General features: G+C 42.3%; 1 protein-coding gene across 7 annotated transcripts; it reads right to left on the reverse strand.

The window, feature by feature from the left end:
* Window positions 1-827: 827 nt before the first annotated feature.
* On the reverse strand, window positions 828-117555 carry BTRC (beta-transducin repeat containing E3 ubiquitin protein ligase). 7 transcript variants are annotated; one of them, XM_013130420.3, is made up of 15 exons: window positions 117405-117555; window positions 88085-88192; window positions 67000-67077; window positions 54959-55048; window positions 23861-24092; window positions 19082-19268; window positions 14766-14862; window positions 13838-13975; window positions 13289-13407; window positions 10689-10938; window positions 9879-9997; window positions 6410-6520; window positions 5759-5837; window positions 2231-2424; window positions 828-1225 (listed from the first exon to the last, which is right to left on the reverse strand). In XM_013130420.3, exons 1-14 carry the CDS (start codon window positions 117450-117452, stop codon window positions 2263-2265), a joined length of 1818 nt encoding a protein of 605 aa, XP_012985874.1. In that variant the 5' UTR covers window positions 117453-117555; the 3' UTR covers window positions 828-1225; window positions 2231-2262. The 7 variants fall into 7 exon arrangements, with proteins under 7 accessions (XP_012985874.1, XP_030909648.1, XP_030909643.1 ...); XM_031053788.2 differs by lacking the exon at window positions 828-1225 and adding an exon at window positions 99133-99201 and having other exon boundaries at window positions 1263-2424; XM_031053783.2 differs by lacking the exon at window positions 828-1225 and having other exon boundaries at window positions 1263-2424.
* Window positions 117556-144179: the final 26624 nt, after the last annotated feature.

A 144179-nucleotide genomic window follows, 5' to 3' on the forward strand; every position in this document is an offset into this window, starting at 1 on the left:
TCCAAAGGCTTTCTATCAAGGGCTACCCCACAAATGCTGCAGAAGTGGCCTGAAGTCACTGCTAACTGTACTGACTGTACTGAATGTGCATTTGCTGATTCATGTGAGCAAAGTCTTACTGTCATGACCAGTGGGTTTGGGCAGTGTCTCCATTCTAGGGTGGCTACATCTTGAGAGCTCAAAATGCGTTTAGCAGCTCCTTCTTCCAGCACCCAGCTAAAGCCTCTCTAAGGGGAGAAGGAATGGAAAGGTGCAATGTCCAGCTTTCCTCCTCACCCCAGCCTCAAACTTCCTCCAGTTTACAGAATGATTCCTAAGCCACCAGCAACACACTGTCTTCAAGGAGAAGCACAAGAGGAAGATGGTGCAGACAAACCCTTTGCTAGTGAAATACTGCCTTGGGCCAACACTTCATCTGGGGTGGGAGTGGACAGGATCTCAGACCCAGTCCATCATGCTTGGGACTTCAGCAGAAGAGAGTTTAACTTTTCATTGACTAGCATTCCCCAGCCAAGCAGATGTTAAGGGAGGCTACAATACACATCCAGCTTCCAAAGGGTTAGCATAGCAGGCAGAAGAGGAAAGAGATGGATTTGGCTCATAATAGTCAAATTTCAAGGGTCCTCTCTCCACATAAAATAGGTCTACAGTCAGAACAGCCAAAAGCCGCAGGGAAGTGAAGAGGGAGGGGGGTGGTCTGGCTCCTTATAAGTGTTTTTGTTGCTCTTCAAAGCTGAATGCTTTTTCAAAGGCATAGCAATGGACATTGATTTCAGTCTGAAAGTGGCAGCCTTCTCCCCACCCACTCTCCCACCCACCCTGAAGTGACTTTCTCAGCAGGATGCACTGTGGCTGTAAGTCTTCTGCTTAACAGCAAAGCAACACATTCTGGCAACATCTTAAATATATTCATAGGACATCTGTGACTGGATTTGGAGGGGAACCAAACAGGGTAAAGGGAAGAGGAGTGAACAGGAAGCGCAGGATGGGGCTGGGGGGAAGGGATGGGAAGATTTAAAAATGTTAAGTGTTCATGAAAGATAAAAGACATCTTCTGATATAGCAGCACTTTAGCAGTCAGCCACGCTGAGTAGACCCTGTCTGAGATCAACCGCACGCCAACTTTGTTCCAAAAACAAGTCTGAGAGCCTCTTTCTTCAGCAAGTATTGGTTACGTGGATAGTTCTTTTGTCCTGGCATTTAAATACTGCAGCTTAAATGAGTCCTGGGAATGAAAAACAGAACAAACCAAACAAAGCCCATTCGCACTAAACCTTTTAATGATTTAAAAGAACATCTGATTGACCAGAGTGTTTGAGAAAATCAAGATAGCTGATCTGACAGCTCTGGAGCATCACTGTACATTTATCAATCAAACATGATACAGGATGTGCCCCATGACAGAGTATTTTCAAGGGAAAACATCACTGTGGACACCCCTTTGCAGAAGCCTGTCAACTTTTCTGCCATTTTTCTTAAGCTATTAATAGCAATTGTGCATGTACCCACCATAGTGGGCAATCATGCTACCCCACTCCACACACATACATCAAATCCACTCTAAAATTGACCCAAACATATGAAACATTATGTCCTCCCCACATTGTGCAGGCCAAGACGAAAGGGTAAGGCGATGAGCAAACCAGCAGCTCTGATATGAACAATTTAACAGCCGTGCTATGCTAGAGAGATCTAGGGGTAGGCCCTGTGAGTAAATGATTTTGCACACTGATGCATCTCGATTAAATTTGCCTGGGCTTGTGCCTCAGCGTCTCCTCCCCTCGCCAAACTGTTCTCTTGAATCAGCTTGCTGCAGAGTGAGAAGAATGGTCACCACTTCAGAGGGAGTGAATAAAGCTGATGCTTCTTAGCAAACCCCCCCTGCCTGGCAACAACTGCCCAGGGTCATGCCATCTGCCTCCCCTTGTTAGGCAGCAGCTGCTCTACTTGCTCTGCAGAAACCCTTCTTCCTTCTGGATAGCAGCAATAGCTGATTTAATTATTGATGATGATGGGCAGAGGAGGAGGGGTTCTTCAGGCGAACTCACAGGTGCCACATGCCACAAATCCTAAAATAAAGTCCCTAATCTAAGGTTTCAAAATCATTCCTGTTCTTTTACAGGACACTGTAATTACTGTCCAACCAAGATGAGAAATATTGATAGACTCAGCTAGTTATTCAAGCAGCATGCTTGCACTACGTCCAGTGCCACCTTTGAGCCTCTGTTACCTGTGCGAGTGTGAGGTACAGTGTAGTGTTATTTATCTTGAGATGTAGGTGTATGTTCTGGACGGGGAACGAGTGGATTCTGCTTGGGCAGCTGGGTCATTCAGAAAATCCCAGATGAGGATGGTGTCATCATGTGAGCTGCTCACGATCTGGAACTCATCAAACTGAAGTCGAAAGACTCTTCCAGAATGCTCCTAAATGCAAGTGGGAGACACAGCATGTTATAAATTTGTTGGCACATGGGATGGATCAGGGAAGATGAACTTGGCCTTGGATTCTAGCATTACATGCATTTCTCAGTAAACCCCACATGACACACTGTGCGTCAGCATCACGTTGTGTAAATTAAGTCCTCCTTCAGTGAAAAGGATTTGCTGTATCCGAGTACTTGGCTCACAGGAAGTTTACAGTTACAATTACCCATTACTCCTGAAATCTTAAATCTTAAACATTGGACATGTACTGTGCAGAACAAACCGAGCTCCCTTCACCACACAATTCAGTCTGGCGAGGTTGACAGGAACACTGTCTTCCTTGTTCCAAGGTGAAACTCTTTCCCAAAATCACGGATTTCCATAGCAGTAGGTTACAGGGCGAGAGATGAGAATTTTGCATTCGGCACCACTGCCACTGCTATAAAGGAAAGGGTTTAATACTGTAGGACACTAAGAAGCCTGTTGTAAAGCACGGTGACAAAGTAATAATTCCTCTTAAGCAGTTCTAAAACTATGAACTAGAAAGGGCATACTTTATAGGCAGTTTGCATTCTGCTCTGAGGCTGAGTGGAAATGGCATTATGATTTGGCAAGAGTTCAGACTGTAATTAACAGGAGGTAATGGCAAGATCCTGGATATCACAGAGCAAATCCACCATACTTTCCCTTTTGTGTTGCCTATTTTTCTTGGTGCTTACACTGCTGTAAGAGCAGTGGCCTCTTCCTTGGTCAGAAGGGAACAGAAACCATGCAACTAGGGTGAGCCCTATCTCTTCCATCAATACCAAATTCTCTTCAGTGCTCACACATTGTAAGGGGCTTAGAGCCAGTAAAAAAAACCATGTCTGAAAAGACTTCAATACTGAAAATACAGTTTTCTCAAATATTTAAGCAAAAGATTATTCTTAGTTACTAAATGCCTCTGTCCTCTGGTACAGGACTACAAAAATACAGCTTGGTTTGCAAAGCACAACAACTGCTTTAAAGTGAATCTCTTAATCTCTAAAATTGACTGAAAATACACACATGCAATATTCAGATTCTATTTTTAAGATAAATTTAAAAATGGTTTAATCCTTGGAACTTTTCTGATCTCTCAACTATATTTTGAATTTGTCTTAGAAACATATTAGAAACATCTGGGCTTGTCTTCCCACCTATTCAAAAAAGGAATGTTTTCCCAGAGTCTGTGTTGCAGAAGTGAAAGAAAGAAGTTTTTTTGCTAAACAATATCATCACAACAGTCAGATCCACTGAGGAACTGCTCACAGAGAGAGGTACTTCCAGAAACTGTTTCCAGAGCTCCCTTTTTTCTCCCAGTCACTGTGGGCTATGTAATGTTGCCCTAGAAGTTCCACACACCTGCCCTTTGTTTTTACAGAAGCAGTAAGCACAATGCACACCCTAAGTTGAGGCCAGAAGGATCTGGACTCTTTAGCTTGTAAGGAAAGCTGAACTGTGTGCTTATTCTGTGCCTCAAAAGCTTCTGACAAATTCATGTGGCCACTGTTCCAGCTAACAGAAGACAAAACTGGAAGGGACCTGGCATGCAGCGAGCATTTGTTATCTGTGCACTTTCCTCCTACTGTTTGAAAATTGAACACAAGCAGCGGGAGACTCATGATGTTCATTGTGCAGCCAGGTTTAATTTTGGAGGCCGAGGGAAGAGAAAAAACACAAAACCAAACCATGGGTAAGTGGATATAAGGACACCCTGTTGTCATAAAACTCCTAAAAGTGCCACAACAGCTTCCTCTGTCCCCCCCATCTCTTTTGGCCCCCTCCATTGCCATCAAATGGGGATTTATGAGTATCTGTGTGTTGAGATTCCTACAGTGTTTCCATCCCACCGCATCTGATTTATAATATAATTAACTGGGGCACTTTGGCTGTCCACTGCTGGAAAATGCAGAGGAAATCACATCAGTTAAACTAAGTCTATAGGTTACTAGGCACACATTTGTCTCAGGCTAGAGCAGGAACACTACTAATACCGAGCTGAAGTCTTAGACTCTCAGGATATGTGCTTATGGTTATAGAGTAGTTCCACAGTTTGGGACTGGGTGGCTGATGACAAAGGTTTTTTCAGGATTTCAGCCATGAAACAATTTGCAGTTCTACTTAGCTAACAAGCAGGGTTTTCAGAATAGTACCTGCAGGCATCTGAGGCTATCACAGACTCTTACTCTGCAGCTTACAGTTCAAATACACGATTGGAAAAGAGTTAGCATCGTTTAATGCTCTACTGCCTGTCAGCTGAGTCACAGTAACTCTCACACTCTGCACCAAATGTGAAAGCTACAACAGTAGCAATTCAGCTGGTGGATGAGAGTGCAGAAGGTCAGTTGGCACAGCTCAGCTGGTGAGAGGTAACCACACATTTAGAGAATCGGATGGCCTCGGTATGATCTTGGTCTAGGGCACAGACTGCAGTTGCCTGCCACAGCAGGAAAAGGTCTAATATATACTGACCCAAACATTTCTTTGCTAAAAAATAAATATATTTAGTACCTCTTTTTCAAAGATAACTTGGTAGCAGACTGAAATCTTCCTTTATCCTCAGCAATAGTGCAAGTTTTTTGGGGTGACTCTGATGGAGGAATACTTACAGGAACCATCCCATAGCCTTGGCTTTACTGGCATTTTCCTCACAACTTTCTCACGTTATAATAAGACCAGTGCAGAGCCACTATTAAGCATGACTGTGAAAGTTGTTAACACTCACACAATGACATTTTAACCACATCATCATCAGACCTGCCCTAAATACTGATGGACAGTATGAAAGTGGTAGTTCCTGTTTAAGGATGAGGTAATTAAGGATGAGGTAATTTCACTGTCTGTTCCAGTCCTTACCTGCTTTTTCCTTAAACATACAAATGTCAGTTAAAAGCAATTCCCAAGGTGTTTTTGTTCTTGTTGCTCAAATTTGGAATGTAAATCTTTAAGAAATTTCATGTCAACATATCAGACAGCTTACTATTACAGCACCAGGTACACACAAGTTAAAGTAAACCCACTGGCACACAGATTTCAAGGACAGCTCTCAAAAACTGATTTAGCTAATAACTTCAAATCACAGAGCAAAACTGTTAAAAAGTTGGTGACAATTCCACAGGTTCCAACTTTTAATGCTTTATAGCTTGCAACATTAAAAAAAAACCCAAAACATGGACACACAAAAAAGCCAGATCCATTGAAATTTCTATTATCCTGCAGACTGAGCTAAGCTGACTTGAGTTTTCATGGCTCAAGATAGCCCTGATCAAGCACACTTTTCTGTTCCTCCAACATCCCTGTCAAAAGCTCTTACCACAAGGGTTCGCAAGCAGAGGGTCCCTGCTGGAGCACGGGGGTCCAAAGCAGCCACAAGATCCCATACTTTAATTTTCCTAGTAGTGAAAAAATAGACAAAACCACAGCTCTGTTAGACAGAAAAGAGCAAGTGCTCAGGGAAAAAAAAAATAAAAATTAACTGTTAGTCCATCTTAGCTAATATACCAGTTCAAGGAAAATTACAGCAATCCTTCTGCTCTTGAGAACTGGTTCTCGCATTTCCCCTTTGTAAAGCTTATAGAGCTTAATGGGAGGAAAAAAAATACACTGTCAACAAAGTAAAACCCATAAAAAGCAGGTGGCAATAACTAACAGAAACATGTGGGAGTGCAGACACCTAGTCTGTAATGGCAAATGGTCCAGAAGATATAACTACAGATAGGAAAAATTGTTCTTACCAGTGGTTCAGCTCAGGCTGTGTTGGTGAAACATTCTTACAAAATAAAGAACTGGACACACACATCAAAACACACTTATTGCAAAAGAAGGAAAAAAGGTATGCTTTGTAACATGGTCCTGATTTACAGACAAGGTGATTAGTATTTATAAGGAAGATATGGCAAAGTGGGATGTGAGACACTGAGACAGACAGGAAGATGCAAGGTATTAACTGCACTGATGGCCTCACCCATCATATGCTCCACTGACTATCCTCTTGTTGTCAAAGCGTATGCATCTCACCAACTCTTCATGGCCTTCCAACACTCGTAAACATGCCCCACACTCGATATCCCACAGCCTGGAGGAAAGAAAACAAAAGAAGTGCTTAAAACAGTTAGGAAGTTAGCCTTCTTGCTTTCCATGCTTTTGTCAACTTTTTGACATGACTTCCAGTTACAATGGATAAAGAAAGGTTATTTTTCTACAAGAACTTAAATTCTTTGACATGCATTGTCTAGAGGTAGTCCATCTGTGGCTGAAATGTGCTCTGCTCATACAGGAATATTAATAGATGTATCTGCTGCATCTCCCTGACACACAGCTGAAAAGAAAGCAGGCACAAATGTTCTTAAATGCTCATTCAATTAGCATTCAGACTGACTTGAACTTCACAGTAGTGAGAAATACAGGTAGAATCTCTAGGTGACACATCTCAAAGCAGCACAACTGCTGAGGGTTCAGGTCACTTTTCCTGAGAGGCAGACAGAAAGAAACAGAAACACTGTCCCCACATATTTTACACTTGAGGTCCCCAAAGAATAATCCAGATCCAGTGGATTTGTGCCCAAGGTTGGTACATAATGACTGCAGGTGTCCTGCCATGACAAGCTGCTCTCACTTTGGAAAACAAAGGAATGGACAGAACTCTTTCACCACTATAGAACTGAGAAACAATTTGTCTATGCACACAACTGAGGCCGATGAGGAGCACCAGGTGATTCTTCAGCCTGTGAAGTCGATTTTTCAGGTATATGAAGATGAAGATCCTAATAATTTTCACATAAGAACCAGCACACCATTCAAGGTCAGAGCAAGCAAATCCATGGCAAAGGTCAGCCAAAGGCACTCTGGCTGGTCAGAGAGCATTAAGCCTCCCAAGGACTGTAAACAGGATGGACAATGCCAGAAATGAACTGGTGCAGAAAGGTTTGAAAAGCAATCTTGTGCCAGGAACTTTAGTGCCATGTGTTTCCATTCCTTGCCATTAATCCTGAGATTGCCAGCAGCTCTGGGAGGCTTTATCACACTTAATTCAGGCCTGTATTTTCAGGTCCCAGTTTGAGGTTTTACCTGAATCTGAATGTGCTGAGATGATGATGTCCCTGGGCATGTGGGGAACGAGCCTTCATGTACAAAAGACGTAACTACTATGTAAGAGCAGAATCTCCTAACAGAATTGGTGTCAAGGGCATCTTCCAGATTTGATAACCTCAAATTTCTACTTCTTTAAATAGCCAAAGGATGAAACAGTAAGGGAAGCACTCTTAAGGCTTAAGAACTAACTAAAACAATTTATTACAAAGTGTACACAGTCAAAACCACTACCACTCTTCCTTCTTAAAGCTTTGGGAGAATTTCTGGAAGTAGAAGGAAGTCTGCAAGCCTTTAATTCACCTGAAGACCTGGCAGAGCTGGAAGATGTACAGAACGCAGGTGAGCCTGAATCCTCATCTCCTAGAGAGAATGCTGTTGTTTAAATAGTCTAGTATCAGAGCCCCATGTGTGCACACACTGGAGGCTGAACACACACATGCAAATCCACCACTCAGTTAAAAATTAACTCAAGATTATGTACCCTGAGTCTATTTTCGTGTTCTAAATTATCTTTTTTGTCTTATTTTTTTCTATACCATGTCTGTAGCAATTACGAACTTTGACCCTGAAGACTAAGATACCAAAGTGGTTGGATTAAACTTGATGAACCAATTTCTAATAGATGGAAATCATCACAATGACAGCAATGCCTATGTAGCTGTGTCCTCTTCAACTGGTGAAATATCTGGCCTACAACAAAACCCAAACGATTCTTATACACGGCAACTCTCTACAGAAGATATTGATTTCTCTGCCATTTCACATGCCTTGTGTTTTCAGTTGCAAAACCAGAAATCACAGTTACCATTCAGAAAAAGTTTCCCTGAAACTGAGGAACATCAAATATCAAATTCTGTATCAGGAGTTACCCTCTATTAAAGACCAACACACAACATCTGGCATTTTATACTGGATTAAAATGAAACATACAAAGCCCAAAGCCACCCACAAAGATGATTTGGTAATCTGCCCTTTCTTCATCACCCTTACACTGACTTGTGCCCCCTGCTAATGGCTGGGAGAAAACAATGTGACCAGGTAAGTCTTGTGCCTTACCCATACAGCAGCCAAACACGACTTCCATTAACATTCACTGCCAACATTCCTGAAATTCTAGCACAATGTATCTGTCAACTAGGGATTTTGTCCAATGTAAGCATAAAAGTAACTGTATTCCTCTTTAGCGTTATCACTATCTTGACATCTATTTTTATTAGCATTGCAAGTCGTAATTCAGATCCTTCCCTAACTGCTGCAACATTTAACTATTTCCTACTCTGAGACCAAGTTTCATAGTACAATTGCAGAGGGGTTTTGTTTCTATTTGAAGTGCAGGAGTTCTCACCATGCCTAAGTGTGCTACTCTTACATGATACCTGTAATACTTCTTCCCTTGATTTACAGACAGAAGTTCCATCTCTCTTGGTCATGCTTTCAGACAGCCCTACACTACAATCTGGTGTAATGATCTGGTGATGTCAACCAAAGGACAACCGTTTTTCTACAGAATGCAAAGCTGGGAGAGGTAAGCAAAGTCCACAAACAGCAGCATGAATCATTCTCACTGAGGAGAACTTATTATTGACATGCAAAGCGAGGGGTTTCTGCTTACACTGTCCAGTTATCAGGTTTTATCAGAAGGCAGACAATTATTTAAAGCAATGACAAAGACAAAAGGGGGTTGCTCTTACTCCTGTTTGCCCAACAGAGCCATTTCCTTACATCACTTCAACTACTAGTCAAGCTTGCTCCGTATGCCCAGAGATTAGTGAGACGTCCCTCTGCCAGCAGCTGAGGATGTACAGAGAAACCCTGATTCATGATACCAGAAGGAGTTAAATCTCAGACTGCAACCAAGACAGCTGGAGAAGTGCAAAAGGCAGTAAACTGAACTTCAGCCTCTAAACCAGCTGTTCCAAACTCAACCAGGTGCCAAGTACCAAAAGAAGGGTTTGGCGTCAGCCCAGAAGGATTTCTGTAGAGGATTAAATGCCTCTTACTGCAAATCTGACCCCTTTAACTAGACACATAGCCCAATTAAAATATCACAAGAGGACATCGTAGAAAGTGGTACTTGCCAGCTCTTTCATACACCAGAATTGTCAGAGCAATGCAACTTGTTGATTAGTATGGGACTCTTGAGATACAGAGGATGAAAGACAACACAGTAAACAGGCTTCTAATATCTCCTTTCAGTAGTTCCCAATGTTCTATAGCAAAGAAAGCATTTTTCAAAGACGACAAGGGTACAGAGCACTTCAGTTGCCTAACCTCTGCACATCCCAGGGAATCAGAGACAACGTGCTGGCACAGAACTCTGCAATGGGGAGTGTGTCTCTCACCTGATAGTATTATCTGAAGAGCCGCTCACTACTAGCCTGTCTCTGTACTGCAGACATGCAATGCCTCGTTTGTGGCCATTTAAGGTGCGCACAAATTCGCAGGTACTAGTGTTCCATACCTGTGACAGGAAGGGGGGAGGGAACCACACAGAGACAAAATTATTAAGAAGAGACTAACAAAACCTGGTATCTGTATGATATACAGATGCATCCAGAATGCTCTTAATTGGAGATGCTATCATTAAGAGTGGGAAGATTACCGCTCCAGTGACTTGTGATTATATTCTGAAACTGTTAGCATCTTGGGTCACTGTACACAGAAGATTTTTGCCACACCATGTAAGAATTAGCTTCCAAAATCAGGCTTTAGCATTCTTGGGCTATGATTTAGTCTACACAGGATCTTGATTTTCCTCAGTTTTAAGGCTGCAGATTTGGATCACAGCAGTAACATTTAAGAGACTCCTATCCACTCACCTTCACTTTTGCCCCCATGCTGCCCTCTGACAACTGTTCGAGTGACATGCTGAAACAGATCATGGAAGTGGTCAAGTTGAAAAAGAACACAGAAGAAAAAAAGTCCTTTTTCAACTGCATCTGCAGCTAGATCTGATTTGCCATCCAGCGCTGTAAACAAGTTGTGCAGTCTCAACACAGGAGGGACAAGTGGAAATAAGCAGCAGGAAGAACACTGCTCCTAAAGGAAGATCTGTGCACTAACTGCCAAGAACTATCTTCCCTCTCTGGACATCTGTTCTTGGTTATTAAATACCCCAATGCTGTAAATAAAAAGCCTCTGAAACACCTCACCTTTATAGTTCTGTCACCTGATGCTGATACAATGTACTTGTCATCAAAGTCCACCACGTTGACAGCTGCTCGGTGCCCTACTAGCACCCTCCTCAGGGTGATGTCTGTTGGTGAAGCCATGTCCCACACAGCAATGGAACGGTCTTTGGAACATGTCACCATCATGCCGTTATTGAAGCGGAGGTGTAGTACTGCTTCGCAGTGGTGAATCAGTGTGTTCAGCATCTCACCTGCATTCACGTCCCACACCCTGCGGGTCCAAATTTCAAACCAGAGAGAAGACAGTTAAACAGCTGTACAGTGGATTTTCTGCAGAGCAAGAGAGGAACAAAGAGAGGTAACTGCCTCTCCAGTAGTATTAGAGAAGCTAATGTAACACCACAAGTTATATCTATATCTATTCAATAGTTCATTAAAAGATGTATTATATAAACCTGTTGACTATGCATACACCGAGACAGTCCAGCAACCAAAAACCCTGCAATGCAATTAACACCATAAAAATAAACCAGCCAGGAAAGAAGCGTTCTTTAATTAAGGGAATTTAGTGCTGAGGAAAGGTATGAGATTGATGGCCTTAAAGACTGACGTTTCCTGGTTGTATAAGCCTACAACACACTCCATTTCCAGTCAATGAGTACTTAATCATAACCTGTGGAGAAGCAAGTTCAGTGACAGGTTTAATTTTTGACCTCTTTCACAGGACTATCAACTCAAGGCAAAATTTATAGAGAAGCAGGAGACAAGATAATGCTTTTCAAACAAATATAAGTAATTGCCACAAGTTGCACCATGAACTGCATTTACCCTGCAGTGCATCTGCTATACAGCTACATTCCAGGAATGCGCTGAATACTCAAATTAAGACAGAGCAGTTATGTCAACTTAATGTTATTAGAACCAACTGTTCCAGCGGAAAGATAATTTAAGATGAAAATTAGGAAAAGGCTTCATACAGAACTTCTAGGAATTGAAATGAAGATATTAACTCTTAAAAATGTTTCTTTTGGGCTATTCTGTTGGCAAACTTCTTTTACCTTCCATAAAGATTTCTTTTGGCACTATCACACCTGTATCCTACATACACTATGTGAGAGCAGAAAATGGCTGTATCATCAGGCACATCAGACATTGCAGAAGTTTCCTCTGCCAATAAGGCAAGCAGTAAGAAAATCTAAGATGTGAGAAAGCCTTCTAATGTCTTATTTTATAACTTACGGAGGCTGAAGTGCATCAACTTATGGTCTATAAATGAGAATGAGTAGTACGTTCCAATTACAAAATGCAAAGAAGAAAACCTGACAAAATAAAGACCTGAGCTGTTAACATATGAGCAGTCTGCAGACAGGGTTGCCAAACCGAACAGGAGCTGGAGACCTACTGACTTCTTTGGACAAGTGCATCCCTGAGATCTCAGAAGCATTAGGAGCCCATCTGTACTGTCTATTGAATGAAGCCCCTCTTCCTGAGGAGACCCGAGGATAAAAGTGATGCATCCTATGTGCCTCTGGGTTCTGCACATTTACAGATACAGTAGGAAACAAAAGTATTTCTGGGCAAGTAGCCAGGCTGCAATTTGCCCTGCCTGTCCTGACATGGAAGATGATAGTGCTTGTTACAGAAATCAGCCACTCTGTTGTGATCTACTCGGTACAGTGCAGTTCCCACACCAGCTCCAAGCAGGCAAAATTGCTGAAATTCTTGATTCCTGCCAATGATAGGACCCCAAAATCCAGCAGCACCACAAGACCACATGCATCACATGTCAGGAACTAAACGTAATCTTTATTAGCTTAACAGTGGTAGTTTACACACATGCACAGCGATAACCATAAAGAGCTTTTGCTAATAGCTTCAGAAAAGGCCACTGACACAGCTTTTTGTTGTCTGTAACTTCATTTCATGGGCAATGTTTGTACTCTGACAAGAGAATATATAACATAACAACATGAAGAAGACAGACCTGCTCCTCCACATCCAAGTTCATATTGCAATTCATTAACTCATATGTCCCTGCATTTATACTACAGGTCTTAGACTTTGGGATTCTGTAATGTGTCTAATGGACTTCACATCTCCACAACATGCACCACAAGTGCTGACTTGAGGTGTCCAGCCTTTGGTTGGAGAGTGGAAGGAAAGCAAGGTTAGAACGATAGAACAAAACCAAACATCATGCTAAATTTAATTAAGAGTAACAGGAGGTCTGGTCATACATCTTTTGTTAAAATTAAGTGACTATGAATGACTAAACCTTCAAATCTGCTTAGAAAACTTCAACTGACTTTTAAAAAGTTATTCTCTGTGAGAAGTTAAAACATTCTCAGGGAGCATCAGAACATGCAAAACCTTGGTGAAAAGCCAGATGGCCTTCCTAACTCATCTTGACCTTGACTGACCTTTGCTTAGGTTCTCATTTCTCCTTGACAGCCATTTGCATGGACATCGGACAAATAAGGCACAGTACACTCCTGAACACATATGCTGAACTACTTTACAGAACTGACTGAAAAGCACACATTTAAGAAAACATTATTTCAGCAGCTTGCAAGGCTAAAATCTTAGAGGCAAACAGGAAACTCCAAATCATGTGCACACACCTGACTGTTGAGTCTGAAGATCCAGTAATGATCACCCGTTCATCGTACTGGAGACACAGGACAGAACCCGTATGTCCAGTGAGAATTCGCTTGCATTCCAATGTATTCTTATCCCAGATCTAAGATAGCAAACATTCAAAACCAGACAGTTCAGTAAGATTTTCACCTTTCAGCATTTACTGGTTTGACTAGTCTAGTTTTTACTACAACACATCATCCATAGTGCAGTATAGAACATCTTTAGTGGCATCTGTAGAATCTTCTACAAGGCTCTTCGGTGCAATACATTAACATTTCTGATATTGCTGTCTTTACTATGAATATTGGTTTTACCCTTCTCCATCAAGGTACAAGGCACAGTAACTACTGATGGGCAAAAACTCTACTAGGGAAGTCTGTCTGTAAGAAAACAGGGTCTCTCTTGCCAGATAAAAGAGGTATAACATGCTCTGCAGGTATGAGGTGAGGGAAGAAGAAGGATAGGTTACTAATGTGAGATTGGGCAGGTGTCACTGATATTAGGACACCTACATTCTGGAGCATTCTCACCTTGATAGTATTGTCTCGTAGGCCACTTACTATCTTCTGATCATCATACTGTAAACAATAAACCCCTTTGCTTGTCTCGCTTCGGCAGTGGATCCTCTGTAAACTGTGCCTTCCACAACGCCAGTTTGACTCTATTGTCTTGAGAGATAGGAAGCAGAGTAAAAATAAAGCATGGAACTATCACCCCTTTCTCTGAGAAGAAAGTAGACACTTTATGTTTTTTTTCTGCAGTCAGGCCCATATGATGACATAACTACTTTCTAAACTGCTTTCTAACACATATAAGAAAACCAATTAAATGGACAAAATTCTCCAAAACATTGTGGCTAAACTCATCTGTGTTATCTGGAATGGTGAGAGAGAAGTGACCTAAAAGCTTTTTTCTGTCTCCAATCTTTAATCCCCAGTGACTCAACAGCTGAAGTACTGAAAAGAAAGTCTCACTTGAGCTCTAGCTAAGCACTTGTACAAATTCGTCACAACAGCACCTGAGCATGCTCTTGCCCTTAGGAAAGTACCAGAACATGGCATTTTGCTCACACTAGATATAAGGCAATCATGCTCAATTTCTCCCTGTAACATCTTAGTAGGTCTCATCTGCACCAGCTGGAGCAAAGTACTGTGGAACAAAGAAAATCAAGATGGCATGGTGCTGCTGTGGCATCTGACTTGCAAGGGGTAGAAACTCCCTCTTCAAACAGCTCACTCAGCAATCCAACTCATCCCCTGTATAAAGGAGTAGCGAAGCCTGCGACTTTATATAACTATCCCAGATCTACAAACTCCAGACAAAGACACAACAGATTTAATGAGGTATTTCATTAGAATGGCATGTTCTCAGAATTTCTGCATCATGAATAAATCAACAAGATTTAAAAACAAATTAAAAATCCAACCAAACACACCACATCTGGAAGTCGTTTCTTACCTCTATGTCCTGTATAATTTTGGGGTAAAGTGCTCTGTAGAATGAGTTGGGTGGTGCAGTCCCATCAGGAGGTTTATTTTTAAATAGATATTGTCCCCTGGAAGACAAAGAACATCCCTCAGTGAACACAGATCATGCTTCAGTATTTTGGAGAAAGGTCCTCTAGGCATTTTACAAATGGGTAGCCACTGTTTAAGAGCACAGACTGATATTCAAACTTAACTTACTCAGTAAGACAGGGTGGTTCATTGCTTGTTTGCCTTGCAACATGTCAGTGTTGTATTTTGACATTGAAATACTCATGACAAACCTGAGCCTAGTCACTCATGGAAGGGAGATATATTATTTACTATGGACATGAGCCCATTCAGCTCAACAGCAGGTGAGAACAGCTGATGCCTGCAATACACATACCTGTATCAGAGGTCACCTTTAAAATAAAGTGTACAAAGAACATAAAAGAAGCCAAGAAATCCTCAAACTCACCATGCATTTATAGCTTTTATCTGCATTAGCAGGAATAGTATCAGTTTTGGTACACAGACATTTTACTGCTACTCTACTACATTTTGGTAAGCAACACTTCATCTGCAGTGCTTCCCTCATTTCAACACTGATTTCAAATACTCATATCCCAAGCTAGATTTTTGCTACCAAAAAAAATTCCATAAACGGCAATCACTACCTGCTGTGTAAAAAACTTTAATTCCTCATCCTGAAGTTAAGAAGCCACCAAACACGGTGTGGAAGCTAGTAAACCCCACCATGGGCGTACTAACTGCTGTTCTGCCTGGCAACATGCCTCACAAAATGGAGAGAGGCACAAATGCCTCCGAGTGTAATCCTGGCATCAGAGGCACAGAGTTTACACTGGGCCAGCTCTCTACTTCTCCCTCCCTTGCTCCATTATGGCATAATTAATTGTTCAATACTTCCTTGTGCATTTCTTTCTTGTCCTTTCCATACAGTAGACCTCAAAACTCATTTGAGACACTGTACATTGGCTGCCCTGATATACTTGAACTGGGGAAATCACAACAATGAACCAAATATTTTCTATTATAATGCAGTTGCAAACTACAGGACTGAATAAATTAAAAAACAAATGCTCAAGAAAAGAACTTCTGATAATTCTTTACATAAAGTATCTTAAGTATGACTTGAGAGAATGGCGCTTTCCACTTTGGACAGAGCAGTCATAGGAGTCTTCAAATACAGTGACCAGCTGCCACACATATGAGGCCTGCCACTAATTAGATGGTTGCCTATTTACTGTGATCCAGTCTGGAACTTATTAGTCCAGGGAGACAAAAAATGCTTTGGAGATATACAAAACACCTAGGATACATCCTGGAAGACTTGACTTGGTCTACAACAATATGTATACAAGCTTATGTGCCTGAAAACCTGTTTATTGTTTCCAACTTTACTAGCTAATCTAATACACGGTCTTGTTGCCATCTATAAGCCCTGCCTTACAACCTGTAGAGTCATTTGTTTATAGTATAGCTAAAGCATTCCTTGGAATTTCCATGGCATCCCAGTGGCCACTGTACTATGGCTCTGGGATAAAAAGAACTATAGTTTGAAGGTTTTGATGACTGGCCAATTCAACAAGGTATTCAGATGGACAGAATCATGCCCAGATTTTGGACTTCTGTTTTATATTCCTCTAAATCTGTGTAACCCTTACTGCTCCCTGACAAGCTGTCAGTGAAGGCCACCATACTGCAGAACTAGGGGTTTCTGTTGTAAACCACAAGCTGCAAATACTGAAATCACGCAGCCCATGTGCAAAGTGAGAAGCTGTAAGCAAATAAGACCAGTCATCTATCATTCTGAACTGTCGAGTTAGTCAGCTCCTAGTGCTATGCACAGTGTTAGCATTGATTACAAGCTATAGAGCTCTATGTGACAGAGATGCAACTATACTGGATATTTCTTGTCTGTTTCTCTTGAACACCACACCATGCTTGGAGTTATGTCTTCCAGAGCTCATCACAGGACAATCTGAAAGACAGAGCACAACTTGCTCCTGTTCTGTGAAAGCAACCTCCAGGACACAGTGTAAACTTGAAGAAGAGGAGCAGTAATAGGGTGTGACTGTCCTCTGAGACGAGAAGCAGAATTGTGCAACTGTCTTTTAGAAACATCGTATGTCTGTACTAGTAACGGGTGCTAATGTTATTTTTAAAATCTTGAGGGACCATTCAACTCAACTCTGACATCTTAGCAGTTCTAGAACACACTGTCAATCAGATGACAAGGTTACAAGCAATATGTAACACTGATCAATTCAGAATACACTATGTCAGATTGTGACCTGACCTAATTTATTCTCACAGGCTATTCTCATGACTTAGCAAGAGAAGCATGATCTCTGGAGAAGCTCAAAGGTGGACACACAAACGGCTGGAAAGCACAGTTTACTGAATGTGCACTGTTAACAGGATGGCAACTGGGACCTTGCATGGAGTCTGTTCTAGATGTGTCGTTACTGAACATTTTCATTAAAGACAAAGTATAGAAGAGGGAGTGCATTTATTACCTGGCCAATGATATTAAAGCTGGGAGAAGCTACAAGCACTTTGGAGGACAAGATTGATTTCATAATGCTCCTGACAAAATGGAGATATACCAAACAATAAATAGAATCTAATTCAATAAGGACAAGTGCCAAGTTCACCACTGAGGAACAACATATGCAAGATGAGGAATAATGGCTAAGTAGAACTGCCATAGAAAGGGTAACTGATTTTATAACAGTGTTATTTCACTGTTACAAAATAAAAAGCACAAGTTCCACTGGAAAGCATAAAATGGAGTGTCCTCTGTAAGACATGCAAAGCAATGCTTCCCACACCATCAAACGCTGGTGATATTTTGGCAGAAGACACCATCCACCAAGGAGTAGAGTAACTGGGGAGGGTCTGAACTGAGAAAACCAAGAATGGCAAGAGGACAAGGCAACACATGGTTACGGTTGGTCAGTGCATCCACAATCTAGGAAACATGATCATCTTCCAACATGGAAAAGATTACTGCCAAAAGAAGAATGAGAAACTGCCCTGTCTGCATAGACTAAATACAATATGCCAAACTGTAGCTAGGAGTACAGCCTAGATTTACGGAAAACCTTTCTAACAGTAAATTTAGTGTAACAGTGGAATTCCTTGCCCCAGCAAGGCTTGGGGAATCTCCATCACTGAAGGTTCTTAAGAACAAGTTAGACAAATATCTGGGATGAAACCTGGCTCTGCCTTGGGAAACAGGAGAAACTAAAGAACCTCTCAAGGTCCCCTTCAGACTTGGTGTGACCTCAACAACACAGAGGAAAAACAGAAGTCCTGGAGAGAACAAGGTACTAAAAAGAATGCAGAAGTTACCACTGCCATGCTTGTGTTCATTTTACACTCTTTATAAACATTACACTATTGGAAGCAGATCAAAATAGTATTTATTTTTAAAGGATGTTTCATAATCCTGATTTACTTGCCTTTATTGCCCGAGACAAACAGTATAACAAAATTAACCATAAAAAAGGAGCCTTTTGTTTGCAACTCTGTATCTTTTTCTTTTTAATAGCAACCAAAATGCCTGAGCTGTCACTTTTATCTTGTTTATGAAATATTCATACCCAGCTTCCTTTCTGCCAACATCCTAGGGACACCCTTGGAAAAGAAAATTATGTATTAAAGGACGTACCCCTGAGAGGGAAAGTTCTAATGAAATGTTAACAGAGCAGCTTCAAACTTGAGTGAGACCCACATTGTAGTAAGGCTATTCCAGATGATTATTAACTAATCTATCTGCATTTCTAAAGTCCCCTATTCTCTATGGTACCTACCCTCAGCTTCCAGTTTGAAAATTAAACAGATATCTAATAGTGAAAATCTGCTGAGGAAAACAAACAGACCTATCAGGAAACAACTAATTCATAGCACATGCTGCACCACTGCCACCCCTAAAAAAGCTCTTCTGCTCTGAACTGCTGACCAGTTTAGTGTTCCCCTGGGCTGCACGCAGCTTCTTAATTTGAACCAAATGACAACTGGGTGTAAAAACCTCAGTCTGTATATCACACTTGTCACAGTGGGAGAAGAGCATGATCAGATGAGGAAAGTGAGGAAAAAGCCCCCACACTGCCTGCATAGCCAAATGATGCCCTAACCCCCAAATTTTTATTTAAGTAACTGTCAGGTTTGGAACCAACATGATGTTTCAGGGTGCTAAATAACCCTCTTCAAATATGGTTTGAAACACAGCACCTACTGTCCTGAATCGGGGCAAAGGAGATGAAGATGCAGTTTTCTCACCATCCTCTCCTCTCTGACAAGCCCCTCCACAGGGAGTCTGTCCGGACCATTCTCTCAATGAGCTTCTTCCACAGCATCCCATCTGACGTCACCCGGTACCACTCTTTGCACACCAGCTCAGCAGCACACAACGATTTGGCATCCAGGTATGACAGAATGTTCTCAGCAATGTGATCCAATCCCCGAGCTGGGGAGGAAAAAAAATAAAGAAGAATATTATTTGCTGGGGAGACATGGAGATTAAAACCACCCCCCTTGCTAGGACAAAGATACCCTCTCTTTCCATCTCCTCTTCTGCACGTGAAGCTGGACTAAATGCACACAAGAGCATTTGCAGCTAAGTTCAGGAGTGAACAGCGTTCTCTAACTTCCTTTGGATATAACACAACAAGTCATTAAAAATAATAAAGAATCCAAGAAGTCATTCCAATCTATTTCGATGGGTTTTAGCACTAGGGGGATATTCTATGGATGGCATTTCCAACTCAGCGACGCAGCCCCCAAAATCTCTCTATATTAGGACCATTTCTCATCTCACTGCTACAGCTGTTCTCATGTTGCAACGACTCAAAAGCTGTTTTTGCTAAAGCAGTAGCTTTTAAACGTAATGAAGAAAAAAATATATATTCCCAATGTGTGCCCTGAAGGGTAGTGGTACCTTTAGACATGGGGGAGGGAGAGATATGCAGATGCACAGGGAAGTCGAGAGAGAAGGAGAGGCTGTGTAAGGAGAAAGTGAAGCAGGTTTGTCAGTTTCATTTGTTTTAGTGGGCAGAGGGAAAATATGCACAAAAATGGTATAATTTTCAAGTATTTTCTGGTGTGAATTCCAGGACTGGCTTTGTTTCAACATGGCTGCAGTGAAATGTAAAGCAATTGCCTGGTTAGCATCAACCAGCCCAATGTAATGCCTGTGAAGCTGTGGGACAGGGAAGGTTATCCTGTGTTTCTTAACTGGATGGATGGATCCAGTAAAAATGTGCTCTTATCCACTCAGATTTAATCACTAGCAAGACTTCAGGAAAATAGGATGGTTTTTAAATGAAATGTTGCATAAACACAGCTTCTCTTGGAGGCTGTTTAAGTCACGAGTGATATACATCATCAAGACATGACCTCACTTCACAGGTCAAGTTTCAAAGGCTGTGTAAAAGTTGTAGCTTATACCTCATCATCCCTCAGGCATAATGTCCAGACCAATCAAAAAGGAAGCATGGCAGATTGGCATTACATGCATCTTCCCTCTGATTCACATTTGGGACAGAGTTAAAGAATTCTTTTCTTGTTTTTAGAACAACAGCCTCAAAGACCAGGCTCTGCTTGTGACATGGAAAGAAAAAGCAGCAAGTGCATTTTTACAGTCATATGGTTGGATTTCTGCAAACCCAAATTGGGTGCAATCAGCTGATTCTGATTAGTTTCTGAAACACAAAACACACAACCTTTGTTGATGGTAACTGAAAGATCTCAAAATCATCTTCCAGTGCATGAAAATGAGAAAATTCAGAATGCTTCCTCTTGCTCCTTTCAAACATCCTAAATTTATAATACACTTTGGGTGAGACATTCTGCCCAGCATTTTATGCTTCCATTCATAAGGAGCAAAAGCACGTGAATGATACCAAGCACAACCACAGAGTGCAGAAAGAGGTCTGACATTTCTTATCTTTATAGATGCAAAATTAGATGTCAACCTGCAAAATAAAAGCATCAGCAGCCTTTATTATGCATTTAATCTGAAAAGATATATACAGCCACTATATAAAACTCTTTAAAAAAAGGAAAAGTCTTTGTAAATTTAGATTGGCTCTACAGTACTTCGTAGAAAGAGAGATACAAAGTTTTAGTGAATGTGAACTGGAATTTGCAGGAATTCCACAATTTGGTAGGGTAGCCATGGACATTGTGTCCCCCCAGCTTCCCCATTCTGACACCTGCAGCCCTGAGCTCTCTCCACTGGGTTCAAATGGCATATTTGTTCCCCCCGTCTGTGTTGCTTCCAGTGGGCCCACAGACATTTATAGATGCAACAGGGCACTTACAAATGCCTGTGTGTATAGTATGCATACTGGTGGCTTTATGTCAGCAACATCACAGAAAGGAATTTTTTATACAGGGATCAATCGGTGGCTTTAGGAAGCAGGGCTACACTGCTGGAACTGTACACAGTAATCTTCACATGTAAGTCTGTCTCTGACCCACCTGCCTTTCCTGGATCACCAGTAGTTGCACTTTAGATCTTACTGCAGTGAGGTGTGGTAACTACTTTCATGACCATAAATAATCCCTTGCCACTGACGCAAGACCCTTTGCAGAGAACAAAAACTAATGTTTTGCCCCCTCCTCCTCATATTCATAAATGGATGGGCAGAGCTACTTTGGCCTGGCTGCAAACTTCATTTTACCATTTTGTTTCTGAGGAAGAGCACAACTCACTGAGACATACTTCTAACAAAGCACTGCTTCCTTAAAAAAGGGCAATCTCTGCTCACAGAAGTTTTTGCTAAATCGATGTGAAACACGATTAGCCCTTCAGTCCTCCATACCAACAAGGATGTTTCAGTTATTTCACACATGAAACCCTTATAAAAATGACTTTCCTCATAAAAAATGTTAAACAGCTTGGAAATGCTAAGCAAAGACCTTATTTGTTATAAACAGAACAAAGTTTGTTAAGTCTGCAGTTAAGTTGTATTTTTCAAACCACCTTAATTCTGTTCAAAGTACTGGGAAGATAATCTGAGTCAATTTTATTTTGTATTAGTAAAATGTGCTCATGATCTAAAACTACCTTTAATTCTGGTCATTCTTTGGGACAGTGCTAGGAGGACAGAGATAAGATGCCTCATGATTTTGAAGTAGCTATATTGTTTTATTCACTCAAGGGGGAGAGCAGGAAAGAGAATGAAGGAATAAAAATGAAACCAGAATACTGAACGCTTGAGAATTTCAGAAAGCTAAAAAAAAAATACTTAAAGAATCTTTTTTTATTATGTCACTTCATTTAAAATTTTAGGTTCACCACTCTTTCTTAGGCCATTTCTTGCCTTTCCCTTTCCCATTTCCCTCTTTAGAAACCTGCCTGTACTCAGGACATCCTGCACAGACTGCAGAGTCTGCACCAGTGTAATTCCTTCCCATTAATTTTCTCCCTTAGAGCTATATTCACTAGGACATTAGCACTTTCAAATATGCAAATTGATGCACATACATTATTTAAGCACACAGTTCCCACAGCTATACAAATACTCACATATTAGCTGCTTGATTCCTGTCTGTTCTGCATTCTGAGATAGTAAAATTAGCTGCTTCCTGGGTAAGTGTGAACACACTACTAACAAATACAGTATGGCTACAAATACAGAAATTTTGAATGCCTCGGAAAATATTTATAACATTTGCCTGAATTTTTCAGAACAAGGCCTGTAGGATGAAATTAAGCAAGCGCAAATGAAATGTGTTGGCTTGCTTTGATGGAGTTTCATGAAGAAAGACCTGGAAAAACTGTGTATGTAACTATATGAATATATGCACTTTAAAAGTGGGGAAACCACTGCACTTTCAAAATACTCTCTATTTTTCTGAAACAGAACAACTCCACAAGTTATAATGTTGCTCTAAGTACATGAGATTATTGCCATTGGACTACTAAAAACTAACATAAAGCAGGTACTTAGCATAACTAAGATTTTTTTTTAATGCCAGAACAGCCATTTGATTACTGGGCACAATGAGCTTAAAAACCCACTGAGTCTATGTATTTAACCTCACAGCAAAACTCCTGTGGTGCCTTTATGCTTTGTACCAATTCACAGCTAAACATGCTTTTTTTCCGTCCTTTAACACTAGAACTCACTGTTGAAAAATCCCTTCTGAAGAATGATCAAATAACTGGACTGAACAAATTGCTGAAATTAAGCAGTTTTCCAAATATATTCATAGAACAAGCTTTTGGCAAGAAACTCCTCCTTAACTAGCTACACTAAGGGAACCTACAGCACTTTTTGCTCAGGTCCATTTCAAACTAATGCTAACCTATTAAGTACCTATCTACAGAGGTACAATCTAATGTTCTGGAAAAAAAAAAAGACCAAAGAACCAGGAACTTCTGTCTGGTTCTGAAACTTTATTGCTCTATGCATTTTATCTCCCACTGTCCCAGTTTTCCCAGCTATCAGACAGGGCCAATACAAAACTGCACATACACTACTTTATGTTTGCATACACCCAATGCCACATCTGAGAACAGCTGGGATACTGTTGTTAAAGGAAAGTACTACAAAAGTACAAAAAATCCTTTAATCTTATGCCCTCCATTCTCTATTAGCAATAAACACATAATCAAAGTGATGGCTTCATGAAGGTATTTTTCTAGTAAAGAGAGACCAAAAAAAACAAACCTAAGTGACAAAAGGGAAAACCTTGGCTAAGAAAGAGTGGTAAATTTAATTTTAAAAAAATATTGTTATTCATGCATTGTTGTGAGCATGAGTACAACTACCTGTCCTGTGGCTTCAGTGACTATCCTTAAAATAAATGTATGAGCTATCATTTACTCCCAGCCAAACCATGGTGGTGTTAGATCATGCCTTTTAAGATGCTAGGAATACAAAATAAAATATTTTTACATTTCATACTGGTATAGAGCTTTTCATTCAAAAGCTATCTCCTATTTTGCAAACTGACCCTAAACAGACCTCTTCAGCAGGGTAGGCCAGAATGGAACAGTTCTGTGAAAGAGAGGATGGAGGAGCAAGCTCCGTCTGCCTGCAGAAATACCTGGCAGTGCAGTGATGAAGTCCCGCTGTAGCATGGGTTTGAGGTATGAGTTTATATGTCCATGCTGGTAGTGACACATCTGGGAGATGAGGTGCTCCACAAACTCCACTTGGTCAGACTCAGACCACTGTTCGAAATACTTGACGCAGAGTTCCTTCTCCTTCTCATAGCTTGCAGACAGTTTTCTTTGCTTGGGCACGATCATACTGGAAGTGCCATTGGCAAGTTTTGTCTGTAAACAGGAAGGAGAGAAACAACCCAAATCACACATATGAAAAGCAGCTCAAGCAGTTCTCTAATTTCTTTATGGGGAAGAAAATAGAAGAAAAAAAGCACTCTGATACATGAAGTTGACTGAGACCACATATCCCATTTGGTGCTGTCAGTCGGAGTGCAGCCACTATGAGCTGTAACCCTGCAGGACAATGCACAAGCTACACCAAGGGACTCTGGTTAGATGGGAAACCTTGAGTGGCAATTTAACATAAACACAGTTTTATTTACATTGTGCAGACAGTAAAATGCATTTGGATTTCTAATCTACAATTACCAGTTACTTCAATGCACCAACAGAAGACTGCATTTGTATTCTTTTTTTTCTAAAGAACAGACTGCTGCTAAAATTCATAGGGAATGCATGAAATGGGTGAGAAAAAAAAGAGAAAAAAAGTACTTCTTTTGAGTATAAAATTATACCTTGAGAGCAAAGCCAGCTAAACCCCACCCTGGTATTTGGTACATAACTTCTTTCACAGAATAGAAGATTTTCAACTTTCTGAGCAGTGTTAATATCTTGTCAGAAGGACTGGGCTCAAAGAAGATTTTCAGGGACAAAACAAAACACTGACATTTCAATTTACTACTCAATAGCAAGATATAATTTCTGCTTTCTAAACAATTTAACTGGAAGAAAAGTGCACATTTTGCATTGCAAGGGTATCCTTTGTCCAAGTAAGATTAACTGTTTGCTGGGAAATCACTTTTCCCTGTACTCGTCAAATAGTTTGTATTAAATGCTGAAAACGTCTGATTTTGTCTCTTTCATTGCAATGGTTTAACAGCAGACAGCACTATAGTAACAGTATTATTACATGGGTTTTATTTACAAAATACATTTAGAGACTCTCTATTAATTATCAAATGATTAAAATCAAATTATAGATATTAGAATATACAAAACATATCTGTTCTACGATAGTAATTCCAGTCATAAACCTCACCAGGAGACTTCCAGTAACTTTTAGGGAAAAAACGAGTACCTAAATCTCTCTGCATGTCTATCTAATGACGTAAAAAGAATGCATGGATTAACTGATTTTACAGAAAATAACAAAAAAAAAAGCCAGTTTTTCAGCAAGTGCCAAAACAGCAGGTTATTTAGAGACCACAAAATCTGGTTACCAAAACTGTGGTTGGAATGCAGGAATTTCTCATTTCTCAGGGATAAAAATTCCCATATTTGAATACCCCACAACCCCAACAGCAATCCTTGGTTTGGAATGCCAAAAACGTCATAATTTGAAAATCTACTCAACTAATCACAATGCACATTTCATTTTCTAGGGAAAATCCATCTAAATACTCTTCAGCATTTTCAGAGGCTGGAAATTTTCCTCTGGTAAAAAAGACAACAATTAGCTGGGATTTTTAATAAGCAGTTTCTTCTATTTCTGAATTATGGTTTTACTTAAGTTTCTTTGAGAACACAGAACACAGAGATCACACCATCACTGCTCAATTCAGTAGCTCAATGATTTAAACTTTACTTTTATCCCCACTCCTCCCTGTGAATTTCTGTGTGTGTTCAGTAAGATCATGCAAGTCAAGGGCTATGACTGAGCTACATTTGACTCATCACATGGACAGCACCAACTGCAAGTCACAGACACTACTGGGTAGCAGGAAAGAAAGACTCTCTTGGGCCAACTTTTTATAGAGAGAAATCTCTAGAGGGACTTCAGCATGAAGTCCTATGGGTGAAAGGCCGAACGTTTCCTAGCAAAGTCCACAGTAGGCAACAGCCTGGCAAAAAAATGATTACCAATGGACTACACTGAACATTGGTCTTAAAGGATTCCGGTCATTTTGCTGCAGTTAAGCTGCCTGCAAAACTGACAACCCTGTAAAAATGCTGGATTAAGACAGTGGGGAAATGTATTCTACAAGCTTGATCTCACTTCATTTCTCATTTTGCTTGCTGTGCATCTCACAACAGGCTGTCACTACAAAGCATTTTCTGAAAACCTATACCTCTGCCTTTTAATTTGAAAGACTGTAAAGTCTGACTGATATGCTGAGCTGGAGTGGAGTAGATAGCTGACATGCAAAGACCACAAAAGGGACAACACTGGCACCACGTTTTGGCCTTTCCTTGCCTCCTGAGCACCCTTCTCCCAGCAGCCTTCAGCTCCCCAGTTTCCTCTAAAACATCACTTTGGGGTATCAAACAGAAGTTGCAACATCTGCAAAAACAAGTAATGGCTTATGTGTGTACAGAAAGCTTAGATGGGACAAAATCCATTCTGCCTTGATTGCAACTGAATACAGGTCTCTTGGGCAGGAATAATGAATAAACTGAAGAGTCCATTGACCAACACTTGGCATAGCTTTTGAAGTCAAACTCCAGGTTTATTTAGTGGTTCTGCTAAGAAAAGCATGTGTTACAGCATTTATGTCCAAATTAGTGGACAGGGGAACTTTTAGGTTCAGCCACATTCTGACATGTCAACTTGAGACCCGGCTTGCACCCTTGCCTGCTCTGGTTTCCCATTAAAAGGAGCAAGGACAAGCGCAGAGGTAGCCATGGTCTGCTCCAAAGGTCCTGTGGTCTATGCAAGCAGGGAACCAGGACAGGGCAAGCCACGAACACACCAGTTCTGCGGAGCACAGACAGATGAACTCACAGGGCTCCCAAATCACTCCATTGCCATACGTGCTCACATGCCCCTAAAGACCACCTGCTGCTACAGTTTAGAACAGAATTCCAGAATTTCAATTTGACAATTCCTGAAAATCCACTGGGGGTTCAGTGAAAAAGGCCCGTTATTAAAAAAAGCAACAAAACAACAACATCAGGCACCTGTATTATTAAAGCGCTGAGGGGAGGGTGGTTACTATCAGTAAGAGAATCAGTTTGGCTTCCTGATGACTCAACCATTCTGATCAACTGCCTCAAGTTCACAACAAATGCCCTCAGAACGGTAACAGCAACTATTTCCTGGAACACGTCATTATCTATGGCCTCTTCCCTCTCCTAGTACAATAACCAGACCTCATTTCAAAAAGAAAGAACTGTCCCACATGCTTTTTATAAACTTCACTTCCAAAATCCACAAAGAATAAGCACTGGCTGTCTATCACCTGGGAGAAAATTTGGGTATAACAGAGCAAATGAGCAACTCAGAACAGGTAAAGCTTTTCTGACTCCCTTTTCACAAACCTCTGTGAGGCTTTGTGGTGTCCCAGCTGGCTCCAGGCAAAACTGCAAGAACAGCAGAGGTGTCCTCCTACCACAGTGTGCCAGAGCTAGTACACTGTGCCAGGAAACCCAGGGGATTGAGTGCCTCAGGTTGGTACTAGCTCAGGGATCTACGTTCTATGCTCCATTGCAGTCCATAATTACAAGACCATTTCTCCAAACGGCTACATTTAACACAAAGCACATTTGTATGCCCAGTGAAGTAGAAGAGGACTAATATACGCGAGGACTTTAATCTAAATAATGGCTTGGAACTATAGGATGGTGCAATATTTCAATGCAGATAAATAAAGCCTGGATAAATCTACTGCTCTACATATAAAACAAAACAGCCACAGTATATCACAGCTGTAACCCATATATGACAACCAAGGTTACTTTTCTTGCTGTTCAATACAGGGGACCAAGTAGCCCCCTAAAGCACAGGAGAAAAAAAACCCAAACAAACATAAGCACAGTTTTCTGATTCTAGTACAGGTATAGTATTTCCCCACCCGTATGAGCAGTCACAACTATTATATATTCTTAAAAATCAATACCAGGTCCTCTGATTATCACAGAGGACTTTGTTTAGGCACTTTCCACAGGGTGGATGAATTCAGATCATATGTTTCTTATGTCTAAGAAGATATCTCTCAAAGTCAAAGAAAAGCTGTGTTCTAGAATAGGGGGTGACTTAAATGATCTCAGCAAGGTTTGGGACCTTCTGCACCTTCAAGACACCTTCATGCTGGAGCTCTGAAAAGACTGAGAGCTTAGACTACCACTGCAAATGTCTCAGTTTCTCTCTATACAAGAAAGGACTTCTCTTTGATGTTCCAGTACCCACAGGTCATACTGGGCTTCTCCCCTCCTTCCTGGACTCACTGGGACTATAAACTCTGACACAGAGAAATGTCTTCTATTGCTTATCTGCAGCGACAGCATTTCACCTCCAGCTTGTATCACCAGTCGTGGTTAAGACTGATCTAGACAGAGCCACCTTAACAGCAATTTTGGATGGGTCTTAGTGAAGGGGAGGAAAAAAGAGGACATAATGTTTAATTATAAGAAATGATTGAAATAGGCACAGACATACCCCGGGTGCCTCTGCACTGCAGCAAGCTCTAAACTTGTTATCGTTAATGGTTTAAATTTCACTGTGCTAATCATTTCAGGACACAAGCCTTTCTTGATAATCTAATGAATTATTCCAACATCCTTCAGCAAAAAAAATCCTCCATGACAGCACTAATTACAAGACGTTTTCCCAGTGCTTATGTAAAATATGACAGAGCAGCAGCTTAGGGAATTGCAGAAAACTGCTTCTAATTTCCACTGAGAAACTGACAAACACCTCTCTTTCATCTCTCCCAGCTCTCAAGTAAGATTTAACTTTCTCATTTAGTTAATTACCGAGTGAGGATCATCATTTTCCCGGATCGGAGCGGCACAGAGCCTTTATCGTGTTAACTTGTGAACTTGATCGATGGCTGCTGCTAAAACTTAATAACTTCACCCCCTGGCAAATTGTAAGATAAATATAATAGGAGAAACTCTGACAGTAAAAACCTGCCAGAAATGAGCGCTGTGTTTATGTTTCTTTGCAGGCAGCAAAAAAACAACCGACAGCTTATTACTGGGTGCGTGTTACTTATATTTAAAAGACTCCAGGCAGTTAACTTTCTGCGTACTGTTCAAACTTTACTCACAAGATAAAAGACACTGGGGAAAAAAACCCAAGCAACGGGATGACAAAGAAAAGAACTATGGAGGTGTATGTCCAGAGCGTGTGTGTGTGAGACCGGAACTTCACAATGAAAGCAAAGGCACACTTGTCTCTATACCCTGCATATTCTTCAAGATTAACCACATTAAAAATGCCCACAACAATGAATGCAGAAATGAAACAAGTTTCAGCAGTGGCACAAACTCAAGAATTTTGGAGCATGTTAGCAGCTGTGTGGGAAAAGCAGAAGGATTAAAAAGTACCAGCATGGTAGCAAGATGATTCAGTTCATTTGGTTTGATGTCTGTAAAGCTCCTCTTAGCCAGAGAACCTCAGCACAGTTGGCTTTTCCAAAGCTACTTGTGTGGCCATGAAACTGCTTACTACACTCCATGAAGAAGTACCACTCAATACCACCCTAATGCAGCAATGGAACAAAGATGGTGAAACGCAGCTGAAAACATGTGCCAGACCTCCATGCTAAAGGGCAGAACTAGTTATTTCAGAATTCTGTTAAAAGGGTGTTGTTTGCATGGCCTAAAGGCAGTAACAGCATAATGAAGAGGATCCAGGTTCAGTTTCTATGGCTGGCTTCTTCCTTTTTAGGCTTGTAATTACCGAATGCTGCAAAACTGATTCCCAGATTGCCCAGGCTAAGTAAAGAGGAAAGTCCTTTGCAGCTCCTTATTGGCATCTTCCTATTAAAGAGCTCCTTTGCTTTGAGTTTGAGAGGGTGGGGAAGGGTGTCTAACCATAAAGAGCAGGGTCTTGTGAGTCATCATAGCAACTGAAAGACAGGAGTAGGGTAACCAGCTCCTCATTTTTCTCCTTTGCAGGATGAACCTGTTTTTCTAGCGTTTGACTTGACAGCAAGGCTACAATGCTAGGTCATTAAACAACTCACTCCATTTACTTTTATTTTAAAAGCTCAGTTTAGAATCTACCCATTTCTTTCTGCCTCCATCTCACATAACAGTCTCTGTGAGGTTAACCATGGGTTTAGCACATATATGGACTTACTTGCTCAGGACTGAATTAGTTTCCACGCTGCAAAGCTCACTGAAACATTCTGAAAAACTAACATAACCCAGAAGTAGATGATCATCAATCACATCTGAGAGTCAAACAGAAAGCACCATGAAAGAAACCACAGCATCTTTACTATTTATTTTCAAGAGAAAACCCAAAATACACTTGCACACTGAAATTAACAGGCCCCTGGATACCCAAGGAACTAGCAGTTTTGCCTGTCTGGGGCTTTTAACTCTTTGCTCACATCTGGTTTCTAATCACACTGCAGAATTTTTTTTATAAGAAAGGATACATCTAAATGAAGGACCACTGGAATTATGCTGGACACTTCCTGAAATTCTGGGGGACCAATAGTTTTCAGAGGTACCATCTAAGAACTTATTGATATGGTGTCAGCCGGGAGGGCATCTGGCTAAGGATATTACCTCAAACACAAAAGGGAGAAGGCTTTTTTGGTTGAGGGCCAGAGGAAGCTTCTTACACCAGAGAAGTAACATGCTGAGTGTCTCCGGGGACTGGGGAGGCAAGACTGAGCCATGGGCACTTGCACACTGGCTATACAAAGCACAGCAATAATACCTTGCTGGAGAAGTTGCTCCCCTCCCACACTGCTACACAGTAAACAGCAACAGGGAGAGGAGATTAAAAAACTATTCTTTTAAGCTAATACTTAATGTTTCAGGCAGACTAATAAAGTTTAATTGTCTGGAATCTCGCAGCTCTTACTGTAAACTTTCCTTTGATGTAGGTCTCCCACCTAGATTTTAAGTGTTGGCAAAATCCTCCAAAATAAAATTTCTCTGATGCCAGCAATGGATGTGAACTGGGAGTCCCTCTCCTCCTCCTCCCTTATCTCCAAGTTGTCTTTGCAAATAACAAGCACTGATGGGAAATCTGCTTTCATCAGCACAGCACTGGCATATGTTACTTTCCCAAACTACGATCCCTGACCAAATGCCTATCTAGACATATGGGAGGGGAGGGCAAACACCATCACTCTTAAAGAGCTAGATTTCACAGCACACCTTTTATTAGCTGTAAAGTGACTGTACACAAATTTCAAAGCAGATCCTTCAGTAACAACAAATCACTTTCACTGGAAGTCACCGAAGGACATGCTTTCTTCCTCAGCATGGCTACCAGAACCAGGGTTGAACTGCTGGGACCATTACATGTTATTACTGCTAATGTAGGGAAGGAATATGCACATTATCACTTGGAGAACCAGTCTACTAAAGTCATCGGATAATGGCCAGTAGCAGCAGAGGGCTCATTTATGGCAGGGAAAGGCACAAGCTACGCTCTAAGCAGCAGTTTCATAGTTTTGTGGAACAGTTGCTTCTGTTTTTAAAACACCCAAGCATGATCTACTGCCTGGTGAAGTTACTTTTCATGGGTGTTATTATTTTCATTTTGCTCTAAGTACTCCCTTAACTCAGAGAGAAAAGCAGCCAGGAACAGGTAGATGGGCTCAAGTGATTCAGTGAAGTGAACAGTGAAGACTATACCATCAGGAACAACAAACAAATAGAGGTGGAGAATGACACAAAAGACCTGTTATCTGCCCTCAGTAACACTACTGAGAATTTGAGAACACTGTGGTTCTGTCTACACAAAGTTTTATCATCAAGAAACACGAACCCTCCAAGATAGTTTACCCAATATTATTTTCCATGAGTTTCCTCCTTGAAGACAGTTACCTTGAAGGCAACTACAACCAACAACAAAGAGGGCACAAGAGCACCAAACTACCTGGCCAAGGTGAAGTGAGCAATTCAGGACTGGAAGTCACAGATGTATATGCTGGATATCATTTTCCAGCTACAGGAGTAGCAGTCTTACATATTTCCAATTGTATGCAAAAAACCAAAAAGCAGCAGCGTTCTGAAGAGCTGCAAGATTCACATATGTGGCTTGTTCCCACTGCAAACACACTCATCTGCCAGCAGAGTCAGCTACATGAGCACTCCCTAACCTACTTCAGTCAAAATAAGCTTGTTAGCAAAGACCTGCTATTTAAACTGTCTACGCTAAAACACCTCATCTTAACTGAAAGCAGGTTTGCAGTTTTGCTGACAGATCCTGGAGGGCAGCAACCTGCAGCAGCCAGACAAAGGCTGAGTGGTATTCTTTTCCATAGTATAGCTAGATCTAGAAGAGGACATCTCATCAGTTCACACTGGCTGTTAGTAGCCACCACAGAGGCAGCTCTAAAAGGAAGAGTCCATGAAATACTCTAGCACAGTGCCAGGGCAAAGCTGCTAAGAAGGCTGCAGGCAAAATCTGCATTTGACAGATTTTGCCTTGTAGCTTCCTATAACCCCTATGAGATTATTCCATAACTCTCATTCATTAAGAAACATTGTCTTCTCAAGATGAATTGTCCTGGAAACTTGCAGTTGAACATTATGTTGCTGCCAAACTGGAGTGATTTCCATGGATGACCATTAAGATTTCTAGGGAAGCTGGATGTGTTTGGCCTGGAGAAGACTGGGGCTATCTACCAGCCCTCCACTACCTAAAGGGAGGTTACAGAGAAGAGTGAGACAGAGTCATCTCAGAAGCATGTAATGACAGGAAGATGGGAAACAGGCAGAAGCTATGGCAAGCAAAATCCTAGACATTAAGATGGAGATTTCCAAAATATAAGTGGATGAGATACCAAGCAAATTGAGCTAGTTGTGAAGGTAATCCTCCTCTGAACAGGCAAATTGGATTGAAGAGCTCCAGATGTCCACCCTAACTTCAAGTTTTCTATGTCTTTATATTTAAGATTGTATTGGTCCATTCTTTCATTTGTACCTGGCAAGAAATTCAGGACCTGAGGAGCAGACTACAAAATACAATCTAAGGACATTCTCTAATGAATTCTGTATTTTCAGAAATTTAATTAAGTTGGGTTAGGCCAAACACTGTTGATAGGTGAAGTACATAACAGAAGAAAGGCAAGAAATAGCACCCTCTGCAACAAGTGACCAGCTCTGACCATAAGAGAGCTTCAGGAAGGCTTATTCACAGCTGAGCAGACTTTGTCCCTATCAGTTGATATTCCAATTGCACAATTCAGAAGCCCAAGTCACAGACCATCGCACCAGCAATTCCTCCTTGGCTCAGTGCTTAGCTGCCAATAATCTTTCCTTTTCTTTGAGGAAAAATCACCTCAAACTAAAGGAGGGAACCTTCTAGTACCCCACTCACTATTGCAGACTCAAAGTGGAACTGTTTCAATCTAACACATAAGCAATATAAAACCCCCAGTAAATCGTGGCACAACAGGACTGCCAGCTTCACTTGGTTCTTCAACATATTGTATTTTCCGCTTAATGGTCTGTCACTCAAAGGTAGGATTCCACTCTTCCATTTAACAGGATTAATAAACAATGAAAACAGTATCAATATACCTGCATTTCTCTTTCTACAAATACAGGCTAACTTCTTTTCATCCCACTTCTGAGAGTTACTTTCCTGTCATTATCAAGAATGCAACTGGTATGAAGCATAGCATGTGAGAAATTTTCCATCCTCATGCACTGATGCATCCTATTGTAAATTTATCTAACAACCACTAACCCTTTATTTAACTTCTACTGTAAAAGCTGGCTAAATATCTAAGAACCAATTACATGCTGAGTAAAGCAGATTTTCCTTCCAACAGTTTCAGATATATATATTCTCTTTTAAATATCATTAGGTCTTCTATTGTGAGAATTGTTCTCCTCTGTGAAAGGAAGGGAATATTAGACTTTACCATTGCATGCTATTTGTGAAACACCTCTGTGACACCTCTGACTCATTTCCTGTATTTTCAGTCAGCTCACAATAGCCTGTATTAAGTCTAGTATTAGTATACCCATCTTCTCATCTAGGAAGAGCAATTGGGGATCATGCCTGGAAAAAACATATGCAACTTTCTGATACAAAATAAAATTAAACATCAAGAGAATTCAACGTTTCCTACCACACACCAAACTATCATATGTGCCATGCATAGCCCGCAGCTTTGATTGAGGGGTTAGAGCTCCCTCTAGCACTCTTGAAACAGAAGAGCTATAGATGCTAGGCTGTGACTATCTGGCCTTACCCAAAGCAGTCTTGGGTAAGGCTGTCCATCATTTTGATTTGATTTACCTGCAATATGAACAATTAAGAATACATCCACTTGTTTATCTGAAATTCAGGAGAAACAAGTGTCAGGAGAAATTCCCTCTAAAACTGATTAAAAATACTTCAGATTGCTATCATTAACTGACCTCTACTTTAACATGTAATTTAGAACCAGCTGAAGGATTATCAGCTCAGTCACGTGCACAGTGTGAAATGTAGCAAGAAATTAAAGGAAAAGGGTTTTGAAAAACTTCAATTTTTACAGCATAAGAAAAGAAAAGTGTTGCTATCTCACCCTCCCCTGCAGCTGACAAACATCCCAGGGAGCTGCCAGGTCGCCTACAGTTGTGAATTACGTGTTTCTATTTCAGCATTAAATATTGAGTAACGCTGCTTAAGTAAAACTCAAAAGGTGTAACTCTGCTGAGTTCTGCACAACACTGAAGACAAAGAAACATCTCATGACAGAGGGAGTGTCAGCCTTTTTCAATCATATGTTATTACTTATTAATTCTTGATAAACTGAAAGTACAGGGAACTCACTCCATTTCACAAGGCTATCAGTTAAATAGATGTATCCTAACACTCTTCACATAGAAACAAAGCACAGCTTAATGAACGTCTTCACGGGCCACTGAAGGAAAGGTGCTTGGTGAGGGCAGTGACACTACAAGTGCGAACTTCCCCTCAAACACCAGCACAAAATGAATTTGTCACTTGTAAACTAAACAAAACAGACCTGTTAGAAAAGGCGCGGCCTCGACTTCATCAATTACGAAAAAACACAGCTGTACTAATCCTTTTGGCAGCCTTCAAAAGCAAGATCAAAAGTCGAGTGTGCTAAGACAAAGCTCACCTCGAGTATTCCCAAACTAAGGCATCACATCAGGTACCACTCTGAAAATCAATATAAATGTGGAAACAACTCCTACACCCCTGAAGGCAAGTGCCCCAGGGAGGGTGCGCTTCAGTTAAGTTCCTTCACTCATCACAGCAATTTCAATATGCAACCACCAGGGGACTTCTGAACATTGCTTGGGTTTAGAAGTTTGCAATTTTAATATTAGTATGTGTCAGAGAGAAGGAAATACAATAGGATGTGTTAGGCTATCCACAGCTACGTTTTCACGTCTCTGACAAGTCCAGGAAGAAAGACTAGAAGTAACTAGACCCGAGTAGATGGCAGAAGCACCTGACCAAACTGTCCTGTCATCGTCTGCTGGTGCCCCTCAGTCAACAGCTGTCCTTGCCATTCTGGACAGAACTCTGCACCCAAATCCCGACACACAGATCTTCCCTCTCATGGTACACATGACATCCAAGGCTGTTCCTATTATCCCTTAAGAGGGCTTGGAGAAAAGTGCTGGCAATGACTTCTCTCTCCCCACACCTCTCACATGTGGCAGGAGAGGATTACAGTCCAGTATCTGACCTGGCCAGTGGGAATGAAAGGACATGTGATGTGAAAGCAAGACCTCTGCAGCTGCAGATCTGTTAGCAATGCTGGCAGACCTCTAGGCTGACCCTGCCGTTCACCTATTCATCCCTGCACCTCCACATAGTTGTGGCTTGGATCCAAGTCAGAGACAGGTAAGAAGAGAGAGGTTGAGCTGACCAAACTGCAGTAAACCACTGCATCAGCAGCACTTCCCCACACACGCATGACCAAGTACTGAAACTTTTGAGATCTCTGATCACGTCTGTATATTAAAAGCAATATATCTCCCATCTTCATTTAGGAAACAGTTTGCAGCCGTCGTTTTTGTGCCTTTGTTACTTCCAGACTATGTAACTTGGTGCTATCTTAGGAGAAAAAGGGAGGCAGCAGTCAGTGCCAAATGTAGCCCTTTTCATGCAAACATATTACATACTCTAAGTGTTGGCTTCATTTGTGGGTGCAGTGGGAGACACTGAATTGTAAAGTAGACATTCTGTGTATGTAAAACTTGGAAGAAGCAGGTACTGAGCAGTGGTACTAACCAGGACTAATAAATTCAATATTGACCCTGCACTGAGTCAAAGGTTGGACCTTCTGAGGTATCTTTTAATCTAAACTGACTCTGTGTTTCTAACCTCATTGTTAAAGCTCATCTACACTTCCCAGGTGTTTGGAGAGAAAAGCAATTTAGATTTTGACTGAAGCCAAGTTATAGTTGTTTGTTGCTGATGTATTTCATTTACCATAAGCAAAACCTGGTTTTATTTTTTTTTTTAAATAATGAAAAGATAATTTTTTTTAAGGCTTTTCAACTTCAGGCTTCACAAGCTTTTGCTATCACATCATACATCCTTTGCAGCAACCAAACAGCAGATTTTTCAAGAGTACTACAGATGCACCTGCTATCTGACTTCTGAATACTGCATTATTCAAGAGACCTTTTTGGACATCAAACTTGACGTTCAATTCCATCCCTCCAACTATTTATATTTTTTCCAAGGCCTGTTTATTTTGTTAGGATGCCTGTGTTCTCTAAGAACTACAGCTGATTCTCTCCACAAATTATTAAATTCCAAACTTATTGCCACTTATGACCTGAACCAGGTTCAAAACTCCCATCTCAAAGAGCACATTAATTGACTGTGATGCCTGATCATCTGCAGTCTTCTAAATCAAATCTCAAAATACTCCCATTACCCACCTCAGAACTGCCCAGGATTACAAATTACGATGCAGAACAGGGCTGGCAGATCTAAATTAACACGGCAGGTGAACAACCTGATTCAACTCTGTAGGTCACACAATTCTGTAAAATCCAGTGACTTGAAAGAAAACAACACATGAATGTAATTGGCATTAATTAAGCAACATTTTTATTACCTACAATCAAAGACTTATAAGGAAGGTCTATTTGGCAGAAAGAGGACTTTCTTTGTTGAGAAATTAGAAGTGTGTCTTAATTAACAAAGTAATTTTTTTGTAGTATAGCTGTTAAGTATTTTTCACTTTTATTTTCTTCTAAATGACAGTCTAAGCACAAAAGCTATTGCTTAAACTGACAGAAGTGTGGTCAGAAAAAACAGCACTGGAATGTTTTACTCATCATGTATTTTAACTGAATACTCAGTTTGTGGTCACTGTTACAAAGGGTTTCATTTTGTGTTGAGAAGCAACAAGAGGATCTCAGACTTTATGGCTATGAGAGGACAGTTAAATCTGAACTTGCACACACAATTAGGACAGAATTATCATATCTCACAAATTCAGGGCATCATGAAGGCAAGTTTACCTGTTGGACACAGGACCCAAACAACCTGGCTACATACAGTGCCCTTTTCATTTCCTAAATTACTCTATGAGCTGAGCAGGTAAGAACTACTTAGCCTGCCAAGATTCACTGCTATGGTAAAATAAGTAATTGCAGCTACCTTGAAAACTGGTCTGTGAGAGCAACCACCTAGTTGCTCATTTTTAATTTTCCTCAACAATAAGTGCCAGCAATGTATACAGTGACTATTGCTGTCTGTCTCCAAGCTGCAGCCTCAACTAAGCTGCCAGTCACATGCAACCAAGGGACTGCCTGCCTTGCTGAAGTTATCTTAGATGTCAGCTTCCACAGACAGACTAATTCAAATCTATTTTTGCAAATTACAGATTGTGTTAAATATACATGAAGGAGAGAATGGAACAGTTTTCTTTACTGCACAACATGAGTTACTTCCCATTCCAGGTTCTCTCCAAGAAAACTCTTCAATTTTAAAATCTGCCAATTAGTGGCAGTGACTACTGGTAAAACCTAATCCAGTCAAGCAGTAGTATCTGCTGAGTATTGCAAAGAGCAGGACAATGTTCCAAGAGAACAAAGGGACCAGGATACCTGAAAAAAAAGGAGCATGCAGTCATTTGCCCAAAATTCCTTTTCCTTTCACAAGAAATGCAGATTGTGTCATTGCCTTAATATGGCAGTTAAACCATAAGCTTCACATCAGCCAAAAGAATCAGATTGTTACGTGTACTGTTAATAGCTGCAGCACAGTTTAGGACTATCATTTGACAATTTCTGTGTAGGAAAGAGCAACCAGAAAAGGAAACATAAATAAATTCCTCCTAGAAAACAAATTCCTTGACTACAAATGCTCAAACATCTTCACTGTTTATCTTCCCTCATTTCTTAAATTAAGCCACTTTGCAAGGACCATTCACTTTATCCTAATAAAATACAGACTGCCTCTAAAAATATATAGGGATAAACACCAAAAAGGGACATAGAACTATTTAAGCAAAAGGAAGAAACAAGCTGGAGAACCAATGGCACAATCTCCCAGTGAATAAACTGGCTTGGAAATTCAGAGAGGATTTCCAGTTATTAGAACAATTGGGTTCTGGACTCATTTTCTGATGGAAACAGACTGGAAAAAAGACCTCAGACCAACCTTTAACTGGTTGTAAGATGAAACTCAGTAAGTTCACTAACAGGACTAAGTAGTATCTGCAAGACAAGAGGTTGAAACCAGTAACCTGCGAGGCACAGATGCAAACTTGTTGACTGGTATCCGAGCAAACTGACTTTCAAAATCTGGAGAACACTGCTGGGACTATGGGCTCCACTGTGTTTATTATACAAAGGTATGGCTTCATTCCACTATCATGAATGATGGGCATCTGCCCCCACAAAAAGAGCTGCCAATTTTCAGTCTGGCATGTGGCCAGTGAGCTCAATCACACCTGAGATTTATGAAATGTACAACCTACACCTTTCCACTAGGTGCTGAACTGCTGACTTCCATACGACACACAGGACACTATTCTGGTATGTTTTTATTCATCAGCTCCAGGAGGCTCACAGGTAACATCAGACTGCCCTGAGGCTATGTTCACTGTGTCTGTAGTTGGTTCAACGGGATACCCCGATTGTCCCTAATGCATTTATAACAAATGTATTACACGGGAACAGAGAGTATCTCTTTTCATACAGTCACTGCCTCCAGGTAAGCTCTCACAGGATCTGGGGCAAACCCTTAAGCTGTTTATTCATGTGATGTTTGGATGTTGGATGAAGATTAATCTGAATGCTACTAAAGCAAGTGACTTTAGAGTTCCTGATATAGAGACACTTTTGCAGGAGTAGTTACCTTCAAGTCAGGTATCATGGAGTGGGAAGATTAGGCTGTGACCTGCTGGGCAGTCAGCTGTTGTAACAATGAACTCTGTTACCTCCAGGGTCAATGGTCTATTGCCTCCATAATTAGAAGAGATACATAGCTGATTTCAACATTCTTGCTGTCCTGTGCTAGCTTCTATCTTTAACTGACTAGTTATCTGGGTATAGGTTGCAACAGGTATCTGACATTCTCAGGACCACAAAGAGCAGAAACTCAAAACAGGTACCAGCTGGAGTCTGGTATGACTCCAAATCAATTCTTATGACCAGCAGAATCAAAACTTGTCCTGCCAGTTGATAGTGATCTAATTTGAGAGACAGTATGATGGAGGCAAATGTCTGACCTCTAGACAATTTCCGTTGAGTCACTTGAGATCCCACATAAGAGTTTTTTAGTTCAGTATCAGGACACTGATGGCAATGAGTCTCCACCTGAGGACAGGATTTGAAGCCCGCTGATCTAGTCTTTCATGTTAGAATGGATTCTATGTGTCAGCACTTGATCCAAAGAAATTACTATGGTGACAAATGGTCAGAAATTAAGATAAAGGCAATTACATATTTGGAAGTAAACGGAGTAATCAAGTTCTCCAATGAAAACTCTTTTGTTCTATTAAACATTATTGCAGGATATGAGAGTGCAGATGCAACAGCGCTGCTCCCATTTCCCAACTGATAACAGTTGAAAATATCATAGATATGATAACATATCTATGCAACATATACATTCACATTTCCCTGACCCCACCTCCATGGGAACTACAAAATGTATTTAAGGACTAGTACTTCAATATATGATTTCATTAGTAGAACTAAGGTTTTCTAATGTAAAGACAAATAACATTCTGTAATAGTTTATAAATAACTGTTTAGCCATTAATACTTTAATAGGTAAACTTAAAAATTATGTCTTTAAGTAAATGTTGTTCTTGTGGTTTTATATTATTCACAGAAAAAATTAATGTACTTACATTTTATAGACCAGATACTACGTTTCATTACTTGAGGAACAAAGTTCCCATTTATCACATGTTGACTCATACTGTGTATGAAAAGGGGGTAGTTAAAATCAAGTGAAAACTTTGAATCTTCCAAAGTTTAAAATGTTTCACCTATAAAAAGATACTACTGCAATTCTTAAGGTAGAAAGATTTCTGGGGAATAGTAATACTGACTATACAGCTGGAAAAAACACAGAAAGCCTTTACATATATGAGACTTGCTTTACTTTTCAAATACACACAAAATCTTCCAAGTTAAATTGAGACTGCAAATTATGACCCAGTTTAACCCAGTTTTGTTATCTGGGGTTTTGGTTTGTGGCTGGTTTAAGGAAATGTTGCTGGTGTTCTGTCAACAGCTAGTAGATAGTTTGGTACCTCTCATAGAGCAAATAAAGGAATAGATAATGGAGTAAGTAAAACACAGAGAGTTTATCTAGAGGTTGGAAAATTCCAACAGGCAATACAAACAGGCTTGGTTTTGGCTTCACCAACAGTATTCAGGAAGGCTTTTGGTGTACTGGGCAAAACATACATATTCTAGGAAGTGCACCAGTATAAGATCCATGGAGTCTAGAATTCTCCTTGGGGCCATTAGAGGGGAAAGAAACACTCTGGAACTTTGATTAAAGATGGTCTGGTATGGGCTTGGTTGCCTGAGTGTCTGTTTCTAGAAACATGTTTATTGAGGTTGTGGGAGCTCTTTGAAAGCTACGGGCCAGGGTGAGGGAGAGGTAAGGGTTCTGAGGAAATTTTTTCCTGTATAGGCTCTAATTACTCAATGATTTTATTAGATCCAAAATAGGCTGGCTTGTCCACATGACTTGCCTTGCAGCGGTATGCCCTGCAGCAATTTGTACAGGAATTGTGGGTAGCTTACTCAAAGATGAAAGTCACATCTCTACAGAGGAGTCCTGGCTGGTGAGGATCTTTTTAGATCACAGAAAGTGATATGGCTATAACCTCCTCAGAGCACATTGTTTGAGAACCTGGCTGTACATCATAGCCTTTATGGTGGCCTTAAGTCACCTTTAGGCTTTACAGAAACAGGTATACTGCTCAATGGGGTTGCCTTTGAAGTCAGTCCTGATGTTCACAAAGTTACGTTCACAGCAGGTGTATTTTAGAGAGTTTGATGAAGAGGTGACAGTTACAGAACTTGTGATTAAAACTGGTGGGAGTCCACCAGTCACCAGGAAGTGCGTACGTACCTCTGTGAAAGGCATGATAAACCTGCAGTTAATGCAGAAGCTTAGTCTGTCAGTAGAGCTAGAGGATGACTTTTACTCCTGGCTTTCCACAGATTTCCTTTTAAGCCTGGCTAAAATGACCATTTTCTCCTGAGATACTATGCAGATACTTTGCAGGGTGTTGCAGAGCTACATTTATGTTCCCTAAGCTGGCTGAGCCTCAGACAGAAGATACTATGCAGTCAACCTCTACACACAGCTCTGATCCTGCAAGGTGGTAAAGAAAAATTCAGAGATCAGGCAAAGATGTGAATAAATCTCCCTCTCCCCCTTCTGAGAATGTCTCTTCTCCCAGGTTGCTGGGGAGCAAATACCCCTAGTCTCAAAGAAGCTGTCAAACTGAAAGGGGCCAGAACAGGGAGAGCCATGTGTGGACTGAGGAAGAGAGAGCCAGGAAAACTGCATGGAGAAAATGCAAAATACGAACAACTGAATGTGAAAAATATGTAAAACATTTTAAATTAACAGAAAATAAGATCCAAAAAAAACCCAACCAAGAACTTCTAGCACTGATAAAATCATTCAGTTGCAAAATACAACCAGAAGCTGAACCAAAATGGTTTTATTAGATTAAAAAAGAATTAAGATTAGCTGTACGTTCTTTTTAACATGTATGTAAACATTAACAATCCCTAGGCTGCCTATTAATTCACATGTGCCATATTTACACTATTTATGATATTATACCCCATGCTGGCACATCCCATTACAGAGTCACGGTAGTGGCTCCATACTTAAGGTGAATTCTGCAACACATCCCCCCCTTTCGTGTTATTCTCTTGCAGTAAGATTACTTTGGGGCAAGAATTTACCGTTTGGTTTCAGCCCACAAGGGTATCTCTTTGGGAACTGACAAACTGATTTAAGGAGCTGTGGATTAATTTACTGGGGTTTGTGTTTTATTAAAAGAGAACAAAAGGCTTCGAGAGCTTTCAGTGTTTTATGCAACAACAAGAAGAACGTTTGGCTTAGAAACTGTCCACTTTTTCTTAGACTTTCCCCTTGCCTCCAATAAGGATCATATTTGATGGCAAATTTGACTGCAACCATTGGCAAGTGTATCTTTCCCAAGATGCGTGTCTAACACAGCCTTTTAAAAATGCAGATGGACCTGGGGAGAGAGAAGGTGCCAGAGCAACAGAGCCCAAATCAACATTAGGTGAATATAAACAAAAATAACACTTAGGTATGAAACATGCTTCAACTAGGTTTCCAGATCCCCAAATGTCTAATAAGGAAACGTTAAGCAGCATTATCCCATTCTACAGATGGAAGAACTGAGATGGAAAAGCAGAACATGACAAAGACAAAAGATGTCTCAAAATCTGGAGCCATAATTCCTAATTTAATATTCCTCCTGTGAGGCCTCTTTGCTTATTATAAATAAACTATTTTCCCCTTAGATTTCAGCTGCAAAAGTAACTTTTCAACTCTGAAAAAAAAAAAGGGCCAGCCCTTATCCCAGGAAACACTGGAAAGCTTAATCAAGGTTTGTGAAGCACTCAAACTACAGGGAAAACCCCCAGGAGGAAGTTTGTATTTCCATATTCTGACCAGGGTCTGAAAGGCATGCAATAAATACAGCCCGGGGGAAAGAGCAAACAATACAAATAAAGTAAAATATTGAGCAGCTGCTCCTTAAGTGAATACTGTTCATCCCACACACCAAACTTCATTTCTGCCTCAGGCTGCAGGGAGTGGAGGGAATCAGACCGAGGCTGAAATAAAAATGTACTTCAAAGGGTTAAATAGGAGCAAAGCTATAAAAAACTGAACCTGTTTCTTATAAAGGAAAATGTCAGATCTTTACAGGCAGAACTGTAAGCCTCACTCATTATTATATTAGAAATAAAACTGGGTTGGATAGTAAAAAAGGTCTGTGATTGATCAGGTTAACTTTTTTGTAGAGATGAAACATCTTTCAAGCTATAAAAACTACATGAATACATATGGAAACTCATACAAAGCCCCATCATTCTTAAAGGAGAAGGAGGAGGGAAGAGGTTACATCACCGCTACAAAGTTCAAAATACTACAGTAGGCAAAGATGGTGAGATCTGCCTAGAACTAAAAACCAAAGAAACCCAACCTCATCCACACAAGCTTTTCTTTCTAGCACATTTACTGCTACCTACCTACAAGTAAGCAACGAAAAGGTGATTGCGAGCTTACAGCACAGCAACACCAGTAGCCTGTACAGTTTACAGAACCAACAAGAGTTGGTTCCTCTTATAAACTGATCAGATTCTACTTACTTTTCAGTATCAGAAAGTGGGATACCTACAAGTGAAGAGAGCCTGTGTCCTGCTTACAAAAATGCAAGAAAAAGCAGCATGGACACTGTGCACAGAATGACAGAGCCTCACTCTTCAACCATTACAACTTCTTTGGGAATTAACGGGAAGGAGAAAAGAAATGCCTGGAAACAGCGCAGAGAGCAAGGAAGACAGAAAAGGAACCATGTTAATCAGAAGTAGCTGGATTTTCCTGCACCGTAAACATAAATCCTATTTCATTACATTTCTTATTTCCTTTCTCAGAAATTGCCCCCTAATATCCCTCTTCTCCTCAGATTATTTTTTTTTCCTTTATAAAAAAATACCAGTTTTACCAAGACTGGTATAGAGATGTGGCAGGCATTCATGCCAGCATCTATTTTTAGAATGTACTTGAGAAATTTGTGATTTTCTCAAACCACTGAGAAAATAAAAATAATCAGGTCAATCTTCTTAGCAATTACAGCAGCCAAATATTTCAAATTAGACTTTCTTGTTGCAAGTGAATAAACTGAGAAATATGGGTGGGAAAAAAAAGCCCGTTGACAAAAATATACCAGCAAAAAGGAGCATTAGGGAATCAATGCAGTATTTGCTCTCTCCTCTTTTTTTGCTGCTGAAAGCCACATGGCACACACAGTATTTTTAACTGAGGAGTCTCATTTCAAATATATGCCGAGGAATCTTATTTCAAACATATACTAAATAAGGAGGGGAGTATTAAAACAGGCAGTCCCTTACTCTAATTTTATCCATCTCCCTCCTCTTCTTTCCTTGATGCAGCAAAACTTTAAATCTGATACAGAACCCTGTGTGTGTCTCTCTTTTTTTTGTAAACAGTGATCAACATTTTCCTAAATGACCCCCGAAAGGACCTACGTCGAAACTACTCATTAGTAACAGCCACGTTTGCAATATTAACCTGGATGCGGCTGTTTATTAAGATCTTTTAAGGGGTTTCGAATGAAGACACACTGCCGGTGTACAGGGAGCACAGAAGGGGTAATTTAAAACCCATGTTTTTCCTCCCCCTCACCGAAAACATGCCCAGCATTGTGCAGCTGTGCTGCCAGCTTCATCACTCCCTCCATCTCCACTCTTGCTAATTAAAAGGTTGATCACAGAACAATGCTCTTCTCATTAATTTCGGCTTTCTGATTGGGCAGGATTCCCGCTCGCTCCGCCTGATCTTTTCCACACTGCTGAAGTTAATGTGACAGGAGCCCGAAGATGGATTACCCGCTGCCATATTGCCCATCACCTCCAATCAGCAGCTATCTGGGTAAACTGATTGTTCTAATTTGCTCTCATTATTTTTACAATATCAGGAGAAAATAACGCACACAGCTCACTGTCAAAGCTGTGAAAATCAGCCATTAGTTAAACCCAGACACCGAGTGGCTTTATTAGAAGCACTGCAGTTTATTGATGCAGCTTTGGTAGGCTAAGATAATACCTGCTCTCTTCAAACACACTTTTTGGGGTGTATTTATGTTCAAAGAAAATATTTACTAGGACACTTTTGGAAACGCTCGCAGTCTCAGCTGTTATCTTTATATGCTTGCTGACAATGAAGATTAAGAACAATGGAGGCTTGACTTCCACATAAAGGGCACAATATATGCAGCATTATCCACATGGCAGCCTGCACATCTCAGCTATTATTTTACAGTTTAAACAAAAGCCATCTCAGTACTAATATGACAGGTAAAGATGTAAATACACCCAAAAACCACAGAAAACATTGTACTACCATAAAGGCAAACATGGTACAGGCTAAATTATGTGAGCTGTGCATACAAGGTCAACAATTTAGTTTTGGGTTTGGTTATTTTGCTGAGCAAAGGAGCCTGCGTAGCCCAACCAGAAAACACAGGAACTGAAAGCTAGAGCTACAAATGATATGGGAAACTGCTCTGTATGGCTGGGAACTATTTTTTTCCCTACAAAAGGCATTGTGCTGCCACAACTTGGGAATGAGTCAGAGCAGAAATGTCACTCCATGCTGAAGCCTCACAGGATTCCATAGCTAAGAAATGAATAAAGTATTGTTAGTGGTATGAAGTCAGGCATTTTTACACCACAGCAGTGGTAAGAACTACACTGAAAAACTTGGACCTGTGACAGTTTCTATGCTATATATAAAGGGACCTACATTATTTTGCCTGCTGCCTAGCTGCATCTTGGCAAAAGGAAATGCTAAATAGAGGGATTAACAGAAATATGATATCTTAAATCTTGCTAAACATAAACCTTAAACTGGTGTCTACGATGCTGTAACTTGGAATGTGCTCTAAGACTGACAGGCAGAGCACAGCAGACTGATTTTACTTTTAAATAATACCTAAATTAGATTAGTTCTTTGTGTAGATCTGCACGAACCAGAGGGGACATTCATCATTGTGCCAAAAAAGTTAAATTCACTGGGGTACGCTCAAAGTGAATGGTTCTAGACCTACGTTTTATCTCTCAGACACATCATCAAGATGCTGTGCCAATATGCATGAAGCCAGCTAGGTGCTGCAAGAAAGACAACGGGAAAGTAACTGGATACCAGAAGAGGGTTAAATTTCCCCTTTGTAGGTTATGAATTGTTTGGGACAGGATCCGAGGCTTCTCTGTCTTGCAAGCACAGAGCACCCCTTTCAATACTTGAGCTTCTTTATTAATATTTAAACAGCTTAAATATAAGGAAGGATATTCTACCCCTTCCCCTCCAAACCAGATGTAATTCTAGTTCTCCCTCCCCCTCCCGCTGTAATTCAGAATGCTACAATTTCCATTACTGCTTTTTAAATATTTTTAAGTCCTCATCAGCCACAGCCTTGCATTTGGGGGCTGATCGTTCCTCCCTCCTAGACAAGCCACCTCCCAGCTTTGTTTAGTATCTCTTTTGACCCTTCCTAATGGTTTTCTCTTGGAGGGGCGTGCCATGCTTTTCTCCTTAAAATTCCTGCACTGAAAGACTGCACCACACCACACTCCACAAAACGTGCTGATGGCACAAATTACAAGCCCCCAGCCGAACACTCCAGCCCCCACCATTCGGGCAGATTTATGTGGGCTCTTGCCGACGTTATTACAAGTCAGAGTTTATTGGGAAATTGTTACATTATGCGGAGTGTCTAACAAATTGCTTATGCTGCTATAATTGGATTACAACAGCCGCTTGCTCCCACCGGTAAGATTAGGCAAGTAGGACTCCTGCCGATCTCTGAACGTTAGCAGTAATTTTATTTGCCTTGCCTCTCTCTTTCCTAACAACATGCCTCTTTCCCTGCCAGCTGTCTGCTGAAAAGGCACAGGCTTGTTCCTTGGCCCTAACAATGCAATTACAGCCCTGCAGATCGCACTGTTTGTGCATTAAGTACAGAGCCAAAACGAGGCGAATTGATCGTTTGACTTTTGGAGGAGCCATGTGATCTCTGCGTGCGGGTGATCCGGCATGCATCACTGGGCAATGCTGCAGCACACGCCTGGCGATGAACTTGCTCCACGCTGTTTCCCCTCCCCTGGCCGCTCCTAACAGCAAAGATGCTGGAGCCTACCCCATGTTAACACCCATTGGTCTACAAACACGGGCTCGTTTTTAGCAGCTTTCTTGCTAGGCTAAACTCAGACCTTACTGTGCCTTCTGAAATGTGAGCACTTGGCCACACCAATGGCTTCCCCACTGTGGGCTACACTATCAAATAATTATTCCAGCGTTTCACACCACAAGCTTTAGCGCAAGAACTGGACACATTTTTCAAGCCATTTTTTAAATTCTTGCATTTGAAAAATACTGAAAACAGATCTAGTTAATGTCACGTTAATGGTATTTATATTCTCCACCATCTGAGGGTGCTGCCACTGCAGGAGACTGCTGAAAAAGCGATGCTTCTCTTCACATGTGTCACCATTTACCACTAAAGCCACCAATGATTTGCATTCCAAACTGTTTCACATTTCCAGCTCAAAAGAGCCCTAAGTACAAGTCCAGTTTGTTTCATAACTTCCCCATGTGAACACTCCCTACAAGCTTAATGTGACAGGACTTGAATGAAGACCTCAAGGCTGTAATTTTTTATGCAGAGTATCAATCACCAAAGCAGCAAACACTTGGGGTGGAACTACAGCATGTGACACTACACAGAAGAGAGGTGCAGGGGAATTCTGATTAAGGATGCAAGGTTAAGTTCTAAATTTTACAAGATTTCTGCAACATCTTCATTGTCTGTATATGGAGAGGATTCTGGGATGATTCAGCATGGAAGGGACCTCAGGAGTTCTCCAACCCAACCTCCTGACCAAAGCAAGCTGCATTATGAATCAGACCTGGTAGCTCAGGGCTTCATCTAAACTGGTCTGGAAAACCTCCAAGGACTGAGGCTGCAAAGCCTCCACAAGCAACCTGTTCCAGTTGACTGTAATCACCACAAGTTTTTCCTTAGAACCAGTCACACCTGAGGAGTTTCTAGGATCTGCGTGGGAGCCCTGCCAATATTTACTGAACTCAGCTTCAGAGGTGAAACAATCTGCTTGCTCGTGATTCCAAACCCAGGGCTCCAAGAAGTAGAAACATCTCCATTGAGATGACTGAACTTTGGAAATGATTCTTCGTAGCAAGATTCTGCGTATCACCTGACTGACCATCCTTACTGCAGAGCTTAGAGAACTGATGTCCAGAATACACTCAGAGACCCCCAGTTATAGAGCAATTTATGAGTTAATTATTATATTACTATCTCTTAAATTCTGCATTTAAAAAACCCAAGGTTTATACTTTTTTTTTTAATTCATGGCTTCACTGACATGCAGAATCATTTTGGGTGGTAAGAGAAGCAGAAACGACAACCACTGCACAGCATCCATGTAACCGAAGACTAAAGAAGCCTGTTTACATGTAGTTTAACACGCAGAAGAAACTCTGAACAGCTGAAATGCCTTATAAATAGCTCAGACCCAGAGGAAGTGCAAACGTCTGCATTGTGAATTGTAGATCTTAATTACAGACAATGGCTGGTACAGCAAGTAGCACGGAAAAAAAAAAAGTGAAACAGTTGCACTGTTCATGGTTGGCAATAATTCTTCAGGAAAATATTTACTATCAATCAGTTATGAGAAAAGGGACTCTGCGCTCATAAAACAGCACGTTGCTTCTCATACCAGGACCATTTTGCTTCAGCATAATCTGAATTTAAACAGCTTGTTTCCTGCGGATATAATTTTGGAAATAAATAAAACAAGTCTATCAAAATCTGGAGAATGTGAATGGTGGGGTGGGGGGAGCAGGAATATCACATTTCTTTCTCAGTCATTTGCAAAGAGGTTATTAGACCAAGGGGAAGCAAAAGCATCAAGATTGTCTTGACCTAAAAAAAATATATACATAAAAAATGAGAAACTTGCAATGAAGATAAAAGTAGGCATATTACTAAGAAAGAAAGGTCATGGTCAGGTTGAAGCCTTTAGATACACCTCTGATGCCATTTTCTACTTGTGCTGTCTAAATACCAAGAATTATTCATAGTTTGAAAGCACCTTTTGAACATTAAGCAATCCCAACAATGTCCCTGCAACACCCATCATTCACACAACCCTCTTTTTACAGAGTTAATATCTACAAGAGGAGGGTAAAATGACATGCTTAAATCCCTAGCAGCCAATGGCTGAGGCAGCACCTATCTGGTTTGCAACAGCCTCAGAAACTGTCGCCCAAGGTATATCAAAGCCACAGAAGGGGATGCTGCTACCAAGGGATCTGGAGCTGGAAGAATGGCCACTGACAGCCCTCTGCATCATTACACAGAAGCTTAACGAAAAATTAAGGTATGGAGTAACATACTTTCTAATCAAAACAGTGGAAGAAGTATGAGGAAACCAAATGTAGCTAGTCAAATAATATTTGTTCATAATTAAAATGCTCTAACTTCAATCTCAAGGACTGTAAAGGCTTTAAAAGCACTGGAAAACTGCATTATCTGAAGATATACTGACTGGTTTATCACAGCAGAACTCGCTTGCGTTGTTCATGCAAAGTAAACACATGGACACTCTCAGGGAAGAGGAGCCATCAATCTGTGACATAAAGGGACTTGAGAATACAGGAGGGACACTCGTCAGATCAATTTGTCCTACTGCCAACTGGAACATCCATCCTGGAACCCTAAATGTTTGCTTATTAAAGAGTACTCATGGTTTGTCCTTTTAATTCACTGAAAGATTCTGAGCTGTGTTATTGTACACACTATTTCTTAGTCTAAAAATTAGAAAGTAGCAATGCAGAAAGAACTGACAAAGGAAGGTCGATTTCGATTACCAGCTAGTTCCATCACTCCTTGCTTTAGCTGAATCATCCTTGAATGTAAAATGTGTAGCTACAGCTAAATAATTCTATGCATCATTGAAAGAAACTTTCTCATGGCATTCTTGAAGAACCAAGTCCTGTTCTGTGTTTCCAGAATTAAGCAGAACACAGCCCTGTCCCCCTGTATGCTGCGCCAGCTTGCTGGGCAAGCAGAACATCACTACATGCTGGAGCAGGACCTCCCATCCAAAGGTTGAAAAAGCATCACCTACTTAAATTTCACAACATTTCTGCAAGGAGAGTATTACTCAGTTCCTTTTTTGAAAAGTAGCAAGAAAAGCCATCAAGGCCACAGAGAATAAAATCACAGGGCTAAAATCAAAGGGTAGAAAATGGTTCTAGATTCCTACTTCCAATACTGTAACCACTGCAGCGCGCACATTTAAAACTATGATGAACAACACTCAAAGATTCCCTAGAAGATACAACATGCTTTAAAGACTCTGAGAATTCCCTTGGTTTGCCAAGACCTTAAAAAGCAGGACCAGTTATCACATGTGAAAGGGGTGGCCTGAAAAAGAAATCTAATTTTTCAAGGATGGTCTGTGTGACTGTATTTATCTTTACCTAAATGAAAACGGAGGAAGAAAGAGGCAGAGAACCTCTCCCAGCTGCTGCTGAGTTCAGAACTTAGAAATGTGGGGATACTGTATGCCATTTAGAAGGTGTCAAATGTGCTGCCTCTGGCAAGTATGCCATAGGGTGCCTATCTCTGGCACAGGTAGGAAAGAATTCAATGTGCAAAATGAAACTGAGAACATTTATTTATATAGCAGATATAGATGAACTGGAACTGACTGCAGGAGTTAATAAACAGTAAAGACCAATCTAATGAATGCAGGAAATGGGTATTGACTTTAGAACTCTGTGAGATCGGCTGTACACCAGTCTCTCGCTGGGAAACAAAAGAGCACTTTGAATTGAAAAGGAATTTCCATGATCCGGTGAAAAGCAAAATTTAACAGACTCCGAGCAAACAGCAAAACTAAGATAATGCAGCCCACATTATCAAAGTGTAAAAAGGCAAGACCTCTGTTTGAAAACAGTAATACATATCATCTATCCAAGCAAAGACACAACCAAGGAGACTGGAGACACTCCACAGCATCTCTCACCACACAGCAAGTAGAAAGTGTGAAGGTCACCACAGAAAGCAAGTAGTCCCGGGTGCAGAACAGAAGAGAAACTTGTTTGCACACCCAGGAGCATCACAAGAATCCTAGTGACATACCAGATGCCAGGGGATTTTTAACTGTGCCCCTCTCTAATTGAGGATGAAGCACACACCAATACCATTATCTGGCCTGAAGATACTGGCTTACAAAATATGGAACAAACAATAGGAACAGATGCTCATTTGGCCAGATTTCAATAAGCCTCATTAAAACCAAACACCCTGTCCTTGGAGCTCAGGTTCATGCTACATTTCTACCTTATTTAAGCACTTAACACCAGTTCCTGAGAAAGCTATCCACTGGTGGTTGCACACCAGTAGTAGCATAAAAAGAAATCAACCCTCTTGCAGACATTTTTTGGTTTCTACAGAGACAAACAGCAGGATTTGGCAAAAAAAGATGCCAAAAAATTAACAGAAAAACTCCTGAGAATGGAAGAGAAACTGATGTTACAGATCACACAGGTGACATCTGTGCATTACAATATATAATTTTTAATTTAAGATCCCACTTCTTCAGTTAAAATGTGCATGCTTGAAACTATTCCTACTGTTCCTTATTTGCTTCTATCCAAATTGATGGAGTTTCAGAGGACAAATACCAGAAAAGCAGGGCTAGGGACAATATGAAAAGATTGATGAGAACATGATATTCTAGTTTTGTTTTTAAATGTTTTAATAAAACTAGATAATACACAAGTTTGCAAAAGCCACTGTACACCTGCCTGCACAGGCAAGCATATAGATATATCATACAGAAATGGTATCAGAGAGAATGGTATCTGTAATCATATAAATGGTATTATACAGAAAACCAGACAAAGATTCCTAACAAACACAGACTTCCTCCAGTGGTCAAAAAGACAGTAACTCTATGTTACTTTCCGTACTTGAAAATGCATATCTGTTTATTGTAAACTTCTTTTCCCTCCATTTTAGAAAGAATGCCAGTTGTTAGGTTAGTACTTTACATCTGGATGTCCTGCACAAAAACACTCGTTCATAAGAGAGCTTGATGGATGGACAGTGCTTCAGCCTGAAAAAAGATATATCAATATTGATGTGTGGCCTCAAGGGAAACTGCATTTCATTCTTTGAACAAACTTTAGAAACATCAAGCACGCAATAAGTAAATGGCATTAACACAGCCACAACAGAGCAGAGTTTTCTTTTTTGCAAGTAGGTGCAGAATCAAAAATTCTGTTTTCAGGAAAACCATCATCTCCTGCAGACTGACTGACGTATCTGTCACCCATGTGATAATGCTGACTGCGGCTCTCAGTCAGGGTTGATGTCGCACTGCAGGATCAGGTAAGGTGTATCATTATTTCCAAAGTAAACCTTTTTTGGCTTCTACTGCAATTAAAAATATTAAAAAAAAGAAAAATAAAATTAAATTAAAACCGTACAACACTTTCGGAAAAGTGCTGCACATAAAGAAGCCCTCAGTTATCCTTTCCAGTGTTCCCTGTTCACTCTCTTGACAAAACATGTTAAAGTCCAAGGCTGTAAGACACATCAATCATGGAGGATAAAACTCACTATGTGCATAAGGCTAAGAGAAGGCCTCTGAACTCCTTAAATCCCATTTAAGCCCTTCACCTAGGGAACATTTAAGAGTTGTGCCATTTGCCTGTGCCATTACTGAGCCATCTGCATTTAGCTAACTGGATTTATAAATGCTTCAACACTTTGGAATTCGAAAGACAAGCTTTCTTTGAACCTATTTCATTTTGGTTTGTAGGTGGGAAAGCAAAGGAAAAGAGTACAATAGCAAGGCAAGCTAGTATCAGAGGAATTATATCCCCAGAAAAGTCTGTATGCTTTTTCATACATACATGTGTATGTACATATATGTGTGTATGTACATATATGTGTGTGTACATATATGCATGCATATATGTGTGTATATATATGTTTTTTCATATATATACATGATGGCAGATTGTCCTACAGTATATATATATAGATACATATTGTCCTACAGCACACAGAGATACAGTACTTGAAAACATACTTTTTCATCTCCAGGGTGATGGTTCAGATTCATCTTTAGTAACATGAAACAAATCTTGCTGTTCCTGCCTTGAGTCCTACCCATACCTTTTACCATGATCCCATCAAAGTGTTTATTTTAAGAGAGTTTATTATTTAGGGCATTAGGATGTTAAAGATATGTCAATTCATTTAGAAGAGGCATCACTTACACTAAGTGTAGCTCTTGCACATCTTTGTTCCTTTATAAGATGATCAGGTCAATCAAGATGCTATAAAGCAGATGGAGTCAAATGGATTTACTACAGTTAGCTTGCTGTGAGCTGCTTCATGGCATCAGAATGATGCTGTATGACAATATAATTCAGTCATAGCTGCTCTGATGCCTTGTTTAAAGCATTTCACCTACTTTGTATCATAAAGCACCTTAGAAAGCAGTGTGCAATAGCAGTCAACTTAAGAATGGAGGTGTTGGTATTAAATATTAGCCCTTTGTACCAAGATCGGTAGCTTCTCTCACAGGTGCTTCTCCAGTGGAAGGTAACCTGGCATGTCAAGCACAGTTTATGAGCACTAAATCACCTGCAAGCACCATGACAAAATTTTATGATAGCCAGTTCTCTGACAGGAATCAAAGTAATGGGACATCCAAATTTTACCAGCAGAATCCCAGCAAAGATTTAGCTGGGAAATTATCTTAAAGGTCAATACAAAAGTGCCCCCCGAAGGGACAAAGCACCTTTAACAACCATTCAAAGTATGAAAAAAAAAAAGGACTTCAAGAAGATCAAGGAATAAATAACTGAAAGAGAAAACAGGCTTTTGAGTGGTCAGGTTTGTGGTGACAGAGGAGCAACAAAATGCCAGCTGGTTTGAGTAACAGATGGCTGCGTGCACTGATCTGTCCTGCATGCCCATTCTGAACATCCTTTCAGTGAAAATACGAAGCTTACACAAGGCTAAACACATCCTTCACACAGCCTTTCCATACATATTGCATCACGCTTCCAATGTTTTCCATTCACAAACAGCCCTGCACGTATGTTGTTTTACTCTATTTATGCTGACTTTTAAGAAAAGAGTGTGGCTGATGGCACCTCATCTTTTCCAACTGTATCTACTACAGTTATCTAGGAATTACTTTTCTCTCACGGGCTAATATATAACTTTTCTTACCATTCTGATTGCTATATCTCCCTCCTCCCTTTCACACAGCATTTGCTGTATTTTAATCGGAAGGTCTTTCTTTTTGCACCTCCCTTCCAGTAGGTAAGAAAGGGAACCATGTTATGAAGAGCTCTCATGCAGTATTTTTAGCATGTATCTGGATATTTATTATTTGAAGATGCCACAGCTAATTACGTGGCAGGCATAGGCCATCCCACTGGAAAAGCCTATTGTATAGCAGAATGAACCCTTCAATCCTAGGTAGCTCAAGACTCAAGTAATCATTTCCAACAGAGAAAATCAGCAAGTCTGAAACCTCTACAAAGGACAGAAATGCTTGCCCAAAATACTGACTTTCTGTTTAAATATGTTTTTCTAACTCTGATTTTTAACTAGAACTTTCCTTTCATTAACAAAGAACAATCTGCAAAAAATCCTCAAAACCAAAGCCAGTCTCTTACTTACTTTGGCCACACAGTTTTCAGTCTTCATAGCAGTGCTTCCTAGACATACAGTTTCCTGGTTTAAGCACAGTCTGGCACAGCTGTTGTAGGTCTGCAGAAAGATTAAAATGGTTACGAACAGAAGAACACAATTTTCTTCCAGGCACCACATTTTTGGCACAGGAACCCACAACAACTCTACTACATTTCCTTTTTCCTTAGGTGTAAAAGTTTCGAACCAAGATAAACTAGCTTACAGTAAAAGCCTATGTTCAGGGCATACATGTCCTCTGAGAAGCTGTGTAGAATTTTATAGTTCTGAGATACAAAGATTTTTCTCCTCTTTCCCTTTGAAAAAGGGAATAAAGAAAAAAAAATAATACCTTAGACAAGTTGTTTAGTCTTTCACAAAATGCTGCATAACTGAACAACCAAAGCAAGGCGATTTCTACACACCAGTTGTCACAGCAGTACGAAACTTATAATCGCTTCTCATCTCACTTCTTGTATTTAATCTTTCCAGTTTTGGAAAGCTTCTTCTTTTAAAGCAGAATGTCTTTTTAACTTTACCTCATACACTGTCCTGCCCAGGAGACTTTGGAGTCTCTGCAGAACGGTACTCTTAAGTCTCTCGCTTTTTTAAGGGCACAACATGTACAATACTTATGAAGTATGTTTAAGATTATACTTTAGGTGATTTGGCTATTTTAACTAAGATGCCTGAAGAACTCAGGAGTTTCTCATGGAGGCCTCCCCTCCCCCCACTTCCAACACCTTTTTAATTACTACTTGATTAAGTTCACATTTTCTAGCAATAGGAGTAGTATAGTAGCACCTAAGAGTTCCAGTATTGGATTAATACCCCAGTGCCTGTTGCCATTTACAGAAAATGGCTCCCAAGCAAATGTGGCAGCCCAAAAGCAAGCACAAACTTGCTTTCTTGCAAAAGTAGTAAGTGGACCACAGAGAAGTCTTTGCTACCTCAAATAGTTGTGCGGGGAAAACCCAAGAAGCATGTTGAAAGAGAATGAAATTAAACTTGCTACAAAGACATTTCCAAGAGCACTAAGTAAAACATACTAACATTCATGGTATTTTTAAAATGGCCTTAAGGGGAGGCCACACCAAGATTTATAGTGAACTGTCTGTCAGTTCTCTCCCTGTAATATTCACTGGGAACTGTGCTGGTGAATATTACAGGGAAGATCCTTCTTTCAGAGCTTGCAACAGATTTCTGTTTGTTTGATTTGAAACTAACTTAACTCCAAACCTGCTACAGGTTACAAAACCTGCAGGCAATGCTGGCGTACTAAGGGCTCCTGAACCTCTCCCTCTGCTCCAAAGCTATGTCAGAGTCAGATTCCATCAGTGATAAGCACCAACAATTTATCTCCCGTTTTTGCCCCTCTACCACAGACCCAACTCTGCAAAAGACGTAGTCAGTAACAACACACAAACCAGCAGAAGAACATTTTGCAAAGGACAACAGAAACAAGAATGCAGAGATTTAAAGAGGATTATGCTGAGAGTGATAGGAGATACATCCACAAGCCCAGCGTTCCTAACAGTCTCCAGCTCAGGAGGACAGTAAGCACCAGGTGATGGGAACCAAGTGCTCCCAGTCAATTTATAACATTATTCACCCAAGTTCTTATGATCCTCATTAAACACTCGTTACTGCCTACCATGGGAAATCAAGTATACTGGCTCAGGTGGATCTGTACTGGCCAAGCACAATAGAGATACTCTTGAGGAAATTCACAGTCCTTTCCACCTTACTTCTTTACAGACCCCTTTTAAAGCTCATCGTGAGACAGAAACAAAAAGGAGCACAGAAGCCCTATGTTCTCCATCGCTTTAGCACTTCATGTTTTATTTCTCAGTGAGCTCTCTAACACCAGTGACAGGAATGCAGAATATCCTGGCTCCAGCAGATCTCCTTACAAGTCACAACAATGGTATCTGCTGTGACTAGCAGCCATCTAGCAATCTCTGACTCTGGATCCAGAAGGAGAAACTGAAAAATTCAAACATGAATCCTTTCAAAGTGCTGTGCAGATGAACAGAGTGCATCTTTCAACAGGGGAGGTTCAGATTCAACCTGGGATTAGGCCACAAGCAAACAGAAATCTGGCGGACTCGACTTAGCCTCCTGCAAATATTTGCCAACATCATAAAACTATCACTCTGGTATGCACAGAACTTTCTCCTCAGAAGAAAGATCAGAATGGCGTAAACTATCATGCACTGTGGCTTAGATGTAGTGGCCCAACTGGTGGACAGAAAGTTGACACCATCTGCTTTGCACTAACGTTCAGACAGTACCATGCAAACTTAATTTTGTAAGCATCATCTTAGCTAAATTCAACCAGATTCTGAAGATGAGAAACCATAAAGGATTGATAAGACTCTTTGTTCAGTATTTATATTTGTGTAATTTAACCCATTTATTGTAAACCTGTGATTTCTTTCATTTACAATTTAATTCCTAAAATTCCAGTAGCATTATTTATGCACAACTTACCTGCTACATACTGTAAATTTTATGAGGAGTTGTGACTTGAAGAAAGCTACTACTAACTCCACTTTGCAGATGAAAAGCTAACCACTAAAACATTTACTGAAAGCAACAAGGAAGCCTGTGGCTCCATGAACTGAACCATGAACTGAAGTCAGATCTTGTCAGTCTCTTTCCTCCCAAGACAGGTATGCACAAGCCTTGGTAGCAAGCCAGCTTTTAAAAGTCTGGCTTACATCAGGCTTTCTCTCACATTTACAAATGGGAATGAGCAGACAACCCAAACACACCATGTGAAAAGCTAAATGCTAAACCTAAAACTCCTAGAACTTTCTGAGAAGGAAGGAAGCTCACCATGCACTACTCAAAGGAAGAAAGCTCACTTACATACTCTTCAAAAGTTGTGTGCATGTCAGCATGTAGATACAAATCATTATTTCAATGTATTGCTCAATTTTTTATTACTTTCATCCACACATTGCATGTCAGTGTGAATGGCACCAACTGAACTTCCGGTATAACTTGTCATCAAATCCCACAGTACCAGGACTAGTGACACTTGATGGAACTAGTATGGTAATAATTTAAAGCAGATAAATTAAACACTTCACACAGCAGGCAGTGATTCTGGAGCCTGCTGTCCCAGGACACAACGGAGAGAAACAACATCAGCAAGTGGAAAAAGAGATCAAACTAATTTATGGACAGCAGGTCCATCGAGTACATGACAGAGATATTCCCCAGACACCCCCGATGCAACCGTGGTAGATGCTGCAGGAGCAGCGAATAGAGCACAGGGAACAGACAGACCTGTTTGCTGTCATTCAGTAGCATCTTCCACTGACAGTGCTGGAGTCAGCATGGGATGAGCAGACTCTGGGTCTGATAGACATGGGTATTCTCATGCTATCAATACCTCTCTGCCCTTCGACAACATGTCAACGATACTTAAATTCCTCTTTCACAACCTTTTCAGACACAGAAAGGATAGAAGAACATGCTTTTACTGCAAGAATCAACTTTTACACAGTAATTTTATTATGTATGTAAGTAATTTATTATGTATTATCTATGTAAGTGGTGAATTACCAGACGACCATCTAGTCCTCCAGCTCAATATAAAGTAGTGAGGAAAAAAAAAGAAAATTAAAAGTTGTATGTATAATGGATTCAACCCATCAGGATGCAGATTTGAGAATGAAACATACAGTGATCTTCAGTTTAATGTCCATTGCTATGTTTGCAAAGTTACAAAGTTCTTCTGTTCTAATTCACATTCTCACAAAAGAATGCATTATTAGTCTTGTGGGATGAATAAAAAAAGTAAAGAAGATTCACATACATGTTCTACCATATGTTTAAAAAGGTTTAAAGCAAAAATGCAAAAGAAAGCCTATTTCTCCTTAAAAAAGAGGTAATGTCACTCTGTTTAAGAGGTCTCAATGGAAATGTATTGATAATGTTGCAAAGAAGCTGCATCTGGCTCATGAAGTCAAGTCATAAGAAGCTGCAAGAATATATTGTGACGGTTATACTATATGGTTGCCTTCTAATGTTCCTCTGTAGGCAGCAGCTACTGTTTACTGTGAGACAGAAGATTACTGCCGGACATGGAGATTTGATTTAATCTGATACTGTGTTCATACTAACAGTTACTAGTGAATAGGCCTAACTGAAAGGAGAATGAATGTCTTATCATCAAGCAATAATGCAGAGCCCTTCATATTAGATGAAACATTTGATGGTGTCTCATGCTACACTGCCACATCAGAGCACCTCCTTTCATTCATTCCAATGCCTATGGGAACATTGACTAAGAAAACCATGAAAAGCAAAACCAGAGCCAAACCTCAGAAAAGCAAACTTCTCAAGCTCACCTTTAAAGCTCAACCCTTTTATGAATCTCATCTAATTTGCACCAGAACTGTTGAAGTTTCTCCTCACCTTTCAATAAGATAAGAGATTTCGAACTCTGAAATAGTAGCCTGGTTCAACACCACAGGCAGACAGCTTTGTGTTGGAGTGCTTTAGTATGTTTTTATGTTGCATATAAAGCATGCAAACATAAACCAGTTTGTTGAAAACTACCTTATTTGTGGAAGCTGGCTGTAATTCTGTACAAGTTTTCAATTTTCACACTGCTGCTAGGTAAAATATTTTAAAGAGTTTAATTTTTACAGTGGCTTCAATGACACGAGATTATCTAACAAAGTAATGGTTAATCAATAGAGGGTTTAGTTGTCAGGTGAAACACATAACACACTAAAAGGGATTGATTGCAGGGCTCCTCCTTATTTACTGGGAGGTATATATTTAAAATGACACTAACTTGTTACCAAGCTGCATTCCTTTAACCTTGCAAAAGCCGTTTGAGAACAGTGTTAAGCAGCCCTATAGCAAAACAAGCTCTAATGAAAAAAAAAAGAAACAAAAGAAACCTACAAATATATATGGAAGCACCAAATCATGTCAGAAGCAGGGGAACCACTAAGCTGCATTCACGCTCAGCCAAAGGCTTAAAAAGCCACAGAGACACTAGACTAGGGTTCACTAAAGATAGAGCTGTATCTGATCTCATTCCGTAAGTGTCTTTGGTTACATTTTTCTTTTTAAAGAAAGTATGAACCTGCTCTTTGACACAAACACATAAACATTTCTACTCTTGTCCACATAGCTCTGGCCAAGCACTGGATACCAACCTGAAGCCTCAAACTCCAGATAGAACTCTATCTGTGTGTGCATGTGTGTGTGTGTGTGTGTGTAGCTTTTACACTGACTGATATCCATTTCTTTGGCCATTTATTCCGAGAATCCCCAGTCCCTGAACAAAACTCCACTTTTTAATAGAAGCTGCAACCCAGGAGTTCAATAAGATTTCCCCCCCCAATAGTTAATAATTACATGATTTATCAGAGAAAGATAACACTAATAAAAACCCAGCAAAAAGACAAAACCCATGCCCTCCCTTCAAGTCATTTTCGGGGAAAAGATTATTAAACTGTTCTTTTTGAACAAGGGCTTTGGTAGCTAAGCACAAATTGCCAAACGGTTAGAAAAAAAGTTATTAGACTCTGAAGAATTCTGCAGAAGTGGGAAGTTATATAAACAAATCACTCCAGCAGATTTGGAAAGATCGCTTTCATCGTACTTAGCGTCTTCAGAGACTTGCATTAATTACCCTTTAAAGGTCTTTCACATGGACTATTTAAAATAAATGCAATTTATTTATTTATTTCAAATGAGGTGCTGCTTGTGAAAGAATTAAGTAATCTCAACAAATTTAAAAACGTTTTTATAAGCAGGTAATTAAAAAGAAGGCTTGAATTAAGTCAAGCTGTAAGACATTACCCAGCATTCGCCACAATTATTTTCTTAAGACGAAATCTTTCTTATCTCTAGCCCAGCCTTGGGAAGGGCTGTCTCCATGGAAAGTCATAAGGCAAAATAAAGACCAGCCAAACAAAAAACTAGATCATTTACAGGATTTTCCCTAAAGCACAGTTTGTCATATTGCAATTACACCTTGCCGACTGTGAAAGCCAGAGTCCTTAATATTGCCACTAGAGGGAAGACGTGTCTCAACACATGGCAATGGTAGTTGGGGAGTGGGTTTTCTTGAGCAATTACCATAACAAAGCTCCCTTGGCTGTGTGTACCTTCTAATTACTCAGTACAATTAAAATGACTTACCTAAAACAAACAGGAAAAAAAAACAGAGAAAAGGAGAGGCCCCTAAAACAAAAAACCTCAAGACAATTCAAACAAAAAGCCTTACTCCAATCTGCTGTTACATGAAATTACATTAAAGCTGAAGATCTTTTTTTCCTCATCCATCAATGCACAGGGGGGTAAACAAAAAAAAAGAGCATGCCACAATGCCCCAGCACCACGGGGTTGTTCAGCAATGTAAAAGCATTAAAACAAACAAAAACAAAGAGCAGAGAGAACTAGATCTCTTGTTAAAGAAGGGGGGGGGGGAAAGAGAAAAAGGAAATGTTGTGGTATTTAGCCATCTGGTAGCTGCTTGAAAACAAATTGTCCTCAAAAGAGCAGAAATACAGTATGCCTTCTCTCAGCTCACTGGCTTAGGAATCAGACCTCTCCCTCACCCCCCTTCTCTTTTAAATACAGGCATGGTAACATTAGACTTCTTTGCGGATGCTGATTTCACTTCCCTCTTGTCCCACTGTGCAAAGATAACCATGGTCATCCCGCTCAGGTCGGGTTATTCCATCTTGGGTGCATTATTTGCAGTCTTTCGGGATACATCTTGTTGGGCCCATTGTTCACAATCCCTCAGGGTTTTTTTTTCTTCCCTGACAGCTACTTGCTGATTTTTAAACCCTTAAATCTTCCATTTTATAAGGCACATCATTAAGGGAAGATGGCAGCCAAGTGATTTTTCTTTCCATTGACAATTTGTGACATTTTTCCAGCAGCGTGCAAGGTGTTGAAAACCTGGCAGCTGTTACCTCCCGGGATGAAGATCCTTTTTTATCCTCCCTTGACAGTTTAACTCAATGGGTCAGCACCTTTAAAGACTGCAAAGTACCACTGAAGTGGATGGAGGCTTGAATTACTGCTCCCTCCCTAATCAATGTAAACCCTCACTGCAGGTGAAACTCTTCATCTATAGAGGTGCATGGGGGAGGAAAATGTAATGCCCTGAGCCAGATGGTTTTCATCTTGTTTTTTAAAGAAGAAAGGAACAAGCTAACAAGGGGACAGCTACTTTTGTTAGCTTCTTGGCCTCTCTCATGGCTTTGGATCCCCAGGGTTCCAGCCACACAAGAGAAAGAATACAGAAAAACATAAACACTTAAAGAAATATAACTAGGGGGCTGGCAACACGCTGCTTTCAAAGAGTTGAGAGCCCTGTTCAGTGCTTTATTTATCACTGCCCACGTTCTTGGGATGGTAAGTGGACATGGACACAAAGGGCGGGGGGGGGACAGACAACACTTGCAATTTACTCAATTACAGAGGAATGCAGCAATGCGGCAGGGTGACAGATTCCTATTAGCACTAGTGCTGAAAGAGCCCAGTGGCCTTTCCGCCACAAGGCAGCATTCCCATTGTAGCTTAGACTCTGGCACAACCTGCCTTGGCTAGCTTTTTAACATGCATTAAGTATCACAGAGGAATGGAAATAATTTTTTTCTTATTGTTAGAGAATAAGGGAGAAAATAATTAAACTGGACGAATAATCTTAAAAGTAAGCCTAAGGATGTACTTCTAGCAATTTCAGGAGGGTTTTCAACCAGCAACTCCTCACTAGCAAGTGACAATAACATTAAAGGTGAAGTAACTGGGATAACTTCATAGACATGGTACATCCTGCCTTGGCCAGGTCTCCAACAGAAGGCAAATTCAAACTGCAGCATCTTCCCCAGAGGGAAGGAGGAAGGGAGCTGAAGGACCATCACTCTCTCTCCATCATACAACCTTCCTCACCAGCCGAAAAGAGGCCTTTAACTTTTCATAGCAGTAATACTGCTGGAGAGGAGAATTATGCAGTGGGACGAGGCTACCAGCTGGAAGTAAATGGTTGATGGTTGCTACTTTTTGTCCTTCCTTTGCTCTATCTTCTATAACTGCTTTCTGTTTCTTATCATTTGCTTGAATACTGGTTTTAAAATCTTAAGATCAGATTGCGCCTATTTTAACTTTGAAATAGCACCTAGAGCATGTTTTAGGTGCTACTAGTAATTTTACAAAATTATATCAAATCTGTAAGACTGGATTGAGGTAATACTCTGTGCCAAAATGGTAAGTGGGAAGATTCTTGAAAATGCTAAGGGGCCTGTTTGAATGGGATAACAGACAGGGATTTTTTTTCCCCCGGACTTCCATCTGGAAGCTTATAGAAAGACAGCAGAGTCCAATGTGAGGTTTGCAGGAGGTACAGTGCGGCAGCCTTGCTGCTGCCAGCATTTCCCCACAAGGCACCTTCACCCATAGACAAACCATGGCAGCAAAAGGCACTTCATTATTGTTAAACCAAAGAGAAGGGAGGGAGGGTTTTAAACAACCTGCATTGTGCCCGTCTTCTTTAAAAACCAGCGGGGTAATCAAGTTCAGGGCAGCCCCGGACAGCTGCCCTGTGACCTATTCATGTTGACCCCCACTATTCATCACTTTCCTTAGGACTATGAGGGCAAGCTCCTGGGGAGTGACCACCACAATAGACAGATACGAGCCAACAATAATACGGTTCCTGCAAAAAAACCAGATGGCACTGCAATAAATTTACAAATCTGCATTCATGGCTCTGTTAAAAACACCCAGAAGCTAAAGGCTGGAGGGGCCCCCAGAGAGCTTCCCCTTCCCAGTTTCTAAAGGCCAGCTCTCTCCCCAAGACTATTGAGCTCGTGTTCTTCATAAATGAAGAATGGAGACATACCCCTTAAAATAACAAATGTCTGACCTAATCAATCTAGTGTTTGGGTCTAACACTAAATGATAGGCACTGAAAACTAATTATGTTTTTTGGCAAGGAAGTTGAATTAAAATGGAAACACACAGGTTAAAAAGGCACTGAAGCATTTGCGAGTCCCTTTGAAAGGGCGGCACACACACACACACACACACTCACATGCAGGGCTTGAAACAGGAACCTGATTCAATAACTCATGCATTTATTTTTAAAATGAATCAGATTAGTCCCATGTGTGACCTGCCGGTCCATCTGTATGAGCTGGACTTAATGGGCACTCTTCTCACGCTTACTTCAGTTTGAAGTATGAGAGAGATAAATTTAGTTTAATTTTCAACAGATCAAGCTATCCATTTTCCAAATGGACCATCTGGATCAGCCTATTAAAATTAATTTATAACTTTGCAGTGTGAAAATTCGTTTGTTAGCTTAAATAAAGTTGCCAGAAAGTTTTGCCACTTGTCATTGTTTTTTCTGAAGTCTGTTTTCATACTATAATTTTCAGTTCACCCCCTCAAAATTTAATTTTGTCAGGTCAAGTAAACAACAAGAACTGAACATTTGCATCCTTACTTTAAGCTTGCCATAGCTTAGATCTTTTCACTGGTCCACCTAACAGTGTCAAGTTCATTGCCTTTTTCTCCTTCCTTTCCCAGGTGTCTCTCCTGCCTCGCTGCCCCTCACACACCTACGAGTGGCCATGCCTCCCACAGCCAGCATGCCAAGGACACAGCTCCACTTGTTGAGGCTTCTGAAGATGCCCTTCTCCAAAAAACATTTTAATCAATAGAAGAATAATATTTCACCTAGGAAGAGGTCCACAGCACTGAGCAATGGATGTCCTTCAGCCCCTGCTTATAACCTCAGATGCTTAAGTAACCATTACATCTCCTTATTACCTTTATTACCATTACTTATTACCACTATTATTAATGGCGGCATGTGAATCTGATTTCTGCAACTGGAGTGGGAAAACTCCCAACTGGTTCATGTCCATGACTAATAGAGGAGCAATCTGAGTTTCCAAAATGTTCAGACAGTTTTAATTATGTCCACTTAAAGAACCAAAATTTGTTCTACAAGAGGCATAAAATTGTGGTCAAAAACCTCCTATGATCCAGACAAGAAGGCTCCTGCTTTAGACTACATTTTGCACTTGTCCGTGAGCACTGTTCTCAACACAAAAGGCCTCAGATAGCAATAGAAGACCAAAGGATTTTCATGCATCTGTCATTGTAAAGACTCCATCAAGGAAAGATGATGGAAAGATGGAGACTGATACGACATCTCAACAATATCCTGAAACACAAGTAACCACCTTTGACATAAACTGTGTCCTTGTGAGTTACTTCCAATATGAAATATTTGGACAGTACAAGTAGTTTTTTAGGTGTAGTCTTCATATCTAGTCACCTTGGCTAAGATGAATTGCAGGCCTGAAGGAAAGCCAGCTTTCCCTGGACACTAAGAATACTTCTGAAGATTGAAATACAACTCTACCCTGCCTTCTTGGTCTATATAACTCTGTCCATGCATATTTGTCTCCTCCTCAATAATCATGCGGAAGGACTCAGTGTGATGAGAAGACACACAAAACAGGTAACTCATGTTCCTTTTGATTTAACATCTCTTACTATGAACCTTTTATTGGAGAAGAGACATACACCTTTTCTTGTTGAACCTGAAGGCTTGTCATCAGTCAGATAATTCCAAGAAAAGGAAGAAAATAATTCTGGTGTGTTGGGGACCTTGTTGTCTATCCTGGGGATACACAGAAGAGACCTAGGAGCTCTGCCCTCTTCCTCTAGATCTTCTTTTTTGTTACTGAATGACAGAAACATTTTCAGTTTGGCGTAATGTATATAATAAATTCTACAAGGTAATCTGTCTCCGCAGTATCTAGGACCTCACTCGTTATCCTAGCATAGTGCCTCTTCTCTAAAAGCCTTACATGGACTACATCTCTTAGATGGACCTGTCTTAGCCACATACAGTCCTTCACATGATACCTACTCCCACAAACACTCCTAGCACAATACGTTATTTAAAAAAGGAACCCCAAATCAGCAACCAAAAAAACCCACCAAAATCAAACGCCAACCAACCAAACCTGCCCCCCTCAAAACAACTCTCAGCTCTGAACACAAGCACACTATATAAAAAAGTACTACTTCTTCTCCTACTACAGTTCTGACTCACAATTTCTCTTGGAAATAGCAGCAGTGGGGCAGTGTGGTACCACCCTATTCCTGAGAGTGCTGCTTCTATGGCTGAGATGCAGAAGGAAGACTGCCAGTTCCTCAGCTGTTGCAGTGTGTGGCCTGGGGTATTCACTTAAGTCACGTTCCTCAATGGTTTTAGTCTGATACACCAGGCAACCACCTTGGGCAGCTGAAGCACGGACATATTTTTGCTTCTGCTGCCTGAAGGTTACAGTGGGGAGGAACAGCAAGGTGAATAAGAATTTGAAATCACTAAAGCTAACTTAAGTTCCCCAGAAATCACAAGCCAGACTCCCTCTGTAGACCATAGGGATTGAAAAACTGATTCCTTTGAACTGGTAAGAAATTTCCTTACTGTATATAAAAGGCAAAGAGATTAAGTTTTATCAGACCACCCTTTCTCTTTTCTACCCATTAGTAATTTATACGAGTGTAGAAGAAACAAGAACAGGTAATTTTTCAGGTTATTAACCTGGACATCACCTCCAAGAATATTTACCTTCAAGGGCAATAAAAAGTTTAATTGTTGCAGAACACTTTGAGACTTTTGATCTGAAGCAAGGCAAAATATACTACAAACAAGACAGGAACAATTACAGAAGAAAAGGCTGAAGAGGTCTTGATGAAGACCAAAAGGAAAAAAGCAAAACTAGAGAGTCACAGTTGACTGCACCATACAGAAGCCTCGAGATTTCTTTAGAAAGAGTCATCAAATTCTCCTGAAAGCAAAATCTCTGTCTGATTTTCCTGGGTACAATGTGAGTTGTTCAGACTACAAAGGAGAAAAGATTTCCATGTACGCAAGTCAGACTTCAGCTTCCAGAAGCATTTAAGGATTCAAATAGCTAGAAAGTTTTATTGCATTTTTAAAGAGACTGATCACATACCTGTCTAAGTGAATTCTTCTCGGGAATGATCTTCCTAGGGGGCTCATCATTATTACAGTCTTCTCTCTCAGAGGAATTCTGTGAAAGAAAGTAAGCTTTAATTCAGTTCTTATCCCTAATATCACTCTGCGAGGAGAAAAGAAACAGAATATTTGTACTACACAGGCTGTAGTATTTCACGTATACCGGAGGCTAACTTGTACGTTTAAGCCAAACAGCTTGTTATGGCAGAGAAAGAATTTCTCCTCCTCAACACAACAACACACCACTATGCAGATCTTTACCAAAGAAGCCTGTGCTTCGGGGATTTATTCTGAAACAACCAGTAACAGCCACTTTGAAAAGCTGGAATGGTAGCTGGATCAGCATGGCAACACCAGCATTCCTGAACATCCCAGAGTAACTACTTAAAACAGTGGAACCTGTTGAAAACAAAAGGTAGTTAATGGATGCAACTGTTATTCTCTGTGCCCCTATGCTTTTAATCTGCCTAACAATTATTAATTGCACCAAATCTGCTTGGCTGCCAAAAGAGAAATGATGGCAGAGCTAAATGCTGGTGAAAGAGGTTGTCAGGTGAGCCTTAAAAAAAACAGTGCAGGTTGCATATGATATTAGGGCAGGTTTCACTCCTGCCCTCTGACTCTAAATACCTGTATAATTTCTAGAAAGACTGATGCTCCAAAACTGAAGCTGCCACCTCCAAAAAAGGAGCATCAGTAAGACAAGAGAAGCTGCACAGGAAGAAAAAGGAGGGCATTTCTAGCATAAGAAAGACCACCAGGAGACTTTTGTCCTGTTAAACTCATGATTAAAACCAAAGGAAGGCTATTGCTATCCCAGGACATGCACAGTATGTAGCAAACATTTGTTTAAAAACTGCTGGGTATGTGGGGAGAATCCTGTCCTCACTGCCAAAGTCAGCTACTCTGGAAGACAGCATTCCTTTGCATGGGTTCAGCCACTGCCTTGACAGAGTAATGACAGCCAGCTTTGGGGGAATCCCACACACACATCTAAAATCAGTTTGATCACCACAGTATTCATAGCCTTAGGCCACATTCCCATGCATTCAGTAGCGAGCAACTAAACAGGTTTTAAAGAGGTACAGAAAAACTGCTTAGGGAGAGCTCTGCCAGGAAAAGGGTGGTTTTCCAGTTACTTGCAGACAAGCTCAGAAGTGCAGATATTCAGGCAAAAGTCTGCATTCTGCATTTGTCCCCCTTATTCCCCAAATAACCTGTCCTTCACTGAGCATGGCTTCTCACAGAGCCAACTTTCAGCCCAGCACCTCAGGAGACAAGTGGAATCTGCTAGCAGAGGAGGAGCTGGGCCCTGTAAACAGCCAGCATGGCAGAGCAGGGCTAACAGAAAGCAAGCAGGCTGCGGGAAGCCATCAGAAGAGCAGTGTGCTCATGTGCCCACCGCAGTGCTGCGTGATCAGGAACTGTCTAGGCAGCTCAGTTTGCTGGGCTGGTGAAGGGGAAGAAAAGGTACAGGCAGGAGGTAGGGCAGGGGAGCTGTTTGCTGGGAAATAGCAGATGGGGGGAAGACACAAACACAAAACACTTGCAATGTCATAAACTGGTCGGGAACATCCTGTGTAAATCTAATCTTACAGGCCAACTAATGATTCATGATTTTGGGTTTTTTTTAAGCGAGATACAGAACTCGCAAGGCACCATGACATCTGGGATGCTGTAACCAGGGTTTTATAATGGAAATCAATCCTAAACAGGCCTGATAAATCGCTGTAAGAGGCCAGCTTTTAAAAGTTTTCATATGAGGTCTCAGCCAAGACCAAGTTATTACATTAAATCCAGCTCAGAAAGGACTGATCATAAAAACATACAAGCCAGAACCACATATCTCCAAAAAGGCAGGTCAGATGCTAAAGCTGCTTTTTTCTGCTCATGAAATACAGTTTAGTAAGTCGTTAATTCAAGCAAGGATTTTCATTTCTGCACTTTGGAGAAAAAGACCAAGTGTGAGAAACATCAGAATCTGAGGTGAGTTGTTACACACGACCAGGAAATGCATTTTGTTCATGGGATGAGGGGGTTGTTTACTGCTTCTAGATGCTTTTCCAACATCCACCCCCTTCCCTACAGTAAGTGCCAAAATGACTTCCCCTTCCAAATAATCTTTCTACAACAGTGAAATCTTGCATTCTTCTCTCCTTTCAAAGCCATTAAGGATCCTCCCTCAAAAAACATCCAAAAGCAGGAAAATTGGTGCTGCTGGCAAACTGTCAACCCTTATTGTGAAATTTCTAGTTACTGCAAAGCATCAAGTTACCTTCTTTTCCTTTAAGCTGAGCATCTCATTTTAAGAGCAAGCAGAGGACCATTTTGCATTCATTATCTTTATAGGTGGCAAGGCTAAGAGGTTGGCTGAACAAAGACCAGACAAAGACTGCCAAGTGCATATGGTGGTTCACAGCTTGGCATCTTACCATTCTCCAGCACCAACACAGCAGCTCCGATAGCAGACTATTAAAGAGGAGCGCTGCTCGTGCACTTTTGTCGGCAAGTAAGTTACGCTTGGTGAAGACAGAATGACTCGAAAGCATTACACTTAAGAAAAAGCACAGATGTTTATAACTCCCGTTCATTTCTCAGGAATAGGAAACCTATCAATCCAGGTGCAGGTACAAGCCCCTGAATATTTCAGGACTAACTGTAGCTGCGTGGAAGTGAATTTCACTTGATAGGGCAACATTTAGCCATGGTCATGGGAAAAGCATAACGTAATTGACTGAAACGGTACATCCATATATTTCTCCTTGCTGAACAAGGTGGGAGGAGGGATAAACATGTGCGAGGTCAGAATAAGGTTTGCTTCAGCAGGACTTCAGTGATGCTCTCGGCCGCAAGAGAGGAAGACAAAGGGAGGCATCGCTCTGAGCACCCTCTCGTGGTTACTGAAACGCATGTCTCAGGCACAGACCTGGAAAGAAGCATTTGGTATCCAGACGGTAAGTTGGGTGTACTCACTGGCTATATTAAAGATCTGCAGCAACTGTACTTGATATGTAGTAGAGGAACGATAGAATTTGTTAAGGTGAAAGAAGTGAAGAAAACCAGTGCATACAGAGAGGTGAAAAGCCATACAAAGTCCCTTCCATCAGGGAACATGTTTAAATCCTGCAGGCAAGCCTTCCTCCGGTGAGAGCCAGACTCATCAAAAGTGCTTGCGCTCGCATGCAGGGGTCCTTCCTTTTGAACAAGCACAAGCAAGATAAAATGTGAAGTGCTTAAGTCTCCAAAGCACAGACAGATCAGTCTTGGTGAGATAAATACTGTGTGTTTCCCCCCCTTTCCATAAACAAGTAAAATATTTATTTGCCCAAGGTCACACAATGACACTGGAAGTGCTGGGAAGAGAAGCCAGGAAACCCAAGGTCACAGTTCTTGTAACCTTTAAAATTTCCCTTGAGCAGGATTCCTGTAAAGGGGCTCTGCCCTCTGTAGCTGATTTTTCCTAAAATGGCTACTGTCTGTAATGAGATCCTTTTAAATGTGATTTTCATTCAAAACTTCAGCCTGTAATTAACAGAATACAACTTCATGGCAGGTTGTCTTAAAGACCACTACGAAATTATTACTATTTAACTCTCCCCATGAAGCCTCCTCCACCACTAAACACAACATGCTACGATGCATACCAAATCCCTAGACTGAAGCGTTTGACAGGAGATGACATGCAGTATTTTGCGTACACAGCCCAGCAAAACACTGCTGGGGACGAGATATAATACATGGAAAATGCACTCCCAGGGACTACCAATTGGGCAGAGCTACCTTTAGTGCTGCCTCGCTCGTTGTGGTGGAAATCAAACCCCTGCCAACTGGGGGAGGTTTTCTTTGGTGCTGTTCTGCCCTGTACTAATTATAAGAGAGTACAGACGCAGCCTTATTCCAAGTGTGGGGACGTGGGGGTGGGGGAGAAGCGTGTGTCTAAGCGAAGAGCACAACTATTTTTTATGCTTTCAAATTCTTAATCCTGTTTGGAGCTGTCAGTGGGGGTTAATGGAAGCCTTGGATAGGAGAATTCCAATCTGGTTGGCAGATGGATAGGTTGGTTATAGCTGCATAACTATGTCTTGCCTGCAGGCACAATTCAGAACACTGTTAAAGCAATATAAAGTCTCTGTCAAGCTGAACCATTTGGATCAGTAGCAAGGAGAAATAATAATAAAAAAAGGAGTTCATTTCTGGGCCTTGCGCGTTTATGCTAGTATGCAGAAACTGATTAATTGTCATCGTGTGCTGGTCTGCTATACCTCGGATTTCTACTTCTGGAGTAGATTTTGCATGCTAATATAATCATTCTCCCTCTTGAGACATTAGCAAATAATCAAATGAAAAACAGGATCATAATTTACTGAGATTCGGGCAATTCTCTATGCAAATTTGACTTGTTATTGCTGCTGCCTCGTTAATCTGAATGCCTTTGACAAACTCCTTTGATTTATGAACTCATGACAACTCCAATGTGTATATATTTTGCTAGATTGACATTATCATTAAGAGTGGGTGGACTGAGCTCACATGAATGGCTGATTTTATTCGCTGGTGTCTGCTGCTCAACAGCTGAGCATCTCCTTCTCACAAAGCCCCTGAGCGCCAGGCTCTTCCCATCTACCCATCCATTCATCATCTCGATGTTAATTGGCCCAGGCTTTAAGCAAATTTTCAACACGATTTAAAGGCACGATGACACTGATTACTGACCCTCTGCCATACGGTGCCTATTGATTAACCTGACAGAGATGATGAGCTTGAGGGAAACTAGGTGCGTGTGGACCTCAGGGGTGGGGGTGGTGGTGGTAGTGGAAATAATATTGTTTATGCAGGCAAAACACTTGTCATTATCCCAAAGGCCAGAATTTGTGCTGCACTGGCCCTTAAAACACACTATTGCTTTAAACACCTGCATCCAATACAGAAAATGCTTGCTTGCTGTGGAAAAATGATTACAAATTTGATGTCATGTGCAGTCTGTATTTTAATCGAGTTTCCTGATAAATAGAGCCCCTCAAGCCAATCAAGTCTCGCTCTAGCCATTGCGTGCATACACATCAGTTCAAACAGAAGCTTGGGCAGGATGTGTTTTTAGTGGTATCAGCAGATCCAACTGCATGCAGAAAATCTACTTTGGTATTTCAGGTCTCTAAGCAAATAATACAGTGGGAACACAGTGTCCAAACAGTTACAGTAGAGTAAATGTTTCAAGGGCAAACTGGATGCCAGAGGTAGCTGTCTCAGTATTTCTGTTGCCACGTTAAAGCAGATGCTTTAGCACACACAAGGCAACAATGTCTGTTCTCCTTTTCCAGGGCAAACTGTTGATGCAACCTGACCCTTAAGCTCCTAGGTGCACTGAGTGAACACAGCATTTCATCAGAGCTTGAAAATAACTGGCACCCTCTTCCATGTTTCTTGAAGTGCTCCTGCACTGCACTTGGTCCTCCTCACCAAGGACAGAGGGGTCCTGTCTCAGCCAAGAGGGAGCCACAGAATAAAGTAGGTACATCAGCATTCTGCTTGCAGGCTGGTGCTATATGAAAGGAAAAGGAAGCAGAAGGGCTGTTTAACCCCCGCCCAGCCCCAGGTTACATCTGTCAGTCAGTTCACACTGCTCTTTCCCAATTCAAGCCAGCAGCCTGTCAGCAGCCAGGATGTTTCTCTTGTTTAGGAGGGGGGGATTTGAGAGGGAAGGGGTGTCATCCTAAGGTCCTATGAAGTTAGTTGTCTTGTAGTTTGCATCAATTTCTTGCAGAAAATAGGACAAGGAATCACTGGTAAAGGTATGGAGAAATTAGCTGCAATGGCCTAATGCCCATGTCAGCCAGAGCAGATGGAAAAGTGGAGGGGGATGGAGTGAGGAAAGAAAAAGAGAGAGAAAGATGTGTGGAAATAAGTGCCAGTCTAAGACTAGCGGCACATATAAGCCTTATGTTCCCTTTCCAATAACCTTTGTAAGTGATAGATGAGTCCAAGTCCATTGTTACCGTTAAGGGACTGTCAGCATCCTGATTTTATAAATGCTGTCTGTCAGTTTATAAATATCTCAGCCATTTCAAACAGCACTAGGATGAATCCTGGCATAGCCAATGTCAGCTTGAGAGCAGTATTACCGTTAAAAAAAAATATGGGTCTAACATCCACTAAAAACATTTAAGGATAGCTTTTCCTTTTTCTCCTGCCATGAGGCCCCAGCTATCCAAATTCATGCTTACTTGGCTAGTTGCTACAATATATAAAAGCAGTCCTTAATACTGGTAATCTTCTTTGAAGAAAAAACAAGTATGAAAGCTGCAAGTTTGATGGCAATTCTATGCCTCTTCAGTAGATAAAACAAAAAATGACAGCTGTAACACACAGGGAGATCCACAGCAATGAAAATGCAGAGATAAGTATCAGACCCCACTCCTCAGCATTTGCTGCTCTGAACATTCACCAAGATTAGATCCTTTTAGAGAACACCATAAATTGCAATGTGCAGGCACAAGGGGGTGACTTCAGCTTGGAATGAAGGCACAGACAAGTTTCCCAGCTCTTACAAGTTTAAAGTTAAATGGTTCTTTTGCACAGGGTTTATGGCTAAGCATTAGAATGACGGAAGGAGAGAGCAGAGAAACTGCAGTCTGCCTTGCAGTGACTGATGTCACTGAAAAGGATAGGCAATAAGCTAAACTGGCCTTTCAATTCAGTGCCTGCTTTGCAGATCGGTATGCACACGTGCATCATGTTTATATACCTATTACCTTGTTGGCTGCAGAGAAACCTCGCTTTTTTTCCTCCAATACATTCATAAACTCCCCATGATAGGGACTTCTCTACCCCCAGCCTGAATACTCATGTGGTACCTAAAGACATGAAGTTCAAATTCATGCCTGAGCAGCTCAGGTACCCACTATACCCTAATTCTTAAATCTAAAGCTCTGACAACAGTGAAAATGGAAAAGCACAACACTGTCCTTCCAACCATATGCACAAGTTTGGTCCATACCTATGTTAACATTGCCCAGGACAACAGAAGTTTCAACAACCTTTTCTGCAGCTGAAAACCAGGACAAGATGCTGGGGTTTACATCTGTAGAATGGATCTTTTCTATTTTTCCTTAATTTTCATGCATATCAATAATCAGAAAAATACACATTTTCAAAGCAATAAGATGTGATAATGGAACTTCATGATGACATCAAGGAGTTTCTTATCAAGTTATTTAACTTATTAATTATTGCCTGGTTACAAAGGGCAAATTAAGGGTGTGGGGAGCCTTAGCATTACTAGAACATCAGTAAATTCAGTTTAATGTTAAAATACCAAAAGCCAGCACAAATACCAGAGATCTGATGAACACACGCATTTTAAGGAGCATGAATCTAGTTGTAGTTAAAAAATAAACAGAAATCCAGATGCTGGGAACAAGCCATTTAGGGAAATTTTAAAAAGCTAGCTTTGCTTCATACACATTTCTCAAACGAGGGTAAGAGAGACAGAGAAAGAGAGAGAAAATATGGCTAATGAGCACAGTCTTTCCACATTCCCCGGGAAGCAGCCCCGCTTAACATTTCTGTTCTGTGAATTTAAGAGAGTCAGCAGTGGTAAATTTGTTTTTAATATTCAAGCTTTCAAGCCTTGCAAGCTAGTTGGCCAATGGCCCTTTCTATTCCAATGTTTGTTGGTGCCTTATTTACACAAACATTACATCCGGAGAGCCTTTGAATATAATTTCACGTGGATTAAGGGAAGAACATTTGCTTCTGCTAATCAGGACATCTGGTTATTTTTGTAACTCACAGACATCTGCATTAGGCAGCTCAACTTCCCCATTCCTCATAACAAGGTTAGAGCTTAAGGAGCCTCAAGGACCTCCAGCTGAATTTTATGATTTGCATTTTCTCATAGCCAGGCCTGTTTCAGAATTTCTTTCCCCAAATAATACAAATTGATCAGCACCTTTGCAGATATACATATGCTTTTATAGCTAGCACTTTCTATGCATGATTTTATAGCATACATCTTGTACTCCAAGATTTTATAGTAGTTCAAAGCTATCTACATCTTTTTAAGGAACAGAAAGCACATATTCCCCAAAAGCATGGATGAAAATATCTAATTAACCTTATGATACACATAATGTGTATGCATCCAAATATCCAACCAGGCCACTTATGTAAGACTGGTGTCAGGACTTGTTCTGAATCTTACTACCAGTGCGCTTTGGTTTGTCTCTTACTAGCAACCTATCCTGCATATCTATTCCCCTCCACTGAACAAAACAGTACTCCCTTCCTGTTCTTCAGGACAACCTTAATGATTTCTCCAATCTTAATTGTACTTATTTGTACTCAAAATTCTTCTTTAAACAGCTATAGCTGAAGTTAAATTTCTCTGCCAGACTGCGGAATTGTGCCACACATTCAGGAAGAGGGATTTCTTACCCTACAGATGCCTTTCAGAGAAGCACTGAATCCGTCAGGGCTTGGCTCTCATTTCTTTGCTGCTTTCATCTTGCTACATTCCTTTCACAAGAATCTATTTTCAACACTCATCCCACAGTGTTAAAGTACTATGGTTTGAAATTATACACTCTCGTTCTCTGTTTGTAGGACTCTTCCTTCCCCACCCACAAATCAAAGCTTTTATCAGTGCTTTTGTTCGATGGAGTAGGATGGTTTCTTGACTTTTTCCCCCTGCAAGTTGGGGGAGGTACACAAAGTCAATTCTTATAGGCTCTGAACATAAGCCAACATCCTAAAAAGATGTCAAAAAACATATTTCTAGCACTAATAAGAGCCAGGAAGAGCCAGTAGATCCAAGGAGAGGTTTTAAAAACTTTTTATTTATTAAAATTCTCTAGACACAGATTAACTTTTTTGTACAATATTTATTACACCTTCATCTGCATTGGAGCTGCAAGTGCTCTGTGAAATGGGTTGTAAAATTGGCCATTTTAGCTGTAGATTTCATGTCCTTCTTGAAGCATTATTTTCTAACTTTTTATAACTATTTTCCTCAAAGGAACCTAGGCTGTCTCACTATCAAGCTCCTTCCTGTCCCATCCCTCATTCTCACCTACACTTACTATTTTGTTGTGGTTTCTGTTCCCAAAACCTCGCATTCTGAGCTTTCTCGCTTAGCAGACAAAAAGATCTCCACTTCTCATCACACCCTTTCCTGTGGCTTTCTCACGCCCAAATATCTAATTCAACCCCACTGTCTTCAACTTTATGTACTGGTTTATGCTCTTCTTGGTTTTTTCTTCCTATTTTTCAGTGCAGGATAAGGGAAAAGGAGATAGAAAAACAAAGGTACGAAGCAAAGTGATGATGTTTACCCAAGGTCAAAATGACAGCATGGGAGAACAAACCCCAAATCCTGTTCTACACTGTGTTAACATTTTAGGCATAGTTCCTCCCTAAAATAGTGAATGAAAACAGCTCGCTTAGAAATGGCAACTCAGTGATCTCACTGCACGTTACACTGACGTGAGTTCACAGCATACTGTCCACAGCACAGTATGCAGAAGCACTTGCATCTTTATGTCTCAGATAATGCGAGGTAGGTGACCCTGCAGCCAAAGGGACTTAGTTTTCAATCTAGAACAGGTTCAAATACCCATGGAGCAGTCCAGGTGACACAGCTGCACCTCCCCAACACGCCTCACAGTAGTAATTTGTCCATACAGGCCTCAGTGCTTTTTCCAGCTTCCAAAGCTACATTCACTACAGAGAGCTTCACCCACCACTGGACTATGGGGCAAATTTAGTTAACTTCCAATAAAGGTGCAGTTGCTCCCATATGGTGCTGCTGAAAAAAAACTCATTGCTGATATAAAAAAGCATGAGTCAAATCATGCCCAACCTTCCATCACATCAAGCAGAAAACATTTTATAATCTTCTAATAAAATAATGGAAAATTACAGATCAGGCACCGCAGCCTTTTAACAGCTGCTGCCCAAGAAACAAACCCCTGGGTCCTCCAGGTTTGGCTAGACCAAATTTGAGTGTGGTAACACAACAGCCCCTCCTGTAACATTTCAGTCTAAAAGCTCACATTAGGTTCTGCTATTACAAAATAATTCCAACTGAAACCTGCCATTTTCTTGAACCAGAAGAAGGGATTACAAAATGTTATTGCAAATCCTGCTCTGCTGGGTAAGGAAGAAGAGTTGAACCTGCTATGGGGACCATCAAATGGGGTGGGTAGTCAAGCAATCAAAGAAGGGAAGATAAAGGTGTATATAGCAACTCACATTCGGATACCTTGGGGCAAGCAAACATTTTGTTCCTATAGGAAATTATACAGCTCTAGATCACTGCCTATTGAGCTCCACTATTCACAGCTTTTTGTTACAACATGAATGGCTTATTAAACCTACAACATATCTGTTTTAGTTAACTTCTTGGTAGAAAGGGGCCAGGAAAACAAAATGTACTTAAATGCTGATTTTTTTTTCCCAAGGCTGAATGCCTTTCATCCAGTAAGACATTCAAAGCAGTGACCCAGCAAATGGATTGAAAAAGCAATCTTCCGTCTCAGTGCCACATTATCATTCCTATTCAGTATTCTCGGTGAGATATCTCAATCAGCTGGATGTGTGTGTAAGTGACAGCGCAGCCCATTGCTGGGTTAATTAAACATTTGACTTTAACACCCTCCCCGTCATTAAGCAAATAAAAACAGATAATTCAAACTGCACTTCATCCACGGGGTACACAACATACATGTCAAAATTAAGAGAGTCCAAGGCCCTCAGGGAGTTCTACTCGGGGAGGTAATCAGTTTAAATCTTATCTGGTTTATCAATTATTCTATTGATTAAAGCAGGGTGATTATACAAAACTCCCTCTTGCCACATGGGATACATGTCAGCAGAGCAGGACAACACAGGGAGGCTCAAAAACGATTTAAAGAAAATACAGACAGATGAATAACAGTCTATTAGTACATGCCAGTAATCCATAGATAGAAAGCCTGAGTCTTCTTTTTAAGCAAGAGAATTAAGATCCTCCCAAATAAGAGTGCCAATGTTGTTACTTCATCTGCTTTAAAATCAAATCTGTATGTTTAAAGGGCAACATTTCTTCATTTTAAGCAGATGATTTCTTACCCAGTATTTGAGACATGTTTTATTGCTACTCCTCTTGGAATATAACAAAGACACCAAATACAAGAAATCTCAGACTTCTAAAAGGCGTTACACTTATCTATCAATGACTCCCAAAAAGTGGATGGAAAGGGCATTTTCAGTACTCAAACTCTCCCACATACATACATGACATAGCCAGAAGTATAATGTTGTATTTTAACGATTAAAGCATGACAACTCATAAAAAGATTGTGCTTCTGAGTTTTAGACATTTTTTTTGCCTTGCAGCCCTCCAAAGTGAGACATTAGCAGCTGTGGGAGCTGCCACTGCCATATTCTCCTGCTTTTCAACAAGCCCTCACCTCACACAAAATCCCACCACAGTGATCCTTATTGCAGCTTCTCTCTTGCCTACAGCCAGAGGACACAAAGCAATTCCAGTTACTTCTCATTTTTTGTTTCCAGGTGAAGAAAGGTTCAAAGTGTCTCTGCCACTCCAAGGTCTGTTGGTGTCCTGAGTGTGTGAGCACAGTCCCACCTCCATTATCATCCCAGTAACATTTTGTTTCAAGTTTTATTGTCATATGCTAAACTGGCCTGTACAAGACCTCATCTTGCACATACAGGGACCTTTTAAAAACGAAACACTGCAGACTAGGAAAAAACAATTGAAATTTGTTTCTAAGAGTTCCCTCAAAGCAAACAATTAGCAACAGAAGAAAGATAAGATTTAAACCAGGAACGTAATTTTATCCATAACCTCTCCTACAATCTGTTTCATAATAGTCAGACTGGTAGCACAAATTAATCATTAGTTGTCTCATCACATCTCCATTTTTAACCAGGACAGAGAGTATGAACCACAGTGGTTCACACTCAAGAGTCCTAATGGCCAGTGCTACTGCAGTTGCAGTCACTGAAATTTTAAGGAACAAGGACAGCTGAAAAGCAGGCCTGAGGTAAGTTCTTGCCCTTCACCTTCAGAAAGGGATTATATACCCCTCCATACTGCTATGGCGTGTGCATCCAACCATACTTCAGCCTCTTCTTTGTAGATCTCTTTTCTTCTTTGGAAGCAAACTAGAAGCCTGCATTAGCATGCTGTATTTTACTCTCACCACTAGAAATACTGAGGGTGCTATTTGTAATTGTATTCTTTTAAGAGGTTTGTTCTCTGCAGCTGTTTTCTGCTTGCAGTGTATTTTGTGTAATCAGCACATCATCATAAATACATTGGCTGTTCCCCCGAGGGAAGCTGTCACTGTTTAATTTACAGAACAACCTGGCCAATGTGAATTCTAACACTACAGCACTATGGCAAGAAGTTACCACACTCAGAAAAACAGGTTTCTATGAATTTTTATATCAAGAGCTGGTCCCAGGACAATTTAAGTTCCAGAAATAGATTGTTTTTAAAAGCACTTTATATACTGGATGGAATGGATTCTTTCCCACATACAGCTTCTTAAGGCAGCACCAAACTCACTCCCACATTATTTTAAAGGTGACAACCCTAATCCCCCCCCAACAAGAACATCTTCACTTCTGGCTTCTACCAAAAGAAGGCACTGTGGGCGTTTTATGCTACACACCAGATTTTTAATTTTAGTTTTCTGTAATGAGGAACAACCCAAAACATCAACGTGTTAGCTGTCTTCATGTGCACAAGGGAACGTACTCTGTCGCAAGGTCAAATGTTATTACCTACATCAAAAGGGTTGCTGCACACTTTATTACTCTGAAGATGCAATAGGAGAGTACGGCATATTCCTGAAAGAGTAAAAACGTATGCAGCTTTATAGGCTAAATGAAGAGTTGCTTCCTTTGCTGGATATATGGTTGTATTTTGAGAGAATAAATCACAGAAGGTAAGCAAAAGGTGGATGCTTGATCTTACTCTATATAGACCCAATTCAGATTAGTCCACAGCGGCACAATATCATATCGGTAATCATTTAAGAACTAAACATGAACCCCAAATAAAGATTTGGCCATGACCAATGAGTCGCTTGGATATTTCATTAGCAATAGCTACTAGAAGCAGTCTACCTCACTACCTGGAAATGGAACCAGGCTGACAACCTGACCTCATTTTTTTATACTTCCTATATATACACACACACACGTGTGTATATATGTATATGTATGTATACATACATATACATACATTCACACATACACACACAATAAAAATGCTAAACAACCACGAATGTAAATAAAATCAAAGCCAACTTAATGGATAAATTTGGGAATTCTCCAAAAGCAAAACAAAACTACTTAATGTACTAAAAAAAGAAAAAAAATCTGCTTTCTGTTTTGGGGGGCAGCAGGTTGTTAAAGCAAATTCCAGTGAAAGTGGAAATTCCCAGGTTCTGTGTACAGCAGCACTTGGCTAATCCTCGGTGGTAATTAGAAGCCCTGTTTAACATCACGAGACACTGGGCAGGTATACAAACATAATAAAAAATATCATGTGCATCACAGAGCATTGGTTATGTATTTTGACAAGCGTAGTTTAATTTTACTTAGTTTGCAGAGCATTCTAGGAAATTATTTTCATTGATTTGAAAAGTAACAAAATCTAAGGAACAACCACTGAAGCAAAATAAAAACCATCTAATCTCTAACATGGTTTATGAGAATGATCCACCAAACGCACTGAAAGCTGAGTGGGAATGGCTGAGATTTTATGAAAAACTGAGTCATCTGGTTGTCTATCGAAGAAAGAATACAGGAAAGGGAATATCTGTCCATTTTTATGCACCACATGGGTAGTAGCCAACAGAAAGCAAAAGAAATAAAAAGAAACCCACCCGACACGGTGTAGCAAAGCCACTCTTCAAGCTACAAGTTTTAGGAAATGCATTTCTACTCAGAGTGTTTGGGTTTGCTGCCCTGAAATTTGCATACAGTCACATAAAATCCTGATTTCAAAGCAGAAATATTTCATTTTGCTCTCCCTACATCTGTGTATCTTTAAAGTTTTTCAGACCTGCCTCTCCCATGTTATATTTCTTTGAGAGTTGATAAAATCTGGCTAACACTGGCCTAAACGCTGGATGATAAAGTACTTCATGACTTCTCCCAGATCTGTAGTGAAATTTCACGGTTTCATTTATAAACTATCACTTGACATGGCACTTGCTCCTTGCCAGTTCTGCAGACACAGGTAAACTGGTGTGGTGCATCTGGCTCGCTTCGAGCCCACGGAGCCATCAGGTTCAGAATGACAGCAGAGCCAAGTGATTTATTCACAGCAGACTGCGCTGGCACTGAGCACCCAGAAACATTCACAACTGCTGCAAGGGGCCCTTAGTGCCTCCTCTCTCCAGACAGAGCAAGTGAGGCCGAGAGTGGACATCGGGAGAGGGCGAAAAATTCGCCAAGGCATTGGTTTATAAGAAGTAAAGCATGAAATAACGGGAAGAAGCGGTTTGGTGGGAGATCTGGAGGAGACACCCCTACTCCATCTCCCTGCAGTACCGGCCGCGGCCGTAAGGGCGCAGCACAGCACCGGGATGCCCGCCCCGCCTTATCCCGCTCCACGCGCTTTCCCGGGCACGCGCGGCGGCGCGCACGCGCGCCCGGATCCTAATTCAATTAGAACTCCAGGAGAAAAAAAAAAGCCAAACAAGAGCGAGTAATTCAATTAGTGCGGTGCGGAGCTCTGCAACACCTCCAAGCAGATGTTCGCCATCCTGAGGAACGCCGAGCTAGCTTTAGAAATACCTGCGTGGCTCCAATGCTGCGCCCTCCCGACGGCTAATGAGAGGGAAAGAGAGCTCCAGTGAGTTAGGGTTTGTTTCATTTTTTACAGACTCGTCGGCCAGGTATATCATGTAGTGACAAGATCACTGGTGCAGAGGCTGAAGGAGGGCAGGAAGCCTTCTAGCCACAATTCAGTTTAAATTAATCCCATGCTGAGCGTACTGGGGTGGTATCTCTCAGTGATAGACACTGTCACACTTCTTGATACTCAGACTGACGGACTAATAAAAGCACAGGCAACTCTGGACAATCAATATAGATGCAGAATAAATGCTGATAAATTCTAATTATTAAGTTGTATTGTACTACCAAAAAAACCCGAAACAACCCCAAACCATCTCTACAGATCCATGGAGAAGGACTCTGCCACCTGAAAGGAGGGTAGAATCTCTTGTCATTGCTATTACCTGAGAGCTGAGCTCTTGTAGCTCAGCCCTGGGGCTCCCAGAGTTTGGTGGGCTTCCCAGCATCACTGAGCGATAGCAGATTATGCCACCAGCCAGACAAGATAGTTTTAAAGGGTGATAAACCCTAAATATGTCTGACAACACTGTTCCATAGTCACTGGGCATTTACTTTACTAGAGAAAGAAATCCCAGATAGGATAACCTTCTTGGTTCTCTTACAGTGAAGCTCCCAAGTCTGAACCACAGATGGCGGCCAGGGTGAAGCACAAAAACTACACCATTAATTAGGCTTCATTTCCCCTCTCATGCCTTTATAATTGCCCCTGCCAAGTGGCAATGAGGAGAAACAGGAGGGACTACTGCTGAACACCTCCAACAAGAAACTTTGCTTAAAACAACCCAGGTGTCGCATTGTGGCAGCTCAATATTTCATAGCCAATACGAGGAATGTGCAACAACACTGCAACTTTAAATCTTTGCCTCCTGTGTCAGTCTCTCTCCTCTCATTGTAATGCCAAAGGGAACAGCAATCAGAGTGGAGATGTTCAACGTGATAGAGGTCAGGACACCAGTGGATCAACGTACCAGAAACACGACCTTGTTTATTTTTTTCCCCGGTATTATTGTTTACAGGGTGCTTTGCTCATGTACCTTGTGGTTCTTAGCTAAAAGATGAAATTACAGCCCAGAATGAAGCGCTCAGGCACACATCCAATTTGTGTTTCCATCTCAGAAAACAAAAAGCTTCTGAGGCCCTCGGGCTGCCATTCAAACTTGGAGAGGCTGACATTTTTAACAGCATGAACCAGAGACTGGCAGAGGGAATGATCTAATGCATTTCTGACTTGTCAATCAAAGATCTCACCTCTGCTGTCTTGTAAACAGTTGGGGGCCACCTAACTACATTCATAACCAGGGGAGAGGCTGCCGCCGAGCCGGGGGGTGCTGCAGCCACACACTCTGGCTATTTGTCACCAAAATTATGGTTCCGCTTTAGAGGCACTGTCAACAGCCCATGGGCAGATTTCACACTGCTGCTGGGACAGTGCGAGGTGGGGGACACAAAGCCATGCTTGGTCAAGGGTGGCCACATCTCCACACTGATGGAGTCTGATGACTGGACACCCCATCTCTCTCCCAATTAGAGACAGAACTACACACACCAGCAAACACTGGCTCCAAAGCCAATTTCCTTCTGATGCGTTTCTCACAAACATGATTCCGAGCATGCACAGTCTGCCCACCCCAAGACTTTAGCTTTAACCTCCTGTATAACTGTAAACAATGTACTACTACTCACGTTTACACCATATTTCCTAGCAATAAAATGTCAACTTTTAAGGCAAAAATGCGTGAACAGGCCAAAGGAAATTCGGAGAGACAACTGTTTCGACAGTTTACTGACAACGCCTTCTTAACAAATATTCCACTTCCTAACACAAAAACATAAACATTAGGAGAAAAATAGATGTAAAAATAATTTGGAAAATGAGTTCATCTCTCTCTCATGGGTACCGCAGGCTTCCATTACTACAGATCATTTACATCCTTCCTACTTTCATCTCTCTCCAAAAGTGATCTCAGTCCAAAGATAGAAGCGGTGTACATCATGTCTCTGCTGCACCACCTCAAGTGTGCTCCTGTTTACTTCAATTTGCCTGGCACAGTCCACTCATGGTTTCCCCAACCAGGACAGAGCTTCCAGCCAAGACCAACAGGGGCAAAACAGAGCAGAAGGTAGACCCTTCCATCTGACAAACCCTGGTGTGCCGTTGTTTGAAAGGGCAATACCTTCACTTCAGACAAAGCAAAATGTGCATTTCAGGCATTCCAAAGAGACACTTCTGTATTTGGCAACACGCTGCTATCTGCCACAAAAGCTCATCCTCCTCTTTGCCTACTAAAGCCTGCTATAGAGAGTTTCAGATCTGCCAAAATAAAGCCAACAAGACAACTCTGCTTTTTCACTGGTGCACAAAGAAGAAAAAACAGGACTTTTGTCCCAGAAAGTTTACAGTCTAAACTGAAGCTGATATTTGTGATGAGTGTCAACTAGGTAAAAAGGAAGAGCTGGGCTGCTCTCTGTGCTGACCCTGACACACAACCTTTGGCAGCATTTTAAATTGCTCCATAAGTCTCCTCATTTATACAACAGCTTACAGAAGTAAATTCAAGGAAATATTATGGTCTTCTGCAAACCTGGAAGGATTAATACAAAATCATTCTCTTGACATACCTGATGGATGTAACTGTAAATTAGAATTTTCAAAGAACTATGATTAGTAAAAGTAAGATGAATAGAGCCTTGTGAGCATACATGGAAAATATTTTAAAAGGGAAAGTAACTATCTGCAAACTGCCATGAAAACAGACATTTGTTGGTAAATCTGGAAACTTCCAAAGCCTGGATTTCTAGGAAAAAGAATACAGTCTGCATGAATTTATTATTATTATTAAGAGAATCTACATGCAACCTAGTTTTCAGTAGCGTTGCAGAATAAGAGTACAGTAAAATTTGGCATCCAAGACACAAAATGGAACAGCTGGCCTTTTTCTCTTGCTAATACCCTCTTTGACCCCTTCCCACAGTGCCTTACAGAAGTTCATGTTCTAATTTGCTGCCATCTTCCACCATGATCTCTATGAAATTCAGTTACACAAAAGACTATCAGTAGCAAAGCCCTTTGAGATAAATGATGTTAAAAAGAAGTGTTTCTAGCTCCTTATTCCCCTATTCATGGGTTTAGCCTTAAAACCTTTCCCACTGTGGGAGGATTACTAAACAGAGCTGAGGAACCAGAAGATCCTGTTTTCACACAAGCATCTCCAATAATAAAAACACACAAAGAAGAAAAATGAAGTTATCTGACATGTTTCCAGAATCATCTCTAAATCGACTACCTGCCAATGTTTCCCATGAGGAGTCAGCAGGGCTTTAACTGAGCTATTCGAAAAGAGCCTCTTTGCACATTTCTGCCTGAGCATCTGAAGGTAAGCATGTAAATAACTAGACAAATTCACCAGTGACTAAGTAGCCTTCCAGATGGCATCTTTTCTTTTGCCACAAGCAAAGAACATTGATATGCTTCTCCAGTTACTACAAGCTTGCTACAGAAAAAAGGAAATAACTTAATACGACAAAATTTGCTGGGCTACAAGAAAGTCTGTAATGCTTTCCTGAAGATTCGATACCAAAACCACCATTAAATAACGATGAAATATTGCAACATCACTGCTTCAAGAAGGCTCCAAACCACTCCCATGCAGACTTGTGCACTGTGAAATGCAGAAACCATGCCTCATCGAGGGGAATTTTCTCCAAACCATGCAAGTTAATGTAGAATCAAAGCCCAGTGAAAAAAGTGGACTGAAATATGCATGACTCATTGCTGCAGAAGCTGTTACTGGCAATTTAGTTTCCCTCTCAAATGGCACTAAATATGCTCCTCAACATAGCAGAGTGTTACAAAGAATACCACTATAACATTTTAGATGGCAGTGGGGCAGACTTCCCCAATTCCCACAGTCACTAAATACACATGGAAATGTCTCAAAATCTACAGGTCTGCAAATGTCCAAGCCCTACTACTCTCTTAAAAAGGCAGTACAAGTTGAAGGGTTGTGCAGCTGATTCTTCTGATCCCAAGTATCATTGCACTGCATTAGCAGAAAAATTATTGTTTACCATTAGCAAGAACATCTTGAGATAAAAGAGGCTAATTTCCCTTCCCCTTTGCAATATATGCTTATTCTGAGTAATCAAAAATAATTCAAGTAGAAGGAAAGGAGTCCCAGTTTGAGTTTATAAATTGCTTTCCATATACTGCTAAGGTTCTCCAAAACCTGAGCTTAAAGGGATCTGAGATTTATTCAACAGCCAAAAGCCCCAAAATGAGGCCCATCCGATTTAGTCAAATTATACAAATCAGGATTAGAAGTGGGAGTCTAAACTCTGCCTCTTGTCTCCAGAGTCCACTTAGACTAATAAAAAAGTCATTTTCCCCCTCCCCCATGGAAAGCTCTGCTAAAAGCTTGCTTCAGCAAAGGAGGCCTGGCAGGACACCTTCCAGAGTCCATCAGCGCTACTGCTGGGTCAGCAAAAAGAGTTGCAGCAAAATGACGCAAGACACTTAAGCCTCCCCTGAGACAGAGAGGATTATTTCCACGGTACTCTCCTAGCCCTGAGAGCAAGAAGTCAAATTCAAAATAATCTTTGCATGCTTTTAGAGACAGATAATGAAAATGATAATAAAATAACCAATATGACTGAAAATTTCAGAAGGATTCTAGCGTATTCATTATGTCTGGGCTTGCAAAATGCTGCTGAATAAAATTCTGCTACAGTGTAGTCAGCAGTAGCATAATCCAGCAGCATAAAACTTGAACTAAATGTTCATGCTACCCTGAGCTCCAGTAAACACACTCTCTACACATATACTCCCAAGATCCTTTAGTCTTGTCCTGGGTTCAGCAGTAACAGTTATCTTTCTCCTTCTTAGTAGCTGGTGCAGTGCTGTGTTTTTGACTTTCAGCCTGAGAACAGTGCTGATAACACCAATGTTTTTAGTTGCTGCTCAGTAATGCTTACTCTGACCAAGGACTTTCTGAGTCTCATGCTCTGCCAGGGAGAAGGGGAAGCTGGGAGGAAGCAGACAGGACATCTGACCCAAACTAGCCAAAGGGGTATTCCATACCACAGCACATCGTGACTGGTATATAAACTGGTGGGGAGTTAGATGGAACTGCTAGATCACTGCTCTGGTCGGGCTGGGTATCGGTCAGTGGATGATGAGTGGTTGTATTATCTTCCCTTGTTATTTCCCTTATTATTATTATTGGTGGTAGCAGCAGTGGTTTACATTATACCCTAGTTACTGGACTGTTCTTGTCTCAACCCGTGGGAGTTACATTCTTTCCATTCTCTTCCCCATCCCTCTGGAGGCAGGGGAGTGAGCAAGTGGCTGCATGGTTCTGAGTTAAACCTGAGCTTTAACCACAAGTCTCTGCAGTTCATGCATCTCAGAGTACCCAATACGAACACAACATCCCTGCTGCCCAGTCTGTGATATTTATATCCACATGTCATTATAAATTGCTTGCAATGATCTTGAGAACTTTGCCTAGGTTTCTAGATGCCTACCTAATTGCTGCCTCACTCTCTACCCACAGGAGTGTGTCTGCAGGCACTGGTCACCCAAAGCATCTGAACAAACCTGTCTGGCAGAAAGCTGTCTCATGACAGAGAAAAGCTTGAACCTTACGGATTCAGAAACTAAAGGGGAAATACCCCATATTTCCTTTATTTGCTTTTTGAATGACAGCTTACTTGTACAACAATTTTCTGTAGTCAAAATGTCCAGAGTACTGTTAGCAAACCTGAAGTAAACAAATGCTGGCATCAATTATCACTATGGCAATGAACCCACCCCCTCTGTCCTCTGACTAGCATACAGAAAACTTAGATAGGAGGGAAATCACTGCATGAATAGCCAGACTGGAGACTGTGTGATGGAGACTGTTTGCCAAATATAATTAAGTGGTATATTTTTGACAGAATTGAAAGTCAATGGAAAAAGATGATGGTACCAAGCCAACTTAGACAAAATAATTATGTTGAGGTAATGAAAATGCCCCAGCACTGAGCTGCCCTGAATCTACACAAGATGGGTTTAAATACCAGAGATCTGAATTACATTGGAGAGGCATACAGTATGAAGCAGAATAAATGGAGGTAAAGCAAGAAGGAGATGCACGCGTACACAGATGGTGAGAAAAGGAGGAGTAGGGAGAGACAGAAAGTACCTGGAAAGCTGGGAGTGCGCCAGTCCCTGGGTTATACAGGCATCGCAGCGAGGGCATGCTGTCCGCCAGGCTGGAGCAGCCCAGCCACAGAGATCTGGGCATAGAGCACTGCAGAGAAAGGACAACTATGAGATGGGACTGTATGAGACAGGATGGCACAGATTACAGGAACTTTTAAAGGCTTAGCCAAATGGCATCAACACAACTGCACCTGCCCTTAAAGACTGAGACATCTTTTAAGAGAATACAAACTGTTGATGAGTCTTTTCCTCGAGAGAAGCTTTACAGGTGTCATGGTAGCAAGAAAGAGGCACTATGGATCAAGAAAGTAATTTTTTTTTATCAATTTTCTACACCAATGTGTGAGTTTTTCCATTAACAAAAAGTTTCTTTCCAATTAATCAGGCCTCTTCTCCATGCACAGCCATGCTCCAGGCACGACACAAAGCAAGCAATTTTGCAAGGGAAGCAGAACAGGAAATGGCAACTTTTAGTGTAATACTGTCAGGGAAAGAAAAAGTTTGGGGTTTGTGTGTAAACAGAATAAAAGGAAAAACCTGCAGTCCAACGTGAATGGGAAACTGGTGATACTTTATAGGAGTTTCATGTTTCTGCTTGCCTTGTTATTTGTTAAATAAAATACAGTTATTACAATAAATCAATTCGGTTCCTCCAAACACAAATAAAGGAGCCAGAAGCAGCCAATCAAGGAAAATACTAGCCATTTTGATAGTTAAAGCCATTACCCCTGAAATACAACGAGTTGCTTGTTCATTTTACACCACTACTATTAAATTTAGGGATGCATTATGATAGCAATTGCTTTCACCAGCCACAGTTTTTGATGCCATAAGCACTGCTGCATTTGTCTAATTACTGGCAAGGCAGAAAAAAAACACAAGGATATTTTAAATTGGCAAATAGCTGTGAAAACTGTGGGATGTGATAAATTAGATGCTAGAGATTTCTAACCCTCATATTATTCTTTTTGTAATTCCCCCCCCCCATTTTTTTTAAGGGAGGATAGAAAGAAATCTGAGCAGAATGAGCAGCTGGAATTGGGATGAAGTGACAGCTGCCTTTTGAGCCACTGTTTTTTGCTGCTCTTACGAGGGCTAGAAAACCTTGCACAATCTTGCACTAAATTAGTATGTAAGAGCAACATAACCCATCCTTGAATTACCAGAAAGGTGATCACTAACATCCATAATCTGGTATTGTGCAGACAACCACAGAGAGATTAACCCTGTCTATCACCACGTTCTTTGCTGTACTTTGTTACAATTCACACTGTTGTTCCAGAAAGAAAACTAAAAGATTGCTGGGGAACATAGCCTATACAAATGTGCTTATTAAAAGTTTATGATACCTTGGAGTAAATTCCTCACTTAAGTTTCACTGAAAAACAAAACAAAAAGAAAACCCACAAAAAACGCTCTTCACTTTATAAAGATACTGAATCTCAAAAGCTTGAGTATTTCACAGTATTACATCACATGAGCCTGTAGATAATGCCCCTTCTGAAGACAAAAATAAAATAGACCTATAGTATAACAAGCAGCAAAAATCTGAGCCATACTTCCTTGTCTGTCATCCTAATCTCCCAGAAAACAAACACTCCCACATACAAAAACCTTCCAAATCCCAGCAATCTTTTCTTTGCAATGTAATTTTTATCACTGCAGCAATTAAAAGCTGTTGTGACAGTCAGCCTTAAATGTATATAAATATATAAATATAAAAATATATATATGTGAAGTGGGCTTCTACAATTAAACACTTCCCCAACTGGATAAATTTACTTCAATCGGAGTTATTACTTTCTAAGAACATCACAATAACAAGGAAGATGGTACTTCTCATGGTGCAGAGCAAATTCACTAGGTAAGCATCAGCTGTTTACTATTACCCATCCTGGACATTTAACACAAAATAAATATGGGATAATCTTTTTTTCCCAACCAGACTTATCAATGCCTTGCCACAATCATTTATTCCTTCTTCTCAAGCTTTCTCATCCCTTGTGCTGGCTCAAGTTTTCATGCTGTGATAATGAACTCAAAGAACTGATTGTCATTAAGTTTGATTGACGAGATAAAACAAGTTAAATATTTGTACTGACCACAGAAAGACACAGAGGCAGAAGAATGAGGCCCACTCTGTCAGTGGGAAGACAAGTGTACGCTGCCTCAAAGTTTATGTGAGATTATGGCACAAATCAGAGTCACTACAAGCTGCAAGTAGGGTACTCCATTGTGCTAGGGCATTTACAAGTTAATGCAATGTCTTCCTCCAAAATTACCATGATAACAAAGGGAAACATAGGAAATCTATTCTGCAGAACTCTACCTACAGAGGATATCATTACTCACCCAAGCACTCCCACTGCTTAGAATTATTCCAGAATTAGGAAGTACGCAGTAAAAAATTGCCAACACCTTAGATGACTTCTGAATCTCCCCCAGTATATAATAAATTTGTATTACTGATACAGTTCTGTTACCTATCTTGAAAAATAAGTGTAAAGCTGCACACAGTGTAGGAGAAAATGTCATTCCTGTACTTGCCTTTTACCTATTGAAGGAAGCAGAGACGCTAAATTACTGCTGGTGACTGAAAGAGGCTTATTCACAAGCATGAACAAAAGGCCCCAGGTGCTTCAATAGAAACAGCTTGTGTGTAAATCAGATGAGTGACCCAACAGAACAACTTCATTTACAGCCTGATCTCTGAAAAATCTCAACAGCCTCTATCCCCATGCACTGAGCAAGCCTCGTGTCAAACACTCACTTTTGTCCTGTCAGCTCCACAAACAAGGGACTGGCCTCAATGTTCCTACTTGAAAGCTGACTGACAAAATCCTCCCCTGAACTCAAGTCAATCTACATTGATTCTTCAAAACAAAGATACAGAGGCATAGCATTTGGACTACAGCCAAGTGGGAATGCTGATACTGCTTGCTAAGTACTGGGCCAGGATGCAGCAGTCTCTCTACCTTCCTGGCTCCCCGTTGCATTAATACCTCAGACGTCTGCACAACTTTCGGACCCAGAGACAAGAGCTTTTCCCTTATAAAAGCTAAGCACCCTCAACACACACTGAATGGCATAAGATAGGGAATTATTTGGCAGAAAAAGCACCATTTCTTTACCCAACTGATTTTTAAGTCCCATTCCCTGATCTCCAAAATTTATTTTCCCATTAAAGAAATAGAGGGAACGTAGTTTCAAACAAGACCAGCATCATTCTCCTGAGAGAGGCCAGTACCAGCTGCTCCACTGGTGATTAAAATGGTCTTGCCTTACTTTGAATTAAAATAGGCTAGAAGCATTCACTGCCTGAGCTGAGGGGGCAGTAACCATGAGCTGAAGGGAAGCTGTATTTTAACCTATTCAATTATTCTTGTAACTGTCTTGCAAGAACATTTTGACTACATCAGATGTTCTGCCTCTAATAGCCTACCCTCTCTTCCAATTATCTGATGTCCTAAAGAAAAATCTCAATACACACACAATGGCTAAATTTTTGCCAATGCTAAAAATTGGTTATTTATTTTATTTGCTATTGCATTACAAGATTACACATTACCATTTCAGACTGGGTTGGGGTTTTTTTATTTCTATCAAATTTGTTCTCTTCTAGTCCTTCACCAAATACAATATACTAGGGGTAACTAACACAGTTTTAGTAAATTGTGTTACAGGTCAGAAATGTGTCACCTTGTCCTGTAAAACTAAGTGGCTCTACACAGAGAAAAAAACAAAAGTCCTTAGACTACTACAATTTGCGACTATAGTGCACAGGTGTCAAAATACAAACTCACCTTAAAACAAGAACAACAAAGGAAAAATCAAATAGTTTCAGGATATTTTCTTTATAAATGCTTTTGACAAATTAGACAGTAGTATGGAACAACTGTCTTTAACTGTGGTGCATTTTAACATAATGAAGTGTAATAACCTGTTATCCCTGTGTGAACCCTACACTCAACTGTACAATAACATGTATGCCTAAAACACCTTTGATTTACAGGCAACCTAACATATTTTTGCACATCTTCACAAGCTAGTGGCAAAGCCAAAAAGGAAACCCATTTTTCTTAAAAGGGCTGTTTTTTGGCCAACTGTACATAACACTAATTTGGGCTTCTAACCACATCTATTTCAATCCTTTTCTACTTCAGAATTATTTCCCCTCCAGTATAGTGCCCAGTGCTTTATGCAGTTGAACTTTAAAAGTAAACCAATAATTTCTGCTACTCCTGGGAGATGGGAATTAAGATCCTGTTCACACAACATCTTCCTTAAGGAGCATAAATAGAATATGACACACATTGACAAGAGCTGAAGAGTTTAACAACTGAGAAAAATGAGGCTTTTTCTGGTCCAGCTGATCAGAAGCCAGGGAACTGGATAAGGTTGTAGGAATTAAAACAAAAACAAATAGTAACTGTTACAAAAAACAGGATAATAGGGAAAAAGAAGTGCTACAAATTCTACTACCCAAACTGAAGCAGATAAAACATAAGGGATGCTATGAAGAGTACTAAAACTATATACACCAGATCTGAGCTTGGTAAGAAGAGACAGGTCTTTTCCCACCTCTTTTTTTCATCACTTCAGAAAGCGAATGTGGGATTGCTGGCAAGTAGAATTCTCCCTGAAAGTCTCCTTCTCAGCACAATTTCCTGCATGCTCTCTAAAACCTAATTCTCAGGAAATGTGCCTCGGGAATTTTGATCCTTTACTATATCTTAAACACAAGCTCAGATGTTACTAGGATTCCTAATATTCACATTTATTTTTATATTATAACACAACAAATGGAAGAACAAACCTCAACACTTTTTAATCCCACTCTGTTCCTCTTACACTTTTATTTGGCCAGGTACTTAACTAAGCCAATGCCAAAATGTAACACACATCACTTTCACCTTGTTTCCAGTCTGCACTACTCCTGTCTCCACAGAATGCAGTACCTTGTATGAAACCTTGTATCAGATAAGGCAGCTGCTATTTACATTACAAATGTTGGTCTTGTGAAATTTAGTAACAATTTTAGAATTTACTTGGCTAGTAAGTGATGTCGGTTCCTTTCTTTGGTCCAATTTTCATCCTTTCAACCTCTCACATACGTATAAAAATGAAAAGGCATCTCTTATTTTTCATATCTACTGTTCAGAGAGCTGCTCTCTTTAGGTTTATATATATCTGATATAGTTATATATATATATATATATGATATAGGTATATAAAAAGAAAATAAATTCCCAGTGCATCTTTTGTACTTTCACAATCAAAAAACCTGACACGCATTTTTTAGCTTAGGTTACACTTGATTATATAGGCTTCTTATCTGAGAAAAAGGTGCATATGATACAACTTTAAAAAACCCTGCAAAAATTGAATGGTAATTTCTTTAGTAGGTTTTCGTGGGGCTTTGGCGTTTTTCCCTTTTCTTTCCCCTGCTACCCCAACAGTGGATACAAGGCATACTACATACATAATTACATGAGAGGGCCACCCACCTTTCAGAGGAGCCATTTCAGTGAATTGTGTAAATAATATGCCTTTAAAGCCCCTAACATATGAATACAGATTTACCAGTTATGGAGCAGTTATATACCTGGGAGACAAGAATACCCATTTAAAAAAAAAGAATCCTGCCTAATTATGAACTTACCAAAGAGGCTCAGACGGCTCAGAGCAAATTAATACTTTTATAATTTTCTCCAAAAGTTTTTTTGTCTGCTTTCATTTGAAAAATGTTAAAAGAAAAATGTTAAACGCTGTAAGTTAAGCCAAGAACAATGGCCCAAACCCATACAGTTAAAATTTGTACCTCCTTCAATCCCAGGCCACACAGTTGCTGTCATAATCAGTGCTTTTCACAATTCCTCAGCTTCTATTACGTTCAGACATTTTGGTCATCTTTCCATAAGCATGTATGGGGATGATTACAAGTGGTGTATGCTCCTGTTTTGCTATATTAGAAGTAATTGAGCTATGCTATTAAAGACCCTTCCAGTATTTTCACAAACTGCAAATCAAGGAACCCAGTATCTCACTTAGGGAAAGGTGAGAACATGATCCTGGGGCAACCATAGCATCTGTCCTTAAAACAATTACATCTCACAAATCAGAGGCTGAGCCATGCTGACAGGGTTCAATTGTAACACTCTTCCCAGATTCCATAGGAGTTTCTGGACTTCTCACCACAGTACAGATCACTGACCTCAGTGCAGTGGTTTTCGCCTTCATCCTATGGCTCAGGGGATTACTACATTCTGCAAGCTTTGCTGTGCGCATACAGCTCAAACTGCTGTAAATGATTCCTTTTCCTTCAGCCTCCCACTCCTCATGTAATTGCTCAGTAAATTTTCCTTAACATACATATTTGCAAACTCTTCTCTAATCTTCTAGTAACTCCCTAGCTTACAGTAACTTTTTACAAGAGATTCCAGTTCACTAACTACTCTGAAATGTCAAAGAAAAGGGACATAGAAAAGGGTTTACATATTCAGATTATTCAAACAATTTCTTACCCGAGTGGGATCTGGGAGTATTAAATCACAGCTTTTAGGTAAATGTTTGTGAAGAAATGTTTTCCCCGAAGAGTGGTTAGTGGAGTTCAACCTCCCAGATTCCAAATCAACAGAAATTACATTCCCCAGTAGGGACCAACTTCCCATCTAAAAGGTGTACAAGATACCCAAATGCCAAGTGCTTGAGGGAACTTGTGTAGATCATATCTGAAGTAGACAATAGTAATGTTTTCATAATTACAGCTCTTTAATCCATGAAGCTGATAAAATCTAAACCAGTGCAGCTGTGGAGCTTTAAGATTCAGATGCCACTCCCTTCTTTAGGAAGGATAACATGCAGAGACTTATGTGTGCTGCTCTAAGGAACACCAAAGACAACATTGTTAAAAGTAAGCCCTACCCAAACTTACTAAAAACAATCTTACCAAGGTCTAAACCATGAAACTATCTGCAGGCTAGATAGAGATGTTACAAGACCAAGAGCATTAGAATCTTTAACAAACAAGAAGACACAGTTGTCATTAAGATCCAGTATGTCCAAAGCTTGGTTTTGTAGGAATTCTGAACAATATTATGCCATAAGAGATAAACCTAATTATTTGACACAGGCATTCTGCATGAGTTAACACAGCATCTCAGTTCTGTATCTGCACAGTAAGGACAACAGAACTACCCTGCCTGAGAGAGGTCTCAGAGGCTGTGTTCTCAATTATGAGAGAATGGTGAATCTACACGTTTACAACAAAAAGCAGAAAGAGCAATATACCCGCTGCCTAACCATTACTGAACCTAGACAACTATGAGGCTTCAAAAATACACCTAATCCTACTCTAAGAAATGGTTTTAAACCTCTTCAGTTGGGACATTTCTACAACTCTGGTCTCAATTTTCATCAAACAAACTGTGGATAACAAACCTATGTTGGTCAAGAGATGAAATGGAGGTTTCATTAGCTTTTCCCCTCATCTCTAGTTTTATTTAATTCCATACAATCTCTCAGGATTATTGTTATGAGCTGTACCTACCACACAAAAGTGTTTCAAGGATAACTGATATCTCTGCATAGCACTTTCTGTTCTCAAAGTACTATGTGAGTGCCAAGTATTAATAATAAACTGCAGAAAGCAAGCTTATACCTACTTTTCATCGAAGAAATTAGTACTGAATTTTAAAAAGCATATGGATCTACTGGAAATAGAATATATATGGCTTAGAATTAAGGAGGAGATGCTAAAGGACAAAATTACAAAACCAAAGTATTTTCAGAATCATTGCATTTTTCTCCTAGGGGAGTGCAATTCTAGTTGAAGAATCCTGTTTTTACCACAGTCCTGGTTTTACACTCTCTTTTCCAGCTGACTTGAATGAAGTGCAGACTATTAATATCTAAAGTGCCTTGTTTTGATTATATTAGCCTTTGCTGGTACCAATCTAGTTAAGGTAGCATCAAGAATTTCCAGCATAAAACACACTTACAGGTTTATAACTTGGCTTTAAAGTTTCTACTCCAAAAGCCAGTGGGAGGCAGAGAGGCTCAGATGAGTGAATTGTATTACATACCCTATGTGATGTGTACTTGCTCACAACAGTATGTGAAGGGGAAGAATTAGTTTTAACTCTGAATTACCATGTTTCACAAGCCACCTAAAATGATACTAATAATTTCCCTATTTATGTAACCAAATTAATGTTTTGTAAGTGTTTCAGCTGATTAGGTTCTTCTGCCCAATTTCAGTTTGGCTTAAATCATAGGTGTCAATACAATATAGGAATTGGAATGTCCTGTCTATTAAGCATATTTATACACAAACGCTGTCCCCCTCCCACTCCTCAGAAGTCAGTTGCAGCTTGTCTTCAAAGGGTCAGCATCTAGGTAATGGGATGCTACAGCCTGCTAGCAGCACAATGCTGCCATTCAAAGAAAGGCCTAAATGAAGATCGAGGCTTAATAAATGAACTGTAGGTGTTCGCCTTTTTGTAAAAGATAAACTCACAGGAAACTGCTGGATTAAAGAGAGCTTTGCAGGTTACTTCAAATGCCGTTCTTAGAGCAACATGTATTTCTGGCCACTGGCATTCTATTTCCTCTAGCCCACATAGGAACACAACACACTGCAGCACAGCAACATTAAATATCAAAAAACTGGTAATGGCATCAGTGTGAGCGACCCATACTCAGGTAGTACTCAATGATTATCTCCAGTTTAAGTAGGCTGAAAATATTCAAATCCAACCAGCACTGTTTTTAGCTGAAATTGGCAGGTTTATGGATATTTATAGTATGTGTCCAGTCTTGCAGAACTCCATCTTCCTCCATCTCATCTGTAATACAAACTGCTTTTAGCTCGCATTAATACAATGTGTTACTGGGATACCTCTCACACCCTGTATGTCAGGCAGCAGCAGATCAATACTCAGCTATGCTGAGGAAAAAAAATCATTATGTTAGGGTCCTGTTTAAAAACACAGATACCAGGAGGATAAACCTGATGCACAGACAGCATTCCATCAGGATGAATGTGTAGATTACTGCCTTTAAATACATCAAAAGTGTCTTTGTTTCCAACATGCAGTTTTAAAGAATCCTACAGGTAGGACCTTTGGTATATATCCCACAGCAAATCAAACATCTCACATAAAAAAAAAAAACCCATAACTTCCCTGCTTCTCAGGAGAGCCCTCTTGATCAAAAGTTTCCACCCTTTGCATCAATCCCCTTACTCATCTACTTCCCGTGGTGAAATCACAGTACTGAAATTGGATTAGCAAAGCTATTTCCATGACAGCACTTGCTGATGACACAAGCTCAGGTTTATAACTTTTCCTTGGATCAAGGAGTAAGAAGATTTAAGCTAAAGACTTCAGAACCAAAACTAAAAATTAAAAGTAAAGCAGCCACAAGGAAAAAAATGAGTACGAGTTCTGTTATTTGAGGTTGCCTGATGTGAAAGTCTCCTTGGAAAATTCATTGACTGAGCATTTTTGTGTTGGTTTGGTGTGTGCCCCCCACCCCCCCAAGTATTTTTCAGAGTTAAAAAAAATCATACATCCCACCTGCATCAGAGCATTGGTAATAACAGAACAGCCACATAATGCTCTTCCTATTGTTCTCCCAACCTACCACATAAGAAATAGAAACTGATGCCATGCCCCACAGGTCAACAAACCTGAGCTCTGTGAGAAGATAACTGCAGAGTTGAGATCCCTTTGAGACATCTTGCCTCCAGCTCAACAAAGTTTAAATCAAGAAAACATCTGTTTCAATGTCCCAGCTGACCCTCACTAGTGTGGACTTGGAGAGAAATGGTCTCTCAGAGAGAAACTCCAAAGCATGCTTCACCTTTGCAACACATCACTCATCCAAAGAAATTGTTTGTAGACATAACACAGAACCCAATACCTATCATCCAATAGGTATTCACTCTCTTCCCAGTTCCACCCAAGTTAATGTAAGTTGGTAACAGTAAGCAACTTGCACGAACAAGTTACTACTTATATAAGATAGTGAGACAATCAAAGGCATCCTGTTAGCACCTGCAATGAAACTCTCATGTTTTACGGAGTTTTGCTGCTGCAGTTTTTCATTCTCTCCCAACCAACTGAAGCAAGTTGGCTCTTTGTTTCTGTTGGACTCTTGGTACCACAGATGCCTTCACCACCATGTTTCGTCATTTCACAACTCCAGTTGCCAGGACAACAGGATGCAGCTTATCTGTGCTGTTTTCATACTTCCAGGTTTTGTTGCCATAACAACACAATCATTCTGGCTTTCTACAAAAACAGTAACTTTATGTCACATATTCTCAAGGCCTCAGGATTCATCATACATGTATCTTCACAACAGAAGAGATTTGTACAAGCAATTTGTAAATTAAGCTATTTTTTCTGAAGGGGGATTTTTCACTCACAAAAGTGAAAAGCTGACAGCAATTGCTGGAGGCAGACTGCTGAGACATCTAAAGCCTGGCCTTTAATAATAGCCAGAGTAATATAGCACTAGGCCAATTCTGAGTGGGGACTCCCCACAGTGTCAGACTATGTCAAACTGCACAATTGTTATGTGACGTGAGTGAGTGTCCATACTTGTTTCACCCAGGCAGATCTGAATTAGACGCTAGATGCAATTCTCTTGAGTTTTAACCCAGTGGCCTCCCCATTATTACCAGCACCACCACCACCATGCAGCTTTGTGTACGAAAGCCCGTTTTAATTCTGTAATTCGAGCTGTTGTTGCAGATTTGTTTTCAGACTCTGACCCTTTCCATTTTCAGGTGACTGCATTTTGAACTTTTATTTACAGGTAGTGCACATTCATATGACTGGTGAGAAAATGTTATACAAACACAGCATGCATAAACACAGAACAGTGATGGCTATGAGTGGTATCAGCTAGCATGGCACCATAACTTCATTACACCCTCATTTATGTACTTCACTAATGAGACAAGCACAGGTGTCCAACACGGTCCCTCACATGAGATGAATAACAATAATACAGTCCAACCTGCTTTAGCCATGCTTGGTATCCAGAAGATATAAGTTGGAATCCATCTTTTGGCATGTGTATTCGGGGCTAGGAGAGAATAGACATAAAGAGAGAGCTCCTTTTACACTGGGACCTAACTAACCTAAATCTAAATTCTGGAGCATTTTAAACAATGCAGATTTTTAAGCCATGTATGAAGGTTTCGTCCCCAGATTACTTCTTGTTTTCTCCTTTGATATCAGCTGCTTTAATAACATTTTTTTTAATAAAGCCACCACCATTTTTACGACTTCCACCATTTTACATTTAAACTCTGTATATACAAGAATTTTTAAGATTTCCACACAAATGCACTTGGATAAGCACAGCCTCTGTGGTGGGTGCAGTAGCAAAGACTAATGGTCATTAATGCTTTTGCCACTACATAAAGCTAAATGGTGTCAAAACAGCAGTAGACAAGCTATGAGAGTGTTTTCACAGTCACCATCCTCAACACAGCAGACCAGACATTGGACAACATGAAAAGATAAAGGAAAATCCCTGCAGAGGTGCAGCCTTAATACTGGGGTAACAGGAAGCTACACTCACACACAGCCATAAATTATGTCTCAAACTGATAGACAAATATAATTTCCTCCCCATTTACTGTTTTCATGCTTTATCGGGTTGAAGAAAAGGCAAGACATCCAAATGCTCTGGAAGCACATAACATACACAGCATTACTTACAGCTAGAAAAAAGCATGGAACAAAAAAAATGAAACACTGCCATTCACAAATGACATTCATTTGCAGTTCAATGATATTCTCACAGTCAACCGGATTCAACTGTTCCCAAAAAAACCTGTAGATGCTTAGAAACATCACATCTAAGCCACAGGACCAACCAGGACATCCACAGACACCAAGTCCAGAGATCTTTTTTTACTCCTGGAAACTATTTCACAATCCCTTTCTTAATTTACTGCACTTCGCCTCCAAACAGATGTGTGCCCCTACCACTCCTCATTTTCAGAATGGCTCTACTCAAGGTGAGTTTATCCCATTTGTTCCTGGGTCAGCACAATGTTTAGTGTATATAGACTCTGTCTGCCTTGGATTTGTAACACTAAACACCACATTTGGTTGGAGAGGAAAAATGTATCACCACTGAATGACTAACCCTTACAGCTATGGTGGGGAGGTAGTCCAGCCTTAGAATTTGAAAAGAAAGGAGTAGAACAGACTAAAATTTTGCCTCTAAAGAGAATTACAAATACAGGATTTTACAATATATTCTAAACATCAGTTATTTTTGCTTCCCTCCAGTTTGAATTTAAATCCTCCTAAATCTTTCCAAGCAGTACTTAAGGTTGTGCCCTAGTGTCCTAGCCAGTAATCTCAGTTAAACGTGAATTTTAATAACCACCATTGTGCTGATAAATTAAAGTCAAGTATATCTGGTTACTGCATTCACCTGCTGAGTTTGGACTTGCAATGCTTAACACATTAACAAACTATGTTTTAGGGGACTTCTCACACAGCTAGAAGCATCATGCTCCAAGACCTAATCCTTACTTCAGCACTAACTTCATGGATGGTTAGTCTCTCTACTACTGTAAAATGAGGACAACACTCATTTAACCCACCTCACAGGTTTGCTGAGAGGAACTGCTGACATTTCTATGTGCTCTGAAAATGGAAGAAACTATATGAAGTGCTACATATCTGGCAAGAACACTACAGAACCCCACATTTTACTCCTGGTTCAAGTGCTTCAGTTGCTTTTCCAAAGTAGCACAGCACAGTACAGTATACCTATCAAAGAGGGGGAGGACAGGAATAAAAAAAGCCTTCATAAACAAGCAGAAAGAATGACCTTTTGAAATCGCAGTGTCAGGAGTAAAGAGACCTGAATACCAGTCTTGTATCTGCCCAGGCTCATACAATAAATTGTGAAAAATTACCTCATTACTTTCTGTTTGTGGCACCTAACCTACAAATTAAAGGATAACAGTCAAGCTTTCCCTCAGAACCCACAGGCTGCTTAACATTTGTAAAGCCCATCAGTCCAGAGTAGTTGGAGTAATTGATTTAAGTCACTGATTTAAACCATTTACTTTAGAGACCCTGGTCCTGAAAATACATAAGTGTATTAACAGATCTATTATCATCAACAGGATTACACTCATGAAGGAGTGTCTCCAATATCAAAGTTAACACTGTATTTCTATTTAGACAACTCTTACCTATGCAAGTACTTTGTGAATTCAACATAAAGTTGCCTGAGTATGAGCAATAAAAGCAATCAGGACTTTCAGCAGATCAGCAGCTACTGTAAACTCCGTTTATTTCTCAGTGCTGACAAATTAAATACACAAATAGAAGCTAAGACTCATCACATCCCTCAACATCATATTTGCAAAATTCTCTCAGTGTCTCCTATACCTTTGATAAATCTACCCTCACTTACGAAAATAAGCTATACAGAAGTAAATTTTGCTATCATGTGGTACGTCACTATCCACATATTGTTACTTACACTGTTAAAGTGGGATATTTGCACAAGTGAGCCCCCATACACGTCAAACACAAGCTCTATAGAAAAGCGTAATTTAATTAAAATCTCAGAGATTCACCATTGGCTAAACTTTTACAGCCAATTTCCTAGATTCTGAACTCCTGTGGTTCTCCTGGGCACACTGAATGACCCCAGGAATACATTCTTCAGCACAGACAGGCAATTAAGTGAGTACATCTGGTTAAAATGGTGTGAATTTCAGTATGTGAATGACAGCAGACACAACCCCAAAATGATAGAAGAGGAACTGATACATGCTTGACAATTTAATAAATAAAGTATTGCCCCTTTTCCTCCAGCCTGTAAAAGATGTCAGACACAGACAACTGCCTTGTTTGAAAGCTGTAGTATTTTATCAGTCAACACTAAAATCTCCACAATTATGATCCATTCAAAGCAATTTTATCAGCAACACAATTAATTGCCCAGCAACATCTACTAATTTTTGTACTTTCATGAGCACACACCATTTATGCTCATGGTTCAATATCGTTTATAAGCATAGTATTTTCTCTTAGCATCTGCTCCAGCATTTTCCATGACTAGAAGTCAGGCTTATCGGGTAATTTTCCTTTCTTTTTCAATAGCCATGACAGTGTTTGCTTTTCTCAAAAAGTAACCCTGAAAGCATTCTAACTGCTAATTTCTATCATGCCATTTAGTGAATATTTCAAGTTTGTATCTAGGTGAGTGACTAATTTGTAATATAAGCCTGTCTCCTTCCTATTCCAAGACATCCACATTTCTTATTGAGGACTTGTTTTAAAAATGAGCCTTCCATCAGCCCAGATGGTTTATTCCACAACCATCAGCAACTTATTCACAGCTCTGAAATGTAATTTTAATCTGTATAAAATGCCTACTTTCTCTGTAGCCTTTTTGGTGGCCACAGAACTTATAATTTATATATTACCCACACATTAAAATTATATACATTGCAATAGTCTATAAACCCGTGAGCCAGAGTAGCTTACTTTGCTCATCTTTTTTTCTGCAACCCCTGCCTTTTTTCCTTTAGTAATCTCTTCTTCCATCTTTAATCCATTTGATTTCTGCAGTTCCTAGCAAGGCCCAGAACAACAGAATGATTTCTGAGAACAAGTCAGTAATTTAAGATTCAGTGGTACCCTCTTTCCCATCCATACAAAGGCTGATTTTTAGAGGACATTTAATTACAGGCCTGAATTCCTATATTCTAAGCCTAAACACAACCCCTGAAGGCTTACAATATTTGAGTCACAGCTGGAGCTGTGGTTACTATACAGTTTAAATATCAGCCTCTTTACTGTGCAATTTGTTTTGAAAATCAAATCAGATGCCGTGTCATAAACAAGTGCTAATTAAGTACTGAGCGGAAATTGGGCTTTTTTTGTGCAAGAAGGGTTCTTAAATATCTGCATCTTCACTTCCATAAGAAAGGATAAATACGACAAGAATGATAATTATAAAAGGAAACCTACTCTGGTACTTGCAAGGCAGTACTGCTGCTTCACCATTTCAGCAGCTTCCATGTAAGAAAAAATGGAGGGAAAAAAAACAAGTTGAGAGCTGTATGAAATATATATGTACTAAGGAGTTTATGAATTCGATCATATAACCCATAATGCTTCCTTCCTTTTCCCTCAGAGAGGACATTCACTCTGGGTTTCCATCACATACGATTTAAACAGGCAAGCTAAACCCATCTCTCTGCCACTGCACAGCAATAATGATGCTACTTGTATGTTCAGCCCTTTTAAGTTATGATCTACACACAGTATTTATTTGACAATAACATTGCATTCATTAGCTGTAACACCTTGTTTGATAAATATCAAGTGAAGAACAGGAATAATGCATTTTAATACTCTGAAGGTTGCCTCTGAGTAACAATATTCACGACTCCATTAACTAACAGGCTCTCGGCTACAAAGGCAGAATTAGATCTGTCAGTCACTGACATGGGAGGGCATGGCCAGTTGCACTGAAGATTGTCCAGTTGAGATGACTTCCATTGCAACGGAAAATATCCCCTGTGGCCTAGAATTTGTTAATGAGTTTGTATGCATTACAGCAATAAATTGCATTCCTACTATAGAATATATGGCCTGAACAGATACCTTATTCCACTGCCCAAAGCAACACTCAAAATAAGTCTCAGTTAGATCTGTGGACTCTTAGTAATTCAACAAAACCAAAGACAGGATTTCAAACTCATATTATTAGGAAAAAGCCCACAAGCTCTCCAATTCTAAAACCCTAAGCTGCCAATATTTTAAGTGTGCCCTTGGTGAGATTTTGTAGATGGAATGAACAAACACTGAGCCTGTTGACTATCAGATCTCAGTTTGATACCAACTCCTTCAGAAGGACACAGTGCTCTCAAATAGTTGGCTCTGACTGCCTGCAAACAGTGAATCACTGCATGTGGTTAACATGGCTACTCTAGTTCTTTAGTGAATCTGTTTGGAGTATGTTGACCGAGATCTGCTCAAAACCAGCTCCCACTGGAGAATGCCTATTTATACTTCATGACAGATAAAAAGGCACAAATGTTTAGATCCTCCAAGAACAGCAGTTACCAGGAAAACTACTTTCGTAACATGAAACACCTGGATATGTTCTTAAGGGCTCACAAGAATACTGAGATACAGTATTCAAAACCAAAAGGAGATCTGTAACAACACTCCATTAATCTTCAAAGGTTATAACAGCAAGCTCTGCAAACATGCTTACCGTAGCAGCATAAAGAGATCCTGTTTGTGCCCATAAGTAAAAGCATGCTTGATTTCACAACTACTTGACATTTTAAGTCTGAAATTCAAGTCCTGTATTCAGCCTTCTTCAAGACTGCAAGATCTGTGGCAAAGAAAGAAGCTACGTTTCTCATGCTACTATCTAAACTTGTGCCAGGTAAGTATCCAACAAGGACACTGGCATTCATAGTGCAAGCATTATGTATACAACAGAAGATGGAAATTTGTCTGGAGATCAATAAAACAAAGATGATGACTTTTAAGTATCTTGTCTCTTTTTTGTAAGTACACAGAAAAGGCCAAAAGCTCACCTGGACTCTAATTCTTCACTGAGATTCAGAGCATCAGGAATGGAAAATTATGTACTTGAGGAAAAAAGAAAATCAGCAAAGGTGAACAAAATTAAGAAGCCTGGAAAACTACAATCTCTGTAATCAGCAAAAGAGCCTTCAGCACTAACTTTCCTCTTCCTGATCTCCCGCTGAATTTTAGGGAGCAGACAAAAAACAAACAGAAGGGACAAGTTACAAATCTGTGCCAATCATCCTGGAAGGAAATCTGCAATTCACACATTAAGCAGACAAATTTGTAAGAGGAATACTGGTTTATTTTTTCCTAAAGAAATGGAAATGCTTTCAGGAGCAGACTCCTGCATTCAATCTCAACATCTGCTCAGATAGTGGGCCCTCATCTTCTGAGCTGACCCCAGCACTCAAGCCAAACATTTTCTGTTCAATAAAGTAACCAAAAAACTTCCTTTTTGCACGAATGGCCATTCTATCCTAAGTCATTTCCCTCAAAAAGCACTGTGCTACAATTACAATATGGGATCTATTCACCCATCATAAGTAACTTGGATTCCATAACTAATTGCCTCAAGTACTTACCAGGACATAGTAAATCTCTTCCTGATCTAAATGCACTGTACTGAGTTCAGCTCTGTGATAGTTCTCAACTCCGTGCAACTGGCACAAGATGCAACTATTCCTTTACTTGGCTTAACTAGAGGAAAACCCTCCTTAAAACTAGGAAGTACCAAAGAAACCTGCTGTCCTAAGAATGAAGTGGGGACAACAGAAGCAGCTGAAGACCCTTAACTGGCAGCCTCTGGTAGCATTCCCATGTAGAACAGGTATCTGTAAGAAGACTAATCAGAGTAAGTGCAAAATGTTGCGGAAATGACTGGCCAGCCCAACCCTTACAAAGGAAAAAAAATATGGCAAAAACCGTAACACAAACAGGCAAACAGTATGTCCTGCCTCCCAAGAAAGGAAATCTATTGAGATCAAGTGCTGGTAACTATTGCCAAAATCAAGCAGTCACCATGGGACGTTTAAGTAAATCTACTCCCAATTTAGAACAAATCAGAATTAGTGCTAGACTAACCCAATCTTCTTCTCTAAGAAGATCACTGAAGTCCAAACAAATTAGAAGTAGTTACGATTTGATAGATGCTATGTAGGAAGTTACTAGTTAAAATGGAGAGGATTAGAATTAATACCAGAGTTGTAAGAAGGATAAGAAACTAAAAAGGGTAAGGGATCACAGGACATTGTAAAAAAAAGGATCTAGCAAGCTGTACAAAGATTGATCTTTGTTGAAATCTATTATTAAACTTGAAAATAATGTTAAAATACTCTAATAGCAAAAAACACCCAACAAGAATTACCAGTATGATAATGAAATTGGCTGAAGTTCAGAGACATCATAAATACACAGGACACACACCCTTGAAGATGTGGATAACAGAACCAACACAGGATACATATATATTAAAAAGTAACATTATTTCTAACATAAACTAGGAACTCAGTAACTGAAGAGAGAGGAAGAGGCCCTGGGATATGTTGCTCTTTAGATAATGATGGTTTGCTACTAAGATGCAGCCATGAAGATGGCAAACACTACTATAGAATATTGTATAAAGTGAACAAAAATCCCAGAAGAAACTGGGATTACTGCTTTTGTACAAAGAACCAACAAAACTTCTCCTAGAATCTTCTGGGAGACCAATCAAATTCTGCAGCTGTTTAGAAAGCTCTGCTAAGATGATCAGAAGTTACAGGAGATGTCTTATTATGGGGAAAAAATACAAAATGCTGGTTTAGTCTGGCCAGATCCAGCTCAGAGGAGAACAGAATTGCTCTCCACAAATACATGCAGACAAACACAGGGGAGAGCTGTTTAAGCTCAAGGACCACACTGGCACAAGAACAAATGAGAATGAATTAGCCATGAATGTAGTTAAACTGGGAAACAAGAATGAGGATCCTAGCTTTCAAAGCAGTCAAATTTGGAATAGCTCTACAATGGGTAGCAAATAAAATTCCATTCAAGAACTCCTTTGAGTATCTTGTAAAAGGGACTAGAGAGAACAGTCTGCCAACATCAGACTTGAACCCATGCTCCAAATCCATGCAGAGACGTTTCCTCTCACTGACAGCCTCTGTAGTGGTTTATGCCTCTGCATACGGTCTTATTTCAAGGTCAGTGAGATAGCATATATAGGAATATCTTCCTGTCTGAAAAAAACTCACAGGACACTTATGCTTGCTAATAAACAATAGTTGTGACTAAGTACAAGAGCTACACACTTCACTGCAGTCATCCCAGTCAAAAGAACAAAACAAAGGAAAAAGTTACATACAGAAAATTAACAAGGAATATACATTTTTGTTCTTTGCAACCTTTCAGCAACAGAAAACATCTTCTGTCATATTTGAAAAGAGTGATAATGTTGTTTGGATTTCTTCAGAAAACTGCTGAGATGCTTCCAAGACCCATCTTCTAAAACAAGATTGATCCATGGTTTCTTGAGACTACACCCACTTCTCATTGTTCTAATTTGCAGGAGATGAATGATAGCTGGCTGCATTTCCCAATCCCGCTGAGAGTTTTGGCACATGAGAAAGGAAGGGCACTAAGTAGACCCAATGAACAATTCTGGAGAATCGCCAGCGTCTTCCTAATAGACAGAATTCAAGGCCAACTATCCATAAACTAAAAGCAACTCCCCCATAAACACTGCTCCATTCTTCATCGGTCTCACAATAAATTACAAATGATGTGTGTAGAGAAGGACAGTGACTATACTGTATGACAGACTACCATGGTAGACCATTTTTCTCTGAAACAATTAAAGACTCTTTTGGTTGCTGTATGGGCAAGCCTGCCAACCTTTTCTTTTCTAGTCAGAATACAGTCTAGCCCTGCTTTGTATTCAAGCAAAGACAGCCATCACCTTCCTCCCAAGTATTTAATCCATCCTCCTAGATTTGGAAAAAACCTCAAGAATAACTATGTCCTTAGCTGGAAACATCAAGAGAGAAGACTCCTGTGAACAAACCAAAAGAATCCACATGTAGGCACAAAGCCAGTTGATGGAAAAAACACACCAGAGCCCTGCATTGGCTGCTATTACCCAACGTCCCTTTCTACAATCTTCTTCAAATGTCTTTTGCCCCTGAAAAAGGTGGTTCTGAAAAAGATGGGGCATCTAAACTACAGTTAGAAGTACACTCATTACCATCTTGCTAATATACAGCCACACTTAAGTTCTTCATTCCTTCTCAGCATATCCCCACAATGTGGAGACAGTGTTCTCACAGGAGAATGGATATTTGGTACACAAACTCTGAATAACTCTGAAAGATACAGCAAGGCCATAAGAGGTCCGAGGAAGCTTAAGCAAGCAAGACAAGAAGAAGCTGGAATTCACTGAGTGATGAGAACTGTGGACTGTTGGCAAGCTTTCGAGGTCGAGTTCTCACACCTGTGCTTAACCAATTATATGTTAGTCACTAAGTCTTCAAGACATGTATCCAATCATGATATGCCAAATCGCTGTAGGTGTGTGTAAGCAATAGTATATAAGGAGTTAATGCTTTGCAATAAATGGCTTTTGGTCTGATCATATTGATCTCTGACTGAGCCCATTCCACGGCACCACAACATTCCCCTTCTTACCACAAGATGAGGGAAATTAAACCAGCACTAGGGCTCTTTGCTTCTCTTAGTCCAAACTGGTTACTCCAGTGGATACTGCCAAGAGGTTGCATGGCTCCTGCTCAGTCTGTAAACACTTCTGTCCTTCCCTCAAGACAATGGGAAAGACCCCTTGCTGAGCTTTCCTATTCTTACTCATTCTCTCCATCCTGCTGCTCTCATTGAGATGAATGCACAGACCCTGTTTCAACAGTAGGGGGGAGGGAAAATTAAATTGGATGTTTCTCAATTCTTAGTACAGAGGAGAACTAGAAGCAGCCAGAGAGCGAAAAACTGTGATCAATCATTTGTTTCCAAACAAAATCACTGTGGAAAAGTGAAATCATTTAAAACTAAAAGTCTTCATTGCTGCTTCTCAAACCTTCTGCCATCACAGCTAAGAAATTTGGCTGTGCACATGCAGCTGCAAGCAGGCTGAGCACCCATTGGTTAATGGAACCACAGAACTTACAGATGAAAGAAAAAAAAATGAATTTTAATGCAGTTTTTAGAAATACTTGTCATTGTTTCAGCATTGCCATTTAGTGAATGGGACCGATTTCTCTCTCAGTAGGGGATGATATTTTAATGATGTAACAATGTACTTCCCAGAAAAAAGACAAGCCTCATGAGGCAGATTAAAACTAGGAATATTCAGATCCCATTAAAATCAGACAGTTTCAAGCTATTTTTTAAATTAATTTTGTTTAATGATAAAATGTGTTATCTTAACAGGTGGCTAGCCAATTGTAAAATTAACCAAAACATGGTCAGAGGCACAAGGCTAGCTATTAGAAGAACTGATTTCTTTTTATTCTGCCTTTTATCATCAGTGTAACATATGACCCTACACAAATTCCTCCAGTCCCTGACCCCAGGCAAATTTCTGAGCTTCAGCTTTCTCTTTCTGCAAAGCAGGGATAGTATTTGTCCAACACCAGAGCTCCTCAGGACCACAGATCAAGAGCCATTAGAAAGCATTGTTGTTTAACCAGCAGAACATATTTAATGCAACTCCCAGGATGTTTACTTTCCACAGTTTCTGGGAGATCACGAAGTTTTTCTCAGCACTACTCAGTATCCTGTCAAGAAAACAACTTCATGTTTGATTGCTTATTAATTGTATTTTAAGCACTTACTACTTAGCTGCAGCCACTGGACTCTGCAATGCTACAACTCATTTTCAGTTTCCACAGCTAAACACACACTGCATTCGACCCTTCTGTGCAAAATCACTTCAAATATATAAATACTACGCTTGTTGGGCATCTCCTGAATTGTAGAATGGGGAAAATGAGGAAGACTGAAGAAAACACTGACTGTTAGAAACACTAGTTAAGTTTGCTACTGAGAATGCTTAAATATTACACAGATCTCCGCAGCACACATGGAGGTTAGAGATGAGATAATGTAAGCAGACAAGGAAGTGAGAAAACAACTCATTCCATCTGCATTGTTGAATTTAGCATGAAAATTTTCATACAACAAAATCGAGTCTGCTGGTTATGCTGGTCATGCTGGTCTTACATGTGATTGATCACTTACACCTGAACTACTGCAGCAATCCCTGAGAAAATTAATGTGATAAGAAATGCATCTATACAGATGAAAAAGTGATAGCGGAATCCTTTCACTCAATTTTCAATGAAAATACATAATTCAAAGGTATGACCCTCCTTGTAGCAGAAAATAAGTACTTTTCATTAGCAAGTTTTAGGATATGAACTACCAGCACAGTAAAACCCAAAGAAAACAAAACAGTGGATGAACACCATTCATTTGGCAAGCATAACCAGTCAGCATTTGTATGTCAGGAAACACTTTCTGATCCCAACTTTAAATGTTTTCAGAGCATGAAGTGAATTTTAAAAGAGACTAGAGCATGAAGTTTCCTCTGCCACCTAACTCCTAGACTCAAATCATTATTTCCCCTACCTCACTAGCTGCTAACACCGAAAATAAACAAGAAAACAATGTAACTTCATATTTTCATATCATTTATGGCCTAGAGATCAGAGCCTGGCTGGCTACTGAAATACTCCAAAGAGTACTCACCATTTCATTTTTCCTTCAGTAAGTACCTCTTAGAGAGGTGATCTCCAAACACTGCACATTCCTATCTTACCTCTGGAAATAATACATAGACACAGAGTAACCTTACTTTCCTCCTCTGAAGTCTTCATTACCTCTTTCCACATTACGCACCACTATAGGATGTTGAGAACATTGTGGCTACTGTATCTTGTATCTTCCAAGGATTTGTACATCATATTTGAAAAATCATGGCAGTCAGGTAAAGTTCCTGATGACTGGAAAAAGGGAAATATAACCCCCATTTTCAAGAAGGGGAAAATGCATGACCCGGGGAATTACAGACCAGTCAGTCTCACCTCTATGCCTGGCAAAATCTGGGAGCAGATTCTCCTGGAAGGCATGTTAGGGCACATGAAAAACAACAAGGTGCTTGGTGACAACCAGCATGGCTACACTAGGGGGAATCCTGCCTGACCAATTTGGTGGCCTTCTACGATGGGGCTACAAAACTGATGAACAGGGGTAGAGCAGTTGACATCATCTACCTGGACCTGTATAAAGCATGTGACACTGTTCCACACGACATCCTTGTCTCTAAATTGGAGAGACATCAATTTGATAAGTGGACCACTCAGTGGATAAAGAACTGGCTGGATGGCCGCATGCAGAGAGTTGTGGTCAATGGCTCAATGTCCAGCTGGAGATCAGTAATGAGTGGTGTCCCTCAGGGATTAGTACTGGGACCAGTCTTGTTCAACATCTTTGTCGCTGACACGGACAGTGGGATTGAGCGTGCCCTCAGCAAGTTTGCCAATGACACCAAGCTGGGTGGTTCGGTTGATACACTGGAGGGAAGGAATGCCATCCAGAGGGATCTTGACACGCTTGTGAGGTGGGCTGATGCCAACCTCATGAAGTTTAACCATGCCAAGTGCAAGGTCCTACACCTGGGTCAGAGCAATCCCAGGCACAGCTACAGGTTGGGCAGAGAAGAGATTCAGAGCAGCCCAAGGAGAAGGACTTTGGGGTGTTGGTTGATGAGAAAATGAACATGAGCCGGCTGTATCAAACTGTATTCTGGGCTGTATCAAAAGAAGCGTGACCAGCAGGTCAAAGGAGGTGATCCTGCCCCTCTGCTCTTGTGAGACTTCCCTTGGAGTACTGTGTGCAGTTCTGGTGTCCTCAACATAAAAAGGACATGGAACTGTTAGAACAAGTCCAGAGGAGGCCACTAGGATGATCAGGGGCCTGGAGCACCTCCCATATGAAGACAGGCTGAGAAAGTTGGGGCTGTTCAGCCTGGAGAAGAGAAGGCTGTGTGGAGACCTCATAGCAGCCTTCCAGTATCTGAAGGGGGCCTATAAGGATGCTGCAGAGACATTCTTCATTAGGGACTGTAGTGATAGGACAACGGGTAATGGCTTCAAACTTAAACAGGGGAAGTTTAGATTGGATATAAGGAAGAAGTTCTTTACTGTAAGGGTGGTGAGGCACTGGAATGGGTTGCCCAAGGAAGCTGTGAATGCTTCATCCCTGGCAGTGTTCAAGGCCAGGTTGGACAGAGCCCTGGGTGACATGGTTTTAGTGTGAGGTGTCCCTGCCCATGGCAGGAAGGTTGGAACTTGATGATCTTAAGGTCCTTTCCAACCCTAACTATCCTGTGATTCTATGATTATTTAGGAAACCCTTTGCATAACCAAACTTTGTGGTTAGAACAGCCTGCTTTATCTTTTCTAATGAGAATGATAATTTACTACCAAATACTCATGAGGAATTATAGCTCTGCTGACTGGCAAATAATTTGCCAAGGCAGATTAGTTTAGCTGCATAAAATAAATATCCACCTGCACATACTAGCACTAATCAGGGCGTGAAATTAAACTTTTTATTCAGTGGGAAATAACTGCTGCAAGGCGGCGATTTAGTCTGGGAAGCAAATATTAAGGTCAGCCTATTCTCTCTGATGTTTATAGTATATATTGCAGTGCAGAGAGCACAGAGCAACAAATTCTGCTTTTTAAGTCTATGAAACTAAATACTTCAATGATGCGACAGCAAATTTGCCATTTGCTTTTCTAATTGCATACATTTAATGGAGCAAAGTTGCTGAAATGAAACATTACCAAAGAAGTGAAGGTGAAGTTACTGAAGTACCAGAGGCCTGTACCAAGAGCAGAAAAATCTACGGCACAAAGTTTGGGGTAGAAGAAAACAACACACTTCCTTTACAATGTACTAGTCCCAGCAAATCTTCAAACTAAGAAGATGTCATGTCAGTTCTATTGGAAAAAAATTATTAAGCATACTTTTAATATTCAAGCAGGATTTTCAACCCTTCATTTAAGAGGCAACTCTCTCCTATTCAACTGGTTTACAGAATTATTTTCATTGCTTTCATGCCACCCTTGGTTTGGATATCCAGGATTATCTGCCACAATGACCACACTACCAATATGTTATTAGGAAGACTACAAGGTTCTCAAAGCAGACTTTAGAAACAATACCTAACAAGTTCTAGGTCTTAAAATATGAGTCCTACACATAGGTTCAGTACAAACAGAATCACTTCTAATGTATAAACCTTTGTCTATCTGTTCCATATACAGACATACACACACAAGAGAGAAGGGGAAAAAAAGAGGTTCCAAGTACTTGCCAGTTATGTGGAAGCTCCTACAGAAAGGAGAACATAAAAATTAAGGAACTTCAGGTGGTAGTTTTATTAGGGAAAAAAAAACCAACAAAAACCATCACCAAAACAAAAAACACACCCACAGATACATTTTAAAAGACAAAGAAAAGGTTTTGGTTCTCCTGTGAAACTGGAAGGCCATCGGAACCTCCTACAATCATGTCAGCCAGAAAACAAAAAGAAAAAGAAAGGGAAAACAGCAATTTAGGGATGAAATGGAAGAAAGACACCCACGAAAAGCACTAGTGCCAGCATCTTCCTGTTCACAAGCCAGGAAATTAAATGAAGTTCTGCAACTTGATTCATTCAGAAAAAAAAAGAGAAAGTGAAACTTCATTAAATATCACGCTATTGCATCCCAAACCATCTTAGATGGGATCCCAAACAGGTCAGGTACAGCTCCAAGCACTGTTAATTAACCAAAACTGAAGTTGTCACTAGTCCATTCAGGAAAACAGATGTTGCTTCATAGAGCTTTGATATTTTTCTTAAATACCTTTCAAAATGAGGAACAAAAAATATGAACTCTTATAAAAGGGCTTTATTGTATTTTTATAGCATATTACATACCTTGTAACAATCATTCTGTTAAGTGTGAATGTCAGTTTTATTTTCTGTCCCTTTTTTCCTGGCTATTTACAAGCTTTGTAAGAATCATTCCTTAATTAAGTCTAAACATAGTTTTATATAAATGGATTCCTGGAATTAAAAACGTTCAGACTTAAGAAATGATTGTTACAGAGACTGTAACAGGCCGTAAAAAAGAATGCCACTTTAAACAAAGATTTCTCATTTTAATTAAAAAGATAATCATCAGAACATTCGTATACTTAACAGAACCATTTGAAGCTACTTTGAAAAAATATCTACTATTCTATGCAGGCATATGTAGTTTACTTTATATGATATTTAATCAAAGTCTCAGTTGAGTCTATTGTACTCATACTTTAAACACTGTATCTACAGTTTCACAAACACTTTATTCAAATATGAAAGTTACTTATTGAGCACCTCATTTCTGGTAGTTTTGTAAATGGTTATGACAACAGAAATCCCATATTCTTCAAGGCATAAAACCAGAGCTCTGTAAGCCAAAGGGGTTTGGGAGGAGGATCTGTGGTGGGTTTTTTTAAGATAATGGGCACATTCATTTCTCCTTTTAGTTTGTGCATCAGTCTCTTAAACACTGTATTTTATGAAGACTGTAGTTTTGTATCTGTAGTATTGTTGAAACATGAAAAGGGGATGAGGTGAACTGAGACAGGATTCACTCTGGTAAAATCCTTGGTGTACTGGTAGCTGCAGGACTATGTAAGTTACAAGTTCATATTTTAGATTTATGAACTTTCATTAAAAAAAAAAAGCACACAGAAAAAAAACAATACCACAACAAATCTTTGAGAGATTAAATGTATCATACACAACAGAAAACACCGATTCACCAGCAAAAACAGCTTTCCCTGGTGAGCAGTTGCTTAGTATTGCATAATGCTAATACACAGCAATTTCATATCAGAAATAAATCTGGCCTTCTTAAAATGCAGAAGTAAATTGAGTAGGCAAATGAAGTTAAACGTATTACTTAAACATGAAAGTATAAGATTACACATATTGTGTCTGACCACAGATAACTAGGAAACTGGTAGCAGATATTAGCTAAAGGTAATACTGTTTCACTGGTGAGTAATCAAGTCAATGCCAGCCAGTAAGAAAGTGGCCTTCTTTTACTGCTATCAAGAAGTGGCATAGACGTGAGCACACGGAAAAAACAGCAAAACAAAACAGTCCAGTCTGTCCTTCAAAGCATCAAGTACAGATACTTTAAAGCAAGATAACTTAATTCATAAAATTAGTATTCGGTGAAGCCTACAAGTGATATTTTTCTATTAGAGTTAGACATCAAAATAAAAGTCAAATCAGCATGTCTGTCTTGCCCAATACCTTGTGACTCAAGAGAGTCACAGGTCTGTGATCAAAGCCAAGGCAAAAAATTAGATACTGACATTTTTTTAAGTGGACAAAAGTATTATATTCTAAAGATGCACAAAAATACTACCACAAATCCATATCAAAAAGAAAACTATCAAAAGCTGGACACATGACAGGGCTCACACCTCCAAGGGTTATTTGTATATTTACCTCCAATGGCACTTGGGAAACTCTCAGGGAAAAAACAGTAATTAATAGCAAAGCCCACTTCAATGATACATGAGCCACCTGATAAGGAAGATGTACATGAGGCATATCACACACTTGCATGAACAAGATAATACACTGTGAATGATTCAGCATTAGTTGAGAGGATGCACAAGCTGATCTGCTACCTCTATGTAGATAATTGCACCAATGGCACTACTGCAGTAACTAAGCATTTTCTTAGTGCTAACAGGCAGAGACAACAAGGTGCTTCCTAGGAGGGCCAAGCTGACACTTTCAAGGAATACCTCACGTATCAGGTGTGCCTGTGCCACACCTCCAAGGACATCAGAAGACCCCACCAAGTCTGACAAACACTTTATCAGCATAACTAAAGCAAGAGTCATGTTCTAGACAGGCATGCGCTAAAGAAAAAGCTTGAGATGCGTTTCTCACTCGCCCCTCAGCCTGTTAGCAAAACATACCCCAAAAATATCCAGAGAGGACAGAGGAAAACCACATCTTTCATTGAGCTTTTCAAAAGTGTTTTGCGTACAAGAGGCATTTTAATAAAACATTGAGGGACTTGGTTTAGCTTTTAGTTCTGAGCACAGCCTGATCTTGATAATTCCTTCCTTTATCTGGTACTCTTAACAGATGCATCTCCTATAAGAGCAGCTTGCTCTCACACTCATGTCTCTCCCTAATGTCAGAGAGCTTTATTGTTGGAGTGGAACACAGCCAGCTGTATGATGGACAGGGATTCCCTCAGGTCCTGGGCCTAGTCTAACAGAAGAACTCAAAGGCCTGGACTAAACCCTTGGATGGGAATCTTATCACAGGTGGTGAAAAAAGCAGCATATGAGAAATCAGCACAGCGATGTTCACAGTGGTGCTTGTCAGGAAAGAAAAACATCTCAGCAGAAACTTTTCAGGATATGAAACTTACTATCTAGAGGCAGGTTGTAATTACCAAGCCTGGCCAAACACAAGTGCAACAAGATCTGGGACACTCCTTTGGCCAATCACACCCCAAAGAGGGTAGTTTATTATTACTAATTGCTACCTTGCCCATTTAGGTATCCATAGCATTTTCCTACTTCACTGAGCCGAGGCTCTATAAATCTGACAAACTTGAAGACTAGCAGGAAAAGGGTCAAAAAGCCTCAAGAGAAACAAGCTCTGCAAGATTAAAAACCAGAAGCCAAATGAGTGTTTTGAAGCTCAATTAAAAATTACAATTTGTAACTACTGTTTCCTCAGTTTCATTTTGGGCACCTGTTCTGAAGGCTTAATAGAATTGTTTCTTCTTGATGAGCTTTGATTTAATTCTGTACCTCTGAAAGCTCTAACCCTAAACCAAACTTCTAGGAAGTTGCCAGTCATTTAAATTATATCCTTAGGAAAAGAAAGCTTTTGGGCACCCAAAATTTATATTCAATTCAGCTGGCAAGTGTTTTCATTTTTAAATATTATGTTTCTAGCCAAAACACCTGGAAATATCAACAAATGAAGACAGAATGAAACTATGGCTTAAGTGCACCATGCCTCCAAGCAGCCACGCTTGAAGAGCATCTTGGATGCAAGTACCCCCAAGGCTGTTTTCCATGGCAAAGGCCAACTCACAGACCTAAAGAATGTAAGTGCTCTTCACATTCACTATCAATGATATGCTGCTGCACCAGCAGGTGAAGGATTTAACCACCAGTATTTACAGCTCTCATGGCAAAATGGAAGGAAAAACAACATAAAATCGCAGAGGGATGGTGTGCCGTACAGAAGGATAGTCTAAGGTGCACTTATAAAGGTAAAACCCCAACAAGTACAAGCACCGGCCCCTCTGCCAGCTCCTGCCTCTCTCCAGTTTAACTTGTCCCTCTCCCAGGTGCTACCCGCAGCCCCGACCCCCCCCCTCCACCACAATACTTTGCTACGGATTTGGGGCCCCGCTCCAGCCACTCAGCCCCCTCCCCGCACCTCATTGCTCCTCTGGGGCCTCGCTCCCCGCCCTCCCCCGGCCCAGCGCACCTCACAGGCCCGGCCTCCCCCAGGGGACCCGTCCCCATAGCCCCCCTCTACCTCTCCCCACATCTCTCGCCCCTCCCCACACACACAGGTGCCCACCGCCATCAACCGCCGCAGGCCCTCACCATGAACTTGAGGGCTTTCTCCTGCAGCACGGCCTCGGCCGGGTCCATAGTCCTGCGCCGGGGCCGGGGCCGCCCCTCCTCTCAGTGCCAGGCCGCAGCAAGCGCAGACAGGAACCTGCGCTGCCCCGCGTCCCCCCTTCCACCTCGGCCCGCTGCCCTCACGGCGCATGCGCCACCCGCAGGCCCACGGGAAATGGAGTCCCCGACAGAGGTACCGGCCAGGGCCCTCTCAGACGAGCAGGACTACAAAGCCCAGAAGGCCTTGGGAAGGAGGCACGCCGCGAGCCGGCCGGCGCATGCGCCGCAGAGGAAGAGGGGGCCGACAGGACTTGTAGTGTCATGGGGTTGTGGCGGTGTAACCGGGGGGCTGGGGTTGGAAGGGGGAAAGGGAGAGAAGCCCCTTTCTGTGGGGACCATGTGGGACATTTCCACCCAGACCTGCCTGGGGAGTGCGGCGCTGGCTCCCGAGTCACGCATCAGCACCTCGTGTGGCTAATGGCGGGGGGCCAGGGCAGCAGACTCCCCATGCAGGGCCTCCACCGCAGTTCAGGGCTGGGCTGCTCCCTGATTCTGCCCCCGTTACACTTCGTGGTTGTGCACCGCCGGTTTTGAAGTCAGTTGTTACTGCTAGAACATCTAAAAGTAACCCTGTGCACGGAACAAGGATCAGAAGTACCTGGTGACTTCCATCCAGAGAGAGCTGTGTACCAAACTGCACCTTGTCACAGAGTATGAAACTGGGAAACTTCACCGGAATAGATCAAGTAGACCTACATCATTCTCGAGGGATGTTTGTTCACATCTATCCTGTAAAGAACATTCCTTGTAAACAGCCTCCCGTGGTGCCTCGGTGCCCTTAAACTTAGCTTTTTTCTTCTTTTCTAATAATGTTTCTAAATCAATTTCTCCTAAAAATTGGCCCAACCTCTTTTCTGTACCAAGCAGCAAGCAAAAGAATTGATCAGCATCCCTTTAACAGGAGCTGCATATGGACCAGAGGGTATTTACATATCCCCCCCTTTGTCGTTTTATCTTCCCTGTTAACACACCACTCAAGACCAGCTCACTCTTTGGCAGCCATCACTTCTAATCCTCTTGGGTTTGTTAATTTTGTCTAATCTCTTTCCAGTTTTCCTACATTTTTCACAATGTACCCAAAAGCTGAGGCCACCTCGCATGGAGCAGCAGATGGAAATTACCTCCAGTGTCTTTAGTACTAATTGTAAGACACCAAGAAGTTTTTCCTTTCTCTATAGCAAATAGGACACTGATCCCTATGCAGTTTGTCATCAGTAAAACACAGCTTTTCCTTGCCACATGTATACGTTTGACACAGCATCTTAAGCGAGATATCTTGAATTTCTTCCTGTTTAGGAGAAAAGGAGCCAACCACAAACATCAGTAATTGCTTGCCAACATATAGCTTAAACCCATTGTTTTTGTTCTGTGTTTGACCCATAAAACAAAGCTTCCAGTCTCAGGTATGAAACCAGCACCTCCTGTGCACCAGCCCCTTCCCTCATTTTCTGTAGACACCCCATTGTCTCTGCATTCTTGAACAAGATAATCAGAGGGACAGCAGTGCAGAGAATATGCCTATTACTGGATTCCTTGCAGGGACATATGACCTAGATGGTGTCTCATGACTTAGTACCAGGAGTGTGTCCTCCAGCCAGTGACCCAGCAGAGGTGACAGGGAATGTCAGCCCGTGCAGGGTGTGATGCTGGGATGAGCTACACTCCCAGAAGAGTGGCTTGAGAGAAGGTGACAGGGACAACCTTATGTCCTCCCTTTACAATCCCAAGGCATAGAAATCTTCCAAAGAAAGCTTCCAGGTCACCAGGACATGGGGTGCTGTTCTTGGACTGACCCAGCCACACTCTTGGTCATCATACTTTAAGCCCGGACTCTTAGCAGTGAAACACCTGAAATGCTTGCTATAATGGGGCTGGGCATTTTCCAGACGGCTGACAGCACTGAAAACACTCGCCACAATTATATAAATAACAGTAATTATAATGGGGGAGTCCTATAATTACAAAGAGACAGCTCCTGTAACAGTACTGCAGGCAACCGGGGGCTGCTGGCACTTGAGGCACGGCTCTCCTGCGTCTGTTCCCTGCAGGCACCCTGCAGTTGGCTGGGATGTCATGGATCCTCTTCATAGCAGCGTGATGGGCTCAAGGCTTTGATTGCATGGTTTATTTGTCAATAATATCTGATGCTGGCCTAATTGCAGGAAAATTGAAAAGTGTAATGCTTCAGCAGTAGACACCACTGCCCCAAACCCCTCCAGGCTGATTGATCTGCCTGGACTGTAACTTATAGGGGATTAATGTCTCTGGATCAGAAAAAAACATGAATGAAGTGGAGCCAACACTAATGAGTGTTTAGGTGTTGGGCTTAACCCTGGTGGGAGAGACTAAGGAAGGACTCGGAGAGACAAGGCTTGTCCCAGCAGCGCTAAGCATGGAGATGATGTCTTGCCATGTCAGCCTCACCTGGATTCCTGCATCTGCAGCCCAGCCTTGTGTCCACTTCCCACCATGGGATGCTCTCTGCACCCACCAGCTTGCTGTGTCCACTGTGGCCCAGAGGAGGAAAATGGACAACACACCCAGATGTGACACCCACCAGATCCCTGATACAGCTCTGTGTCATCAGTGTCACATCACACAGCAGGATGAGAGACACTGGAGACATCTGCAGTTTATGAGGCAAAGGGAAGGCACTCTTCAGATTCAGCAGATTTACAACCAGTTAAATAATGATTTGTTTGGATTTCAGGAACCAGGAGCCAGACATGTGGTTGGTGCTGCCTCTGCCACAGTAAAGCTGCCCAGACCAGCTCCCCTTTACTTTCTCCTTGCAACAGCACTCATAAACCTCCTTTCCTTCCCTCCACACCCTCACTGCAGAGCATGTTGTGTGTTGTATGAAGCAAGCGGTATAGCGCACAGGGAGCTCACCACCCTTCCAGATGAAGGATGCTACCTAACGATAAAGATATTACTGTGATTATTTTTGCACTAGCATATTGCTCTGTGCATTCTGGACTCTGCGGACCACATCCACGCCTGGTGTAACGCCATGTTAATTTGCTGTGGCAATCATTAATTGGGTAAGGAACAGCTGGTGCTTCGCTTTAAGTGAAGCTGATTGGGTCAGTAAGTAACTGTTTGGTTTAAGCTATCTGCAGCAGGTACAGCCCTACACTCCAGAAGGGTTTCACTTCTTGTCCCAGTGACCCTTGGTGGAAGCAGCAAGATTTGGCCATGAAACGTTAGGGAGCTTTAATCAGTGCAGTTCCTTTGGGCTTTATTGTCTGAATTTTAATATTTTGAATAATAAAGGATGATTTTAAATTAAATTTGTGGGCTTGCCATCTGTGTTTGCTTGGCCTTGTTTTCCTCTGCTTTGGCAGTCCCTTGGCTTCATTCTTTCCAAGTTGCAGCAAAAAGGAAGGGGAAATAGAAGAGAGCACCAGTGGAAGAAAATTTTGTTATTCCCTTTGTCCTACAAGGTATCTTGGCAGCAACAGCCTTTATTGTGGGTATGTTTCACAATGCTGAGCATACAGATGATGTTTGAGAATATAAGAGCTCATGGGAGGGAGACAAGGACCCCTGCACCCAGAAATGTCCCAGGGGGTCAGCTCAGCCTCTCCATCCAGCTCATCTGTGATGGGAGCATGCTTCACACAGGTCACTGGCATCTCAGCTAAAGGGGCCTGGTGTGCAATGTCCTGGGGAATCTGGGGGCAGGAGGGCTCCCTGCAGCCTCTAGGCAAAAGGGCTTCTTTTAGGACAAAGACATTGCCACTCAGTCATGCAAAATGACAGAAAGAAAAGTCTAAGACCACATAAGTATGAACTATGTTCAGTGTATGGCTGGAGCAGGACAGTATCCATCTGGTACTAATGAGATGTACAAGGCTGCACATGTGGAGAGGACGACCAAAGACAGAGGCTTGAATGCAGAGAAACCAGAACAGTCAGGGTATGGATTGGCATTACAGGTTGAATTTATCCTCTGTGCTGCTGAAAAGGGAAGCTGCTGCTGAAAAGTGAAGCTGAATCCACCCTCCTGTCTCTGCCAGCCATGTGCTTCCTCCTCTCACCTTGTGCCAGCTCTGATATTTGTTTGCTAGCACAGTGAACTGTTTTAATTTGTTATACTAGCAGAAAAAATGATAATCAGGAAATACAAACTAAGCACTTTGTTGGTGAGTCAAACTGGCTTTTCTTGTGATGTGACAAATGGCAGAGCTACTGCAAGGGTGGTGGGAATTGCACTGCAGGGGAAGGGAGGAGAGGATGAGTCTGGTTCCTCTCTGTGATGGGGAGCTGCTAATTCAGCAGACACCACATGAAAAACCTCGTCTTCACACTCAGGTTCTCTTGACCTTCCTGGGTGTCGACCTTCTCTGCTCACACAGCATCACTGCTGCCACTGGAGGCTCTGGATAGCCAAGGCAAAGAGTGAGGGAATGTCTCAAGAAGGCCAGGTCCTGGGAGTTTGAGATCCTCACAGGGATCCTGAGCGGGTAATCCTGAGTCATTTTCCTGTTTCCCATCTTGCCACTGAGGCTGCATGGCACTGGTCTACCCTAAATTCTCTTGGCCAACTGATGATGCTGAAGCACTGGTCCTAGTCCTCCCCATAGCCCCTGTAGGTACTTCATTTAAAATATGGATTAAAAGAAACCAGGGTGACAGGGATGTTCTTGAACAGGAGCTATAGCCATTGCCAGCACCTTTCCCACAATCCCAGTGGGATTCCCACAGGCCTCAGTGTCAAGCACTGGGCTGCCCTACAAGGCTGTGCACATACAGAAACACACACCCCAACTCAGAGCCAGCTGGGTGCCCCCAGCACAGATCTGGAAGCCCTTTTTTACCTCCAGAAGGATCTCCTTTGCTCTTTGAGACCTGGCCACCTCTTCGCACCCCTCACGCTTCCAGAATGTGTCCTCTGGTGTTTGCAGCACCTTCCATCAGCCCGTCCTTGAATCAGCAGTGATAACAAATCCATCGGCCCTCCAGCAAACACAAGAGCCCAGAGGAGCATCACTGAGAGCTCAGCGTTGCTGCCTGGAGGGTGGCAAAGGGCAAAGAAAGATTTCTTCTGATGAGGATGAAAAACAAACCCAAACCACCAAACCTGACCCGACAGAACAAAAACAACCCCAACAAGTACCTCGTAGTCAGAACAGCCTTTTAAAGCCTCATGAATATTTAGCTTGTCCTCATGTAAAATATATGACTTTGCGTAAGGATCAGGCAAAGGAGGTGCATGATTTTTTTCTGATTTATGGGCCCAGCAACGGATTATTCATAGCAGAGCAGCTGTGTGGAAAGATTCATCCACTGCAAAATGTGATTGTACATCAGGCAGTGTGAGGGAACAGAGCTATGACTAATGGCTACTTTACATATAAATGAGAAGGTTTGCGCTAGGAACTGTAAAAAAAATACAATCGTTCAGCTGACGGCCCAGCCTCTTTATCGCAAGCGCTGCACAGGGGCCAGGGAAAGATGGAAACAAGCCTGCCTGAAGGCGCTGCCTTCCCTCACATCCTCCAACATGCAATAAATAAGGCAACAGCAGGCAAGGCTTCCAAGGGCCATATTTGTTGCTTGTGTCAATCTGCAGGCTGCAATGGGGGAAGGCAGATCTGGCTCCTGCTGGCTCAGATACCCCTGGAAGTCCTTCCCAGCTGGATTGGGGTGGGCCCTGCTTTGAGCATCACACTCAGAAACAGAGGGGCAGCATAAGCCAGGCTGCTGAACACAGCCCCAGCATAAGCCTATCTCTTCCCCTCCCCTCTGCGATCACAGCCTCCCCCCCACTCACTCTCCTAGCCAAGACGGGTTGTCTAGACATTGCAGATGTGGACAGATGTTGGGGCTATAATTTATAACAATGGCCTCCAGAAGGCAATTCCAATTTGTTTCGCTAAAGCTTTAAGTTACAGGCAGCAAGATCTCCTGTAAATACTCTTGACTTACATAGTAAGCATGTAAGAGTTTGCCTGGCGAAAGCCCACTTGCTGCAGCAATTGGAGCTTTCCCCATGTCTCAGAGGGACATTATGATTCATAGGTTTAAAAGCAGTTGCCCTCTGCCATGGACCCAATGAGTCCAAGTGTGACCTGAGCTTCAGATGCTGACACACATGCAGCTCGGAGGTCACTTCTCCAGCATCACTTACCTGCTTGGGGGAAGAGGCTGGGATCCCATCTGCAGAGCCAAGCCCCACATCCTGTGCTCTCTTCCCCATGGGCCATATCCCTGCCATTCAGTGCCTGAAGGACAAGTCAGAAAGGAAAATTTTCCAGCCCTTTAAAAGGTTCCCTGAGGGAAACCTCTCCTGAAAGCAAAAAGACCCTCACAGGAGAGGTTTCCCTCTAGAGAAACCTTTCAAACACAAAGGGAAATGGAGCACACAGCCTTGCCCCTGCCAAGGCTCCCACCAGCTTGGCTCAGAGCAGTCCAGATTAGGCACTACAAGGCCTTCTCCCTCCATCAGACACCACTCAATATCCCAAAACCTCCTCTTGCTGCTCTAACCTTCCTGTGAAAGACAGCTGTGGTAGATTCCATCACAAGCGAAGGTTATACTGAGAGTGGTGGGCTTGCAGACACAGGAGGAGAAGAGGGCACCAGGAAGGGTGCAGTCATGAGCAGCTAATGTGTGCACTTCTGCCGTTCAATGCCTGCAGCCAGGAGTGCTTCTAACAAAGGAGAGAGTGTTTCTCCAGCACTGTTTTATAGAACCTAGAGATCTGCTCCTTGTCCTCAACCAAGAGCTTGGGTTTTCTTGCAGAGTCCAAGGGGAAAGAATATGACCTTTTGTCAATTATTTGCTCCTGCAGTTGTGTCTGTGCAGGTTGTTCCTAAATGGAGCAGCACAGATTTTTTCACTGCTTTTAGGGGACATAAGGCACTAAGATGCTCTGCAGTGACTATATTGGTGCATGAGTACCTGAGGAGGTGTGTGTTGAACTGGAAGCAACTCCAGTAGTCCCCAATACATTGTAAAAGCTCATACTAACATGCCACAGCCACACAGGCTCCAGAGGTCCCACCCTGTAGTAGATTCAATCACACTGGGTGCCACACTGCCCACAGAACTCACAAGCTCATTCATTTCAGCCCACATTGCACAGCCCACCTGTGCAAGGCTGTCTGTCCCATTCACCTCTGTGGCTTGGCCATCATACTGGTGAGAATCTGTAGAAAAGCTCCACACAGGTAAGACCACAAGAAAACAGACAGGTTACATCTCATGTTAGTCAGAGGTGAATGTCAGTTCTGGAGACTGGGATATAACATATGGCTGAAATCCCAATTAGAGCCTTAACACAGGGCGTCCATCAAGAGGAAATAAAATACATATATATATAAAAAACCCAAAGAGCATACAGTGCCATGCACAGAGTAGGACAAGGTTGGGAAGAGTTGTGCCTTGAAAATTCCCACTTTTCATCTCAGAGTTGAGTCACTGTGGCAATTTCACCCATGACGTGAGGTTGTGGAGAAACAGGACTTTGCAAAGCCTAACTACAATGTGCTTCAATTAAAGCACATTCCTGTGACGTTTGGTTGGATTTAGAGATGTGCTCCCTTTGGATTTGCAGCTGGAGGTCTGCGGCCATGTGCCACCATGGGAGAGCCTGAAAGAGAAACCCACTGGTCTCCCAGAGGAGTGTGAGCAGAGGCCAAACCAGCACAACTGAGCTTTCTAAGATTTCTGTTGCTTTTGTTCCAGAGTTTGCAATTGAAGCAATGGGAAATGGCAGTTTTCAGGTTTTCAGCCAAATTAAAAAGTCTTCTTTTCCCCAGCCCCCAAAAGTTTAATCTCAGATTTAATGAAACATTTAATTTGAAGCCATAGATCTTAATTTGTGGGGAAGCAATTCTTTGAATTAAAGTAAATAAAGTAATAAATTATTTATTGTTCTTTAATTCTGAATTCTTCAGCAGAGCAATCAGCTGAATTCGAGGTGAAACAAGTGTCTGAGCCCCATTTACCTTCATCAGCAAAGAGAGTATTTGATGCCTCTTTCAACTCAGTGAGGTACAGGAAAAGCTTTTCTAGGAAGGGAATCAGGCTTTTGGCACTCATCTCATTTTGCAGCCACAAAGGCACATTTCCATATTGCTTTGAATGCCTGGAGTGTCAGTGCTATAGAGACACAAAGGTGCTGCAGCTCATTCTTTAGGCAGCATCCAAGCCCAAGGCCAAGTGCCCAGCCTGAGGCAGGCAGATGGCTTCATCCATGACTTGGAGACTTTTCGGTAGACTGAAGGACAGTGTGGAGAGTGGGATCCAAAAGTGGATACACTCCTGTTTGCTTTAAAATGGAAAAGCAGAGCAGGCCTCTCAAGTTTAAGTTACTCTCCCAAAACATATCCCAGTTGCAAATTATATAGGTGATAACTGCACCCCCTACAGCTGCTGTTGTGCCTCAGCCTGGAGCTGTGCTGTCCCTGCCCAGGGAGAAAGCCCAGATTTTCATGGGAAGGGACCGAGTCAGGACAGGAGAGACAGGACTCACATCTTACTTGCTCACTTGGTGCCCTGAACCAGCTTCCAAAGTAAAATGCAGACCCAAATACAGCCTTTTCCCAGCGACTTGAGAGCTGCATCCCTCCTGACCCAGCATTTCCAGAACCCACCTGAAGTCCTACCTACTGATGGAGCAGGAAGTCAAGGCTGAAGTGCACAGATGACCCCAAGGAAGCAAACATGGCACACTCTGAAGCTTCCCCAACAGACAAGAGGGTGAGGTGGCATTGGGACCAAGCAGCTCCATGAGCATGGAGCTTGGGGACAGCACTCCTGTTTTCAGGGGGCTGGACCGGGCAGCTCCCTCCCCTGCTTGCTCATGCACTTCCAATTAAACCTGGTGGAATTCAATCTCTTACTCTTAATAAACTTCCCTGTTTCCTTGCCAACTCCCCTCCGGACACCAAGACGCTATTACTCCAAACACAACAGGAAAGGGCTATTTTTTTCTGCAAACTTTCTGACTGAAGAGGCAAGCATGAGCCCCCCTAGCAGGATCCAAGCCATTTAGGATCCATGAAAATTAACAGCAAATAAACATTTGGGGAGGGAAAAGGGGGAGGAATGGGGCTGCAGAGCCACAGCAGAAGGGTTATACACACATGGACATGCTTCCCGAAACAGGCAGACACCCACAGTTGCTGACCAGTGCACAACTGCACATGGGACCAGGCATGGAAATTGGGAACTTGTGTTCCCAATTTGAGAACTGTGAGCACTGCCCCTTATTTTCACATCACCACAGGTTCCTTCTCGTGCATCCCAGATGTGCAGTTCTGGGAGTGGGGAAGATCTAACAGCCCCTTCCCTATGGCTGGCACCACTCAGTACAGCATGCACACACAAGAAAGCTGTGCAGCCCCCCCTTCTCCAGCCTGGAGTTCTCATCCTCACGCGCTACATCTCCATTGCACAGACCCAGAAGATTAATGCAGCCATCTCCCCTTTCCCAAAGCCCTGGTCGCAGCTTTGCAAGGCAGGAGCCTCCTTCTCCACTCTCCTCTCCCTGACAGATGCCTCAGAGCCCGGGGCCGCAGTTAAGGTGACAAGATTCAGCAATTCTTTATGAACATTTCATTCCCGCTCGCTACACGACGTAAATTAGATGGTGTGTTACATTCGGGCAAGAAGCACGATATGTCACTGTGGCGCCGGCCCATTGGATGGAGAGGCTAATCCTGCCGTGAATTTCATTACTGCTTTTATGCCGTCGGAATTAGCTCGGTGACAGCGAGCCTGATTGTCTTTCACTAGGGGTTTGCCGGGGTGCGGGAAGGCTTCCTCCCTGATGGGAGCACTATGGAGTGACCCTGCTCCATGGCCACACATTGTGGCTTCACCGAGGCAGGGAGGGAGCAGTGTCCAGCTCACAGGTATCTCTGATATTCCTTCTCCCTAGTGCTGGGATAAATAAGACTGAAGAAGCCCCTTGCATGGGTGGGTGGCCAGAATGGTGGTAAACCCCCTTCCTATAAGAGGAAGGTGTTGTATTCCCCTCCTCTTGACTTTACGTGCATATAGGCAGTTATCCTGGGTATGCTTCTCTTGCTGTTGTGGATTCCTCCCTTCTCCCAGCACACGTGGGATACCAACACTCAAAAGCCTGAGAGCCAGGGATGCAGTCTTTGATCCATGCTGCAGCGGGGCCAAATTGAGTCCTTGTGTCAGTGTCTGCACTGGGGGTTTCATGTCCTTGGCCAGTGTAAGAGGAGGTGAATGAGTTGCAGAGCCATGTTTCCATTACTGCCCACAGGCTCCTCAGGCACTGCTGATGTTTAGGCTCTGTTTGGCTGAGCTGCCTCCTGAAGAATCTTCATGGAGAATACCAGAAGTTCAGGTGACCTAGAGCAGGGGTTGACTTCAGTGACACTGGACAAGTTGTACCCATCCTATGTCTATCCCTACATCTCTCGTGTTATAGAACTACTGCTGATCAGGGAGCAAAGCCAGGAACACACAAGTAAACTTTCCAAACAACCACCACTTACCTAAAGTGAGATTGCTGAGAGGTCAGACACCAAAAGGGTGGCTGCAAGCAAGAAGTGGCAGAGAGAAATCTGGGAACACCTGGAGAGCTCAAGTGAAACACAGACATGGGGCTGACTGCACACATTTGGCAAGTTGCTCAGTCTCTGGTTAAATAAGGAGACTCAGAAACATGCCATAAGGTGTCCCCTGATGCCACCTCCAGACCCAGCCATCACAAGTCCCCTGAACCTGGCCACCACTTTTCATAGACACCATGACTTTGCTTCTCCAAACCTAGCTTCTGGAAAGCCTTTCTCCCTCAGGCTGTACACTGTGGCCTTGACAGCCCTAGTTCACTCCTCTCCATGTTTATGCCCTCTCTCATCCCCTCTGCCCACTCCGGTTTGCTACCACTCAAGTTTAGGTGTCGCCATCCACTTAACCAGCAAACACACACGTGCAAACCCACAGCTGCCCATGTCTCACTGAAGCACTTGACTTTTCTCCTGGTGCCTCCCAGCACTGCTGCCATTTACAGGGTTTAAAATGTCAGGGTGATGCCCTGCAGGGGTCCAGAGGACTGAGCAGCAAAACACTTGAAGGTTGCAGATGACGTGGGTGATGGCTGCCAGGCTGATCCAATCAGCCACTAGCAGGGGCTCAGGAACAAAACTGCAGGAGCAGGGATACCATCATTGCCTACCATCCCAGTGTATTCCCAAAGCTCAGGCAGTGTAGTTCTGCATGGCTCCAGCCTCCAACCTTTTAGTGCTGGGTGCAGCCCCTGGAAAATGCACAGGAAGCTTTAAATCCAAAGCACCAGGAGGAAAAAAAACTCTAATGACATCCCTGTGAGGAAGGTGTAGGTACATATACTGCAGCTCCTAAAGTGCTCTGTACCACCATAGATCCCTCCACTCTCCTTCAGGCAGCCCACTGGCTTGTCCCAGAGCAGCGCTGAGTGATCCAATACCCAAAGCACCAGTGCAGAATATCCCCCTGGGGACTAAAGGAGCCCTCCTGCAGTAGGTGTCATACAAACACGGCATGGGGGAAAAGCCCTCCTTCCCGCCGGCAGGAAAGCTGGTATCTCTAGCTAGCAAAGGACCATGTTGCACCTACTGTGATTCAAATCCACCTGGATGGGGTGTTACCACAGGGCAAGTTAAATCTGAAACCCATCCCTAAGAGTGCATCTGAGAGCAGTAGTGGTCCAACTAAACAGCACAGTGTGGAAATCAGGAGAGAGCCAATGACACCAATATCCGGAGCTCTGCTCCAGGCTCTTGGCCACCTCCTCCTGCTCTCAGGACAAGGATACTAATAGATGCACATTAAGGCTGTGTAAGTGCTCTCCCCTTAGGTAAGCACTTTGGGAAGCTTGCTAGTCCCTCGCAGTAATACTCCATTAGTCCTTCACTCTAAGTCTAATTAGGGGGAGGAGAAGGAGGAGAGGGAGGGAATGGGGAAGAGGGGGAGGAAGTTAACAAACCCATTTGGGATGATGAACTACATAAGAGGTTTTTCAAAACAGGAAAAAGAATAAAAGCAATCAAATCTCAGATGTTTGTAGGGCAAGTGCCTGAAAGGTACTTGGGAACAACATGTAGGAGAAAAGGGCTCCTGAGCTCTCCCCCAAGATGAGGACAGGATTCAGCCTTTCCTCTAACCTTTGGGGTGGGGATGGCAGTCCACTGCCGGCAGTTCTGGGGTCCGCATTGCTGGTTTAAACTGGGGTGAAAAGAAAGTAAAATCAGTTAAAATGAGGATCAAAACTGATAATTGTGTCCTTAGCCTTCTTGCCAGAGGTTTCCTCTCCACCACCACTGAGTCAGATACAAATACTGATCATAAAGAGCAGGGCCTGAGCAGGGAACCTCAGTGCCCAGAGGAAACCACAGCAGTGGCATGTCACAAGAGGGAACACTTCAACCCCAGAGGGCAGAGAGGGCCCTTTTTCTGGGGATCACTGGGGTCCAGGCATCACCATCAGAGATGTCAGACAATGCTTTTGCCAGTCTGGGAGTTCTCTTCATACCTGGAGGTACCTAAACCTGTAAGGGACTCACCTGTAATAGGGGACAGGCTCTAAGTGGGTCCAGCAGGAATCACTGGCTGGAGAAAGCAGCTCTTTGGGCACTCACAGCACATGAGCCTCCCTCAGCTCAGCTCTGTCACCCTTCCCAAAATGCCCCGATGGCAGCAGCAAGGGCAGGAGAGCTGAATCACACCCAGCCCAACACCGGGGCCAGCCACACCAGTGCTCCAAGCATCACTTCCCTGCCCTCCAAACCTCTCCTCTTTCACCGTGCCAGTCACTCAGGATGTTTCACAGAGGCAGGTCTCCTGCAACCAGAAACACTCTCGGCTGGCTTTGCCCCTAGATGCAAGGAAGCCCTGGCCAGCCCATCCATCGTGCAGCCCAATGCAGCCAAGACAGGGCCAGGAGCTGTGCAGAGCAAAAATAAAAGAGTCACCGGGACTCCCCATATCATATATATATCAGCCAGCAACGGCTCCATCGGGAACAAAGGTATTCAAGCATTGTAAAGAGAGTGCTTAGCAGTAAAATAGGTCCTGGAAGCCCTCAGGCACTATTTACTGGGGAATGAATCTACCTTGGTGACTGATTGCAGCCTTTTAACCTGGATAAATCAGATGACAGATAAGAGCGTCTCCCGGGTAGCCCTGCCGGCAGGTACCTCCATTACAGCCCCATCCATTTCAGCCGGCTCTGTCACCCACCAGGGGATATGTCCCCTGCTACGTGGGGTAAGCCCTTCGAGGGGGGCTTCAGTGGGCAGAGGTGCCTGCTAGGTTTTGGTGCAACTCTGCTCTTCTCTTTATGGCAGGGAGCCATTTCCAGCTGGAGAAGCAGCCAAAGCAGCTGAAAGGTTAAGGACTCATCCCTGCCTGGCTCTGAAACCCCAAAGCATCCCACATCCCAGACCAGACTGCTGAGGATGGGGTAAAGGACAAGTGATGGACCCCAGCGTGGGTTTCTGGGGTATACAGCACACTTTTCTCATCATCAAAGAGCACTTTCCAGGCTGCTTGCAGCAGGACACGGTGCAATTTTGGGATCAGCCCATCTCACACCTGAGAGACAGTGGAGCCAGAGCCACCCAGACTGCAGGGACATCACCAGCTGGAAAAGAAGCTTGATTTATATAGGGCCACTCTCAAGCTGTGAGTGCTCTGACAGAAATGAACAGGCAGCCTGTCCCAGTCTTTCATTCTGAGAGATGCCCTGCATGCCACCCTGCAGTACACCCTAAACAGGAGAGTTCAGCACCAGCTTTTGCTGTGTCTGTAATACGCAGCTTCCGTATTCCGTAGAGCTATGCGGCTCTAGCAAAGCAATGGGGAGCAATGACAATACTGCACAGCAGCTCCATGAATGTGGCAACCCCCTGATTTTCAATGCTCAGGGCTGGTTTTGCACACACTTCTCCTGCCCCATCTGCTGTTGCCCAGCCCACAGCAGGAAAGCACTGGTTAGGAGCAGCAAAGGCTGCCCTGTGCAGTCTGTCATCCCTCATGCACAGCAGGAGACCTGGAGCACAAATTAGGATGTCACCACTTTGTTTTCCTGACTGGTTTTCCCCTTTCAGCACTCAAAACTTGTGCACACTCAAGACAACCCACTTGATATCCATAGTTTCAGCCACAATATTGACACCTGCTCTAGGCACCATCCTACCCCATTTCTTGTCCTAATTCTATTTATTGCTGCTTCAGACACCCTTTGGAGGACCCTAGTAACTCAACATTCACCCTGCAGCTCTCCTGACACAGCAAGGAGCACTGGACAGGAACATAGGCATTTCAACAGCTACTTGAAAAATCAGTGCTTAATGCATGCCTTTATCTTGAAGACAGGAGAACCAGCACCTTCCACACTGCAGCTTACCCACAGCACCTCTCTGAAACAGAGCAAGTAAGAATGTTCCCCCCTTCCCTCTCCCACTTTATAGATTTTAAGAACATAAGAAGCACAAACAGGTGTCCTTGCATCTTACAACCCAATCCTGTGCTCTGCTGCTCTCCCCAGCATAGCTCCCACCCAGGGCCAGCTGCTGTTGTTCGAGAGAACTAATTACTCACCTCAAGGTAATAACTGCAACCAAAGCACTGGGTGGAGAGGAGTAAAAGGAGCAGTGTTTGGCTCTGGTGTGGAGGCTGTGGTTTAAGAGCCTTGCAGTGCTTTAAGCTACCACTGTCCCAAACAAGAGACCTACTGAAATTTTTAGTGGCAGAGAAGAAATGGGGGGAGGATACAAGTGAGTTGAGCTTTGGTTTTGTGCACTGGCTCAACATGGCCTGGAAAGAGCAAACCAGCTCCTGGTTTTCTGTGCTGTTGCGTGACAGTTTCTGGAGGGAGAATGGGAATCCAAATCAAAACAATACATTTCATTTAAGTTCCTGCATATGAGAGTGCTCCCCTCCATGCTATCCCCATGCAAGCTGGGTGCCAGCTATGCCAGAGGCATGCTGAGCAAGCACGGGACGTTTGCTGAGGCTGGATGCAGAGCAGGGCTTGCAGTACTGGGTACAGCAGTGCCCCAGTTGCATCAGAACATGCCAACTGATGCTCAGTCTGCTGGAAATCACCAAAATTAGTCAGAAGCCTTTTCTGGCTGGTTTAAGCTCATCAGGCTGCAGCTCTGGAGGTACCAAAATGAGCAGGAACCCCCTGGTCAGGGTAATTCCTAAAAGGCTGGAAAAGGTGTTTTTCCCCTGCAGGAACCCTTAATGACATGAACAGCTCTGGGACCAAGAAGAGGACAGGTCTGATCCAGCAAGTTGCTTTTCAGAGGGAAAATCCACGCAATTCCCTGGGACAGCCCTTCTGAGTGTAGTGGGTTGTATCAATAATCTGATTCCCATGGGACTAACTCTTTTTCTTCTGTGGTAGGGTTTTTTCCAGCCGGATTGCTTCCCTGCTCTTGCCTCCACCCCCAGGGACACCAGACCTGAACGGGGTTAGACAAACAGCTTGGCTGAGCGGCAGGGGTGAACTGCTCTGGGGCAGGATCAATCCCAGCTTGATATATTTCACATACACCAGAGCCTCCAAGCACAAATGGGGATGCTCCAGGGAGCTAGGCAGGTGCTGGGGGGCTTTAAGGACCAAGACCCCCCTTAACCTGGCCACACAAGGTGCAGCGTGTCCTGCCAGTCCTGTCATGTCTGTCCAGCCAGGTCTATCAGTCCAGTTGGGTTACACACATCCAAGAGGGTAAAAGAGAGTTGGGGGCATGTGTGTGAGGACTGGACAGCACTGGGGATCCATCCAGAGCCTGACCTCCCCCTTCCATCAGAGATCGCACCCTGGAAGCCATATTCAGCCATCATTAGTATGCAAAGACTGTGATCTGAGAGAGGGGGAGAGAGAAAGAGGGAGGGAGGGAGGGGGGAGAGAGGGAAAGGAGAGAGAAAGAGAGAAAAAGCCAGTTGTTTTATTCATGGCTGGTGATATTATAGACTGAGTGAAAATCACATTATCGTAATGGGAAAGTTAGAGTTGCCGTGATGATGCCCTGAAGCCTGTGTGCTGATTGGGGTGTGATTGCTATCTGTATTTATATGTAGAAAGCAAAGTTCACTGCCAGTTCAAGATGGTGGAGCCTGCTTCTTCATGCTACATAATTCTTCAGTAGGGAGAAACTAGGAGCAGCCGGGGTGGCTGAGCCAGCGTGGGGGCTCCTGCAGCACAGGGCTGCGGGCAGGGATGGTGTGTGCCAGGCTCCAGGCACAGCCTGGGCTGCTGCCCTGCTCTGAGCAGGGTGGGGGGCACTGGGTGTGTTTGTGTGTGAGGGGGTCTCACAGCCCTGGTTGTTGGTGATGCCTGGGGAAAACTAAGCTACGGTTCTTGTTTTGGGGGTGCAGGGGGGAGCAGCAAGAGGAGGGGAGCAGTGTAAATGTCGTGGTGCTGTTTGCAGGCTGCACAGGGCTTGGGGACCTGAGTTAATGGTGCCTACTGGTGTTTTCTGTGAATTGGTGTGACAACCTGCAGACCCTGCAAGTCCCATCTGTCATCCAGCTTTTCCCTTTGGCCCCCAAAGACTTACTGGGGGAAGAACTGCCTTGGACCTTCCTGCTCCAGACCAGTCTCTTCTGCTGCACCAGTGATGGTGCTATGTTTCTGTGCAGTAGCAGGCAGTGGGGATGCAGGTAAATCCTATGGCATAAATCCACTCACAGAAAAAGATTATGCTCAAGGAGCTATTAAACCTTCCAGAACAATCCTTCTCTGCCAGCCCTGCACTCAGTCCCATCCTGGGATCCTGGAGAGTCTGCAGGCACAAGAACCCAAGAGCACACTCCAGGAGCTGCTATCCCTCTCACAACAGCACTTCGGAAACATCCTTCCACAGAACAAGGACGTGTCATGGCCACCTTCTCCCCCATGCACTCACACAGAGGAGATCCAAGGGTGGAAAGTCGCTGCTCTGCCTGGGACTCAAGCAAGTGCCCTGATGCTGCAGCACAAGGGGACCTCCACTCACCACTTTGGGTTTTTAGATCACAAAGTGACACACATAAAAAAGGCAGACCATTAACTGTGCATCTGTCAGCAGTAGCGCTGAGGTTATACGGGCATCCAGGCCTCCCTGCCACTGCCTCCCAAGGACACACCTTCCAGCAGGCTCCTGCATCTGCAGAGATGTAATGGTGTCCAGGGGGTGCATTTACCTTCTGTGTCTGGGGGTCCATTTTCACAAGTAACAATAATCCAAGTCTCAGGAAAACAGGGGGCCAGTTGTTAAACCACAGAAAAGGGAAATAAAAATACCCAGTGCTGCAGAGGGAAAGTGAGGCAGATGTTGGAGACATGGGAAAAGTACAGAAATAGGCTAAATCCTCTTCTTTCTTTGCTGACTTTCAATAGGGTTTATAGTAAACCACTAAATGTTCTTCACTCCCACTGAAGTACCTTCTCCTTAGTCAGCTTGGCCACATTCCTCCCATTTTTCTGTTGCTTTTCACTTTCATCCCATCATGATGCCCTGCAGTGCTGTGCACTTCCTGTGCATCTCCAGACTCCTCACGCTGTGTGATGTGTGTGATGTGCAGTTATTTGCAAACACACCTCGGGTATATGAAATGCTCTCCTGATACAAGTAATGACACAAGGTGCAGGGCCCACAGCAGCATCCCCCAGGTCTATTCTCCCAGTCACGGGCAAGGCACAGCCTGGGAAGAGACAGGCAGAGGCTGGACTATGTGTGGAAAACTGCCACAGAACAGAGAGGGATGCAGTGTGATCCACAGGGATGGCTCAGCCCCAAGGTCAGAGGGAAGGACAAGCTTCCCTTTCCAGGCAGAGCTCAAGCATGGCCCTTCCAAGGACACATGGTGGCAGAGCCAACTCCTGGGTGCCAAACCCCCTGTGCCCTCAGCGCACCAGATGGATGCTCACGTTCCCGAAAGAGCAGCCGTTACCTTGCCTGCCTCCCTCCTGCTGAGGAAGTCAAATGTGGCTCTGAACTGTGCCATGCTGCAAAGCAGAGACTGCCTCCGACCCCACCTGTCCTCTCCACCAGCCAGCACAGCACGGCTGCCAGCCAGGACGCCCCTTTTATCAGGCACTTGGGTAGGCTGGGACTGAAGGACAACTAGTGGGATGGGCAGGAGGCAGCAAGGGGCTGCTTGGATACACAGAAATGGGAGCATGGAAGCTGCCAGCTGGGCCCAAAGGTGGGAGAAGAGATGGCAGCGGGACACTGTGGAGCTGGGGACAGGGACAACAGATGCATAGTGAAGGTGAGGCCACGGGCACAGGCAGGTGGGGAGCATCCACATGGGAAAATGCAACCTGGGGGACCTTGTGACTGACCATCTGATAGCTAAATACCTATCAAGAGCTGCTTATGAACTGCAGCTTCAGGCCCTCATGCCCAGGCTCCCCATCCCTAGGCATGACAGTCCTGCTGGCCATCAGAGCCAGCTATGCCTGGGGCTGGCTTTAAGCTGAGCCCTCTCCCTCTCCCCAGCCGCAGGGGAGGCTGTGCCAGGGGCACCAGGGCAGAAGGGCTATGCTGAGCTGCCTTTGTGCCACACAGGCTCTGCCATGGCCAACAGCTGGAGACCACACACCATGCACCTCCTTCCTCAGGAGCCTGTGTGCAGGCATTTGGCTGAGTGTATGCATGGATGTGGGACATACGCGTGCTCCCTGCACACATGCACCTGTCAACAGGGTGAACAAGCAGGCACACATGCATGCGAGTGGAAGGAGTCCAAGCCCCAAAACCCTCATTTTCCAGCCCTGACTTACCCTGGTGCTTTAGACACAGCATCCTTGCACATCTCTGTTGCTGGTGCATGCAAGCAGAGAAAAGAACATCTCGCAGCCACAGACCTCAGCATACACCTACACAAAATTCAAGGTTTCCTCCTGCCAAACACCCGCACAGAGCTCTGCCTCACACAGGAACACACTGTTGTCCCAACACACCCACACAAGATCATTGCAGCCTGCACCAACTACTACACAAACATCTCAACCCTACTCAGTGTTTGCTCCATGTACTCTGTCACCCACATGCCCAGGTGCTGCCAGCTCATGTGTGAACCAGGTAGTGGGAGCATGGAATACCCAGGCTGCACATCTTACAGTGATCAAAGAAGTCTAAAGCTCTGGCTATTCCCATATGCACATAGGGGTATGCCCGTACACACACAGATGTTTTGTTACCACAGAGATGCCCATGGCTCCCCTCCTCCTATGGCACTGCCTCTCTCCTCTCCCTAACTTCTCCGTTTTTCACAGTTTAACCAGAATCAGCAACTTCTGTCACCTGCTGCTACCTGGTGTGTCCCTTCCCGCGCTGGCTAAATCTGTTTGAACCCACAGATGTGTGATTAAACACGGCGAGTGTTAGTGTTGAAGCACCGCTGCGTGCGCCCCGTATGGCTGATGAGCGTGCAGCTGGAGCAGAGCTCCCTGGGGTACCCTGCTGCTCACTCAACACACACCAGGTTGGGGGGAGGAAGGTGTCAACATGGCAGGGAGGGTATTTAAGCATTAAGCCATTTCTTTTCCCTACAAGCATCCTGAAACTGCAGCTTTTCCTGCCTGGATGTGTCTGGCTGAGCCTCTAATGGGGAGGCTGGAGAAAAACATTCATTTGTAGGAGAGCAGGAGAGGACAGGGAAGGAGCAAATGTGAAGGGAGAAAAACTGTGTATAAAATAGCAGAGGGAGCTGCTTTGTCTTCTCCTAGCCTTGCAACACAAAATTCAAGGGGCTTCCAGGCCAACTGAGTCGCAGAGCACATGGGGGAGACACAAGGATCTTGACTTCCTACCTCACTACAACATGATGATGCTGATACCAGACAAGAACACATCAGCCTATATGTTTTCAAAGGGGATGAAAACTTTGCAGGCTTCAGCATGCAGACCACCCTCTAGGTCCTTTCAGCATGTGTTGTCTGGAACCTGGAGGGTTTAGGATCCAGAGAACTCCCTTGGCTGATGCAGCTTATTATCCAGGAGCAGCCAGGCTGACTCCAATGTGACCCGTGTTGTAGGGGAAAAAGGGAGATGAAGGAAAAGGCACCTCGAGCCAAAGCACTAGGAAAAGTCTGTTGGTGACTTGCCCAAACAGAGCAAATCATGAGCTCAAAGCAGGACATGTGGGTCCCTTTCCAGGCTCATCAACATGAAACATTTTGGGTCAGGTTTAAGAGGCATCAACAGCACCTAAGGATAGATCCCAGCAAAGTGGCAGGGATGGTTCAGATTTGCCTCAAATAAATAACAATTTTCAGGTTTCTCACAGGGTGCTATGAAGTATAGAAACACAGGGACACACTGGGGTCATGCAATGAAAACCTTCTCTTGCAGCACAGGACATGGTCCCTGCCACTAGACCCTACCCAGCTTTTCCACTGCCCTCACAAACTGGACATGACTCTGGGGCAGCCTCCCAGTGCTGCAGAATCAGTATAACCACCAGTCTGCCCATTCCTGGTGGGAGCAACATGTGGCTCACCTTCAGCATGTCACCCAGGGCGTGTTGGGGAATTACTACGGACACACCACTTTGGAGAGTGCTCTCCTCTTGTTTTGCTTGTGAAAGTCGAAGGTTTGCCTTGGAGAGGGGAGACAACTGGGAAAACGCTGACAGGGCTGAGAAGCAGCATTGGACAGAGCTGCCTGCCAGGCTGGGGAGCTCTGCTCACCTCAAAGGGACGCAGAGGCCAAGTCTTACTACCTCTCCCAGATCCTTCTTTTCCTGTGGACCCCTTCAACACACCCGTGTGCAGCATGAGCCCATCTGCTCCCAGCACTGCAGCTGCCAACTCTTAGCTTTTCTCCCTTTTGCCCATTTCCCTGCAAACACCGTTAATTCTCCTGTCCTCACCTCTCCACACCGGGTATCTCCTGTCAGCCTGCATCCAGCTCCTGCCTCTCAGGTTCTCTCTGTGCTCTGCTTGCTCCAGGTCTTCCTGGTCTCACCACTAGCCTCCTTGCTTTCCTGAGTCCTGACTTAGTGGGGAGCAGATTGGGTGCAGTGCTCCTCTTCAGACAGGTCCCATGCCATGGAAATGCTGAGGTGGCTGTTCTGCTACATCCAAATGGTTAACACAGACAGAGTAACTAGAAAGCCTGTAAGGCCACAAAGCATCATTCCTGGGGAATTAGTACCAACATGAATTGACACCACGCTCTGCAGCTGGTTTCCTCTGTACAATGCCTTGTGCCAACAATTACTGCAGGCAGGAAAAGGAAGATAAGCAGATGAATATGTAGTTCACGGAAGATCCATGGATGGAGGGATGGATGAAGGGCAGCCCAGATGGATGGTGGGTCCAGTCAAGGTTCCGCTGTAAATTCCCAAATTCCTCATATTAATTTACTTTCCCATCTGCTGCAGTGAAACCAAACACCCCAAATTTTCCTTATTCCACAGTTTTCGCATTTTCTGACAACAGTTTGATGCCATTCTGTTGGTGCCTTGCTTGCCGATCCCTTTCTACATGGCATGAAATGCTGTAGAGATGTAGCAAGGATTAACAGCCTTCCCACAAGTGCATCATCCCCTCAGGATACAGGATACTCTAGACATTCCACATTTTTCCCTGTCCCATCTGTGTAGTCTGATCAGCTACCAAAACCTTTGCACTCATCTTGCACCCTTGCTCAGGCATAAACATTTGGGAAGCAGAGGTTGCTCATCCCTATCTCCCCCAGACACTGTGTGATTTTCACACCATCAATAAAGTCTGTACAGCTCTGGGCTGTGAAGATAATTCTTCTTGGCTGGTTTGCAGCATGGCTGGAGTTACCCAGGAACACAGATCACAGGCACGAGGCAGCAGCAATCCCCCACTTTACTAGATTTTAGCCCCTTGGTTCTCCATGTCTCACATCTGTTGCCCAGTGCAGGAGCCAAGCTGGTCAGAAGGCATGCAGGGATCTTGGAAGGGTGGTGTTTTGCATGCCATGAGTGGTTTTGGAGCAAACAACAAGGTGTTATTTGGATACAGTCAGTGGAGTCATAGCCTTATTTTCTTCATGAGATGAGAGACGACAGAGCTGGTGACGCCAATGACATAGCAAGGAAGGGCAAAGGATAACCCTGCTCATGAGCTCTGTGCGTCTGCAGCAAATGCTGGTGGAGCTGGGTGACATTTTGGACAAAACATTTCTTAAAGGAAACCAAGCCCTTTGTGGAACTTTTCACTTCAATAGAAACTTCCTTGTTATTTATTTATAATTCTGCAAAATAAGCAAATGAAAAAATGACAGCCAGGGGTTTGTTCTGAGTTTTAGAGCCCAGCACATGTAACAAAATCAAGCTTCGAAAGCTGATTTTGGGAGGGAGGGAGGACGGGTTCCATCCAGCCACTCATCCGTAGGAGAAAAAAAGAATAAGTGAAGCCATTGGCAGTTGCACACAAACTCAGAAAGGCAGAAGGAAAATGTCAATGCATGTCACAGCTCTGGCTGGTACAAGACAGCTCTTAGACAGAGATGTGAAAGGGCTGTTTGGGATCATGTACCCTCTGTTCCATAAATTACAAGTGAGTTGAGGGGGGTAGAGCAAATCTGGGCTGGTCGGCGGGCTTGGGAGTAGGTCCCAGCCGGTTCCTATTTCATCCAAAGTGGGTCACCTGCTCCAGCTCCTGTTGCCTCTCGCTTTCGGACTTGGCTTCCTCTGGCAAAATGCTGGTGGGTGCCTCACCATGGTGCTTTGGTTCTGCTCTAAACCAATCGTGATCTTGCCTCCATGCCTTTCTGAGCCCTTCCTTTCCAGGAGACATCCCTGGGAAAGGCAGAGTCAGGGAGATAGAACAGAAACCACCTTCACCCCATACGGCTCAGGGTCCCATGAGTGTTGAGGCCTTGCAAGTCAGACAGGGGCTGGCACAGTGCAGGAGGGCAGGCTGCCCTGCAGGCTGTAAATCATGCTGCACATTCCTCCTGTGGCATCTCTCTCAGGACACATTCCCCCCCAGAAAAGCACAGCAAGCCTGCACCTCTCCACTGCCTCCCCACTCCTGCCTAGCCGAGCTCCAGCAGTCACCCCCTTCTTGTAATGCTGGAGCATGAAGAAATATTAAACTGTAATTCACCTCCTTGGCACTCTTTCTCCTTTCCTCCTTCTTCTCCTCCATCCCCAGTCTCCTCATCCTTCTGGGCCCATAAATCTTAATTTTGTCTGTGACTTGGGTTTTCGTTTCCTCTCTCTCTGTCTTGCTCTTTCTTTTTTTACAGTGTTAATTAATCATGTTTAGGCCTGGTCCCAGCTGTTACTACAAGGAGAGTCCCTTGCCAGCCCCTTCTCCCTGCCCCCAGCCCAGATGCACATCACTTTTGGATAAATCCAGCCAGTTGGAGGAATTCTTTGGTTGTCCAGCAGCCGAGACACAGAGTGATTCACCACACTCCCCCTGCCACTGCTGTGACATGCCACTTGCAGGTCTGCGCCCCTGTGCTGTGCCCACCTCATCCCCACCTCCAAGACTGTAATTCCCCTGTTACAGGGGTGGAAGGGTCTCTCTGGAGAGATACTGAGGGGCCTTTGCAAGGAGGACCTGACAGCCCAGCCATACATGGATGGGAGCAAGCTGTGATGGAGGGGCTTCTGTCTCCCTCTCTGCCTGGGAGGGATGCAGAGGGGAGAATTGGCCTCCTTCCTTCAGAAATCATATGGTGGGCAACCTTGGCAGAACTTTTGGGAGGTCCAAATGTGAGGTCAGGCCCTGCAATCAGCCCCTCCTGTTCTTCCATCCCCTCTCTGTGTCTGGCACTGCTCCCTGGGAGCAGCAGCAGTGTTTGCATCAGCTGACAGGGCTGGCACATCTCTGTGCCACGTGGCACCCCATCGCCAGAGGTGACCTTGTGTCTGGCACTGCTGGGATACATGGGAACATGTGGGGAGGCAGCCAGAGGGTGTTCACCCTTCCCAGAGACTGCTGCCAGTGGATATTCAGTATCACAAAAAAATGGAAAGATCCTTCTCTGTGCTACTAAGAGTGGTTGGGAATCCTTGTCTTGGAAAGACAGATGACTGGAATAGCCAAGGTGGGAAAGGTCAGGCCTGCCATTGCATGGTGGATGTATGTATCTCCCCTAGCAGGGACTGGAAGGAAAGGTGGTGTGCAGGGAGAGCCCAGCGGTATTGTGAGAGTAAAGGGTGCCTGAGCCTTAGCAGTGATGGTAGAGCTGGCACTGAGGAGCTCTGGGAGAGATGCAGACGACAGGGAGAGCAAATTGGATACAGTTGAACATCAAAGGCCTGGACTCTGCACCCCAACTGACATGTGAGTGCAGCTAAGGCATGGATTTATCCAGCCATGCCCAGCTGGTGCAGGCTCCCAGGACTCCCACAAACGCCCACTCTGTGCCCAGGGTTCTATGGCTCCCCAGCAGTGCGCCAGCCTTTCACACTAGGGATCACATGGGCCAGCCATGTGAAAAGCCCATGAGCTTGCCCCGCTCTTGCCCCTTACACCATGTGTGGTCCCCAGCACACATCCCAGCTTCTTGCTGGGGCTCTTATTGGGTCCCAGGCTGCATCCCTGGATGAGTACATCCCATTTCCTAATGCTTCTGGTTCTCTGGAAGCCTTCTTGAAGCTCCTCTATTTTGCCTCCCTTCCCTGCTGCCTGTCCCTCTAAATTATACCCTTTCATCCCCTCAGGACTGGCTCCTAGTGCTAATACCCCTCAGATATTTGCAAGCTATCATCGTGTCCTCAGTGAGTCATCATTAGACTAAGCTCTTGATGTTAACTCCTTTAATCTTTCCTTGTAAATCTTTCCCTTTGCACCTCTGCTTGTTTTCATAGCTTTTCCTGAATGTCTTCCAGTTATGCCAGTGGCTTTCAGGTCATAGGCCTGGAAATGACCCTTGTAACTCTACTTGGACCATAGGCAGAGTCGCTCAGCGTGTTTCCAGGCTGATCCTTCCCTCTGCACATCTATGTTTAGTCCCAGATCACATTGGCATCTTTCCCATGGCAATCTCCTTTCTACTGGCTACTCATGGCTGTGCCCAAGCATGATGTTCCCCCACTCCAACACCATCTGAGTTAATGTGCAGGGGAAAAAAAAACAACCCAAAATCCTTATGAAATTTCATTCTGTTTATTCCCTTTGGAAAAAGGCAGCCTGTTTTCCTTTAAGCTCACGAGGGAAGAGGAGATGACTCACATGAAAAGTGAAGCAGGTGAAAACAGATCAGGATTCTTCCCCCCATGACAAGCCAAGCTGTGCTGGGTATTTTGGGTTGGGAGCTGGAATGAAGCTGGTGGGGCCCATCTGTTACTTTCCCCTTTGCAGATCAGCTGTGTTTTCCCAAGCTGACCTTCATCAGCTATTTCAAACCCTAGGTCAGCTTTCCTATGGGCTCTGTCCAGCTCCCACTGGGAACAAAACTGGGTGCTAAATATTTTGGTGTCATTTCGCTATCTGTTCCTGCCTTTACTACCACCTACAGGATTCAGGAATGAAACAGCCTCTTCCCAGATCATTAACAGGGAGCTTAATTAAAAGCTGTCATAACACCAGGCATCATTGCTGGAAAATGGTAGACCACTTTGCAGCTGGGTGACAGGGTCACACTGTTCTCATTTCCCTGTCCAGAACCCGCTTTCTTTATCCCTGACTCCAGGGCTCACAGCAGCTTCGAGTCTGTTTTTATAACAACGTGTCCCCCCTGCAACATTTTCTGCCCTCCTTAAAATTCTGGACAATTTTTAAGATGGAAAATACCCCTTTGAAATGAAGAATGCAGGACTGCTGAAACAAATTGTTTCAGGTTGTTTCTGTTCCATTCCTGTCTCCCCTGGACAATTTACCATGGTGAGCTATTTTTGGGTTTTAAAGCAATAGTCCCATTAGAGGGCATGGGGAAGGGATGGAGTGGTTTCCCAATATCCACAAAAAAAACTTCCTTGGAATTAGGTGGCAGGCAGCCAGCAATGCCAGCCGCAGCCAGGCCAGAAAGCTCTGTATGCTTTGTAAAAAACAAAGGCTCAAAGCACGCTTTTCTATGCTATTTGGGTACCAAAATCTCCCGTTCTCACACTAACCCTACATCCAGAAAACTCCTCACGTAGAAGGGAAGTGAGAATAATAAATGGGAACTCTTGGGTTTGCTTCACTTCCACTCTGTAGGAACAAAACCTGTTAATAGGACCCTATGCAAGATGTTTTGGGCTTTACCTTCTTGCAGTACCTTCCCTATGATGTGCTAGACCCCTTCTATGGGTTTTCATACCCCATTTCTCTGCATATTTGCTGTCTCTGAGCCAACCATAACCCTGCTCCACACTGGCATGAAGAGATAAGCCCCTATCCGAGTGTACCCTAATCCTACCCAGCTCTCTGCACTCTGCAAGTGGGTAAAAGCCTTTGCAGAGACCAGTTTCTGCCCTGCTCATTGCTGTTTTCAAAGCCGAGCCCCCCTGGGCCCCCAGTTCATGCAAACATTGAAGCACACACTTGAACCATGAGCACATGAGCTCTGCCACTGCTCTGGGGGACTTCAAAGGGTCGGGCCCACTTGCTTAGAACTGAACAGGTGTTAAATAAGCCGTGGGATCAGGGCATCAGTCATCCTCAAGGCAGGGGGCACTGGATATATCTTGCGATAATAGACCACTTTGCTACATTTGCACAGGCCTTTGCAGCAGCCAATAAATCAGGTAAAACAGCTGCTGCTGAACTATGCAGAGACTTTGCCCTTTCTGAAGAGATCAGCTGTGGG

Source organism: Melopsittacus undulatus, chromosome 4 (genome assembly GCF_012275295.1).
Source record: "Melopsittacus undulatus isolate bMelUnd1 chromosome 4, bMelUnd1.mat.Z, whole genome shotgun sequence".
Lineage (NCBI taxonomy): Eukaryota > Metazoa > Chordata > Aves > Psittaciformes > Psittaculidae > Melopsittacus > Melopsittacus undulatus.

What these genes read in the sequence shown, in the direction of transcription:
- BTRC (XM_031053788.2), bottom strand. Translation starts at nt 117,452, where the DNA reads ATGGACCCGGCCGAGGCCGTGCTGCAGGAGAAAGCCCTCAAGTTCATG. An exon ending in GCGCACTCCCAGCTTTCCAG is followed by an intron (nt 67,078 to 88,084) that starts GTACTTTCTGTC and finishes TTTCTTTCACAG; the next exon opens with AATTCCTCTGAGAGAGAAGA. An exon ending in CAGGTGACAGAACTATAAAG is followed by an intron (nt 9,998 to 10,688) that starts GTGAGGTGTTTC and finishes TTCCTGTCACAG; the next exon opens with GTATGGAACACTAGTACCTG.